At 39.7% G+C, this 116,374-nt stretch overlaps 2 protein-coding genes across 2 annotated transcripts; one reads left to right on the top strand and one right to left on the bottom strand.

The window, feature by feature from the left end:
- Nucleotides 1-14,069: 14,069 nt before the first annotated feature.
- BZW2 (basic leucine zipper and W2 domains 2) lies at nucleotides 14,070-70,280 on the bottom strand. Its single transcript, XM_064704420.1, has 12 exons — nucleotides 69,922-70,280; nucleotides 50,004-50,068; nucleotides 43,733-43,909; nucleotides 42,534-42,637; nucleotides 39,369-39,434; nucleotides 33,353-33,488; nucleotides 29,339-29,448; nucleotides 27,375-27,545; nucleotides 26,849-26,995; nucleotides 22,603-22,741; nucleotides 16,139-16,261; nucleotides 14,070-14,526 (listed from the first exon to the last, which is right to left on the bottom strand). The coding sequence occupies exons 2-12, from the start codon at nucleotides 50,059-50,061 to the stop codon at nucleotides 14,498-14,500; spliced, it is 1,260 nt and encodes a 419-aa protein (XP_064560490.1). The 5' UTR covers nucleotides 50,062-50,068; nucleotides 69,922-70,280; the 3' UTR covers nucleotides 14,070-14,497.
- On the top strand, nucleotides 70,236-94,684 carry ANKMY2 (ankyrin repeat and MYND domain containing 2). Its single transcript, XM_064704419.1, has 10 exons — nucleotides 70,236-70,461; nucleotides 73,648-73,712; nucleotides 81,824-81,962; nucleotides 83,750-83,848; nucleotides 85,893-86,053; nucleotides 87,170-87,384; nucleotides 88,498-88,633; nucleotides 90,388-90,516; nucleotides 90,923-91,064; nucleotides 93,167-94,684. Exons 1-10 carry the CDS (start codon nucleotides 70,251-70,253, stop codon nucleotides 93,388-93,390), a joined length of 1,521 nt encoding a protein of 506 aa, XP_064560489.1. The 5' UTR covers nucleotides 70,236-70,250; the 3' UTR covers nucleotides 93,391-94,684.
- The last annotated feature ends 21,690 nt before the right edge of the window (nucleotides 94,685-116,374 follow it).

Below are 116,374 nucleotides of genomic sequence, written 5' to 3'. Positions count from 1 at the left end.
TTCATTTGTATAAAGTCTCTCATGCACATCAAAATCAGGGAGGGGGAAAATAGGGTTTAAGAAAGCCAGGTGTTTCCAGGAGTATATTTATTGTGTACAGTTGACATATTTAGATGTTAGTCTTGAGGTGAATAGTGTACACGCACAACAAGACAGGGTTTCAGCTGGCTTTACTTGGAATAAATAAAGTGCTTTTCCTGCCTTGGCAATTGACCATTAAAGCATGTTCCTGTGCCAGTTAAGTATGCCTGAAGTTTGGTCATGACCATAGAATCTGTCAAAAATGGCTGTGAAGTAAAATGCTGCTTATCATCACCCATTTTTCTCAGTGGATGTAGAATTTCCAGTGTCCAGTCATTTCTTGTGTCACTGGGCAGGAAAATCTGAGTCATCTCAGTCACCTAAACTGCCTCAGTTATTGAGTCATGTCAGTTAGTCACCTTAGCTGTAACCTATGACTGAACATATGGAATCAATTAAATATACATTTAAAACGTTATCTGCTGTAACAATCAAGTTTATTTTTTTCTCAAATTCAGCGCAAATGTCCTGTGGACATACCCCAGTTATTTCCTGAGGTGTTAGTAATGAATTGGCTGTGCTGTGGTGTTTGCCTTGCAGTCATGAAATTCTCCCTGCTTCCTGGAACAAAACCAGTTCCCAGCAGTGCTACTGCACTTGTGCCATTCCATCACCTTAAAGAAGCCCTTTCTGGCACCAGGCAGTGAGGAGCAGCGTGAGCAGGTGTAGCTTTTGCAGGGATCTTTGCTGTCCTACAGGTTGACACACGAGGTGTTGTGGTGCTGTGTCTTGTCAATGATCATTACGAGCCAGACACGGTGGAGAGGCAAGCCTGGCATAAAGAATAAATTTGCCTGTGTTCTTTGGAATCTTCTCTGCAGAAAAAAAAAAAATGTACAAAACTGTTTGGCATTTTTATTTATTTCTTTAGTGAAGTGGAGCATTGTAGATTGAGAAAGGGAAATTAGGACAGGAAAATAGGCCATTTAAGTAGTGTGGCTAGAGAAACCTACAACTAGGTCAGAAATTAGCTCCTCCAAATGCACAAAGACATTGCTCCTGTTCAGTTTAATAAATCTAACAAGTGGTTACAAAGGAAGTAATGGTTTGTTCATCTTTGTTTTTGGAGAGACAATGAGCTTATTCTTTGACAAACTTTCTGACCAAAATCCAAATGGCATAAATCTCTTGGATCGAGCCTAAAAGTTAAATTGCTATTAGGAAACTACCTAGAAGGGAGACTTACTCAAGCAGAAGCAACTACAGGCAAGTGCAAAACTGTTGTCCTGGATGGAGTGGCTGTATGCCCACCTTTGCTTTTTGAGCCATTCTTTACCATTCCCACCAGATGCACCACGCAATGGTGGAAAATAACAGTGGAGTGTAACAATGGCATGTCCCCTTGTTTACTCAGTTGTTGCTTGTGTCTTTTGAATTGTCTCATGGGTAGTGCTTGCCAAGGAAGACAGGCTTGGTGAAGTTTGTCCCTCTAAAGATTGTGGACAGGTGAGGGTGAAAAAAAGCAAAGCTACAAAACAAAGAACTAAAATAGCCCCAGGACACAGACTTTAAAGGGGAAGTGTATTTCAGAGGCAACCCTGCTAAAAATAGCAAAAGAGGGAAATACTTATAAGTTCAGAAACTATGCCTTGGGATTGCTAAAGATCTTAACTGTAAGAATTGTCTTTCATCACATTTAAGATCCATTCTGAATTAAGCTGATAGAGGATTAGGATGGTTTGTTACATCCAATGTATTAAAGAAACAATCAGAAGCTGAAAATAGCAGTATAATGGTATTTTGAATAGTAGTATATAAAATACTTGACTGAAAACCAGTCCTTCTATTCAGGACCAGGATTCAGAAATGTTCTGAAATGGGGCTGCTTTTAGTTAAGCCTGGAAGAGAGAAAAGCAGAATTCTAGATCCTGAAAGTGAAGTGGTCTAGGGCTTCCTTCAGACAAATCCAAACTTACTTGGCCTGTAACATATAAGGCACTTGTGTGTCTCTCTGGAGAGGTGGATAACTAGCAGGAAAGTGGCCTCTGGGAGACTCTGTATATCATACTTTATTTCCATGGGAAGGGGATCATGGCAATGTGCTGGTACCTGACCCACTGCCATGTCTCTTCTTCAGGTCTGAAATAAACCCAGCAAACTTAAACAGCAAATATAAGTTAACAACTCTGTGATTAACAGGACATTTTAATGCTTGTGGACTAACACTGGGGTGTAAGCTGTGGGAGAGTAAATAGCTTTCAGATTAATTGCAGGTGTTATTGGGTTTATGCTATGTCTGCTGTGGGTTCTCATTACTATTGCATCCTGAGGAGTTCCCGTTTATCACATTCAGGTGGAAACTATAACCTCATCAAGGGAAAATGGATACCATCTGCTGAATGCCCTTCCAGGTGATTCCCTGGGAGAAATTCCTAGAAGCAGAGATCCTAACTCTTTATAAGTACATAGCAGAACAGAAGAGGATGGTTTGACCAGGACCTTGTATGGTGGAAGTGCAAGGGTGGGGAGAAAAACTGGGCATCACAAAGGAAATTTGAGCGCCAAGGTTCTGATGTAATTTGGTTTGCTAAGTGCCCATCACTAGTTGTGTGTGTTGGCTGTGTCACTGTTCCTCCTGTGCATGTGAGCTGTGTGGTAAGAGCTGTGTTGTGCCTGTCACAGAACCATGGAGAACACAGGTTGGAGGGGATTCCTGGGGACCATCTAATCCAACATTCAGCTTGAAAGCCAAAGCACTTTTCCCAGAGAGGCATTCAGTCAAATTTTGAATGGTCCTAAGGATGAAGAGCAACTCCAACTTGTTCCAGTGGTTAAGTACGCTCACTGTGAAAACCTTTCCATTATCAGAATTAACCTTGTTGCAACTTGTGCCCACTGTCTTGCTCTTCTGCTGTATCAAATGAGAAGCTTGGCTCTGTCTTCATTTTAAGTCCTTTCTGGAGTTAGAAGAGTCTTTCACTTTATGGAGTGAAAGACTGCAGTAAAATCTACCCCCAGCCTTCTTCTTTGTAGGCTAAATAAACACAGTTCCATTGTCATTCCTACATCATTTGTCCAGGAGCCAGAACAGTGATTTTTTTTCCCTGTAATATCACAACTGGTACTTTCCTTTAATATCCTGCTAAAGAACAGAAGAGAAATAGAGACATTTCATCCAAATCAGCAATCCCCCAGTGAAACAAATTCACAGGGCAAAGAGAAACACCGAAACTTGGTATCCTGTCTATCTATTATATCTTTCTGTGGTTTCTGTAGAGCACAGTCAGTGTTCTCACCCTGCTCTATTAGCATGGCTTAACTGTGGTAAAGGTGAGCTGCTGTGCTCCTTTGGTGAGGTAAGAACTTTACAGAAATAGATTATTTGGTTATGAGCAAAACCTTGAAATCATGAACAGTAAATGGCTCAAAATTCAGAAGTTAAATTTAAAGAACCCAATTTCTTGCCTAATATCAAATCTCAAACCAGTGTCATAAGTAATTTAGACACCTGGCATACATTTTGAAGCAGTTGGTTCAGTGATAATGCTATATGCCTCTAGCAAGTCATCTTTCTTTAAAATATCTCATTAGAATAGCCTGGCTTCTTTTCTTGCAAACAGAAGACCTATAGCTGTGAACTGCCAGTAATGTGAGTTCAGCCCTTCTGAGTGTGCGTGAGGAACGTGTAGAAAAAGCCACGGCCCTTTAGTTAGGAATCCACCTGCTGCTGCTGCCAGCTCTGCTGCATCACCACCATCATCTGTGTGCAAGCTGGGGACAAGCTGGGAAGCAATTTCCTCGTCTGGTCTTTTCCCTTGATGGCACTAAAAGCATACCAGGTCCTCACATAAAAATTTAAAGCAACAAGATAGCTCGGGAGTATGTTCATCTATAAGAACAGCTCTTTATTTTCCAGTAGTCTTCTTGTAAGCAGATGACACTAACAGCAGAATGGGTATCTAGTAACATGGAAATAGAAGAAACAAACCTTGTTTGTTACTGGAAGTGTCAGATGGTAACCCAGGGTTTGACAGTGAAACCCTGGATTCTCATGCTTATTCTGAATTCTCTGCTTTGCTGTTGAGCTATATAAATTCAGCTCCAGTACAGTGGCAGACATATCACTGTGAAAATCAGCGCATTGTATTGGTGTGGAGTGCATTTCTGGCTTTATGTAAGCTAAGCAGTATATAGGCTTACACATTTAAACTTAGCTTCCTATTTTATCTTACAAGTTAGCTGCTTATGGAGTCTACTGCCAGTGCTTTTTGCTATCAATGCCCAAACATCTGCATTAGGGACACTACCCAGGCTGACAGTCAGATACTGGTATCTGCAATAAGTAATTAATCCCTTGAGCACACAGGAATTTTCTGTCAGTCAAATTGTCTTGGTACAATTTCTCTAAAATAAAGATAAAGCTGATAGGTCATGGCTTATCTTTCACCAAAGTTTCTTCTTGGCGTCACAAGATTTGTCTCTTTTTACCATCTGCCTTCCCAGTTTAGGGTTTGCCCTTTTGAAACTCTGGGTTTCTGTCAGTGCTAATCAAGACATCAGTTGAAATGGTTTTATATTAATTAGCCAGCTATTAACTTTGGTTTGTTCTTTTTTGTGTTTTTTTTTTTTTTTTTTTGATGTGCAGTTGTTTTTACTATAGTTTACACAAAGAGAATTGTTCTGCAATGTGGTAATACAGTTTCCATTTAATTGTGTATTTCACAGAGGTCAAGAACCCCTCTGCAAGTGGGTAGGAGAAGCAAACAGTTAGGAAAGAAGGAAGAATGAAGTGGGTTTTATACTGTTCTTCTTTTTTATTTTTTAAGGAAGTGAAGAATCCTAAAATAGAGTATTTACAGTTATTGTGCTTTACAGAATGTACACTGAAATCTAAAGGTGAATCTAAACTTAATTCTGCAGGCAGTTTTAAACGATGGTGGAATTTCAAGTTCAAAATAATTAGTTGACTTCCTAGTATCAGTTGCAAAGTAGTTTTGACACCATCTTGTGTTTTATTTACACCTTCTATGTATGAGTGAGAGATGGCAGCTCGGGAAGCTGCCAGCCTGTTGCCACAGGGGTGGCTTTTCTCCTAGAGAAAAGTTGATGGCAGTTTCTCTGGAGCTGCCCAAGTCCTGGCAGCTGGCAGTGCACTTGGTGCTGCTTCCTTGTTGATGCCCCTGAGACAGACACAGACGCTGACAAAGCAATGACCTGGGTGCTGATGGAAAACAAGGCTGCTTCAGCAGTAGGAAACCATTTTAAATATGAACCAATCTTTTTAGAGAACTCAGCCTTAAATTAATACATACTCTGAATAAAGTGCTCTTGAAGGCTGCTTTCCCCCAGGAAATATTTCTTCCAGTGATTTAGGGAGAGCAAGCAGTCAGTCATGTTAGGAGTGGGGAGATCTGGAGCACTGGCACCTCTGGGTGCACTGTGGGGCTGCCCTGCACCCATTCAGTGGGATTGCTGGCATGGGGGACAAAGGATTGCTATTAGGTAATACAAGTGGTAATAAAAACACACTGACAAAAGTGGGACAGACTTTATGGTCCCCTTGTCAACAGCAGCAGGCCAGGCTTTGTTTCTAGTCTCAGTTATGGGTGCAAAGAAGCTTTTCTTTGAGAAAGAAAGGAATGGAGGTCTCAGGTCTCTTACCTGCTTCTCATTGCTGCACCTGTGTTGGGGCTGAGATAGCACCACGTCACCCTGCTAAGTCTGTGCTGTCAGAATTCATCCAGCATTTACAGGCACCTTAATGTCTTCCTAAAGTGTCATCTCCATTTCTGAGTCAAAGGGCAGTAAGGTCACAGGTCTGACAGAACTAAGCTTAAAACTTAAAGGATTTACTCCAAATGCTGGATAAATCCTTAACTATTAAGACAATTCTTCATTTCAGTATTTTATTTGACACTCTTGTGTCAAAGGCATGTGCCCTTCACTAACCAAACACTGCACTAACCAAAGCACCTCTGCTTGGGCTAGAGTACACTTGATATTTTTATTCAGCAATACATTTTTTTCCCCAGTGCTTTATCACTTTATCTGTTTAATATTATTTTCCTGAGATGGATGATTTCTTGGGATTTTTTGCCTCTGAAGAATACATTTCTATCCATTACAGACTAGCACAGCAGTAAAAAGTGATTGGTGAGAAGTGGCTGAGTAATATAATGATCTGTCTCCAAACAGGAAGGTGTCTCTGGCTGTGATGAGAGAATCTTGTTCATTTTGGGGGGGTTATCTGGATTCTTCCATTTTATGGGCTGGACTAGAACTCCTTGGGAGTTCAGAATATCTCTGAGTTCCTGATATTTTAAATTACTTCTGGTGAGAAAAGTTAATATGAATTTCAGTATGGAAACAAATTTCCAGCTTAAAGGTCATCTACAGCATGATTCAGACCTCCCAGTGCTGCAGGACAGGCAGGTTGTTGCTCTGCTGTCTGTTGTGCTTGTAGAAGGCCATGCTTTTGTGCTTTTCCTCTAGTTTACATTTATGTTCCTATCTATACAATTAAAATTGTCCCTAGTGGATTCTTCCTTTGATATGGGAAGCTGCTGTCCTTTTGCTTCCTCTCTGAGGATTAGTCAGAAAACCACACTTTTCCTCTGGGCCTTTTTCATGTTAAAACTGCAGGGTTGCTTTGCAGCATCAGCACCACCATGTGTTTCTCTTCAGTCAGTTGCCCATACAGCTTTCAGACCTCTCCCACACCCTGGTCAAGCCATTTGGAGTTTGGGGTCATGAGAACCAGTTGCTTTAAGACTTCTTTAGTAAATATATCCATGTCTTTGATTTATCCATGCTGATTCTTCTTGCCTACATCTGATTCTTGCATGTCATCCATCCTAAGTGAAGTTTAGTAATGCATAAAGGTGAAGTTGCACACAGGCAGAGCATAAACAAATATTTGGGGTTTTAGTACTTGAAGGGAGGATAGTTTTATTATGTTTAAATAAATCGTCCAGATGTGTGGCTGTATCATCTGAGCTGCATTTTGCCTGAAGAATCCTTCAGTTTAAAGGATTACCATGAGCTGCTGTTTCAAGAAAATTTCTTAAAAAATAAATTAGTTGCTGTTACTGCAACTAAATTATAGCATAAATATGACACAAATGCTACAAAAATCACAAAATTATAGCCAGTTATTATTGCTTAGTGCAAGGGACAACACATGACCTTGAATGATGCAGGTATCCTCAATTATCTTTCTGTCCTGTTTTTTGTGTCCTATAGTTGTATTGGGATTGCTACCTCTCTCTTTCTCTCTCTGTCTTTGGAGTGTTTGCTGGCATTCCCCCTGACAAGCTGCTGGCCTATTTGGGATCTCTAGGGACTGCATCCCTACAACTCTGGCTGCTGTGATATTTTAGTAGCGTCACACATTTCCCAGCGGAGCAGCGCCAGATGTGGTTCATGTGCTTTGCTTCCCCTGGGCTGGGCAGGGAGGCTGTGTGCCAGCTGGAGGGACACCCAGAGGGGGCTGAAGCCATGGCTTTGGTGCTGCCTCAGCCCCTGGGAAAGGGGGATCCCCTTTCCTTCCTCCAGGTGAGGGGCTCAGGACGTGTCTCTGCACAGGCTCAGAGCAGACAGCTCTGGCTGCAGGTCCAGAAGTTCAGCTGAGTGTGACAAAATGCTTTCCTACTCTTTCTGGAAATCTGGGCCAACCTCTGAGGTTGAGGGGAAGGTAAGAAACCACAGTAAGTGAAAGGTGATCTGTCTGGGAGCAGAAGATATTTCCATGTTGGATTTATTGAGTTATGTGTGGTTTGTGATGGGAGAGAGAAATCAGGACTTTCTCAGCTGGAAACAGGATGAGATACCCTTTGATCAGAAATCAGCATTAATGGGTTCTTCTGGAAAAGCTTTACAGGTTCAATTTTCTGGATCCATTAATTTTTTAAAGCAAAATGCAGAAGATACAAAGTGTGATAACAAGAAGGAAAAAACAAAAGGTTGTTTTTATTAATCACAGAATACTATTGTCTTGATAAAACCACAGAAAACTGGGGTTTGTTTTCAAAAGGTGGGAGAAATATGATCTTCCAGATCTTCCACTGCTTCCATTTCTTGATACCAGAAAAATTTCTGGTTGTGGAGTAGAGTGTCATCTCCAGGCTCTTTCAGATGTATTTGCATTGCTGTTATCCCATGGGCCTGAATCGTAGGGACTGCAGGGAACAGAGTTGATGTAGGGATGGGCAGCAAGCCTCATGATAAATTCACCTTCTTTATCTATATCATCAATAAAAGAGAGAGATTCTGCGACAATTTTTTACCTTTTCTTTCACTGACTGTCCTACTTACTCCACAAATTGTAAATTATCTGCCTTCTCATTTCCCTTTAGAATCTCCTTTAGTGTCACAGAAACCATCTATTTTCTCTTGGGTGGTCTTACTGATACAAATCTAACTAAATTTTAGATCAGTTTTTCACAGTCAGATTTTATTTTTTCAAGGCTGCTGCTTCTATTTTGGACCTGGGCAAGGAAGTATAGTTTAAAGCTTATTGATTTTTCTCAGCTAGACTAGTGGGTTTAATAACATAGGTCTCGCTAAAACCCTTATTTTGATCATATCCTGGGATACATCAACAATACTGTTTTGTTATTTCTTCTAGCATAATTTATGGCTGTCACTGCCATGCAAATATCCCAGCAGTAAGTAGTAATGATATGGAGAGTGCTATGTTAGCCCATTTCATCAGGGAAAAATAAACAGAAAAATCTCAGGCAATCGATGCATTTTGAGATGCACTGCAAAACAAATGTATCTTCTTGTTATGAAGTTGCCATGATACAGTCTTTTGTTCACTGTGGATTGAATCAATTTATTTTTTTATTTATGTGTGTTCCTAAATCAGTGAAATTTGGTGTTCAGGGTGTGTTTCTCCCTGCTGGTGATGTTCCAGAACAGTTTGCAGTTTCCTGCAGTCCTGTGGGGTGAAGGGTGCTGAGTAGCACTTGAATCTTGTAACACCATCAGTAGAAGAGCTGTGGTGAGTGCAGGGCACAGCAAGCAGTTGTTAACATTGAACTCTTATCTGAGACACTTGGGCTGAGACTACTGAGTTTCTGGCAGCCACGGGAGGGACAGATCCAGGTACCCAAATGTTACCTGTCAGCCTGCAGCTGGGTCATATTAGCAGCTCCAGCCCTGGCCTCTTCCCTCTGTACTGTCCAGCAAAGCCTGTCCATGGGTGGCGACACATCCTGTATGTCTGGAACAGAGCCACACGTGGGTGCTGATGGCTGAGAGTGTGACAAGTGCAATTCTGTCCTGCCCCCGTGTGGGACAGGCAGCGGGAAAACAAGCCCGTCCCCTTCCCTCCCTAATCCTCATCTCCTGCCATGAGCACTCAGAGCACTGCTCTCCCAGCATGGCCCCAGGGCAGCAGTGCTGAGGTGAGGCTGAACCTGCACAGCTCCTGCTGAGCTTTTGTAAGCTCAGGGCTTCTTTCTCGTCAGGGAATAACGTTGGGAAACTGGAAAGGAGCATCTGAACCCCCTGCTAGTGTGTGGCGTGATGTGAGCCACCAGGCCTCTGTGGGAGGAACCTGAGGCTGTCACCGTGGTCTTAATCAGATTCCTGCCAGGAAAAAATAGCAAGTGAGCTATTTTAGTCATCCAGGACAGCAGTGCAGTGGCTCTGTGACATGTACCAAATATAGATTACATGCACAGCCCAGGAGGGCTCGCCTGCCTGAATCGTGTCTTCTGCAGGTGTGGGCATAACTTCCCCTCCTGGGATTTGTTTTCATTTACATGAAGCTATAAAGGCCCATGGGGCTGGTAAGGAGCAAGAACTAACTTTTACTTAAAATACCATAGCAAAAACAAAACCAAAAGCCTAGTGGAAAAGTGGAAGAAGTCAACTCTTGGGGTTTTTTTCTCCCTTCAAAGTCAAAAGATGTGGCTTTTTTTGGAAAATATATACTTATGTAATTTGTCCTAATTTTGGTTCTTAATAACCAGCATAGCTCAGTGAGAGCTGAGTGGTTGCTGCGATTAACCCATGTAATGTTATTTGCAGCTCTTTTTGAGAAAGGACTGGTTTGTCCCAGCCCACCAGACTTATTTTAGATAATCACCATTTTTAAGTGCAAATGTGATTTTAAAGGTAGTTATTCTTGTCCATGAACATGACAGGAGCTTAAAAGCCTGAGGCTTAACTGAGCTAAAAAGCCTCAGTTTACCAGTGCCTCAGTTTAAGGGCATGCTTGGGAGCAACAGGTTTTGTTCTCCAAATGCAGTTCAGACAAACCTGGCCCAACTGATTCACCACCTGCCCCCCATTGCAGCCACTCTAGGCTGAACCCACTGGTTCTGCCAGGTCACATTTTGAGGAAGGGGTTCAAAGGAGAAATCAGAGTTCACATTAGTGAACACACTGACATTAGTGAACATAAATGATTGGGCCACATCTTCTTGCCCCTTGCTTGCCTTGAAGTGCTTGTCTGTCCCAGCTGAAGTGCACAAGCTGCCCTGAAATAAAGCTGTGCTGATCAAATACAGACACAAAGCAGTTTGTTTTGTGCTGCTAATGAAACACCAAAGCTGCTTGTCAGTGCCCTGACCCAGGCATCACCCCTGGGGAGCTGTGCTGGGAGAGGGAGCCCCACGAAGAGCTGCAGCAGCCACCCTCAGCCCGAGTGTAACCTGGAGTGGGGAGGAAGGGCCTCCAACACTGCCTGGTCCATCAGCCCCTCAGTGCTGCTCGCTCAGTGCATGGGTGTGGAGGGATAAAATGTAAGAAAATAAAGATAGTGCAGAAGGTAATCTCACACCTGAGGAGTTGCAGCTGTGCCAATCACCAAAGATTAGGAACAGCTCTGCCCTTAACAGGCCACAACTGTGTCAAATAAAGAGAAAAGGGCTACAGAAGAATGGGTGAGCTGGTTGACAAGGGAGCTGCAGTTCGTTGGTTGGGCTGTGAAGAGCTGGAGTTTGTTGGTTGTGCTGTGGAGAGAGTTGCAGTTTGTTGGTTGCTTTGTGAAGAAGGAGGAGTCAGTGCTGTGAGGAGCTGCCTGTGAGAAATTGCTGATAAGGTATGGAACGTTCACAGTAAGATGACAACACATGGGTGCTTGTTCTATCAGAGCTCTGCCTGTTAAACTGGGGATTATGGCAGCACTGAAGGAAAACACGGCTCCCACACCCATTTATGAGGCATTGTTTAATGCTACCTTGTCACTAAATGGACTGGGGAGGGAGAAGGCTTTTAAAGACTTGAGAAAATGGCTCCATATTGCTGGAAGAGCCACTTTTGTGGAAAAAACTGTACACACACAAGACCACCTACATACCCCTCCCTCTCCCAGGTGTGGTCATGGAGTGGACCCTGGGATCCTGTAGGGATTCTCACCTGATGCTGGTTTCTCTGGATGTTAAATGCTCAGCCAGCCTGCAGTTCCCATAGGGATGAGGCTGGGGAGTTTTCCATCACTCCTTTTGGCATAGGTCTGACTGTTGGGTTTGGGATGTGCTGGCCAAGCGGAAAAGGGGGATGCTAGCACAGCAGGGCATTGCTTTCCTGGGGGTAAATCTCTATCAGCCAAAGCATGCTAAGGGTGAAGCAGGATTGCTGTTGAAAACAATGCAGGGAGCATCAGCTCAATGATGGTTTGTGATCTGTGGGTTACTGACTGCAGTGGGCTGAAAACTCCCTTTGCACAGGGCTTGACATAGTTGGACAAGCCTGCAATGCAATAAGGTAGCTGGAGCAGCAAGAAATAGGAACTTTGACAGATTCATAACCAGTGCTCTAACCAAGCTCACTGTTGCATCATCCCAAGGATGATGTGGTCTCTCTCCTGGAGAGCATTTGTACACCAGAGGAATGTTTTAAAGCAATGTAATTGGCTTTCTTAGTTAAAACCTCAGGGAGAGGCCAGAATAGAAGAATCACCTTCAAATTCAGCAATCCCCATTTTAAAGTGCACTCTATTGCAATTTATTGTAAAGTAAAATATGTCTAGTTCTGACCTTAAAATTGCAGTTTCAAAATTGAATGTAATATGTTATGTGAGGCACATTTTCAATGAAGTATCTTTAATTTTGCAAGACAACTGATTCTATATTTGAAACATGTATTTGGTGCTGACTGTTGCTTTGATTTCTCCAGCAGAGAAACACTAATTCAAGAGCTGTGTTGAAGAAATGCCTTTTTAACTGAAATGTAGCCTCTCTGAAGGCTTCAAGGATGGGCACTATCAAAAGCTCTGCCCAGCTTCTAATCTACAGGTTTCCTGGAAAACCTTATCATTACACACTTTTGTACTGATACTCAGTCTGATGCAAACCAGATCTATTTGTACTTGTGCCCCTACCTAGCTCAGTTACCAGCATATATGTGAAATGCTGGATGAAAAAATACACATGTAAGTTCCCATCTGCTATCAGAGATTAAGTGGGAAAAAGTCCTGAAAACTAGATGGAGAAACTGTTAGTGCCTAATAATTTTCCTGCAGGAGGGCAAGCTGAGAGGGGCTCCCAGGAACCACACATTAGGCATGATATGAACACAGAAGATGCAGGGTTTTGGGCAGTGTGACTGAAAAGTGAACAACTCCTGTCAGCCAAGAGTGCAACTCCTCACCATGCTCTAAATCACAAGTCTCAACTTGGCCAGCAGCCCTGTGCTAAAAACACCCATTTCTCTCCAACACAAAGTCTATAAATGGAGCTAGGACAACTGTGTCAGCAATCACAGAGTATCTCAACTTGCCAGGGACCTGAAAGCATCATCGGGTGCCCAGCTTGGAGGCACCTGACCTTGAGTGCAGTGACCCAGCCAGCTCTGCTTGCAGCTGCAGGGTGCTGGGGCACAGGGGCACCCGGATCTGCTGCCCTTGGCCTCGCAGGGCCTCCTGCACAGATGATCTGTGTCTCCAGCAGATGGCCCAGCCAGCCCTGCCTGGCTCTCCCTGGCAGTCTCAGAGCAGGCAAATGGGACTGTGATCTCTGCACACTACTCCAGACTGGCACCTTCAAAATCAGCCCAAGTTTAACATTATACAGAAAAGTGGTTTTATGTACACCAAACTAAATATTCCTCAGTATCTCAGGAAACAGCAAATTTGAATTTAAGATGTTTTTAGCAATAGTGGCTGCGTATCAGTGACTCAGTACTACCACGTCACAGCTGCAGAGTTTTGTGCATGTGTTTTCATGCCCAGCAAATTTATTTTCTGTAATAACAAGGACCAAAATGGAAAGTATGCAGCTAATGCATCAGTTCTGCTTTTTAATGTGACTGGCTCTGGTCTTCTCAAACTTACTGGAAACATCACCATGACATTTTTCCCCTTCCAAAGATCGATGCCTGTTGGGAAAATAAATGCTGTACTGGATGGAAAGCTGGCACTCAACAGCACTTGATTTCCGCTTGCTAACTGCTGTTTACAGTAAAGCTAGATACATACTGAGAATCATCTGTGGTTTATATGAAGTGTTGACTTTCCCTCAGAAAGATCTGTACTATCTGCTAGCTTACTGGTTTCTAATGACAAAATACAACACTCCATTAATTGATTATGCCCTGTCATGCTTTTCCCCTGTAAGAATACAAGCCTGGCTTTTCTAAACCTGATGTAAATAAATTTCAGATTTCACATGTAATGACTTCTAGTCATGCATGTTTTGAAGCTAATTCTTCTAAAATGAGACAACTTCACTCTCTAAATTAGCAATCACCAATAACTGACTGTAGTTTGAAATGAGCAGAACATATTATTCTACATATCATTTGCATAAACTGTACCTGAAAAAATGGGACTCCACAGATTTGTTCCTGTATATCTTCTTTGAATTAAGGAACAGAATTGATCAATATCTGCTATGCAATATGGTTAATCTGTCCAAAGGTGAATGTAAGGATGGGAATAAAGATTTGGCAATCTCTACACCAGTTAACTACAGCTGCTGATTTTTTGAGGAAGAAGTATGAAAATGGCCTCTTGGCATTCTTGGGTAATTTTTAGTTGAAGAATCATAAAAACTTTGGCAAGCCAAAACTTTACATACACACTAATACCACAAAACTAAGATATAAAAGCCATTTATTCAAAAAAATGTGGTGGTGTCAAATCACATACACAAGCCAATATTGAGCTACAAACACAGACCAAACAGTTCTATAAACAGAAATTGGAGTGTTCATATACCATAGTACCTGAAAAAGACCGTTAATAAAAAGGAGTCCATAAGTATTTCATTTCACTTTTTCTATATGGCTCCTTGCTGAATGTCTTTGCCTAAGTTAGTGTACACTGAGCCAGAGGTAGAGTCCCAAGTAAAGCATCTAATGCCTCAGGGCTCCATTAAAAACCTTTATTCTTCTAAACAAAAGGAAAGTCTAGTCTATAGTTTTCTGTATGACACTGAAGTAAAGCCTCTTTGCTTGAACAGTACGGCATTCCCAAGCGCATTTGGCATTAACCTAGATTGAGACTGTGCTCTGTGGAACCACCTCAGTTCTCCTCCCCTTCAGACTCCGACTCTGGAAGAGAAGAGAGTAAAACACTTCATGCAGGTTGCACAAGGACACTGATGTGAGTAATTATATAAAAATAACAAGATATCCTTCCAAAACAAAAATGAAAATTTTCACCACACCTAGTACTTCCTAGGAAAAGCTGGTAGATCAAACAGAGAAAACAAGAAAGAAACACACAGCTTCAGGAGATGAAGGTTTACTCTGCTGCCCTCCATGGTGGAGCTCTTCATTTACAGATCTGTCACTAAAATTTTCAACATGTTGCTCTGAATGATTCTGGTCCTCATCTACAGATCCCCAATGTGTACTGGAGCTGAGTTTAATAAAAGATCAGCATTATTTGCTCACTCTGCTAATCTCTATGAGTGGACTGTACTACTCTCACCCAGGAAGCACCCTTGCACGATTTGCTTTGCAAATATCAATCAGCATCGTCATCCAGCTCATCTAGAAAGGCTACCCTACAGGAGGTATGAAACATGTACAAATCAATTTTTTAAATGATTTTTATGGCACAAGATAAAGTTCATTTAGTAATAGAAGCAGAAGAAGTAGAAGTAACCTAGAAGCAGGAGTACACATGCTTGTTTTGTAACCTAAAGCTACTTTGCATCATATTATATTTCTGTGCTCACCTGACAGGAAAGGGCTCACTGCCAGCAAACATTACACCACAGATCAGATTTCTGAGGGCAAACATGGCCTGCGTGTTTTTACAGAAACATTTTGTCTCCGTTTGTACTGGACTTTGTAATTAAGGACATCTGGCAGAGGGGACATGCAGGAAAGGATAAAAATAAAGAGCAGCCGAGGCATACAAGCAGAAAATTTTTTAGAAAAGTTTAATTAGACCAAGCTTGCCCATCCAAAATCTAAGTGTGAAAGCAGCTGCCATTTTTATACTGCCACCTGAACATGTGAATTGCTGCTAAGTTTTATCTGTTCCTGCATATTTCCTCCAAGTTTATAAAATAAATTACATTAAATGGATGCAAATGGACCCTAATAATTCTATCCATAACTATTACACATTACCTTCCCAACTGATGGGGAATTTTATGCAATAAAAAGGTAACTTATTCAGTAGAAGTTTTTTTCTATCAACATGAGGAAAACCAAGTTAGGGACAAAAGAAACTAGTTCCCCTTCTAAACAACCATTTTAAAGCAGCAAATACAGACCACATAATGTTAACCTGACCATTCAGCTGAAGTCAGTTGCAAGAGCCAGGGTGCAGGCAAGCTCATGCTCTGTGCCATTAAACATGACAAGAGCAGAAAAAGGCACTGAGACAAAAAACTGCTTGGCTGCAGGTGCTAGCACCAAGGTACTCGATGCTGTCAGCAGTGCAGAGTTCCTCCCTGCAGAAGCTGAAAGAGTTTATCTATAGACAAGTGGTACCCAATGAATAAAGGACTTCACAGGGACACCACAATCACTGAAAAAACAGCAAGTGTTGTTAGGCTTAGCCATGACTGGAAACAACTGAGATGGTCATGCCTGCTGTTTTGTATTTTGAGTCCTGAATACTTCACATCCTGGTACAACTAAAATGTGAAAAAATAATCATTTATTCTGCAAAGAGACTACTATAGTTCTTCAAATGAATCCATACCTTCTTCAGCATTTTGCAGCCACTCCACAAATTTCTTCATCTGGTCAAGAAAAACACTTTTGCCTTTAGCAACGTGTGCTTCTTTATACCACTTGAGGATAGCTTCTTCACTCAGAACATCAGCTGAAATACAGATCAGTGTTTGTAAAAGAATGTATTTTTTAGAGATTAGCAGATTTTGAACATGAGAGGACAAAGATTTTTTATAAGGCAGCATACAGCTAATATGATTGCAGTGGAACAAGCTTTGCATCATCTATATTAGGCTTCAAATACAGAATATTTGATGCATATAATGGGTTCCAGATGCAATAAAATGTGTCATGTATTAGGCTTAAAATAAAGTATCAAATATTGTGCTTCTGTCAAGAAGAGTTCTTTCTTCATCTGTTTTAAATATACCACATAAGATTGCTGGATAAAAGAACTATAATAATCAGCCTGCACATCTTGGAAGTTACCACAAGAAGAATTACCATGCTTTTTCTTGCTGTTGTATCGCAGAATTGTGCATGGTTCTAGAAGTCTGAAGTGACAGATACCTCCTGACTGAACACTTAAGAGACAGCCAGTAGGGATTTTTTGCAATCATTTTCCCCTAAAGGTCTTATATTGTTTTTAGCTAATAAGTTTTAAGGTCACTATTCTGACCACCTATTTTAAGGGAATGGCTTGGAGAGGCAGCACAGCTGACATTTTTATGTCAAGAATCAGGAACAAAACAGCTGTCAGTGAGATGTGAAGCTGAATACAATTCAGAATAAAGAAATACTAATAAATAGCAAGGACACTTATTGTTACCATCATATGCAAATTTAGGTCTAGCAACAGACCTCTAGCCCCAGGACAAAGCTCCTGTGATCCAGCCAAGCCAAGCAGCTCAGTAATTGATGGCTGTAAAGGCAAAATCTGGGATCCACAATAGCGTTTTGGCAGTTATGTAATACAAGAGGCAAGAACAAACAACAACATCAACAAGAACAAAAAAATCAAACTGTATTTGTTCTATAAAAAGACTAAAGACAGCTTTCTACACCTCATTAAAATTTCCGTTCTTTTTGTCTTTGAACAAACTACCCTCCCCGCTCAAAATCACATTTATGTACTTCACTGCTTCCCTGAGCATGTAGGGGCTGTCCCACCCCCTGGGTATTTGCTTGCCAAGGCACCAACCCTGACCATCACCTTCTGCTTCAGCCCAAAGTTAGAGTAGATGTGGCAGGGAAGGGAAGAAGGCAAACTGAAATAAATGACACTAAAACCCCAAAGCATCTGATCAAATGAGACAGAGGAGACACATTTCACATATGCTGTTGAATAATAAACAGATGGAAGCAACCAGGGATACATTTGAACTTAATCAAAACTATTCCAAGACATTCAACAGTAACTGAATGTGAATTCTCCTTGAAAATTAGGAATTTAGTAAGAGTGTGTGACTGGAAATTACCTTGTCTCTCAGGAACTTTTCCAAAATAAAACCTCTTCTGCAGTTTACTGCAGCTGACAGTAATGCTGAGAAAATGCAGGAAAAGGGGGACTGAGCTGGGTCTAGGCTTTTTTCCATACATATAAATTGTACTTGGTGAACCTACAAGAGGGACCAAAAATTTCCACCATCTTCCTGAAATCACAACCTGCCACAAGGAACTTTTTCTCCAATGTTACAGAAACACTGGAGAGAAGAAAAAGGTTAATGTAATGAACATGTTACATTAACTACTTGCTGGTAGTCCTTAGTAGCAGCTCAAAGGCATTACAGTATTTCATTAATCTGGATTTTAGTTTAGCAAACCTGAAAATATTTCACATGGACTCATAAACCTGAAGTTTAATGTAAAAGTGCATGTGAAAAGATTACATTTACCTCAGAGTCCTGAGGTTCACACAACAATATCTGCAAAATTACTCAGGGTATGGCACATAGGACAAAGAAAATCAGGAGAGATTTCAGAAAAAAAAACAACAACCAAAAAACCTAAAGTAGAGCAACCCTGTCCTGAGCTCAAGCTCTGGGGCACTGTGGACATTCACAAGTATGAAGCTGTTGTATAGAAGTGCTGAATCCCATTGCTTCATGACAGGTGACATTTTGATACTGTGCAAGGAAGCACCTTCAGGTAGGAAGACAGCTCAGGTCAAAATAATAGGACTCAAGTCTGGTTTTTGTCTTTATTTTGATTTGAAGCCTGTAAGCTCAATGGTTTTGTGGCCAAATGGGAGAGTGGAATTTCTCCCTCCCTTCCCAAAACCCCCATCTGATAAAAGCAGCATGCACTCTCACTGTGTGCCTCAAAGATTAAAACATTCTCAAGTCTGGAAGATGAAAAATTTGCCCGTATTTAACTCCATGGCAATAAACCTCCTACCCTAACAGAGAAGAACAAAATGTCCTGAACTACAAAAAGGGCAACTGCAATGCTCCTTTAATTTCTAAGAAATGTTATGTGTAATACATTCATGCCTCCAGTGCTCATAAGGGATGGCATTTTCCACCTGCACAAAGCTGCTCAATTCAACAATCATGCAGGACAGGGTATAGTTAATCATACCTCTAAGTTGCTTTGAAGCAGTGGGAAGGGAAAATGGAAGGAGGAGGAAGGGAAAATGGAAGGAGGATGAAGGGAGTGACTCATTTTGTATATATATGGTATTCCTCTTTAAAGTTGATTATAGATATACTTTAATGGCTGAAGCTGAGCACTGCAGTTTGTGGGCGTGTGCACATCATTCTCACTGCAGTGCCAGGTGATGTCAGCCCCACAGAGCTGCTTTTCCTGCAGGTGCAGCCAACTGCCACTCAAACCACCCACGAGCAGAGCCTCCAGGGATGTCCCTCATCAAAGGGAGAAGCTGCAGAGCTCAGACTGAACAGCCCAGTCTCTTTTCTTCAGGGTTAACTGGAAAGTTACTTGAAGTTCAGGTCTCAGCTTTGCACTCCATCACCCGGTTCAAATGAATTCCTGCTTTTAACTCAAACCACATAGCCACGGGCAGTAAGGGAAAAGCACACCCTGGCAGCTGCCAACACAGTCAATCAATCTGCAAAATTCAACTCTATTGCAGCTAACTCAGCTGGGAGAACAGAGCCTTCACACAAGGCTTCTTTCAATGCAAGGAATGTCACCCACAGTACAGTTAAGGCCCTTCTGGTTTGTTTTGGGTTTTTCCCAGGAAAATTTTGCATCAAGTACCACAAAAAGTACTTGAATAATTAAGATATTTAAAGATAATTGTAATCCATCACTGTATGAAGTGAAACTTGAAGATTCCTTTCTTCTAAGTGTTCCCTGCAGAATTTGAGAATCTCTGTCAGTCTGCATCATTTGGTTGCTGTATCTCTGTACTGCAAAAGAATATCTCTGAGGTCTAATTATGCCTCAAACCAGAGTCCTACTTCATATGCACTTGCAATCAGTTATTTCTTGTATTTTGTAAATGTTGTCTTGAATTCTAATGAAAAAGTACAGAGGCTTTGTGTTTGCCATTCAAAGGGTGAAATTCTGATCTTCATGAAAGGAACAATCATTAATTTCAACAGTGTCAAGATTTCACATTTGAAATTTCAAGGATACACACAAACTAAAGGAAAGGGACCAACAGGTGAATATGATATATAGCATGTATTCCAATAACAACAGTGCTTATTTTACCAACAGTGAAGGGACACACTGCAACACAGAAGGAACTAGAAAACAACACACATCTTGCAATGCAAGCAAGGAAGCCAGCTAACTTACTGAGCGCCACTCAGAATTCAGCAATTCTTATTCTGCAGCTGGATTTTAGATCTTGGTCAAAATGCAGCTGGTTTGATAAACAATTGTACTGGCTTAAAGTGAAAAGCAGAGAAGCAACATCATAGCTGGGGATCAGTATAGAACTGCACAGGTTATTTTTCTCTATACTGTCTCAGGAACACAAGGGTAGAGTAATAATACAAATAATGTTAACAAGCTTAAACCAATTACAGAACTGTTTTTGCAAATTATACCTACAAGCCAGTAAGAAGCTGCTGCTACTTAAAGGAAAATAGGGCTTGGGTTTACATTGGGGAAAAAATGGATGCTCTGTCTTGTTTAGAGACAGAATAAGAAATTTAAAAAAATCAACACCACAGACTTTCAAGATCTTCTAGGTGCTAATGAGCCCCAGCTGTCAACATGTTTAGGTATTATCAGGTAATTGACAGGAAAGCAATCCAAGGGCTATTTCATGATGGAAATATGGAAAGCATTGAGATGCAAGATGTTGGACATCCTGATGAGAGTAGTCATAGCACTAAATTAGTCAAAGCGTGACTGGCATTAGGTGCCTATCATCACTGCTGGCTATTTTTATGCCCAGGAAGCACTCCCACCTCATAATGAGTAACAAGCAACAAACTGAATGTGGATTCATGCTGGTACAAAGCTGCATTTTTATCTGCCCATTCAGATATTCAGATACCTTTATTTGTCACTAGATGAAGTTCCTTAGGGACCCTGAAACCTCTCCAGACCTTGTGCATGTTACACTTAAGAACAACAGGAAGGGGAAGAGGGGTGTCTGCTGCTCCCTCACCACTGACACAGCCAGCACCACCTTTAGAGGCTTTTTTCCTGGGCTACTAGGAAACAGAAGATACATTGTAACTGGGAAGTTATCTAAATAAAGCACCTGTCTACAAAAAGACTCGATGGCTTGTTTTTAGTGGATAGATACGAACTGGGCACAAGGAGAGTGTGACATCTACCAGCACTGAAACAAAGAAGAGGCAGACAGCATAGAACTGCACAAACCACACCATGAGCCACTAAAGCTCGACAGGAATTGAAGGCCCAGAATCTTCCCTGGTTGACAAAGTAGCATGTGCTCACCTAATGGACACTGTTAACTGCAAAGCTGCCAAAACCATTTGGAACTGATGCTCCCTGCATCCAGCACCCAGCAGGGCCCTATGGCAGCGGCTGTAGGGTCAGGCAAACAGTTGCCAGCAGGCAGCAGGTTTGTCCAACAGGGCAGATCCAGCTTCAGCCTAAACAGGGCCAGGGAGGGCTGGCAGCTGTGCTTCCACATGACTACATCAGATGGCAGAGGCAGCAAGTGCTTCCACATGCCTGCCCTAGGTATTCCAGGCAGGAGTACAGGCACAGCACATATTGGACAGACCATATGGTAGCTCCAAACACTCCTCGAGACATCATGTGAATACTAAACAGTATGGAGGCACCTGTATGCTGAGGCTGAAGTCTTCTCAGCCCTCCAAACAAGCCTGCCCAAGTAATCTCCTGAGTCAGGACAAGAACACATGAGGTGAGCAGAGTAGATGGGAACTAGACTCTTCAAGCATATGAAGTTTAATATTCAATTCAGTGATTTATTTTCTTTTTGATTTTAGAATGCTTTGGAATTTCAGGACTGCTCTTGCAGGCTAACACAGTAATGAATCTACAAAAATTCTGAAAGCAATCCTACACAAGACTATTTCTGGCTTGACCATCAGTTATGCTCTGAGTGCACAGCAATTACGCCTCTCATTCACCATGTCCGAAGCAAATGTTCTTTTCCAAGGAAAACTGAATCCAGTGACTGCTGCAGCTTGCAGGTTCAAGTTGTTCTACGTCATTAATAGTATTTACAAATTGTAGGATTTGAGGGCAGAAGGACAAGGTGCAATGCTTTTTCATTTATCATGGAGGCCACACTATATTGAAAGAAGGACAGAAATAAATCCACATGACTCACTTCCTTCTGCCTTCTGAAACCATGAAATTATTGTAACAACTGGAACTCATTTGCCTTGAACATGTACCTGGACTCAACAGGGTGAACAAAGATCAACCTTAGGTTTCTACTCCTGCTGATTTTTCTTCTCCAACTATTTATAGCAAGAACAAACTGTTTGGCACCCACCCATCACACGCAGTGCAAGACCATTAGTCTCTATGACAACCTGATCAGAATAAACTTGTGAAGAAGTCAATTTCACAATAAAAATGAAATCCATCAAAACTATAGCACCTGCAAAAAATTGGCAGAAAAAGAATAAAAAAAGCTCCTTCTGGTAGGGAGCGAGTAAAAAAAACCTCCAACTCCAAACCCCTGAAAAATCTTCCTGCTAGGAGGGGTTTGCACTCTCAAGGTTTCTTAAAACCAAGCTCTGATCTACTGTTGAAATCTGCCAGAAATTTATAGAAATGTCTTCCTAGAGCTGATTTTATACAAGGACTAAGCTGCACTTGAAAAGACTGGACAGTGCTTGATCCTGCTCACACTTCTTGAATGGGATGAAAGCAACAGAGGGAGACAAGGGCTTGTTTTGGCTTTTCCTGCTGCCACACACTCCTTTGAACTCTCAAAGCATTCCAGAGTTCAACACCAACACAGCCTTCTCATATGCACTGCTTGGTTCAACATCATAAGAGAGTGGTTGACACTGAGAATCCAAGCACAGAGTACAACAGTGGATTCCACACTTTTACCTTTATAGAAGAGTACCACTATCTTCTGAAAGGCTTTCATGAAGTGGATGTTGTCATAACAGTACTCCTGCACCTTCTGGAGTAGGATCAACTCTGACTGGCCTTGAGTGCTGAACACAGCAAGTAGGGGGGCATATTGCTGAAAGGAAGAGAGGGTAAAAAAATAAAATGCATGTCAGTATACTTAAAAATAGATAAACTTTTTTAGAATAAACATCACGAATTTCATCTCTGAAAATGTTTCACTGAAACCTCAGATTTACTTGCACACTGCATTTTCTACAACACATACAATGCATATACACAAATATCCATGGTTTTCTGTAGCATGTCCTGCATGCTTAAAGTTAAAATTCAGTACCACTTAGTTACTGAATTCTGTAAAATCAATTTATAAAACCCACAATCTGGCATTACTTCTGTCATACATTTCACAATGCAGCATTCTGTTCATTCAGGAGTGATGCTTTACAGATGTTCATAACATAAGACATCCCAGGATGAAATACATGAAAAAAAGTCTCTAGTTTCACAGGGGTTTTAGAAGTCCCAGGAAACTGAAATAAAGTAAATTATTCCAAGTTAACTGTGATCAACTGTCTTTATTTATTCTCATTACCACAATCAAGAATATCATGACAGCCTTTGGTAAACAGCAACATTTTCCAAGCACAGTATTAACTGCTGATGTTACTCTGACAAGACAGTAGCGGTACATTTCATAGTCTTTTTTTGGTGTTTGTTAATATCATAAAAATAAAGCAAAAATTTACTTGTTATGCAATTTTTTCCTCTTATTTCAGATCATAAAACCAAAAATTACACTGAAGGACCCTATCTTTCCTTAAAAGTTAGTGCTTATATCCATATCTTTCCAATTTCCTGTCATCTTAGCCTCTGATGAGTTCAGCTAAGACCACAATCTTAAAATTAAGATAATATTAAGAGCATTTTTCAGAGATGAAATTTAATTACCTTTGATCTTCAGAGACCTTAGCCAAATGTACATTGCCTATTACTATTTCATCTGCTCTTGTACTAATCAGCCTTTCTTCCAAGTTTTCAGTAACCCCCAGTTTGGCATTCTCCAGCTGGACTTGCAATGGCCTGAGGTCACAGAGTTGTGGTCTAGGTGACCAGGGCTGCTGCTGGTATTAGGTGACAAACCACCCATCACCCACAGCACTGATGGGCATATCTAAAAGTACACTTCAGCACCTCTCCACAAAGGGCTAATCCTGAGGGTTTTCTCCAAAATGGTCCATGGAAATAATTAGTAAAACACATGAAAATCAACTGAAATTTGAAAGGTTGTTCCAAAATGGGTTTTGCAATAATTATCAGCTGTTTAAGGGAGAATGAAATCACAACAGCCACTAGCAGCTCAGCAGGCTGATTGTATTTATTATTCTTGGAAGGAACTGCCTTAAAATGGCTAGATATAGCTAACACCAGAGGCCAGGTTTTTCCACTCCTGGCAGGTATAGCCACATCTTTAGAAACAATGTCAGTGCTTTGGTTAGAGCACTGAAAAACTTGCTCAGGCTGTGAGTAGCTCTTTTTCCCCTTTTAGCCCTTGTAGCATTGAGCTAATCCTACAATTTAGGCAAATGGCAGGAAGGCAGGGCAATATACAGTGCATTTGGGTTTATTTAATACCCTCAGCAGAACTCACTCCCATCTACATGTTTGCAAAGTGTTGCCATCTGTAAACATGAATAAAAATGCTAGATTTTCATTTTGGAAGTAAATTGTCTCATTTTGCCACATCTGACTTTAGCCCCTCCACATTCCTCCCTCACTTCTCAACTGGTACAGGCTCACAGTTATGAGTTTTACAGACGTCTAAACGACTAAGGAACCTTCTTATTGCTGGCTGAGCAAGTGGCAATATTATCCATTTGTGTCATGTTAAGGAGCAGGGGCTCAGCACCCACTCTGCTGTGAAGTTCACCAGAACCTTGCCTGCAGTGAGAATTGTCTGGAAGATTCTCCTCACCCATGGAGAACATCTCTTCTCTGCACTGGAGGAGGCTGAGGCACTAAGCCCCGGTGTCACAGTGAGGTTACTGGGACAATGAGGAGCTTATTCTGTGACATCCAGGGTTGAACAGCTTGCCCTGTCTCCTCCTGAGGTCAGCTCCTGCTGGTCCTGCCATTTGGATGGCACACATGGCTTTAGCTGCATTGTCCAAGGATGCTGGTCCATGGCTGCCCACCTCAACCCTGCTGCTAGGTAGCCACCCATCCAGCAAGGCTTTCAAACACCTGTGAACTAAGTCAATACTCTGTGTTCTGACCCACCTCATCTTTCCACCAGGGGTGCCTTGTGTACAACTGATTGAAAGAATCTGGTGAGTTAGAGACTGGTTAGAGACAGATGTGAAAGCTCTGGCAAGGTGGTTTGTGAAAGCCACCTGTCATACAAGAATGGAGCCATACAAGAATAAACCCCACCATCTGACACGTCACACATCAAGTATGTATTCATACACATCCCAATCACAGCACGAGGTCAAAGCAACTCCCTGTTTCCTGGGACATGGACACACAGCAGGGCACAGAACTGAGCTCTGTACCATCCTAACACTGTTATTCCACTTTCTGGAGTTGGCTCTGAGGTAGCTGAGAGCCCTAAGAGAAGGATCCAAGATTTGTCTCCACCTATCCTAAGAGGAAGGATGTGAAAAATACTGTTTCATTTTCAAAGACTGAACTGTAAAGAAGCAGCTATCAAAGTCTGTATTTCTGTTTCTCTTGCTTCTATCAAAATCTTACTTCTGAGTCCAAATAGTAAATAACCCAAACAAATTTTCCTCAGTTTTTAGAAAGTGGATGCACCTAGAAAGATTCCTATCTTATGCAGGCAAGATGCCTTGCCTAATTCATTGGGGTGATGCATAGGACTAAACATCCAGTCAGCAAGATTTGTACAAAGCCAGCTATGTTTCTCTTTTCCCAGAGTTCAAATATTCCAGAAAGTGTTTGTTAATTTGCCCTGCAGTACTAGACAATAAATCTCAATGGAAACTTTGTTACAACTCAAAGAGAGATAATCAAATTTTACATCAAAGGAACAAGAAAAACAATGTCTCTCCTCCTTCTGGAAACTATCTTGTCTTTCTCCTGCTATTTGAGCAGATATTACTTGAGAAAACTTGAAGGCATTCATTCTTACCATCAAAGACTACACAGTATCCCAAGAGACTGCATTTCTAGGATTACTGATTGGGAAACCAAATTCAGACAAAAGGACAGCAGCAGTAGGAGCTAAACCAACATGGGAACACCCAAGTAGGGAGACATCCAATATGAAGAAAGATCTATTTTACCATAAAGAATAAATCCCAGACTGCTTCTGTTCCAAGGCAAACCTTTGAAGCCCTGGCTATGAGGGAGCATTCTCCTGGTCACAGATTACCTGCTTCAAAGACTAAATCTGCTGAAAAGCTTCTGCTCTCACATCCAGTGTTTTGCACTGCACAATTACTTCAGACTTAGATGAGGAATACCAATGACGGCAGTGATCGATGCTTCTGCATTGGTTTGGTGTTTCTTTTCTATCCCAAGGTCCTTAGAGTTTTTGCACCAACATGGAGTGGTGGTTCTGCAATACTGCAGCCTGTCTTTCTATGTATACAGTTCCCTCATCCTCAAGGACAGTAGCTGGATCAGAGATAACCACACTGTATGTACACACAGTCCAAGCCAGCTCACTTGACACGTCACTGAGCATCCAGCTACCACAGCCAACATTGGCAACAACCAATTCACAGATTCTGGCCTTGGCATTCCTGCCTGGATCTATCCAGCCCTCTGCACAGCCAGCACAGGTGCTGCCTCACCATGCTCCCAAAATGTCTTTGCTCCTGGCAAAGACATTGCAAAGGCAGTTCCTGCAGGTTTACTAGTCAGGTCTGAGCAGGCTGAGTCCCAGCAGTCACTTAGCCCTGCCCCAGTGCAAGGAGCCTCTCAGGGCCCTGGCACCCTGGGAAAGCACAAGGAAGAGAGGCTCAGGCTGCGACCACCTTGGCTTGCCCTGGGAGTGTGGTACTCAGGGCCCTCAATGATCTGAACCACCTCAGCCCTCAGCATGCATTTGACAGAAGTCAGACTATACACAATGCTTGGTATGCTCAGCATCAGCCTTCAAAAATCTAAATCTCCTGGATTTAAACAGGTAAAAAACTTTGATAGCCCAAGAATGTGCTCTGTAAATTCTTCCCCTCTTCACCCATGCACGCACCTTTAGATGTTTGAGGGCCTGCTCTGCCACCAGCTCTTCTTTCTTGTTCCATTCCACAGCATTCATGACACAGGTCCAAAGGAGACCAATCACTGCTGGCTCTGGCAGCTCATTTCTTTTCATTTCCTCTTTTACATAGAGCACTACCTGGGGAAGGAAATAAGGGACCTTTCCAATTAACCAGAAATGATGCTGACTTTCCAAACACTTGTACTCTTTTTCAACATCATGGTGTAGAAGCATTAAGAAACAAAATTAGAACAAGATTTTGACCCTTCCCTCCAACCTAACAGTTAATGCAGTTAAAGGAAATACATTCTCAAGGATATGTGAAGGAAAACCACCCCCATCCCACAGACAACCACATTTGGAAATATAGAGGATATTTGGTTGCTTTAGCCTTGAGCACAGAGTGAACGGATGAATAAATTAAAATAGTTTAAAGAAAAACAGAGGAAATCTGTTCCTCTCTACCTAATGTTGATTTAAGTCCTTGATTATTATTATATAAACAGAAAGTTTTTACCTCCTTAATTGGGCATTCCTGAGAGAGACGTTCTTGCAGTTCTTTTTGAAGTTCTTTACGAGTCCCCAGTGACTGCTGAACTCTAAGGAAATCTGAGAGCTCTTTCAGACCTGCTTCAGTAAAATACTTGGCAAAATGGTCCACATTTTGCCTGTTGGCTGGAAATAGTTCCTAAAAAGACAGGAATGCTGTCTGTTAAATAACCATTTATGACTCTTGACAGAATGGAAAGAACATTTTTTTAAGAATGAACAGTGGGAATAACCTGTTACTTCACTTAAAACACTGCTTGTATGCACACTTGAAAAGTCAACACTTCATTCATATTGCAGTGTTTCACTGTAGTGGAGGGAAAACATGATGTCCAGTTACACAAATAAGCTAACACCCACTCCATGTGAAGTGCATGTACTTATGAACAGCCACAAGCCAAACATGTTGCTCAAAGCAGTCCTAAGAGGAACCATACTTTTTCCAGATTCCAAGAGTCTTGTAGGGAAAGTACAAAGGAATAGATGGCAAAGCACATTTATCATTCTCTCCCAGTGCATCCACACATTTATCTCTTAAGAAAAATACATAGTGAATAATACATAAGTGGCCCAGGCACCCTGACCTACCATTAATGCATCATTTAACAAAAATCAAAAAATCCACTATGCACTGTTAACATTAACTCCTGTAAGCATTTCTAATTAAAAAGCACTGTCAATTTATTAAAGCCCAGCTACTTAGAAAAGTTAAAATTATTCTTAAAAATCACTACAGCAAATGCACCATCATGGGAAGCATTTAATGGCATTTGCTCACCATCCATTCTCAGTGTCTTAACAACGATCTGTGGGATGGATAACACTTTTTTTAACAAAGAAGCTGGAGACTTTCCATCTATTTACTTACTGACTAATTAAATTAAGAAACTTTCATGAAGGCATCTATGCTAGACAACATCATCTGATACTTTCCAGTTGTTTAATTGAGCAGAGTAATGAGAACCAACAACTGAAAGTTTGTCAGTCAAGCCTGAAATAGAAATAAGATGCAGTTTTCTTCCCTGCCCTCTCCACACAAAAACCAGTGGAATTAGCCCCTTTCCCAGTTAAAGGCAAATTATTTAAGACTTGGACACTTAAAATCAAGTACAAATTGAAGAGATGGAGGGGCATGGGAGGCTCCTTACTTAGGATACTTGCTTAATTACATATTACTGAGGTAGAAACAGAAAATACTGCTGAGTCTCCAGGCACTGCTACACAAGATGTGTATTTGCTGCATTATCACAGCAGCAATCTTTCTGAAGGATTAAAAAACCCCAAATGATCTTCAGACACTGGGAGAAAAAGGCACATGAAATTGCTACATATTCATCTATTCACTGAATACCTTGCTACAAACCCAGAACACAGGTTTTGAGTCCTAAGGCTGAAAGCCATCTGCACTGTACCTGCCAGGTCTGTTGCCACCACTGCAGGACCATTTATCCTCCCTAGATGGCTACTGCTGCAGAAAATTAGCTTACTATTCATTTACTATACCATTTAAACACTGCTGCTTCAGAAAGCTACATTCAAATCTAACTCCTTATACTTTAGATACCATTTGCAAAAGGAAAACATATTTAAAGAAATAGAGCTTCTTATGCCCATATGCTGGTATGTTTTGTTAGCAGTAGTTAGGAAAAAAACACCATTTATTTAATTCCCAAGCCCCACATATACAGTCTCTCAGAAGGCATCTGACTACAGGAAAAACAGAGACAGAATGTAAAACCATGTGATACTTAATATTCCTGAACCTGTATCAGTGTTACAGCCATAACAATATTGCTGTGTTTCAAAACATTTTAGAAATGCTAACAGAGTCTGAGGGGGAGTTAACATGCTTACAGCAAACTACCATCTGCATTTCATTTCCTTCTTTCTCCCTGGAAGAGATAAAGATTATTGAAAATATATTGTACTTACTAGCAATCTCTTATCGAGGTTGGCTTTTCTTAAAGCAGAGGTAACAGAATTGGCATCTTTCTCTGCCATCCATGCTTTAAAAAGCTTTACAGCGAAAGAGGCTGCAATCCCTATCAGAGAAAAGCACAAAACCTGTTTCAGCAATTTTCAACATAAATTAGAGCTAACTACAAGAAGTACAAGGTTACAAAAAAGTTACAAGAGTGTGGAATGAAAATACATTTTTGACAACAGAAACATATAGAGCTGAAATGCCTATTTTCTTCTTTAATGCAAAATTAGTTTTCTGAATTATGCTAGATGGTTTGAAAATCTTTCCATTTGGTATTGTCCGTCTCCATTCAGTTGTTCAAAGATTTTTCTTGCAAGTATGTTTCCTACATTCCCAATTCACAGACTAACTACAATGCAAGAGGGAAAATTATGCATTAAATGGACAGGAAACAAAGGCATAAAGCAATAAAGAATAATCAAGAACAAGAACTAAAAAAACATATATTCAGATTTTTTCTTAGCAAATCCTGGGATAGGGTTAAATAACTTTGCAACTTCAAGGTGACGGATTGTACAATGTTCTCCTAGGAGGCATTTAGTAGCCAGTTTTACCAGGCACAAACACTAGTTCAAGTGAAAAAAATTCCTTCCTCGAGGCAAAAGTTAGTATTTTGTGTATTAAATCAAACTAACTCTACCTCCACTAGCTGTGGATTTCCCAGGGGAGTTAATAAACCATTAAGCCCACATGTCCCATTTCCTAGAGCAGCAGCACCACCACAACTGCTCCAGGTTCTCCACTGCAAGGGCAGGGAGCTGAAGGAAGCTAAAAGGTCTGGGAGATGGAGCTCATCCTTGGGGAATGCTGCCTGTAGGTCAGTTGTGATTCTCCATCCTACACTCACACCAACACCAGGGCTACTGAAGGCAGTGATAATGGTAATGCATAGCCAATAGCACTATCCTAGGCTACAGCTGCCCACTGTGGTTTTCTGTCTCACCTCCAGATAGTCCAGAAGCTCTTAGAGCTACATGGGAGCTACTGGTGAGAAGGAGTTTCATCAGTCTTAGCCACCTTATAGATAGATACTCATTATTTTTATTTCTAGGATACTTTGACTAAATGAATCACCAAACAAGAACAGAAGAGACTATTCCCAGACCACTGTAAAGTTCACTGACAGTCTTTACACATCTTGACTGTTGTGGCAGTTTTGGCAAGCTTATTTCAGGAGCTTAGTGGTGAGACATGATCCTTAGAGAAATATTGTACAGAACCAGGGATGCAGCATGCCAGGCCAAGAGAGGCCTCAAAATACTTCCTGGGCTTGGTTTACATGTTGGACATGATGCAGCAATCCTAAGTGCTGCAAGCTGACTAACCAAGACTAACAAAGCCTGGTCAACCAGCAGGTGACCTAGGCACCTACTGCAAACACCCTTCAGCCTATCCATGAGCTTATGTGCCCAGTACCAAACTTGAATGGAATGGTCTCTGTCACCAAGCATTGTCCCAATACACATATTCTACATATTTTTGCTAGTTTTAGCTTCAAACAAAACAAGTTTTATGCCAGTATCAGTGTTAGAGGGTGTGCTGTTTTCAGTTGGGGTAGAGGTAATTTTTTTCACAGTGGCTGTATGAGGCTTTATTTTGGATTTATGCTGAACACTGGATTGATAATACAGATACATTTTTGTTATTCCTGAGCAGGGCTTACAAGGAGCCAAGACCTTTTCTGCTTTTCCATCTGCCATGCTGGCTAAGAAGCTGGGAGGAGACACAGCTGGGACAGATGACCCCAACTGACAACAGGGATATTCCAGACCATGTGACATTATGCTCAGTATATGAAGTAGGGAAAAGAAGCAAAAAGGGAGGAACATTTTACCCATTACATGTGATGGTGCCCTGCTCTCCTGGCTAAACACCTGTCCATGGGAGGCAGTGAACTAATTCCTTGTTTTGCTTTCCCTGTGTGTGCAACTTTTGCTTTCTCATTAAACTTTATCTCAGCCCATGAGTTCTCCAGATTTTACCCCTCCCATTCTCTCCTTGATCCTGCTGGTGAGGGAGTAAGCAAGCGGCTGTGTGGGGCTTGACTGCTGGCTGGGATTACACCAAAACAGGGGGAGGCTGTTCTACGGCTTCACTACCCACGTATTTTCAAGCTTACTTCTCATTTACAGTCCAAATTTATCACTGACCTGTTCCTATACTCTGTGCACGTGCTGCCACTCTTTTCCTTTAAATAGCTCTTATCTTTATGTTTGCTTCATTCTTTTCCCCCTTATTTGCAGAAAGTAATTTCAGTCATTTATTTTATTGACTAACCCCATTAGCTGCTATTTGCATTACTTTGCCAGCACAGGGGACAAGAAAGGTACACTTAACCTTGGCAAGATTCCACCACCACCACCTAGACCTTTCTCTGTCTCTACTACAAGTATGGCAGCAATCCATAAAAGTATATTTTGTTTTCCATCTATATATAACAGTAAAAGTAGTGATAACACTGAAATAAGGTAATCTAAAAATAAATTAGCTATTTGCACTCAAACTTGACAGACCTCTCACTTTCAGCCATTTCTTAGACAATGTTACAAGTCCCATGATGATCAACAAGTCCTTCAGCTCACCTGTTTCCTTGTGTATTTTAACCTCACCTGCCTGCAGCATTGGTTTTTTTTTTTGTAAATCAAAGAAATATTTGAGTTTATTCATGTATGAACTACTTGTTTTGCCTTGCTTTGATCCCCGTTTTAAAACTAACTTTGCATCTTCAATTATCCTTGCATAAAATATCTACCCCAGGATACTGACTGAACAATCTTTCCTCAAATGCTGTCATGGATGCATTTTTAGTATATACAAACCAAGAACTAAAAGTATATGTAAGCTCTGACAAAAGTTTAGGGCTCCTAGAAACTTAAGTTCCTAATGCAAATAAGAACTGTATTCTTAAAATACTAAATTTAAAATGCTAAATTTCCATAATTTTTAAAAATTTGGGTTTTTCAATGCCTCTTGTCGTCCCATAACTAGGAAGAATTTCATTTAAATGCATTGCAGACAATCGTCCTAAACACATGGATTAGTGCTTTTGTTTGAGATTTTTCCTAGTTTAATTCTGATTTCAAAAGCCATGAGTGATGACAAAGCAAAGCTGCAGCTGTGGCTTTTCTTTCTGCAGCATTTAGAAAACAAATGTAATGGTTAGCATGCTGCAAATGAGAACATGAAGTTAGAATAATTTTTTTAATGAAAATTAGAATACATTTTAGCTTATACATAACTCTTAAACAAAACAAAAAAAAGGTCATGAAAACTGTTCAACACAACCAGTACATTTGCAATTGTGCCAGGTAGTCAGAACTGTGAGAGAAAGAAATTGTTGAGCCAGCAGTTTAAAATCAGGTCTCCAAGGTATGTCCTATAAATATATATCAAAATCCTTAATAAAGTAATCTCTAAAAGGCTTTGTACCCTAAGACTGAGAGAACTCACTTACTCATCATGTAATAAACAAAAATTCATGAGAAAGTTTATCAATCACTGATCACTACTAGTATGAAGGTAAAATGAGGGATTGATTTTTATTCTGCAATATCCCACTGGCCTACATGGGATCTGTCTCACTTCTCACTCACAAGATATTAGCAACACTTGAAGAAATGCCAGATCTATCTCTGGAACAGATATTGTACTTCACAACTTTACAGTACCACAATGACACATAAATTCTACAACTTTGCATACACAAGTATGACTTCCAAAAAACCATAAATCCTCTGGGGTTGGTTTTTGTTTTGTGGCTTTTTTCTGTCTGATTGGCCTCTTACAAGATTTCAAAAAGTATGCTGGCCACTGCTGTCTGTATGTGCTTCTGCTTTAAAATTCTGGTTCTGTTGTACATTCACAAGTTTCCAACTTCCATTTTATTGCAACATACATAATATATTGCAATAAAATACATCTCGTATAAGAAAGCTAAGATAAGAAAAGATAAGGAACATTACCTTCTTTGACTATATTGTCAGTGAAGAGGCTTGTTAAAATTGTAGCAGGAAGAGTCCCATTGGCTAACAGGATGCCAGAAAGCATTGCCAGTTTTGTCTGCTCTGTCTCAGTAAAGGCTTTAAGAAACAACAGGAGCTGGGGGCCAGACAAGGAAAAAAAGTATTTATTTGAGGCACAGGTAGACAACAGGCAGTAATTAACAGCTTTATTTCTTATTTCTTGAGAGGTCTCAATACAAATCACAGCAATCACATCAAAATCTACCCAGAAGCATGACAGTGTAATTTCACTGATCTCTTGTAGTTTCACTTTCTCTAAGAACACAAGACAGTACCTGAAGGGAGCCTACAAAAAAGATGTAGAGAGACTATTTACAAGAGCAGGTACTCACAGGAGAAGGGGGGATGGCTACAAACAGAAAGAAAGCTGATTTAGATTAGATATTAGAAAGAAATCTTTACAGTGAGGGTGGCAAGGCTTTGGGATAGGTTGCCAGAGAAGTTGTAGATGCCCCATCCCTGGCAGTGTTCAAGCCCAGGTTGGACAGAGCTCTGAGCAACCTGGTCTAGTAAAATATGGCCCTGCCCATAGCAGTTTGGCCCATCTAGTTTGGAGCTAGATGGTCTTTAAGGTCCAAAGCCATTCCATGATTCTTTAAGGTCCAGCCTAAACTCTTCTATGATTCTGTGAAGGATACAGCCTTAGATATAAAACACCGGTCTTCTCCATATAGATGTGTGCATGTGTAAAGACAAAAGTATCTGCCACAGGCTTGAGACACACAGCAATTACAGGATCACAGACAGGAGCCTGCCTGTTCCCATTTTCAGACTTCCAGCTAAGCCATGCAGTGTTACAATTTGTTTTCTAGCTTTCGAAAACTATTGCTCATGGAGACAATGAAAGGATGGGAAAATTTCCTGGTTTTCTTTTAGGGAACACAGCACAATTACAACAGACTTTTTTACTGGCTAAAATAAGAAATATATTTCAGGTTCAGACACTATTGATAAAGCTGACAAAGGACAGACAGGAACACAGGCTGATTTAAGACCTTGCCATTCCCAGTACTAATTACAAGAGAAAACAAATAGCTTGAGAAAAAATTACAAATCTCATAATCTTGGAAGATCTGAGCTATATATACACCTTTTTATTCTGAAACTGGCAATTAAGTCTATTTTTAAAATCTTAATTTCATATGTTAAAATTACTGCCTTGAAGACTACATTGATGAAGTACATTATGCTCTTTTTCCTTTATCGCAGAAAAAAAAGCCATGCAGAATGAGATTTTGTCAATGGCATTACTGTTAACAAAAATGTTTTCTTAATGTGGTGTTAGTTACCACAATATGGATGATGGGAAAAAAAGAGCTGAGACAATAAAGGACAGCTTCATTCAATGCAAAAAGCTGCTGATTCCATCAAATGCTAGCTTACAAATGTACCATTGCCACAGAGGAAGGGGAAAAAAAAGTACTGCAGATACAATTTTCTGCAGTTAAAAAGAATACTCATTTTTTTCTTCACAAGGAAGAACAAATGGCACCCCTCCAAAAGGATGTCCTGACCTTCTGCTGTCAGGACACCCTTTTTTCTTTTCTACATGAGCAACAAATGCAATTAAAGCAAAACAGGTTGTTTTGACAGAAAATTCTCACCACGTTTCCACATTAGGGTATTTCTTAATTATCAGATTCTACCCATACAAAGGGACAGAATATGACACATGTCCCTGAACTTGTTTATTACTATGGATAGTGAGAGATCTTCTCTGAGATATCCAAACAGTTTATCAACAAATGTAAAACTTTCTGAATGCAGTGATGTTTTAAAAATTCAGGTAACTAACGAAGTTATTAAATCGCATGCAGTGTTTTATGAATAGCTCTGCTCTGCATCAGTGAACAGAACTGAAAAAAACCCTCATTCATACAGTACTTACATAATAACATCAGCTTTAAATTACAGCTTACACAGGACTGAATGACTCAGCCACAGACAAATCACTGGGAATTTTTATTTTTTTCAGTGGGCTTCAGCCAAATAAATGACTGCAACACACACTTTTAGCTTAAAAGAGCAATTATGAAACTACCAAATCTCAAGGTGTAATTTTATTTCAGCAAACTGTGGCTCAATCACAAAATGCATGAAATTTGGGATGCAGAAGAATGGAGTTACTGTTTCTAAATATACGCCTGAGAAACAAATGGTGTGCTGTATTTCCAAATGCAGCAACTAACTGGTGTGTATAATGGTGTAGGCAAAGGAACTCCAAGGCCACATTTAATGGAAAACAGAACGTTCTTACAGAATTTCAATATAATCCTAGTGTAAACTGGAAGCCTGTGGATTTAAAGCTCTCTTTATATAAGCTTTATCAATAATAATGTACTAAAATGAGATCTGCACAAGAAAAAAAAAATCAGAATTAGACCTCTTTCCTGGAAGTACTGAGACTGTTAATAAAGAGGAAACAGCTTCAGATTTCTCGGTAGCCCACTTAAATCTTTTTTCTTTTGCTTCTAAATAACCAATAGACGAGGATTTTGATTAGAAAGTGGTCACACTGACCCCTTTAATGTAACAGACCAGGTTTGGTATACTTCCGAGCTCCAACCTCCATCCTTTTATCAGTAATGTGTAGATCAGGAACAGTTATATCCATTCATGTAAAATTCTGTTTTAAACAGAACCTTTATCTTCTACACATCCCTCGCTACTTAAAGTACTGTTGGCACTACTTGCCTAATTTTTGTTTTACTAATATTTTTCAAAAGCAGCTCAAACCTAGACTTGTCCTTTTCTGTTACTTAAGGATACTATTCTATACTTTCTAGCAGTTGTGAAACAGTTTAGGGGGAGACTGGGTGATAGGAAAACTCAAATCTTTCATAAACTCATTTTAAAAACCATGAAACAGAACCTAAATTTCAGTTCTAAGTTGTTACTTCAAATTTTTATTGCTGATTAATTTAAGCACTCTTCTTTTAGCATCACAATTACAAACCTCAGCAGGGAAGTCACAAAATGTCCAAGACACTTCAGAATAGTTCTCAACCACCCACAGAACACTCTCCAAGCTAATGCTTCCCTGCTGTTAGCCAAGCACAGACATTACTGCTTTCCTTAGATACAAACTCATTCCAGGCATAAAAAGGGCAGCTCTGGCTCATTATTTTGTATTTCTGTGATATCTGCAAGAACTCCCAACGATATAAACAGAAATTTAGAACACCTAATAAGCACAAGAACAGGCCTCATGTGATGTTCCATGTTGTTTTTGTCATTAAAGAAAAAGTCTTTTAAGCACAATTTCTGGGCATAGAAGATGTGCCCAAGTAAACACATTCATGCAACATTAAAAAGCACACAAGAAAAACAAGTGCTTCTGATCACCCCTCGTGATCCAGAAATCTTAAATGGTGAAAATTAAGGAACTCTACCCAACAGGGATCATGGTGTCTTTTTATGTCTTCATTATCTGGTCTGCTGCTGACAGTTTGTCACATCTGCAGACAGCACTGAACTGTCAGCAATGGAGAAGGCAGCTAATACAGCAACAGACACCTGCTGACTGAGTCTTGCCTTTCATCTGGCTGACTTAAAGCATTTCTGCTCACTCCCTATCCAATCTCAGAATGTTATTCTCCTCTTATTCCCTAATTCCTAGCTTAATTACAGTTCTTTCATTGGGAAACTAGGAACACAAACAGGGGATGTCACAACATCTCCCAGTACTTCAAACATTCTGGTATGACTCGGTAACACTTATCACTGTTAAGACAAAAAAATAAAACTGCACCTTATCCCAATCTGATATAAAAAAGTTTATATAGAAAATTGCCTAAACATGCAAACATCCTAAATAGACAGAAAATAACTGCATTCTTCATCCAAGGAAATACCTATGTAGAGAAAGAAGAACACAAGTTTTTAACTTAGAATTTTACTGAAATTATTGCAAAATGTCATGGTCTATACCAGTACACTGGGCCATGTTCATATAAATTTAAGGTGCCTACATCAAAGCACAGCAAGTGAGCAATGCATCTAAACAACATCTGTTGAAATTGCTTGCACAAAATAATTTAGACGTAAAACTTGGATATATGGTTTGCTGATGCCATTAGAAAAATGAGTAAGTGGCAATTTTGGGGAGACAGTTAAGAAATAAAATAACTGAAGGCTAGAAGCAGACAAAAAGGGGAAAGATGGTAGAAAACAATGTCCTAATGAGGAAGTTGTGATCTAGAAGACATAAAGCAAATACCTGTGCAAATACTGCTATCTAAAATAATCTCCCTTGAAAGAAAGTCCCACTGACAGCATCTGCTTCTTTAGCTGAAACTGCTGGTATTGCCTTGGTTTTTTTTGGCATGCCTTTTTCTATGAGAAGAGCTAATTTTCCCCCAAGTGCTCTATCTGCCTAATGAGTCTGCCAGAAACATCACTTTCATTGCTGGGACAAGGACCCACAAAAAAAAAGTCAACGAGTCACTCTCTTACATATTAAACCATTGACTAACTGCAGCCATTTTTGGTCTAGCAGAAACACCTTCTGGAAATGCAAATGTATCTATTTTCTGGACCTCCATGGGCAGCTGCTCCTGCAGAAATTTCACCATGCAGGGATTAAAGGATTAAGTAGTTAAAAACCCTGCAGCCTCCTAAATGAGAAAACAGCCACTTTGTGGATTCACACAGGCAGGGGGAGAGAGAAGGTAAGCAAAAGGCACCTACAAGTAGTCCTCAAGGGTTTTAAAGGCAATGGCAGTGGAGGTGCCATAGTCTCATCTTGTCACTAAGAGTGCAAAGTGAATTTTTGGAAGCTGAAGAGGATGCAAAGCCAAGCAAGTTGCAGCAATGAGCGGAGGCGGCTTGAATTGACATGGCATTTACTTAATATGCTGAGCACTCTCTGAAACTTGAATGCTGTGAGTCAGCGCTTCTCATGTCAGTGATTACAGTAATTAACAGCAGGAACATTAGATTTGTGTGGGGATAGAGGTAAATTTAGGTCTTTAGAATGATGTACTGAGTAATCAGCATCAGTTGATAGGCACGCTGGCCACAAGTGTAAAAATAATTTCCTGTATGAGCAAGAATGTATAAATCAAAGCCAAATTAATTCAGGCACAAGAAGTGCTGGTGAGCTACCAAGCTCCAAATGTGCCCTCATTTGACCCTTGCAGCAACCTTTCCAATGTTTAAATAATATGGAAACACGTTTTTATGTTTAACAAACATGACACTTTAGTCATGGGACAAGTTTTGCCACTACCAGCATGCCTGTTAAGTTACAGAACAGTACAGTGTTTATTACTTATTCAGGCCATTAGAAAAAGATATTTACATCTGTTACTAGGAACTCAAAACAGACAAAATAAATCTGTATGTTGTTTTTCAAACATTTTTACCCTGGCTTTTCCTGTCTCCTTAGAATTCAGCATCACAAAACAAAACAGTATCCACAAATAGCCACTACAGTCTAAGAGACAAATCCTGAGCACTCTGCCACTGGTGAGGACTCTCTCTTACCCATACCTGTGGTCTCAAATACAAAAAACTTGTGGTTAGGATTCGTTTCACAGTGCAGGAGTGGTTTAATATTCATACACCAAGAGACATTCTACAAAGCAGATTGGCATTCATTTTTTGGAAAAAAACCAGAAAGATGTTCTATTTGCATGACAGTAATACCACTTCTCATTAAGAGGTATATTCCAATGTGTATCAAACTTTTGCACAAAAAAGTCTGGAATAAGAAAGTGAGTTTGGTCACAGCAACCAAAGGACTCATTAATTCAAAAATATGATACATCAAGTGCTTCCTGCAGTATTCCCACAGAGCTGAATTTGCAGAGTAAAGCTGCCTCCTGTAGATTCCATCCTCTTTTCCAGCACAGCTAAATAAAACACCTAGCAGCATCACATTTGTAGATATACAATTATATTAGAAATATAGTAAAAATATTATCATTGCAGTAAAGACTGCCATCAACATTACCTTTTTGATTTCATCTTCAAATGCTTTCTCCAGATATTTGTATCTCCTGATAAGTTTATTGAAGACCTAGAGATAAACACAGATTAACTTAAAAAGTGTAACAATTACAGCCACCTTTCTTTACAAAAAAAAGTGAAGGGAAATAAGCAGCTTGCAGAATGATTTCTCTAGTGTTGTCTGCCACATGGAGAGCATGAAACATCCAAAATTCTCTCAATTTTGTTATTCTTGCTTCATAGAGCAATGCTTGAATGGGAGAATTTATTGCAGTTTGAGTATTTTCATGTTTTTCAAATTTTTTTTCCTTCTCTGCTTTTCACCCTATCCATAGATAAAAGCAAGGGAGAGAAAGAGGAGGAGGAGGAGGGTAACTGCACCCTTCCTCCAATAATGCAGCCCTGGGGAAGCTCTCAGCTGATGAAGTAAGGGTGGTGGGCATCTTCAAAAGATGCAATATCTTGGCAAATCAACTAACATAAATGTTTACAGCAAAACACACGACTGTCACAGAAAGAGGAAGAACATTTGCCAAAGCTTCTACAACCATTATGTTATTGGAACCACTTGTTCTCCAGTTTTGACCATTTGTTTCCCATCATGTGACCACAGACTATGAAACCAGAAGCAGCACAGGTGCAGAGTTCATTCAAGGTGAAGAAGGAAGTGATAAGAAATTAAATAAACAAATCATCACTTGCACTGCTGTACAGAGGCACAAAGCATATGACTCACTGTCACAGGTAAAAAGGCTTATGTGGGGAACAAATGACATTATTGCCACACTGGATGGGGGAGGAAGGAAAATTAGGTTTAGAAAGCTTCAATTCAGTTTTCATAATATAAAATACATCCAAACATCCTAACTGGTAGTATTTTGCCACAGAAAAAGTGGAAAATCAAGTGTGGCCATGCTGAGAAGTAGACACACACAGAATCATAATAAAATAAGATAAAGATGAAAAAGTAATATTCATCTTAGTATTTCCAAATAAAATTCTGCATATTTTTTAAGTCTCTGTAAATGACAGAAGCATGACTTCATATGCAAATAATCAGCTAAAATATCAATACTAACTTCTTTTGAGTTGAAGACTTTTCACTTTTAATCATTTCCATAACTAAATCCATAAAAAACCAGCCATACTACTTGGGAGACAGAGTAAGAAATTACCTTCTAGGTATCTTTTAGATTAAAAAAAGATCTTAACACTATTTTAGACTAACTCCACATTTTCATAATACAGTAAGAGCTCTATTTTTCATGATGTACAAAAAAATGGCAAGGTCAATAAAAGGACACAACTCTTCAGGCATTAATTACAAAATGTTGATTTATTTTGGTGGGTTTTGGTTTGAAGTGCAGACAATCCATTGAGAATTCCACTCCTTCAAATCCTGAGATGAAGCCTTCCTTTCCATTTTTCAATATGCAATCTTTCACTTTAAATTTCTCCTCGGAGGACTGGCACTGCCAATTTGTGTTCAAAAGATCATTAAAATATTAAAATTCAAGAAGACAGAATCAATGCATTTACTGATAACAGAGATTTTCCTGAAGCAGCATACTCTGTTTTCAAGAGATGATAAAGCTGATGCGTAAGAAATATCGACTCCCTTTCCAAAAATAAGTATATTTCACTGATTTAGATTATTTAGATATTTTTTAAAGGAGCTTTCTGCTATTAAGCAAATATTTTTTACCAATGCAGATTTTGACCTCAGCACTCTAAATCAGCTATGCACCTTTCCAGGAACTTATCACCCCAAACACCTTAGCAGGGACAGCAGCTTTTATTCTTTTAGTCACTGTCTCCAGCATTCCAATAATAACCAGTGATTTAAAAAGATAAATACATACTTAATTAACAGTAAGGGTTTTGACATAGGGGAGTTGCAAGGGTATTGCATTTTTATGCAATCCTACTGGTATCCAGAATTGCATGGTGGCTTTGAACTTTCCATAGAATTTTTACTGTAATTTCTCATATAATTATTACCTTCCATTAAGGAGTTGTGCAAAGTTAGTTTCTATTCAAGAATCTTTTAGGGTTCACTGGCTTTTTGTATTAATTTCACATAGGCCTATTTATGCAAGCCTTATTCCTGCAGGAAGAAATTATACATCACATATGCAGGAGAAATGAAAGCTCTTGGAATATATGCCAAACTCCTAACAAGTTATGCAACTAAAGGTTGGAGGCGTGAGCTTCATAGTTTTTGTCATTCATGCACTTCATAGAATTGTTTAGGTTGGAAAAAACCTTTAAGACCACAGAGTCCAACTGTTATCCCAGCCAAGTGCCACTAAACCATGGCCCTAGGCTACCATGTCTATAGATCTCTTAAATATCTCTGAGACTGGTGACTTCATTTCCCTAGGCAGTCTAACACAATGTTTTCAACTCCCAGTGAATAAATTTTTCCTAATATTCATCTAAACCTCACCTGGCACAACTTGAGGCCATTTCCTCTCATCCTGTCACTTGTTACATCGCAGAAGAGACAGATCCCCACCTGGCTACAGCCTCCTTTCAGGGAATTGTAGAGAGTGATAAGGTTTCCACTGAGCCTCCTTTCCTCCAGGCTAAACATCCCCAGCTCCCCTCAGCTGCTCTTCACAGGGCTTGTGGTCCAGACCTTCCCCAGCTCCACTGCCCATCTCTGGACACTCTCCAGCACCTCAATGTCTTTCCTGTAGTGAGGGCCCAAAACTGAACACAGGATTTGAGGTGTGGCCTCATCAAAGCTGAGTACAGGGCGATGTACACTGCCCTGATCCTGCTGGCCACACCATTGCTTATAAAAGCTGAATTTCTGATACAGTGCATGTGTTTCTTTAAATATGGTCATATAAATATTTCAGTCTGCACACAGAAAAGGTCAACAAAATTAGTAAGGGTGGTGTCTAGAAATAGCCTCAACCAATGGTAGAGTGTGATAAGCAAGACTGCTTTTTGTAAAGAAAGCATTGCCAGCTGTGATCAGATTATCTCAAACATCCTATTTTCTTACCTAAAATGTCTGTGTTAGTGCAGATTAATGATTAACGGGATTTTCAATTGGTCTGTAGCTAGCCTAGTGCAGCCGAGACAGTCTGCAGATGTTCCACTCTAATCCCTTTTGACACATAAATGGAAAACAGTAATCAGCTCTGCCTTTACTGACCTGAGCATAATTTCGGATGGCATCATGATCTTCATCTGCAAAAAATACACAGTGGTTGGTCATCTTGGTCTTGTCATTGTCGTCTATGCGTGTTCCTCCAGGAGCTGTGAGAAAGGAGCAAAAAAAAGGCAAGGAATCATTTCTTACTTTAAAGAATGTAAGATTTAGTAAGACTAGTAAGTCTTATGTTAATATCACAGAGGCAAAGGGCCACAGCATCAGTTAGCAGGGGAGAGGGAGAAACAGAGACAGACCTAACTTTGCTAAGATGTGGTGGCACCTGACAGAAGGAACAGCTGGCTAATATGCTGCACTGCAGAACACACAGTCCTCACAGAGCTGAGTGATTCAGCTCACCCTAAGGAATCTCAGATGGTCTTGAGAACACAGAGTGATCAAACAACTATGGGTTGGAGCATAACCCTTACACATTATTTTAATTCTTTAAACACCACAATAATGTAAATCCTTCCCAAAGAGAAAAGTATTAGCACTGTGTTAGCAATCTGAGTACTTGGAGGACCCTGCTAACTCCCTCTAATGCTTACCAAGCTCATATAAACATTACAAACACTGGCTTATTTCATCGAGAGGTTTTTCCCTAGGTATTTTCTAAGTATATAGCTGCTGCTTCCTGCACTACCTCAAATCTTACAAAAACATATTTTCTTCTTACATACCAAAGAGCAGGAAGCAGGAGTCAAAGCCATGTGACCAGTAAAAGGAGACAACTTACTCAAAATAAAGAGGAAAGTGAAAAGTATGGTTTTTGCCAGAAGCTGCCACTGATACCTGTAGAAAAGTCCCATGAACATCCACAAAGCACACCTCATTATCCTTCACTTCTCTGAGCTACCTTTTGTTGCACCATCTACAAAGCAAGATTTGCAGCAGCTCTTAACCTGGAGTGCACCTTTTTATGCTAATAAATCCTTCTGTTTCCCCTAGTTAGCATGTCTCATTCTCTTTGCTGTTGCAATTATATGCTGGTTTAGCTCAGACTGAAGGCTTCTCAGAGCAATATCCAGAAAGTACCGAGGTATTACTGCACGACAAACAACAAACAGTGCTATGATATGAAATGCAAGCACTGAAATTGTAATACAGGCTATAATTTCCACTGTAGAGGAAGACAGCATCTCAAAAGAAGCAAGCAAGGCTGATCATCAACATTCTCTGTCAAATATTCCGCAGGTTACCTAACATGCTGCCAGCTACCAAGATATCAAAGAGTGTGTCAGCATAGCGGCGATAATCAAGTCGGGAGCCTGCTGCATCCAGAAACTTGGCTATAGCCTCCAGGTCATTCCCAGCTTCATTGAGGCCTTGGACAATTGTATCCCTGAAGACTGTGGGTTCAAATTTCTCCTTTTCATCTGAAACAGAGAGAAAGAAGGAGGAGAGAGAGAGAGAGTGTCAGTTTTAAAACTTGTTAAAATTCTGTATCAGTCAGCAAAAGAAAGGACTGTGGCACCTAAAATACTCTTCTCATTCTGGTCAACACACCAGAAGTTTGTTGGGCATGTATAATTTCTGGAAATTCTGCAGTGTTTACCCTTGCTTCCCCTCTCCTCATCATCTCCCAACACCAAAACACACAAACATATGGGAACATAAATAAAGGAAAAGCAACTACTGTTTTCTAACTTCACACTCTTCTCTTGTTCTGAGAGCAGAATAATGGGAATGCCAAGGTATGAGTACATAATCTCAAGGTATGAACACTTCACTTTTCATCTCTTGCTATTTTTCTTCTAATAACTGTGGTCACATAACTAAAATGCTTTCAAAAAGTCTTCAGGAAAAACAGGAGACTGAGTTATTAATAAAACTAGTTTTTGAATAAACATTTAAGGCAACACAATACAACCAAGAATTTATCCTTTATATTCACAGACCTAAGCAGCACTATGAACACAGCACTCACATTGCTTTTTGCACAGCTGTCCCTTGCTGAATTCAGTTAAGGCACAGCCTGACCCCCAAAGTCCCTGTGTCAAGGTCATTAGTCACAACAGAAACAACTGCAACCTCCAGATAACTCTTATGTAGATTTACCCATACCTCTTGCTGTCTTTTTGCCCACGCAGTTAACAGCTTACTGTGGCCACTTGAAGCTTAACAAAACCTGCCCTGCCTTTATAAAAGGGCACAAATGAAACACCTGGTACTGTTAAAATAACTAGAACTTCAGAAACAAAACTGCAAGCTGTTCTGTGCACTCATACCCAGGGTTGTTATCACCTGCTGACACAAACACCGATACAAGTTCTTGAAAGATTGGAAAATATCCAGAGGATCAATCCACAGATTTTTACTTACTAAGATAACTGAGGATTGGTTAAATTCCTGTCTAAACATATGCTAATGCAGTCTGAAATATGCCAGCTGCAACTCTTGCAGACTTTTTGTGAGAGGTTCTGGCCTTTATGCATCCTCTGGCTGCAGGCTTCTGTTTCCTGCTACTCATAGAGCAGCTTTTCATCCCAGGCCTTAATAAAGAGACCTTGCTTTTTTACAGCCTCTCTTCCCTAATCTCTTCCTTCCTGCCACGGTACTTTCATGGCAATTGAATAACTGTTTCACAGACAATTCCTACTTTTGACAGCTTTTCTATTTCTCATACAGCAAAGTTCTCTCTCCTCTGCTGCATGTATGTGGGGAGCACTCATTCTAGCACCTTCAGTACCTCATTCACACATTCTCTTCCACTTCCAACGCACCTCCTTCTTCCACAGCAATTGTACCTGGAAGGCACAAAGCAGTCCCTTCCACTCAGTGTCCCATCCACTGGGAAGCTCAGTGGATTAGTCCACTTGTCCTTTCAAGGAGCCAGCTGCAGTTCAAGGCTGTCTCTCAAGCACTAAGCACTGGAAGACTGTAGGATCCCCTTTTTTCTGAGCTTTTCATGACTGAGTCTACGACCCATCTCCACATGGATTGCTTCTCCATCCCTCAAATCTGACCTCAGACCAAAACTGAGACAACTCCATGGACACCATACGTATGCTCAAGCAACCATCTACTCCCAACTCTGGCTCCCCCTGAAGTGATGCACACAAACACAGGGTCAACCCAGACTCTCCATCACCACGCTCTCAGCACCCAATATACTCACTACTCAATAATGCCCCTTTTCTGGACTGCAAATGGCTTCTTCCCAGGCTTTTACTTCACACCAGACCTTGGAGATGTTCAGGCTCTCAGCCATGTTATCTTAACTTTGGCTGTGATGAAGCCCTGGAGTCTGTTTTGAGGAACCACCTCTCCTATCTGCAGGGCACAGCCATCAGGGACAAACCAGGAGGTTGAGAGGAGAATTCAAGTATGTGCCTTTGCTCCAAGGAAAAAATGCCCAGAGAGAAGCATGCTACTGGAATCCCTCCCAAGCCACCAGACCTGTTACCAAACACTCAGTTGCAGCTCTCCTCCAACTTGAAGTACAAAATCCAACCCAAACCAAAGAATAAAGCAGCCAACCAACCAAGAAACAAACCAGTCTTTTACTGAAATAAGTACTTCAGTATGTGTACTTCAGGCAGTTTTACTTGTGCACAAGAAACACAGTTCTACCCATAAACAAGCATCTGAGTGCAATTATTCTCTTGGGATTGCCAAGTAAGTATTTATTATTTGAAGAGTAAAAAAAATTTAAAAATGCTTGATGACACATCAACCAGCAAGAAGACAGACCTTTGTTTTAAGAGCTGAAAAAAAATCCTGTTTTACTTTTAAAAATGTATTTTATGTAAAAATGTAAGATGTTCTCATCTAAACTAGAAGGTATTATATGCTTGGTATCACGGGTACACAGTGCTCAGTACAAACACAAATACCATGATTAATATTTCTTAGCTATTTAAAATAGATTCTTTCCCTGCCCCAGAAGTCTTCCTCTTATCTGTAGTACCCTATTATTTTCTTGTCTATCACAATCTAAAAATTTACACAGGAACAAGGGGTGAATTCATTGCATGAAAAATGATTTATAATTTTATTGAAACATTTTCCTACCAAGCTAATGTACTGAAGAGGAATATGCTGATGTATTACAAGAGGGTGAGTAAGAAGCCATCACCAACAAGTGGTGACAGTCTGTTGAGCTGTCAAGTGCACAATTACTGAACAAGCACAGATCCAATCATGGGCTGGCAGAGGCAGGTGTAGCTTGCAGATGTGATGCACACAATATCCACTGCAGCAGTGCCATACACAGCTTTTCATTTTCAGCATGTTCCTAGATCCTTATTTCCTATCTTTTGCTTCTAAGAAAATCACCAAGTACATTCATAGCTCTGTCCTTATTAAATTTTATCACTTCAACAGAAGGCCCACAACTGTAATTCTGTGGAAGAAAAAAGATAACATGAAGTAAGAAGAGGGGCCAAACAAGGTAACATAAAGGTGTTAATATTGACTTTTTATTAGATAATTTTCTTATCTCCACAAATATAGCTCCATAAACAGAAGTACGGGCAGACACCAACTACTGCTGACCCTCACTGAAAAAGGAATATTCAACAGGTACAGAGATTATACCAAGAACTGACCAAACTATTTTATTTCCTAGATTGATAGGAACTGTGAGATGCCTCCTTGCCTTGGAAGGTTCTTCCCTTAACAGCATAATTTTTCTTCCTTCAAATCTTTTTAAAGTGATTTGAATGTCTGCCACTATATATGCTGCATGCAAGGCTTATTTCTTTCATTTGGTTGATCAATATAACTAGAAAGAGAGTTACAAGCTCCTCCTCCATGGTTCTCTCTCAAAGATATTTTGCACACTAAGCATACTTTCAAACTTTAAATTGAAAACATTGTATCATTCTTTTTTGCTCTCTGAAAGCTCAGAAGTTTTCCACAACCTGAGATTAGTTGCAGCTAGCTGACCAGTGGTAAGAGCTCTCATTTGCATTAATTTTATTGGATGCCTGACTGCAGTGTCACACCTTGCTGAGATGGCAGTGCTCCAGGGATCTGCAGAAGGGAAAAACAAGTACCATGGGACACAAGTGGGTAAAAACAAGCAGCTCATTGTCCCCAGCATGTGCATGTTTCAGACCCCCTACCTGTCTGCCTGTTATATGCCACAGTACAGTCTCCAAAAACCAAAATGTCACAGTCAAACCACAGCTACTGCACTCTGTCCTACCTGGGTGACATTTCAGGACTCCCTGATATACTGAAACTCAGCATAAAAAACCCCCACAGTATCATCTAGTCTTAAGCCACAGACCTAACGACCTGTGGCACTGCTGAGATACAAAAGTATTTGAAAACCTAAGGGAATAAACATACTTGGAAGTCATTTCTTTTCCTCAAACACTCTGCCTCTAGATAGAACTTAGTATCTACAAATTTCCAAGCAGGCTATTAAAATATTAAGGCAAGAAGGATGGCACCCCTTTGAAGAAGAGATTTTATGCTTTGAGTACAAAAAGTGTCTGCATGTTAAAATTTCTATATTAAAGTCACTTAATATCCACAATCCCACTTAAGAAACCTCTCTCAAAAGAAAAACCCCAACCAACCTTTCAGAGGACCCCCTCATATCTTTTCTTTCTTCCATGTAATCAGTGAATTATCTAGGGCTACTTCCAACCACTGTAAACAGTAATCCAAGGGATAGGCACAGAATTGCAAATCAAGTATCTTTATTTATTCTAATTATTGCTAGCATTAAATAGGAGTCAAAGACCAAATCTGTACTATGACAGATTATGCTAAACTCAGTGGAAAACAAAGTGAAAGTCTCTATGAGAGAGAGAATATTTTCTAAGACAAGTTTATCAAAAAACATATTTACCACAACTGACTGGCCTAGACTGAAAAATACGGTGGGATCAATCCAGCAGTGTGCACATCTGAGTGCTTCTACTGGCAGATCTGACAGATAGATTTCTTTAGGAGTTGCTAATTCCACTCCTCTGGCCACATCTATATGGCTGTGAGTTACTGCAGTGTACAGCTCCCACTGCATAAAGCTCTCAACCACACTGATAGAAAGTTAATCACACTAATTACTGGAGCACCATGATATTTAATTACAAACAACACTGGTTTCTTTTTTAATTAGTTATCCTTTCAAACACTGCATATGCACCATAGGAAAGACATTTTGCATTTAAGAGACTGTACTAGTGAAACAAATTGAAGTGCTGGGTGCAAGGCAGGAAAGATGAGATAAAGCTGGCACTGCTTTTTAACATGACTGAAACCAAACTATTTTGCAATTCCTACCTAAGCTTCATGATCATCTTAATCTCTAGACACTCATCATTCAGCTCTTCAGAGCTGTGACAGAATTTGAAATTTTCTGAGAAAGGTAACCAACTCTTTTTGCTTCTCTCATCTGCACTAAAAAAATGCTCATATTTACATTTTCTGTCACAAGACGTTTAGATAAGCTTTTAAGACATGTTAGCTTTCGATCAGAAACAGGAAAGTCAAGATGGAAAATGTCTGTTTCATGACAGACAGGAACCCCACCTGTCTGCTGCAATAATCTACAATTATACCACCAAAAATCTAATCCTTCTTTTCACAAACCAGACTTGGATTTTTGGTGGAGGAGCAGGAAGCGAATAAAATAAACAATTAGATGTATTTTGTCACTCTGCCTCAGACTGTTGGGCATTCATCCCAGCCACCTAAACTGCAACAAATGAATTCTGAGTATGGTATAAGCAAGCATGTTGGGATGATATCTGCTGTGCCAGATACCTGGATGGTACAATCAGCACCACTCAGCTTTCTTTAAAAATGGATGTTCTACTGTACTTAAACTGTTGGTCATGTTTACAGAAAATCAGTATCACAATGAGTAAATTGAGACTCAAACAATTGTTTTATTTAAACAATTAAAAAAAAAAAAAAAGACTACACTAACACAGGACAAATAAATATTTGTGAAAGAGGAAGTTCCTGACCTCCTTCTGACCTGAAAGGAGGGCCAGTGAAATGATCTGACACCATCTCATGGAGAAGGAAGGTGAGAAAATACCTTTTTAGATAAGAAAGGTTCATTTACAGACATGGCATTAATCTGAGTCAATTAAGTAAAAACGAAAATCAGACTAAAAAAGCTCAGGTAGTTTTCTTTAAACTTTTAAATAAAAGCTCATATTTTGCTTTCTTAGTTGAAAAGGACATTTTAAGAAACACCCAAACCAAACATCTAGCAAGTCTTCTTTATCATATGCAAATATATTACAAATTCATTTAGCATCTAATCTTTAACTGAAGCCTCCACAAGACTTCATATCTCAAACTCAAATTTACATCAAGTCCTAGGGTATATAGTGAAAATAATATAATTCATAGAGCTTAGTTCAAAGTAACATCTTCAGTCTTAACATGGCTGAAAAGAAAGGGAGAAAAATTCTTTAGCTGAACTTTCAACCATTCCACCTGCTCTGTTTCTAGTCATTTTAACAAAGAAAATAAAGCAAAAATTGTAATGCAACTTACCCCTCTTCCTAGTTTTGAACCGCTGGCCTGTTAGCACCGGCTTCTGATTCTTATTCATAAAATTTCTGGAGAAAGAAAGAAAAAAAGGGAAAAATATTTATACTCTATCATTTACAGCAACAATTTAATCTAAAGGCAAAATAAAGACTCAGTGTAGCAAAATCCCAACACATGACAGGTAAAGAAAAATCTTAACACGTTTTCCAAGAGTAATTCACATTATCTTTAAGATGAAGAGCACTACAATCCAAGGATAACTTCAATAAGGTGTGTTTTTCTTAAAACCTGGCTGTTGGCATCTCTGTAAAAAACTGTGAAGATTCAGAACTGACTGGGAAGGTGATGGAGCCACTGCCCTTACTCCTGGGGCAGGGGTACCTAACCACTGCCCATGCAGCCCGTGGGGATGCCGGGGCACAGAAGCCACTGAGGCAGAGGGCTGGGAACCGACCTGGTGAGGCTCAGCATGGCACAGGTGCCACTCTCTGGCACAGTCACCAGGCAGATGCACGCCCAGGGTTATGCACTGTCCAGCTCAAGACAAGATTTTGTGGTCTAACCATAAAGACAGTGTTTTAATAATCAAATTCTAATCAAACATTTCTTACAAGCATCACTGTATCTTAGCAACTTTCGATTCTGAAAAGCATGTGGGTGTTGTAAAAATAATAGAAGATAAACAAATCCCTCACCCCATCAACTTTGAGCATAAATACAGAGTTAAGGACCTACGTGGCACATCATACAACAGTAAAAAATACTGAGCTTCTATTACACTTCAGACCTTTACAGCAAATCTTAACACACAATGTCAAAAAAATTGGGAAGTGATAATATATTAATGTATTACTTCAGACCTTTACAACAAATCTCAACACACAATGTCAAAATAATCAGGAAGTGATAATATATTAATGTCATTTTATCTAAAGAAAACAAAACTATTTTTAAGCTTTGGATACAATCAGTTTCATCGCAAAAAACTCAGCTTATGCAAAGAGCAGCTGAACCAAGAGCTGAATGCAAACAGCAGCAATTAAAAGGAAGCATTGCAGCACTAGGAATCACCACAGGTCATCATCCTGTCCTGCCCACAGCACCTGCCAGCCCTGACACTTAGAGGCCACCTACTCCCCACCCTGCAGGCCATCTGGTCACTGTTTCATATGAGTTGCTTGTCCAGAATTAAACTTTCTCATTAAAGACTTTGAGCATGTTCTTCTAATAACTATAGTTTTACAAAAATCTGTATTATTTGTGTTTCTTCATTGTGGACTCTGCAGGTCTAGTTTAGAAGTACATAGATTTGCCAACATGCTTCCTACCACAAATGAAAAAAACTCAAGCTCCATGGCTGAGAAAGCCATCAATCACACATTACTATCCAAATAGTGTTTTCTCTACCCCTGTAAGTTCATTTAACTCTGTTAACAATGCTCCAGCTATACAATGTATTCCCTTTCACCAGACTTCTAGTGGCAGCATCCCTAGCTGGCCACTTTTGCAGCATTTCAAATGTTTTACTTGGCAAATCACTTCCTTCTAGCCTAGGTTTACCACTTATCCACAGTCAAAAACTCTGCATGCAGGCACATGAACTGGAAATAGCCAGTGGAGTTCAGAGTCAAGGTTTGCATCCTGTAAGTCACAAAACCACAAACACACAACAAGCAGTTCATCTGAGATTCACACATCACTGAGATTTCAAGCTGCTGTTCTAACAGACCAAGGAGCATTTCAAAACAACTGCAACACTTAACAGCCCTCTGGAAAAATGTTCTGCTCGTCTGCAAAGAGTTAAACACGGCCAACCAGGGTATCATGGGATCTTTCAAAGTGCTGTAGGATCCAGGAGTGCCTTCACAGCACAGCTCCAAAGGCTCTTTCCCCTGATGAGACAGTTCGGTGTTAGAGGAACAGGAGGTGCTTTATAAGTTAATTAGGCAGATAATCCAGCAATCTACAGGGATGAGCAACAGCCCAGCCTCTAGCCAGGGACTGCCTAGATTTGACATACTTATCTGCTCTGTCTTTCTGTCCTTCAGTTATTTGTAAAGAGAATGATCTATAACATTCACCTAGGTATTTCTGACTTGTTTTTATGTTTTGCCTGGACACCTTACACCTTATTCCAAAAACATTCATTTCAAGAGATGGCAAGAGGAACCCAAAAGGTTTGCAATAAAAATGTCAAGCAAGGCACACAGCAGGTAAGAACTCCATTTTTCACAGCTCTTCCAGAGCACAAACATGCTGTCAGGCTGGGGTCACAGTGCCCACTTCCTTAAGCAACACACAAAAGCCTTCAACCCAGCACACTTGGACAGTTTCCCAGTTTCTATGAAAGACAGAAATGCATACACTGAATTTCTAACACCAGACTTCTTTCCTTGGATGCAGTGTATTATTAAGTTGCAAAAACACTTGCATGTACCTGAAGCTTGACTATGGATTTTAACTGTTGCCTGTGAACAAAATATATGTCCTTTAAGACAGCTGGGAAAAAGATTAAAAAAAAAAAGCAGTTAAAGCAGGACTCCCAACTTGTGGCTGATTTAATGACTAAAGGTTCAGTGCAACAGAAGAGACTCTTGAATAGTTAATTACTAGGAACACAGGATATGCCTTCTTCTATATTTAGCTTTAAATGTACTGTGCTTTAATCTGCTCGAGTGAGGGTCTGGCTTTATAAGGCACTGCCTCAAGCAATGGCCCAGGATCCTTCATTAAGAAATAGAATCTTGAGACTGAGCAAAACCAACCCAGTGATCTATACAACAATTGAGAATGGCATCAGGTCCTGAAAATGAGATTCTAAAGTGCTGTTGCTACCACAACAGATGCCTGGATAATAAAATTTACAAAAGTGAATGCAATGCAAACTTTTTTTTCATCAATAAGAAACCAACAACAGTACAAAAGTGGTGGCTGAAGGTTGTAAATTCAGGGTGGAAGCATATAAACTTGCACAGCACATTTGATTGCATCAGAGAGTGCAGCCTACCTCTCAGGTGTCAGATAGCTGTAAAACCTTGAAATCACTCAAGACCTCGAACTATTACATATATTCTCCATTTTGAAAGGTACAGCACCTGGGCTCAAAGCCAATGGCCAATTTTGAAATGGCAGCTAAAGCAGTCATAGTGGTTTCACTGGAGCAAGGATCTTAAGGACAGATGTGGGTAGGAAGGGAATTGCCTCCAAAAAAACATCCAAATCACTAGGCAAACTTGTATCTTGCAGCTCAACATCCTCCAGGATTTACATGAATTGTCAGCAGGAAAGCAAGTAAGAGATATGGAAATGTCAGCTCTCTCCTTTCACAGACTCCACTCTCCAGCAGAAGATGGGAGAGGCTCAGCAACAGAAGCTTTCCTCTCAATTTACTGCTCAGTACCCAAGCAGATGTCAGGGCAGTACAGAACCTGGCACTACGCTCCACAATGGGCTCATTTTTCATACAAACAAAAATTATCTAAGCCTGCTAATTACTAACTTGCAGCAACAAAATTCATCAGAAAAATTAAAAAATGCATGACTTTAAAGTTTACCAAATTCCACTCCCACTCTCGTTAAGAGGCTTGTATAAAACAGATTCATACTTTAAAAATTCATAAATTGGTGAGTTGGCACATTTCTCCTGAGACTGCCTGAAATCCAGGAGCTAACGAAGCTTTCTCTACAGTTGCTCCTCATTTTCATGCTAAAGACCCTAAACAGTTAAAATAAAACTGAGGGACATATACAGCTATGTAGATATGCAGATACATATTATATAGCAGTTACTCTAATCAAGCAATCCTTCTCACACAACTAATAAAAATTGTAACAGCTTTATTAATAAATCCAGCATTAATTAATAAAATATATTTATAAAACCTGCAACAGACAAAGCAAAAGTTTTTTTCACCACTTCAGCAAGTATGAACTCACTTAATAGGTTAGAAAAATGTAGTCTTTTATCCACACCACAGGGAAATTCTTATGATGATTAACTCCTGAACTATTTAAAGCCTTGGTAAGGCTGAAGTTTCTACCATTTGTTCTTGGAAACATTTTGCTCAAATTGAAAAAAAATACTGAAAACCTTTCTTCAAAGCAACACTATTTTTCTAAGCATCATTTTGCACTTCCTTTGACCAAAATATCAGAATCATCTGAGATTCTCCAAACATTAACATGCTCAGATGAATCTGGGAACAGTTGCTTCACAGCAGCGAAACTTCACTGCCCTAGTTACAGAGAGAAGCGAATCAATGCCAGGCAGCACAAGAAAAAGAACAACATTTTAATAAAAACGACCAGCATTTTATGGCTCTTGGTGTGCAGGGCACAAAACACAGCCCAAGGGCAGGCAGTGACCCTCTGGGCAGCCCAGGGGATTGGGGAGGCAAGGGGGGAGGCAGCACAGCTGCACAGATGCTGCTGCTGCTGTGGGGACTGGCACCGACGGCGTCTGACTGACAGGGCAATGGAGAGAGCTGCCAGAACACACCAACACTGCACCACCCGCCTGCACAGCAACACAGGCTTGGCAGCAGCTATTTCCATCTCCTTCCCTTGCTCAGATATCGTGTAAGACAGGGGCAGAACTCATCACAAAGGCAAATAAAATAGAAGCATAGATGGGTAGAGTTGCCATGAAGGAAACATCCCAACCCACATATCAAAGGCAATCTTTTCTTTCCCACCAAAGAATATCCAGGACATTAAAAAGCTTTACTGGGTCTTTTTTATCCAGCAATGTTATTGGGTGTTTTCATTGTCTCACAGTTCCAGGCTTGGGGTAAAGAGAGTTTTCCACCCCTTTCAGCAGCAAGCCAAGAAGTTACATTAAATGCAAATTACTGAACTTGAGCAGCATAGAGGAAAAGCTGCCCTTGCACTTTTGCCAGAGAGGAAACATGTCAGCATGCAGCCAGCAGCTGTCTCTGCTCTCTGAAAAGCAGCAGACAGCTAGATCATAAGCTAACAAAATCTGTAGGTGGAAAACTTATAAATCATTACCAGTAGAGAGAACAGAGCAATGTGAGGGAACAAGAAGACAGAGCAGATGCAATCCAGACACAGGTTCTCAACAAATCCTCATCAGGCTTCCTGCCTTCCACTGGGACACTGTGCCTTTTGTTCCTAAAACACTGGGATTTTTTAAGAAGTGACTAATAAGCTGGAGGTCCATAAATTCAATGGCACAAATCACCAGGAAGTGCAGCACCAGCAACCAGGTTTCTCTTGCACACTTGCCACACAGGCACCAGCACAGCTGCCATCTTTATGAAACCTTTAACCCAAAGGTGCTGTTCATTAGGAACAATAAAGCCAGAGCCAGGCTCCTGCCACATTAAAATCCCTTCCCTGGTTTTATAGCCTCGGCAGCAACATGCAGGGACAAAACAGTAACATAAGAATTGCAGGGTAAACACAACTCACATGGGGGTTTAATGTTTACATGAAATACGAATATTGCTGAACCACATGCCCTGTCTTTCCCTAAAGAGCCTCCCAGAAGCTCTCAAGGCACTTAAATATTTCAAAAATGTTTATTTTTTAATCACAGAACAGTATTGCTCCGCAGTAAAAAGTGTATCTACTTCAATAAAAATATTTGTTCCTTATTAGCATACTTAGTGGGAGAGAGAAAACAAGGAGATGAAGCAGAAGGAATTTATTTAATTCTGCAGCAAAATACCTGAAGAGAATGAAACTTATCATACGGTAAATAATAAATAAAAACCTGTGCTCATGCAAGGTTTTCCAAGAATGAACTGGGCATGCAGCTTGTGAAGAGTTATCCTGAGAAGGAGGGGGAAGGGGAGACCTTACTGCTCTTTGCAGCCACCCGAAAGGAGGCCAGAGCCAGATGGAGCAGGTCCATTCCAAGTAAGGAGCAACAAGACAAGAGGAAATGGCCTCACCTTACATCAGGAGAGGTTTAAATTTGGTGGTAGGAAAATTTTCTTCACTGAAAGCACTGTGAGGCACTGGAATAGGCTGCCCAGGGAAGTGGTAGAGTTACTGTCACTATTTAAAACACATGTAGATGGATTTGGTAGACATGCAGATGGCACTTAAGAACATGATAAACCCAGAAAAAATGAGAAGACAGACTCACTGAAGTCTGCACCATAAACCACATCACCTAACAGCTAAACTGGGATGTTTCTTGAAAAACAGTCAGAAAAAGCCCCAGTTTCCACTGCCACCAATAAATGTACAACCACACACTGCATTAGAGAGCCACCTCACTGCACTTATTTCAGGACAGCAGGTATTTCTTAGGTCACTAACCAGGAATTGCTACAGAAGTGGCTCAGATGAGTAACACCACTGAAGCACTTTCAAATGCACTTCATGGTGTCAAGAGAACTGTAAATTGAGCACTGAGACAATGGACTTCTCTGTCATGCCATCAGGAATCATATAAAAAGTGCATGAGTCATTGCACAGTCAGTGAAAGAAAAGGAAAAATTCCTAATAACTGGCATGTAGAAATACAAGTTAAGAAAATTAAATCACACACTCAGGGTGACACACAAAAAATGTTGTCATTCAGTAACAAGATTTCTTCCAGGGACTAAAGAGGAGGAATTAGATGTAATTCTTTAAGAACAAGGTATTAGCAGGAGCTTTTCTCACTGTTGAGAGCTCTCTTAGGTGCTATACTCTTAACTGGAATAGGTTGTGATAATGGTGATGGTGTATTGCTACAAATCAATTCATATCCAATTAACATTCATTGGAAGGTAAAATACCAATTCCAAGCTTGCATACCTTGCCAACTGAAAAACCTCTTAGAAAAAGAAGGGGATAAACAGCACCAGGCAGAGATCAGGATGAGGTGAACTGATAAAACAATGGAAGAAAGAACTCCTCCAAAGCTAACAAAGTTTTCTCCTCACACAAGATACCACTTTCAACGGATTGTGTAAATGCTAAAACAGGGCTCTCAGATTTGGAGACATTACATGTCGTGATCATCCTGAAAAATTCAACTGTCTTAGCAATTGCCATAGAGATGATTTTGTTACAGGAAAATGGTGTAGCTGAAATTCTGCAAAAAGCATGACTGGAAAGATACTGCAGCAATTTTGTTCAATCCTTAATTAATGTTTGGGGGAGAACTACAGAAGCCACTGCTCACAGTACATTTGCAAGAAATCATTAATGGAGTTACTTTATAGGGTATCCTTGAACCAGCTCTCTTATAAACCAATAAACACAGGTATTTGGAAGAAAACATGTTCAAAAAAGTACCAGAGAGGCTTCATTCCCAAAAACAAAGCCTGCTGAGACACAAGAAAACACAGTAATAGTTCTGTAATGAAGGCAGGAAGATCAGCTTTTCATATAGAGTACCACTCCTCTGTTCAAGTCCATCTTGCTTCTGTTTTTTTTAATGTATCAGCCCACTGGAAGTTTTTATAATGTTGATCCTACTCATACAACTTCAATATCAACAATAAAATCAGAAGATGTGCCTCTTCCATTCTTCTTGCTACCTCAAAGCTCTGAGAAGCAGCAAAAGCACTGGAGATCACTACTGCCTCCAGGACACAGCACTGCAACACTTGAAAACTGATAAACTAAGGGGCTAAGGTTAAAAATAAAAATAAATACAATCTGTGCATTCTCCAGAAAGCAATGCTCCCCAGATGCTAGCAGCTCATTATTTCATTAACTAAATACAGTAATGGGAGGAGGAATGTATTAATAGCCAGCACCTCCTACACATCTGCAATTGGTGAAGGTCTTGATTTTAACAGAGCAACTGCTTTAAGCAATAAAGCAAGTTTCAATTCAGAACTCCCTCATTATTTCTTCAAAGCATGTGCAAAGAGTTCACTAAGATAATGCATGGGGTGTTTTTTTTTTACCTGAGGGAAAATGAATCAGCTGCCAGGTATCTGAATTCTGATCTTTTTGGCACAAAGGGCCAGCAGTGAAAACATACAACACTTTTCACCATATCTATTACTCCAAACATACCAGCTTACATTGGTTATGCTGTTAGCAGTATTCACTTGGAGAAAAAAAAGGAATCTGTAACTGAATTGTGTCACTCTGCATCCCAAAAGCAGTCCCATATTCCCTGAGGCTGCTTCTTCCTCCTCAGAGCAGGTGAACATTTTGACAGAACACACCAGTTTTGGTAAATAAAATCCTGGAGTGGGGAATAGAAGCAAACAATGTTTGGACTACTTCAACCTGCAAGCAGTTACTTTCTAGGCAACGGTGGGTACAACTCCTCTGAGATCAAGCTAAGATAATCCCATGGCAATAGATGCCAATTTACATCCAAGTTGCGTGTTGGGGCAAACAAAGAAATAAAGGCCAGCCATGGGGCGCCTACACAGTCAACTGTTATGCTAGGGGAGTCAGGAAAAACAGCTATTACAGACTGAGCAGACACTTGCTATCATACCCATGCTGGGCAGCTCCCATACCAGCACTCAGCCTTACTTCAGAACAGCATCTCTTCACCTCTGTGTGGAAACCTGAGAAACTGCTATGAGTTTGACAGGACATGAAAGAGAAATGTAGCACTCACTCTATCTACACTGGTTTTGTGTGTTGGCTTTTTTTTTGGTTTTGTTTTGTTCTCTTTGTTTTTCACCTACCAACACTACAGGCCACTTCCAGAGATGAGACTATAAACCCAAGGCAAATTTCTCCCAGTAAGCCAAGCTTTGGTATGAGAAGGCTGTCTCTTAGATCCACAAACACACAAGGCATTACTCACATTACTCACCCATGACACCAAATTCCACCCAGGAGTACTAGGACAACAGCACTGAGAGTTGGGTGGCACCTGAGTAAGGTCAGGTTAGGAGAAGTAAACAAAAATCCCAAGAGGACTGTCCTGGGTCAGCTTGCTGTATTACTAATTTTGCAGGAGGACTTTAGTTACTTTTTGTAAGATGAGGGAATACATTCAAACCAGTTTTCTTCAGAGAGCAAAAATCTTTGAGACATGTTGTGATTCAAGTCACATATTTCTTCCCAAAAACGGGGGTGCCCAGAGAGAATATTGTCAAGACTGGTAATGTGAATCACATTGGTACTGTGATTGAATTGTGTGATTGCAACTGCTTTAATTTATTATGTGTCATTTACATTTGTATGACATTCTCAATATAATTTGAGTTACTCTGCTAAATCAGAAATCCCACATAATCTCAACTATCCTCAGGTGGGGAAATCAGATATTAAACATCATACCCTCCACATGTGGAATATCTAAAAGATGCTGATCTTAGAGTATTGGACTCTGATACTTTGCACATATCAGAAATGGGAGATCAGTTTTGGTTTGGTAACCCAAAGCTCAAATACCAAGCAATCATTTATGGCAAAGTTTCCTTCATTTTGGAATATCATACACATACACAGTCCTGAAAATTCTCAAAGTGCTGCATCTTCTCTCAATTTTGACAGTTTAACTTTGCTTTTCTTGTTCTTCCATCCTGTATTTAAACATAAATGACATTAAATGTAAGACTTATCTGCAAATATAAATGAATAAAACCAAGACTATGTCTTTGATGGTAATCTATATTCAGAAGACTTTGGAATACATCAAACTGAACCCAAAGAATTCACAGTTGTCTATAAACACAGCACTGCAAGCAATGGCTATTATGAATGCTTCTCAAGTTCTGCTTCTCAAAAAGTGGTAATTATATGCAATTTTGATCATAATTGCAATCAGATGAAAATTCAGTTCTCAAAACCAGATTTATATATTCAGGTGGCCAAAATCACAGAACTAAGAAACACTGCCACAAAAGGAAGTCAAATAAAGCCACAATATAAATCACTTGAAGTAGAAAAAAAATAGAGCAACTAGCCTGTTGTGTCAGTAATTTGTATCTGTTTTCCAGTATTAGCATCATCTCCTAACAGCTTAATCACATTACAAGAAGCTAGTAGAAGTTACTGAGACATCTGTTTCACCCAGATGTAGATCAGAGCAGGTACAGAATATTTTGTCCCACCACAGAGGCAGCAAGCAGTGCTGAATACACTGCAGTGCTTTGTGCCCACACACTGGTAATGGAAGCACAGATGCTGTCAGTCAGCTCAGCTCAATGCCAAACCCAGCAATTTAATTGAAACTGCTGGTGGTGAGCACCACTCCCTGTTTCGCTGTCAATCACTCTAGAAAGCAATCAGATAAATCAAAACCCCTATTGACTTTTCTTGACTGAACAGCCAACTGGCAGAACCCAAATATGGGGTGCATTTGACCTGCCTTTGAAAATTAACTATGACACCTAGTGTAACCCGGCAATTCTTGCATATTTTCACCATAAGAAAAAACACAAACACTTCCAGAAAATAGCTTATCTGAAATGTTCTGCTTGCCCATCTTAGAGTGAGATGGGTGAACAGCTTCACAGCTTCAGATTGAAGTCACTTTTTATGTATCTGAATCAGATCAAACTTCACACCTGCAGATCGGCCATCTGTGTGAAAGTCTATAGCTCAGTGATACCTACAAGCATCTCAGGCAGAGATAGGAATTTAGTTCCCCACCCAAAATGAACAATAAGGCAATTACTATTTGTATCCTATTCAGTTCTGTAGTTAATTCATTAGACCTGCTTGTTCATCTTCCTGAAATAATTCACAGAACTTTCATTGTTGGCTGAGAAGTTCCAAAATGCAGCATACCACAAAAAAGTTGAGAGCACAGCCTCAGTATCAGACCACAGCCGTCCACCCACTCCCAACCCAGTTTCTGAAGCCAAGCACTGCTGCAGGAGTTATGGATTTCTAACCAGAATATGTTTAGTATCTTTTTTAAAGGGCATAAGGCATCACTATGCCAGACAGCCTTGCTTTCTTCAGAGAAAGCATGTATCCACTTTGTGGTTGTTTGGCCTATGTCAATGTCAGCTTGGCACAATGATATTTGACACTATTAATAGGGAAATCTATTTGCTTGTTTACAACACCACTGTTCATGCACTGGAAAGACCAATATCAGCAACCTACTTCTGCAGATAACCTAATAAGGGCTCCATGGAATGTGTATCTGTAGGTGTATGCATACATACATTTGTACAAGACAGCAAAAACACCAGTAAAAGCTACATTAGATTTCTACAACCCACTTCCTATGAAGATACAAACCATGAATAATTTAAAATGCTTACTAATGAGACAGCTAGAGGATTTTTTTTGCTGGACTGAGAAACCACAAGGAAAGGCTTGGCTGGTCCCTCTGAGGCTTCAGAAAGACATGGCAGTTAAATCCTAGAATGCAGAGCCATTCAGTCACTGGATACAGTCAAACTCTCCAGGTCAGAGAACTGACTGCTGAAGGCCATGCAACCAACACATTTGTATCCCACCTCAAACGTTGCTCTGCATTCTTTGATACACTCTGTAGAGCTGAATAACTAGTAAAGTTAGCATATATTCTTTGCTAAGGGAGGATAAAATTACAAAGGTAGGAGTGACAACCTAAATTAATTTTTTTTCAATTCTAAAACAGAAGAGAGCAGATATTCAACATGACTTTTAATTGGAGGCTTTGCAATAACTGGTATTTTTTTGGTATTCTTGACAATGCTTCAAAAATAAAGTTGATATTTCAGATAAAAATCTGTCAATATGAACATTTACTAACAAAGTGTTCGGAACATGAATTAAGGTACTTTAGTCAGTAATTCAGGAGTCTAGATTTCAACATATATTAAGAAATTTATCTCAGGATTACAAAAAAAAAATGCAACAAGTATGTTGAAAACAATAAATGGGGAACATGGCCTACAGTTTTTCTCCCCATCACCAAGATTTTGCTCTCACTCAGCTTCAAAAGACTATGTTGTCTCCTCATACCATAACACTGTTTGGCAGTGCCAACACCTACTAAAAAGGTCAACAATTACTAAAACTGACAGGACAAAGGAAAATGGGGAAATAATGAGGCCTTCCTATACCTCAACAACATACAGCTTAGGGAGGGCACTAAGATACTAAACTAATCCGAGCATCCAACAGGCTACCCATGAAATGCTTTGGCTTGACACATTTGGTTTCAGTGAGCTGGGAACCACTGCTCACAGATAAAAGTTCAGGAACCACACAACTTCCTCACAGGAGAGACCTGAGAGTCTGATGCCTTGACAATTTAGCAGTGTGAATCACCAGCCAACCAGTCCACTGTCATCACGAACAATCTCAGAGGCACAACAGAAATGCAAAGTGAGATACCAAGGGAAAAGCACATTGGGAAAAAGGCACTTTTCAGCATACATCAATAAACAATTTAACAGGAATAAACTGACAAAGTAAATCCCTTCCCTTGGCTCCTCAAGAGAACTATGTGCATCCTTTCCTTCTTCTAATTCAGGAAGCCTTTTAACAAGGCCCCACAAAACAGGACAGCCAAAGTCAAAACTTGGCAAAAGACCTCATGCATGTGCTTGAGCATGAAGTAGGTGTTTCCTCATGCTGGGAAGGCAGCTGAGACCCATGGGCAGGATGATAAATTTGAAGGGCAGAGCCAAGGATTCACATGGCCCAGGGGGCACACTGACTGGGGCCTCTTCTCATACAAAATGTAGAGAAAGAAAGCCACAAACATCTTGTCAGAATATGGTATTCAACAGCACAACACTGGGTTTTCATAGCACTGGCTGATGATTTGGGGATCCTCAGGTCACAGTCACAAGAAATCACGCATTAAGAAAAACACCAAAGCAGACCTAAGACAAAAAAGACTTAACACAGGCTTGAGAAAGGTGCAGAGACATAGAGAAAACTAGCAACAAGACTCAAACCAAACTCACACCAATATTGGTGCACACAGAGAAGGCTGTAAATTGAAAAGAAACTCACCAACCTCTCTTCTAAAGGGCTGACTTCTCTCAAGCATTTAAAAGAAGTAACATACTTTTTCTAATTTTCTGTTGCTGAAGGCATGAAATAGCAGTGAAAATAAATTACAAGCCCTATATCTAATGCTCAGTAATATCTTCCCAAGATTTCACCCATGTCTTATCAGAAGAAAATGACTAATGTATAACTTGAATGCACTGAATGTATCTTCCCTCTTAAAAACATTTCTAGAGAACTAGAGGATTTTATTTATGGAAACAAAACCTAAAATGAAAGGATCACTTTAGCTTGCAAATTACAAACCGTTGAACTGCTCAGACTTCCTTTATGCATGAAAACACATCTAAGGAAAACACATGAGAGAGTAGTTATTACAAGCAAGTACAACCCCAAAGTCATATTTAATTGTTCTGCCTACAGTAACTGAAGGAATTGCAGAAGGGTGTAACTCATTGAGATTCAAGACATCACAGAAGATGCTTCCTTTCCAATGTCCCTGGCCAACCTCTATCCCAGACTGGGTCTAGCATTTCCTTAGCCTGATCTGTCTGTCCTCAGTCCTAATTCTCACTAGAGGTAATCCATCATCTTACAGGATGAATAAAAGCAGTAATCTTTGCCTGCCACTATGAGCCTGCAAAAACTGTAAGTGATCTCTATAGAGAACTTCTCCATCCAACCTAAGAATAGCTCAGATTTTGCAGAGCAAATCCTTATACAGAATGACAAAACATACTGATGTATGAAGGACTCAGTGAATTTTAAAATTCATTCTATAATTTCTGTAGTAGAAAAAAACCTCATTTCTAATTTCAAAAACTCTTAGACATATAGCACCTAAAAGCTCTCACAAAAAAAGTAGGAATTACTACTGATTTACTTCCTGGAAGTATTTTCCTGACTTGCTGTAATTTAAAAACCAAAACAGTGATTATTTGTTTTATATAGTACATGTGAGGAAGACGTTTTTCTTTATTAAAACCAGCTTAGCCAACAAAAATGAATCTAAAGATGGAGAACAGTCCTGCAATTTGATCTACATGAGCCGCCACCCTTGAACTTAGCCATCCCTATCACAAACAGCGACCCAAGTTGGAAGTTTTACCAGCAAATTGCTACCAAAATATGAGTTCCCTGTATTGTGCTTGCACTATACAACCACACTTTACAGGAGACCAAAGCTGTTAAACTCTGAAACTCAAGTGTTTCATTCATGCAGGAATGGTAAAGAGCACTTCAGTGCAGTAAAATGGCCACCATACCACTGCACATGGGTACTGGACTCCGCTTGGCTTTTTATTTTGACTTTTGCAGTCTCTTACAAGATCTACAGCTACCTTTAAGAACTATGGTACAGTGAGTTCAAAAGGGTTTTCAGGCATGGTAGAAGATTATTGCACTCCACAAACTTTTCTCTAGGGAGAAAAAATAGATTTTTTTTCCATTTGTCAATCTTCCTCTCACACACCAGCATTACCTCTGAGTGATCCTTGAGTATTTTATTTATCTTTCAACAGACAGTAACTACTTTAATATGTAAGTACTGTTGCAGTTGAGGAGAAGAGTAATTTTTAATCAACACTGAATCACATGGAAAAGTAAACCATTTCAGAAATCAAATCTAAAATTTAATGGGCAACCATCACAGTTCACAGGTGATTTATTGCTCATAAAATATAAAAATGGAATTACATCACCTGTAAGCTCAAATAGAGAGATAGATGTGGGTGACTGCCTATTGCCTTATGAGCCACACAGATGTAGGAATTCTTGAATTTGCACAGGAGGAATGAGGACAGAAAATGAGGAATAAAAGATGATGCCTCTTAAAACAATCTGAATTTAACAGCACACAGCCATTCAATGCATGATCTAATTCCTCTGTCCTAAACAATAACCTTAAGCCTACAAAGAGGTACATATATCTGCACATGACTGTAAGCAAAGTTTAATAATCTTGTCTAGAGGTTAAAAAAATTACTCACTAATTAGATTTAATTAAATGTTTAACCCAAGTGCCTCCACCATTCTTCACCAAAGAAAGGTTTGATTGTTACTGACTAAATGCTGCTAACGCTGTTTTTCCCAGTACTGCATTCATGAATCCCTAAAACCAGTACAAATTCTGTATGTGCTGTAATTTTTCAATCTCTTCCTACACACGGATATATTTCCCTTGCACCTTTATGCAATTTTATTTGCTTTATATTTCTGAAATTTTGAATTTATTTTAGGAACAGCCATCTGAAAAGCAATTGCAAACCAATTCTTACAGAAGCTGTGCTAATGAATTACTGGGTTATTGCTACCACCTGCAAAGCATAAGAGGGAAAGAATTTAGTCTTGCAAAGGTGCTCAGGCATACTCCGACACATATTGCTCTGCTGTCACTAAACACATCTCAGTCTTTAACAGCAAAAAGCTGCTTGCACACCATCTGTTCCAAAAAATGCAAGTACCTAACTATGTGGAATTCATAGGCACGAAACAATTTGTTTAAAGCTTAGATTTCTTTTAATTCAATAAAACCACAGTGACTTAGAGCTAATATGAAAAGCTCTAAACATGTATTGTCTGAGCAAGCTACTCATACTAGAACCACCTAGAAAAAACAATTAAGAGAATGTGAACTCAATCTGGAAAAGAGCAATTTTTTTTTCCTATGCCAGGTATATAAAAGAAGAAAGAAGTACACATATCTGATTTTGTTGTGAAAGCAATGCTGACTATTTCAAAGAAAGCTTTTAACCAGGTAGTACAAATGCACATTCAACTCAGGCACTTACATCACCCATGATCATCATCACAATACCTGAGCACCTCGAAATTTCTTCTTTGCTCTGTGAATCCTCACTCCCTGTGGGAAGATTCTGGTTGCCCTGGCATGATTAGCAGTTAAAGACACACAAAAATAAAAGCATATGCTCAAAAATGCACTTCACAACATATACAGATGAACAGTTGAATAGTTTTCTTAGAAGAAAATTCTATAGGTGACTGCTATTCTGGATATATTTTAGGTGCAAAACCACCAAAGCTGGCTCTGCTCAATCAGGTCAAGTCTTGGAGTAAACCAACAGCTAAGTTAAATCAGACCACTAAGCCCAGACAGGAGTGCATTACCATTACAGAGACATTCAAGCCCCAAACTGGTATTTTCACAAGGCTCTGACCTGTATTTCCTGCTGGAGAACACTGCTCACCTACATGCTCATCCTGTAGTCTGCACCAGAAAATCTTCTGGAAAACACTTTGGTGTCCTTCTGTCCCATATATGTAAGAATCCTTCAAGTCAGGATTGAAGAGAAGATGAAAGCAGCATAAACCTCATCTTGCCAGACTTTGGATACAGCTAGAGTCAAGTCCTAAGATTTGCTTCTGAGAGTCAAAGTGAAGAGCAAGGTCTCATAAGGAATCCGTAACAGGTAGAGATCTCTATTGAGGTCCCAGATGAGCATTTTATCCACAGGAATACCTTGTGTGTAGCTATTGTGGATACACCGCTTGTGCTCAAAAACATGTATCAGTGCTCACCAGTTTCAGTTATTTTTCCATGGTTTCACAATCCACCCTCTGGTACAAAACAGGCCTTAGCAACATTGACAGATCATAACAAAGATGAGTGGCTGCCCTGAGATCCAGAAACAAATGAAAGTTGAAAAATATCCCTTACAATATAATAAAAGCACTTCAAGAAATCTGAGTTTTACAAAGCAAATCAACTGGGCTGGTGGGGGGGCAGGGAAGTAACTTATCCACAGATTACTATTTGTGAGATCTGAGAGGAAAAAACAGAGGATGTTTCTAGCAATAAAAACCCCTTGAACTTGCATGAACTTGAATTGATCTAAATGAATAATCCTATTAGATCCTCTTAACTTTGGCCAGGATATAATTATAAGGATTGGAGACAGCAGGACCAAAACCCAGTGGGGGTCTGTCTGCAAGGCTCAACTGCACTTGAAGGAGATTTCCTATTGCCCAGGGCACGCAGGAAGACAGAGCTAGTTTACAAAAATACACTTGGCAACAATATGTAAGGGATTTTACATACACCCAACACTTCAGCTCAGCAAAAAGACAATGGCAGGGGTCACCACAGGTCTGTCAAGGCTGAACAGGAACCAATTCCTCATCAGCTCCCAGAACAGGAACTGGGGGCTGGGGATTGAACAAAACCATGAAGCAGCAGGTTCACAAACAGGAAAGAAGCAGTCCCCTTTTCAAGCAGTCATGGAAGTTATAATCATGGGTTGCTGCACATACACAATTTATCTAAATTTAAAAAGCCTACCAGCCTGCTTTAGGCTGTCAAACATCAAGGTAAACACAAAGACACCACTTCTTGCTGAGGAAATCCCTAGCTGAACCAGTGAGATGGGAGCTAGGAAATAAGTCATAGAACTATGCATACCTGTTTGACCTATTATTTTATTTTCCCCTAGACAAAATGGAGTGGGTCAGACAGGTTTCTGACCCTGCCAGGCCCAGGCACTGACTATGGGATCTTTGACCTCTGCAGAGTACACACCCAGAATTCAGGCAACCCTCCAAGACAGAAGTGAGGTAGGTCATTTGAGAGAAAACAGTGAAACCAGTTCAGCATTTCCTCTCCCTCTCTTCCTTATACAAAGACTGAGAGCTTCATGGTGCACTCTCCAAGGCATAGGGCAGTCTCTTCCCCCCAAACTGTCCTGAGAAAAAGGTTATTGCTCTGTACATTCTTCCAAAATGAATGTTACTTAATTAAAGAAATCCTTGTTATCTTCTTGCATGAATCTTACCCCTGACAATTGCACAGGGCACTGAGGATCAGCTACACACTGGTAACAATAGCTATCACAAATCCCTGTGAGCACACCTCCATGCAGTAAAACCAGCAAACTGCTGGGGAAAAATGTCACCACTGGCTCCTGCTTCACAAATCACAAGTACCAATGTATCACCTGATGAGGAAATAGGGAATTTTTAATGTGTAAACATATTATTTAAAATCAGGAAAATATTCTGAATCACAGTGAGGTTAACATTTCTTCTCCCTCTGTAATACCCAAAATACATATTATTAATTACTAAGCAATAATGCACGTCTTAAATATGTGAAACAGATACAGCAGATAAAAGAAAATGCATTAAAGGGAAAGACACAAAGGCACAGAACCTACATTTCATGTTCCAGTGCTCTGCTGAGACAATGACTCCCTACACTGCCTTAAAAAAAAATCACTTGTTGCCTCCATGCCTCAAATTATGTTCATAAAATGGAGGCAATGCCACTTCCTCACACTCTCACAAGGATAATCTGAAGATTGTGAAATATTTGCATATTACAAGATTGAAGGTCACACAGAAGCCAGGTAAGAGTGAGAAACATGTTTTAACTAGCACTGAAAGTATTTTATTACCCTTGCAGATGGAACACTCCTGTAGCCTTAGTCACCAGGCGAGATCCAGTGAGGCTGCCAAGGAAAAACTGTCTGTTCACTCTGTGAACAAGGGCAGGATGGCAATAATGACATTCTCATATTAAATAAAAGGAATGTCATATGCATACTTTTCTGTGCTGAATGCATGACAGTTTTTGTGGGTTTTTTTTAAATGCAAAAGGAAGCTTGAAGGTTGTTATTTAATAGTGCCACAGAGATTATTGGGGCACTTTCGTATCACAAAATTTGTTCACAGCAGGTAAAACTCGCACCCTGCAGTGAACCAACAAAAGACCACTTAAATCCTAATTTCAGCCTTCATGGCTGAGCCAGTGACATACTTCTGTTAGCACTACATGGGGATCGGTTTCTGGATCAGAATATTAAAAGCACTTGTGCTTCAATGGCATTTCCTTCAAGACATTTTTGGTTGCCTGCAAAAAACGTCAAGGGAATCTGTTACAATCTGAAGTCCAAATCAATTTCTTTTATTTACACTTGTTGATGCAAGTAAAACTAGATGGTGGTACACCCCTGTATTTCCATGATTTTTAAAAACATGGCAACGTACGCAATTTGGCTGTTTAGTTAAAATAAAATTGTATCACATTTTGGGTTTTTTTTACTCAAATAGTTACAAAGATACACCATATTCAGAGAGCACGCTCTTCTATGAGAGACTTCACCATTTCTGAAAGTGAGTCAAAAAGTCATCTACAGGTATCAAAATAGAGAACAAAATCAGTATTAGAAAGAGAAATTCCAAAACGTATTTAAATATTTCAGTGTGAGACCTGCAAGTACTAAGGAACGGAAAAATTCGGCTTGCTGATAAAGCCATGCCTTCAAAAATTAGCTACAGGGAAAAAATGGGTTTCTTAAAAGGAAGGATACAAAAAATACACATTAAAGAGTAGAACAAAAGAGGGTAAAAGTCAGCATCAAGTATCAGGGTCCTGCTCTTTTCTCTGGTATAAACACAGACAAATATCAAAGATGTTAAACCTCAGTCTCTGTCCCTTGGAGGGGACCGGTCTCTGTGCCTACCCGAGCTTCCACTGGAATAGTGGAAAGTTGGATCTGTAACAAAGATCATTTTTCCACCAACAGTTTAATTTTAGAAAGGCGCCAACAAAAGGCACCGCTCTGACCACGCTGAGCGCGTTCCTTCCCCTCCCGGTCCATCAGCGTCCGCTTCCTCCTGCGGACACGATGCCGTGGCACGAACACGGCTGCATTCGGCCGCTCCAGCCGAACAAAACGCTCTTCCTGCCTGGGAAAAACGAAACAACAAAAAGCCCAACCACCCGACCAACCGCTGCCATAAAAAGGCAGGAAAGCAGGAGCACGGCAGGAAGGGCCGGCGTGCACAAGAGCCCGCACCGCCGCCCTCCCGCAGCGGACCCGGCGCCGCCGGTGCTCCGCAAACCCGAGAACGGCGGCATTTCCAAAGCTGGGCTCCAGCACCCACACCGGGGCTGTGCCGCCGCCGCCGCCCGCCCTGCCCCACCATGGCCGCCGCGCCCGCCCGCCCGGCCGGAGCTGCCCCACAGCAGCCGCCGTGGCCTGGGCAGCGCGGCCGCGGGGCTCCGGCGGGGCTCCGGCACGGCTCCCGCCCGGCGCTCTCCCCGTCCCGGCCGCACCTGTCCGGTGGTTGCGCGGTCCGGGGCGGGGAGGGCGAGCGAGCGCGACGGCAGCGGCGACGGCGGGAGACAATGGAGGAGTGAAGGACGGACACATTGACACACGGGCGCCTCCGCCCGCCCAAACCACTGCCGGCACCTCCCCGGGGAGGAGAAACGAACGAGCAGCGGAGAAGTCAAAAAAGGGAGAAAAAAGAAAAGCGTAACGCGTTTCTCGACTTGAAAACAAGGGATAAAAGCGGACAGGCTCCTTCTCTCAGGCAGCACCGCGCGGGAAGCTGGCGGAGGGCGACAGGCTAGCACGCAGTGCCCCCCATCCCTGGGCACGAATGGTTCGCCCCGCAGTCGGCCCCGGCAGGGCGGGGCTGCGGGCGGAAGGCTCCGTGAGGAGCGGGGCGGGGGCGGTGCCGCGGGCGGGGGCGCTTCGGGCGCCGTCCCGGGCTGATCCCGCCTTACCCTGCGCGGGGGTCGCGATGGCTCCCCCCAGGAAAGGCGACCTGAGCGCGGAGGAGAAGGACTTGCTGGCAGTGATCGCCACAGGTGAGCCCTCCCGGCCCACGCCGCTCGCGGCCCCGGGCCGCAGCTCCCACGGGCCCCGCTGGCCGTGCCCCGGGAGGGGTTTCGTGTCCCCGCACGTTGGGGGCGGCGGGTGCGGCGCCGTTAGCGGCCGCTCGCCGCGGGCTCCCCTCGCCCCCGCTGCGCTGCTCGGGTCACGGCGCTGAGGCCCGCTGCCTCCCCGCCCCGGCTGCGGGCCGTCACCCTTCTCCTTCTCCCGGGCGGGGAGAGCGGCGCTCCCCTCCCGGCAGGCCCGCGACACCCGGGCAGTGCAGCGGGGGCGCGCTGCGGGGCTGGGGAAGCGCCGCTGGGCAGGTCTAACTCTGCCAGGGAAAGCTTGCATCCTACCGGCAGTGTCTGGTGATATTTGCCTCATTATTGGTGTTAATGTCTACTGCCAAAAAAAAAAGAAAAAAGTTTTCTTGGGGGTAATCCAGTCTTCTAGCGTGCTGTGAGGTTTTTCCCATGTGCTGTTGTCACACCAGGGCGTCTTTGCAGATGCGTTATTCTCACATTTCCAGCACTTGAGTTTGTTTGGGGTGTTGTGCACCTCTCATCCCTTATAATGTTCTATTTTCCTATTCCTTTTAATGGCTTATATTGTCCTCTTAGAGAGAGGAGAGGGCATCAATGTCTCTCTGAAGGAAGGATGTCAAGATGATAGAGCCTGGTGCTTCCTGGTGGTGCCAAGCAACAGGACATGAGGCAAGGGGCAGAAACTGATGCACAGAAAATTCCACTTGATTAAGAGGAAGGATTTCTTTACTGTGTAGTTGGCCACACACAGGAACAGATTAACCAGGGAAGGTGGTGGAGTCTCCCACACTGGAGATACTCAGAACTGTCTGGATGCAGTTCTGTGCCATGTGCTCTGGGCCTGCTTGAGCAGGGAGGTTGGAGCAGATACCAGGCTACTGTGGTCCCTGCTAACCTGACCCATTCTGTGGTTTTGCATTTCGTGTGAGTGTCACAGTTTCGTTGCACTGTCTGTCACACATGCTTTTGCCAGGGTACTTTCTGTCATTTAGGTTTCCTGGTCCAGCAATGTGAATTTCGTAACCCCAACTAAATAGTTACCCTCCAACTGGTATTTTGAAAATCATGAGCAACGTTCATTAGTTGGAGGCAAACTATAAACATTTTGTGTTCTATGCATTTCTAGATGTATTTTCAAGGCAATTTGAACCCATGAAAGCTTTACTGGTTTTGGTGCTTCACTCTCAGTTGTATTAAAACGTTCCTCTGTGTCAGAGACACAAGCATAGGACAAGGACAATGAGCAGTGAATTTGTTGTGGACCAGAACCAGTTTGATTGACTCTAATAAGAGTTTCAGACCTTGGTCTTGCAGAAACCTCTGTCTAACTTACCTGATGCTTCTGATAAGGGTGATGAGATAATTCAGCTTAGAAGAGGCCTCAGGAATTCTCTAGGCCAACCTCCTGCTCAAAACACATCAGCTGTGAGGTCAAATGTGATCACTCAGGGCTTTATCCCAGCAGGCCTTGAAAACTTCCAGGGAGGAATGCTGCACAGTGTTGCTGGGCAATCTCTTTGCCTTACTGGGTTCATAGTGAAAGTGGTTTTCCTTGTCTCCAGTCTGAAGCTTCCTTTCATTTCAGCTTCTGCCTGTTTTCTCTTGGCTTCCTACCATGCCACCACTATGAGGAGCCTGGCTCCAGCTTTTACCTCTGGCCAGTTCTAGCAGTCTGACTGCCATCAGTTTAGTGTCTTGTCTGAAAATCCTTCAGTGTTTTGTCATACAGAACTCCGGGTTTGTAAATGCAACATTGCTTTGCTTGTATTAAAATTTGCTTGGAGATCAGCCCTTGAAGACTTTCTCTTACTGATGTTTGTTCTTTGGCTGGGATATTCTTCTGAAAATTGATCCAGTTCTTAAGAAGCTTCTAACATGTTTAGAATATATGTATGTCTGGGGGAGTAAGTTAGTTCATGGTTCCATGACTGTCAGTCTTTATTAAGTGTGTGAGATGACTCAGGTAATTGTCTTTTTTTCCTGAAATTAATGAATTAAAAGAAAAATGGTAAAAATCCATGTAGTGTAGTTAAACCACATCAAAAAGCATGAAAATAAATTATTTCTAGTATTTCAATGGGATTTTTAGCCAAAACTGAAGTTGCAAGAGCTGTTTTGCTGAAACATTGGTGGATGACTTTTGAAAGAGTGAAGATAAGCATGAAAATAATTAAAATAAGTGTTGCAGTGCTTATTTTTATTAAGCACATCACTTCTGAAAGAGCTTTGCTGATGATTGAATCAGTAATTAGAAGTTTCTGTTAATTTGCAATAATATTCTCCAAACTCAGACTCTTGGAATGTTCTTTTATTTCTTTATGCCTGTAGAAGCTGTCTTGGCAATATCTGAATTGTGCTCCAATGGACTTAAATCATGTTCTTAGACCTCTGGCTTAGCCAAAAGGATTTTGGTAGGGAATTGAAAAATAGTAGAACAGTAGAATTAAAAAACAGGTGTAGCCTGTTTTTCCTGGCACATTTTTTTCAGACTTCAGTCTACTTATGTGTTAGGCAATTTTTAGAAATGTCAATGATCAAGCTACCTGGGTCCTTGTCCTTTCTATCTCTATTCTCTATTAGCAAAAAGCAAATTCATTCCACTCTTGTGAGTGTGTTAGATTGCAAATTTCAAATTGAAACAGGAAAAATGATGTGAGTAAATGATGAAGCATGTTTCATTCAAACCAAAAGGTCTTTAAAGTGAGGTAGTTTCTTTTTTTGAGAATGTAGACTGCTCTTTTAGACAAAAGAGGCCCCAGAAGAGATGAAAGCACAACATTTGTTAAAATGCTCAGTATCATGATGCTCATTTGGAGCCGTTTCATGTGCTGTTTATCAGTGTCCCAATTTTGTGTGTGTAGGTCAGTTACTGCACAAAAAATGGATGTTTACTTGTAGTTCATGCTTTTCTTTGATGTTGTGAGTTCTTGGCTTTTACCTTCTAAAACATAACACTGTTCATTCCTAAGCTTCTTCACTGAGTGCAGTTAATTTATTGGTGGTTAATCTACATCCTAAGCAGGTAACATACAAAGATTTTGATTCTAATGAGAAATGGAAATGACCATTTTCCTCCAGATTCTCAGTTTATTTTATTTCTCACCCCCTTTTCTCTCTGTGTCTTTTTATTTAAAGGAAACACTGAGGAGGCTGGAAGGCTACTGGGGAGCAAGAATGTCCGTGTCAATTGCCTGGATGAGGTAGTGCAAACCTGTGCAAGCATTATGCTGAGTTTAATAAGGAAAATGCTAGCTGTGAAGGCCTTCCTGTTGTTAAATAACATTTCTCTAACAGCAGTTGGTATAGCCCTGAAAATCAGAGTTACTCTCAAGATATTTCCAGCATGCAGCTGAGTAATGAACCTTTGAATAGTTCTTACTTTTTTTTAAAGAAAGGTTCAAGATTAATGTTACTTAAAGTACTAGAATGTATTTTGTCTCAAGTTCCAGCCTGAGCTTTGTCTGTAAGGTAAGATAAATGCTGCAGCAAAACACGTGGGGGTGCTCCCTGACTTCTTGTCACCTTCACAAGCAGTGAAGTCCCTGTGCTTGTCCCTCTGTGGCAGGCACAGCACCTGTCCAGTCCCCATGCCATGCTTGGGTCTCGTGGGCATACTTGGAGGGTGAGTAGCTCAATCAGAAATGGAGCCACAGCCTTTTATACAAATGGGTGTGGTAAACATGTACCAGATTAAATCCTGAAGTGCTACCTGGAGGTGGGAATAAGGTTGTGGAGAAGGAACCTTATGTGATGTTCATGTTTCCTCTTATTTGTCTTTTTACAATGTTTTTTTAAAGCATGCAACATTAATATGAAATGTAGCGTGCAAGCAAAACTAATTCCCCATCATGCACGTTAAATCTATGTATAATTTACCCATTTAAATGTTAATCTGTGGTTGTTTTCACAGCTTTATCATTTCATAGGTATCACTGGGAAATTCTGGGAATGTGTCTAGTTCAGCCTGACTCAAAGCAGCTTCTGCTCCAGGGTCAGATGAGATTGCTCTGAGTTTTGACATGTCTGGCCTTGTAAATCTCTAAGGATGGAGACTGTAAAATATTTCTGACCAACTAGTTCTACTCTCCTACTGTGATTTCAGTGAAAAAGTGTTTCACTTGTGTCTGAACCTCAGCCCAGGCTCAGTGTCTCTTGCCCTTCTACCACCACAAGTGAAGAGTTTGTCTTCTCCCTGTCAGCTCTGGCAGGCTGCTGTTGGGTCCCACAAAGCCATTTCTTCTCCAGGCTGTGCAAGCCCAGCTCCTGCAGCCTCTCCTCACTGCACAAGTGCTCAGGTTCCTACCATGTAGTGGTGGTACTGCATTGATTTTGTTGCAGTTTGTCCATGTCTTTATTGCACTGGAAGGCTCAAAATGGGACAGGGTACATTGTAGATGTGGCCTCATAAATGCTGAATGGAGTAAAAATTGCCACTTTTTCTACCAGGTATCTTCATGGCATGTTGTTAGCCTTTTTTTTCTCCCAACAGATCAATTTTCTGATTGTTCTTAAGTTAAATACTGAACCTGAATTTCTATTGTATGAATTTCAACAAGTTTCTGTAAAACTAGTCTGGTTTACAGTGAACTTTAGGAACCCAAGACACAGTATAAGTCTGGTTGTAAGTGTGCTTTATTGTATGGACATCAAAAGGTTTTCCTTAAGTGTAGTTGCTGTTGTGCTCAATGATGGCAGCATTGCTGCAGTATTAGTGCAACATCCAGGATTAGTGTTAAAAGGATGTGGCTTATTCAAAAAAACATGTCTGAGTTATGCCTCAGGCTACTGTTGTAGAAGAAAGAGAATTAACAGTATTGAAGTTCACCATATATTGAAGTTGGAGGGAGACGACCCACCTTGCGTTGGTCAGCATCGACTCCACTTTATTGATCAATCAGGCACCTTTTATAACAGTGTTAATTCACTTCATGCATATTGCAAAATCTGAGCTCACAATAGGTCAGAGATAACATACCAACCCCTCCTTATCTTTCCAATACCAAGATTTGGCTTCTCAAAATTATTCTTGCTTTCCCAAAACAGCCAAAGATAGAACATCCACTTGTTATGAGAAAGCTGCCTGAGAACTCTGATGTGCAAGGCTCTCAAGGCCTTCATGTTTGCCACTTTTACCTGTAGTTAAAAATAACCTGAGAACCTCTGCTGTTCACAGAAACAGGCTGTGAGAATCTGCTCCTCACAGCTGCCTTCTAGGCCATCCCTGAAAAAATCTCCAACATAACAGTATTTACCTAAGGCTCCTATCTGGCTAAATACAAATAAGGCCCATAAAACTTTATGCAATGGACTTCTTGCAGACTCTTTTTTTACTCCCAAGAAGTAAACATGGTGTGTAATCATGCACATTAAACAGGAGAAGGTTCAGGTTTCTTAAATCCATCAGCTATTTTAGAGTTACAATTTTTCTTTTATAACCCATTTTTGCTCCAATGATATTATTCTAATATCTATACATAAGTAAGATTGTGTGAAATCCCAGTTAACATCAGCTTAGTCTTTGTTGTTGCCTCAACTGGAGACTGCTCTCAGTGCATCAGGTCTTATTTTTTTTCTCTGTTGCCTTAGTTGCTTATCTTGAAATTCACATTTACATTACTACCGTTACTTATTTTGTTAATGTTAAGAAGTAAGGAAGCCCTGAAGATGGAATGCTTAGATATTAAAGGGAGAGCTCAGTTCAGTTAGGAGCTCATTTCCATCCTTGAGGACTTCTTTACATGAGAGAATTCACAGAATGAGCCCAGGTTGAATGTAATTCTGTCTTCTAGCTGTGGTACAGCAAGCATGCAATCACAATTTAGTAATTTTGGGCTGAAGAACTCACAGCATCAGAAGCGGGTTGTTATATGGTGCACTTCCTAATTTAAAAAAAGCCCACACATAATCTGTTCCTTTCATTTTTTGTTTGACTGTATAGTCTAATTGCTTGGATCCACTTTCTTGTAGATTAAAAACTACTAACAATCAGCTGTCTTCTCTCTATGTACCTTTAGACAAGGACCAAGTCACATTTTAACATCTTCCAGATGCAGTGACCTTTTAAGTATCTTGCCTGAAGTTATGTTTCTGCAGCAAGTGAGCTATAGTAGTGGCTCTTTTTCAGATCCTTTCCAGTTGTTTTGGCTTTTTACTTTAAAAATGTACATAGGAGCTGGATGCAGTATCTCAGCATTGCTTCTGCTGTTGGTACATGTATTTAAAAATAAAAAAAAAAAATTACTTTCTAAGTCTGCTTGCTTTTCCTGCCCTTGTTCCAAGACTCCCTCATACCCTTCACCTCCTGCTGTCTGCTGAGCTCTGCTGGGAGTGTCAGCACAGAGTAAGATCCCTTCATTCAAACAAATTTCCCAGATGCCCATCTTCCAGAAGGTTGGAGATATCCAGCAGATAAAGTCTGTGTTTTCTCAGCACCCTTTCTGACCAAATCAATTGTTTTGTTGTGTCTTAATCACTGTCTTTATGAAAACAAGTGCAATGGCTTTTCTGCAAAACTGGTCTTTAATGGTTTGGCAACTTTGAAACTTCAGGGACAATTAAGTTCAGGTGTCTTCAAACATTGGAACAAATAGATGGGCTGTAGAAATAGATGAAAAGTAAAATCAAATATATTTAACTTAAATGCACACTTCTTAGTAATTTTTTAATGGAGTGGTTGATAATTTGGAAACTTAGTATTGAAGAAAGTGTTCAGAACTTTTCTTTCCTCTGAGAGCACAGAGCTTGTAAATACTGTGACTTTTTGTCATCCCTTTGCTGACTTGAACTCCATCTGCAGCATGTGGCTAAAATATTTCAGATTGATATAGAAAGGCAGGCTCAAGGAAGCACATGAGCTTTCCAGCTGTGGAAGTTTCCTCTGGTCATGTTGGTAGTTAAGGTTGCAAAGGAGTAGTGGAGTACTACATCCCCTGTTTTCTACAGATCAAGCCAACAGACTTGACCTGAAAAATACATCATTTTTCTCTATTTAAAATAACTGTAAGGTTGTTCATAATCTTCTTACAGAACTATCATCTGGCATTAGCAGCATTACTTTCTTCCTGTAGTTTGGTCATTGAGCTGTTCAGTTTGGTAATAGATCATTTAGAAACAGACTGCTTCTCTATGCTACAGAACCAAACACTTCCTGGGAATTACAGCAGCAGCCTGCTTATTCCTGGCTGAGATGTGAGCAGCTTCACTCATAGTGAGTGTGTTCAGTGGAGGGGTCCTCAGGTAATCTACCTTGCTATCCTAGTGTGAAAATCCTATGCTAGCAGAAAATGCCATATCCTTGGCCTTTGTTGACGAAGAAGGGGTTTGTCTTTTGATGTTTTTTACATAATACTTCAAAATATACAAAGCAAAGAAAATTCCACTGCCAGTAAGAATTATCTGGTTTCAATTCAGGTTGCTGATTGACGTAGGCTTTAACTTTTCATCACTGCAGATGAACTGAAATCATCAGAGGAATCATCAGAGGAATCTAATGTGTTACATATGTGAAACCAACAGCTGAGCAGGATGACTGTAAAGGAGAACTATAGCTGTGATCGACACTTAGTGAACAGTATTTCATATTCTAATTAGTCCATACTTAGCTACAGCTAAAATTATTTGTGCATGTAGCTCTTGACCTCCTTCCAAATTCTGCTTTTGGGAAATTAGAGATGTGTAAGGGCAATCTTATTCAAAAGCTTGAAGGGTGAGATTTCTAGAGGCTTTCATTCAGTGAAGAATCAAGTTGTATTTCTAGACTAACAGCATTCAGTACAAGAGAGTTGATTTTTGAAGAGATACATCAACAAGTATTTCTGCCTTGTAGCACCTGTTCTTTTTACATCATTTTTAGCCATGCCCCAAATACTGTCTCAAGTAAAAGTCAAACCCAGAGTTATGTGTTTTGTTTGTAATTTTCTGACTTGAACTGTTGCCTGAATCTGAAGGGTAAAATAAGACACTCTTCTGTGTTAATGTGGGGCTACATTCCTCATTGGAGGAATGATTCCAATTCTCCCTGGAGAAGGGAGAGGTGGATGCTTTAATATTGCTGGCATACAAGTGTCTACAGCACGTTTTCAGCTGGGGTTTTGACAGCCCTTTCACTTTCCTTTTTTTTTTACTTTTCCCACTCCATTTAAATAGCTGATGCTCACATGTGCAATGCCTTAGTGTACCCCAGTAGCTGCTGAGGGACTGCTCCAGTGTCATCCAGCCTGTATGCCACACCTTGGCAAGGTTCCGTGGCTGAGAAGAAGGGTGAAGTGAGCATGGGAATGTCGGCAGCACTTGGATTGCACTTTTTGCTTGAGTAACACAGGTTTATGTGGCTGCTTCAGTGGTGGATTGTCACCGTGTTAGCCACAAAACAATTCTTAACAGATTATGAGTGTTTAAATGTTCACAGAATTGAGAGGTCTTGTGCCAAATATGCACATGTGTATTTTTTGTTTGTTTGTCCCTCTTCCTGTTCCCTTCTTGTCCTGTGTTTCTCCGTTCCTCTGGTTGATGAAGGTTGAGCAGGATTTTTGTTGGAAACTTCCTTTGTAGTTCCTAGGAGGCAGAAGGTTGCTTTTCCATTTTATTATCTTCATGAATTTGTTTTTATTCATCCTATTCAAGCACACCTCAGCTGGATGCTGCAGAGAGATTGATCTGCTTTCTTCTTCCTTTGTGCTGGTGATGGAGTCCAGCCCCTCCCTGGTTCTGGTACTCATCTGTCTGACCCTCCACTGACCCCATAGTTGTTGTTTGGGGTTTTTTTAGTCAACTGACTTCCCCCCCCATGGCAGCAGTTCTTGGAATCCCATTCCTCAGCCTACTTTTGGGCTATTTTCAGCATGAGGAACTGGGAAGGATGGTCTGTAATGGCCAGGCTGGCTAAGACCTGTTGTGCCAGTGGGGCCTTGTTGGTTGGTGAGCTGGAGAACCCAGTCAAGAGAAGTGCCAGGTAATTTTTAGAGGCACTAAAAATGCCCCTAAAATGCCTCTAAGAATGCCTCTCCAGCAAACTCTATTCCTCTTGAATGGTGAGACATACAGGAAATACTTGCAGCCCTGCAGAAGAGAAGTTACCATGTAACATACCTACAAAAAAAAAGAAAGCTGGGAAGGATTTACTTTTGTCCTGTTTGATTTTTTTGGTCAGAAGAATGTTGCATGGTAACAGCTAGAAAAAGGGGCCTTCATCTGATGTTTCATAGGGGAAAAAAATTTGTTTCATCTGTATGCTTAATAAACCATCTGTAAGATTTGTCTTTAACGTACATTGTATTGACAATCCAAATGTCATCTGTGAGAAAACAGACTGTTGCTGGACCTGTCTTTGACATTCAGGCTGAGAAAAGTATTTGCAGTCAATCCAGTTTCAGTGTAGGGACATAATACAGGATACCCAGCATTTCCAGGTAAATTTATGTCTTGCCTGACCCTTTTGTTTGCTGTGAATGTGAAAAACTGATATTAATGTGACTTCAAATCCAATTTTATAGCAACCATCCACATATTTCTGCCTGATACGTTTTTTTGATCCACACCACAGCCTGACACTTCCAAAATTAAATCAAAGGATTTTAAAAAACAGTTTTCTGGGAGGAGAGGATAAAACAATCCCAGTTCTTTACTTTGTCATATAATCTTCAGATCTTAATTGAAACAACTGGCTTTCAAGATATAACCAAACTAAAAAGTCATTGTTTTTTAAAAATCTTTCTCCCATCAAAAACTGTGCTGTGTTTGTATTCCCTTACTGCAGTACCTTTCTGTGCTGCTAAGGGAGACAAATCCCTGCTGTGACTCCAGGCTGGGATTGGCCTGCAAAGTTGCTTTTGATGTAACATTATGAAATGTAATATAATAAAATATATTTTATAGTAGGACAGAAAGTATTTATTCAACATTTGAGGTACCCCAAATAAAATCTAGGAAAAGCAGTCTTGTTTCATATTCATGAAGGGATCTCTTTAGGTATTTTGGATCTTCAATGTCATTTTATATTGCAGTTTACCAAAATTTGTGGGTTACTAAAATATAATGCATCAAGTAAGCACTTTCTGTTATTTTCAGTTAGGACGGCGAGTAATGAAACTGTAATACCTTAAAATTATTATACTTTTAACTTTTCCAACTTCCCTCACCTTTAGATTTTTTTGAAAATTATACTGGTAAATCAAACTTACTTGGGTTTCGCTCAGTCTTAAATAGAAACAAGAAATACATTAAGGCTCAAACTGACAATTACATTATTTCAGAATGTCACATTACCAGGCATTTACAGAGATGCAATAATGTTGTACATGAGTGTGCTCAAGCCCACAGCCTGGACTGGCAAATAAGGAACAGAATGCCATTTTGATTTTCTTGAGGAACTGACTAAAGCACTCTCCTGGCATGCAGTGTTGGAGTGTGTTCTTGGACAGTTGAAGTGTCTTGGCTGATAATGTGAATCCTGACCTGATGTTAAGTAAAAACAAACAGCATATTGGAAAAAGCATACTATATTCTGAAAATGGAGTGTCATGCAGTTTTATCAACCAGCAGCGTGTTTCTCCCTGCCCTGGAAGAGAGATAGAGAGAGAGCCTGCACTAACAGTTCACCCTAGTTCTGAAAATTTCCTCAGGGGTTTGCCCAGCTTTACCTTTATAATCCCACCTCAGTCCTCCTGTGCTGAAGTGAATCCTTTTTGTACTGGGGCGGTTGAGCAAACCAGCCAGGTTTGTCCAAGTCTGGCAAGAGCTGTGTGTCCTTATGAGGGCTGTCAGAGCTCTGGCTGATCATGGACACAGTGCCAGGATGGCAAAACTATCAGTAATCATGGCTAAAAATGAACAAGATGGGTTTCAGAGACTGAAAATCTTTGTAATGTTTAAAACAACAAGAGCCTATTTCTAATTTTTTTGCTGCTTATCATATAAGCCACAGCAGGGGAGAAAAGAGTAACATAGGAAGCTAAGAAATTTTCTAAACCAAGCTTTTCCAACTGGCAGAAACATTAGCTGTCTTCAACACTAATGTCTTTCATAAAAGAACAATGATAAATTGACTGTAAATGGTTTTCATTTGTTAAACCATGCTCTGTTTTCAGATCTATAGCACAGCATAATAAGAAAACTGACATGGAAATCTGCTGCATGTTAGTAACCATATTTTTTCATGAAGATTTTGTGAGGGTTTTTGGTAAATAAAATACTATGTGAGGCTTTGGTAGTTATATTGAATATGTATGGCCAAGTGAAAATGATCAGTGGTATGAAGATCAAGAGATGTAACATTCTTTTTTGTGTGCTACTTGCTTCTCCTTCCTTTTGCCAGCATGGCATGACCCCTCTGATGCATGCAGCCTACAAAGGGAAGGTGGACATGTGCAGGTTGCTGTTGAGACACGGAGCTGATGTAAACTGCAATGAACATGAGCATGGATACACCGCCTTGATGTTTGCTGGACTTTCAGGTAACTTCTTACTACGCTCAGAGCACTGATTTTTATGACATTAATGGGTACAATTTGCCATCAGTTAGTAATTTAAAAGTGTTGACATGCTTTTATTTTTCAGGTTTGCTGTTATTTATATGATTCATGCAACTACATTATGTTCAATAAAACCCTGTGGGCAGTGCAACAGGAGAGCCTCTGTTCAGACTCATATGAAAATTTCTTTTGTTCAGCATTTTGAGGCATGCAGTCTACTTGTCCTGTACCTACTTTGTCCTGTTTGTTTGGGATCTCAGCATTCACTTTCCTGGGACAGTTTTCTTACTTAGAAAAGGAAACTGTGCAGTCTTCTTACGTAGACTGTGTTACACTGAAAATGATGCTGAACCAGTAGCTTTTGGTAATATATAAGACTTCTCAATCCAGTATTTTTCAAATTTTGTCTTTCTCCTACATTATTTTCCAACTGTTGTATGGGCTTTTAAAAATGTACTTAGTAAGTTTTAAAACCATGTTTTCCCAAAATAATTTTCACTCTCCTCTTACATTATTATTTTTTTTGTGGGAGTGCTTACAGCTGTGTATATCTTCTCCTGTCTCAAGTGGTGGTTTGCAGTTTTCCTCTTGCTATTCTTTTCCCCTGATGGCTGGTACAGTAATTTCCTTGAGTAAGAAAAAGACATTACATTAAAACATGGTTTCTTTTGGAGAAAGTATTTGATTTTAAGTATCTTCTTTACTAGGCCACTTACATCTTACCAAAAATTAGATTCTAGGGGAGTCAGGGTTCTTAGCAGGTAGAGTTTAAACTGCCTTCATTCATCATAGCTATTAAAAAAAAGGCTTCTGTGTGTGCATGAACCTTAACTAGATCATCAGATTGTTTTTCAGCTACAGCTTTGGTAAAAAGATTTGTGAAATTCCAGTGTTCTGTGGTATTGAGCAATATCACAGCTGCAGCAGATAGATGAGGACGAACTCTTAGAGGCTGTTAAATGACTGCAATTTTATAGAAAATGCTGTATTTTTACCATTTTCTCACAGCTGAGCTTTTAGCCTGTCATCCTGGGTGTGAAAGCTTCTAAGTGTTGACTTTGGAGTCTGTTATTTGTGAGCACAAAAGGTACATGAGCACTACTGACGCAGTGACTTTGTTTTTAAACATTCATTTTCATCCACCATCCCCTTTTTGTATTCACTTTTCTGTACTTAGCATCTGCACAAAAATGGATAAAGTAAGAATACCTTTGAAAGCAGAACCAGCAGGAGTGGTGACAAGTGTCCTTTTTTAGTCTCTGAAGGGCACCAATTAAGTCATCTAATCTTCCCATCAAATTTTAGCTCCATTTTCCTTGGTATTTAGCCCAGTCTGAACACCCAGTTCCCACTGGAGAAAGGAACAATCTGTTCTGTTCACTGTGTTCCTGCTACATCATAGTCCTGAACGTGTTTTTCTTCTTAGAATAGCAAATGTAGTTGAACTGTTAAACTAGATTAGTAGAATTTCCTTCTATACTGCTGTCCTGAGGGACCAACCTCTAGTGTAGCTACAGGAGTAGGACTCCCATAAGCTCCACAGGAAGCTGAATGTGCACTACAGAGAGCAGAGTTACACCTGCTGGAACTCTAAATAAGCACATGCCTTTCTCTTAATTCATGCTTAAAATAGTGGCATTAAGAGCATTCATTTTCCTCAGTGTTGTTCCTGGTCTTCAAGAAATTCAGTACCTCTTTTTCTGAAGCATAGAGAATTACAAGTTCTGATTTGTCCTTGCTCATTCCCCATATCTTTCCTGCAAATTCAGGAAACAAAGAAATCACCTGGATGATGTTAGAGGCTGGAGCAGAAACTGATGTTGTCAACTCTGTGGGAAGGACAGCTGCTCAGATGGCTGCTTTTGTGGGTAAGATGAAAAGAACTATCATTTTCTAAAGTCCTAAAGAAGTGAAGTGTTAGAATCTGATGCTTTTTCTTGGAGAAACATTATTTAATGACTTATTCGGAACTGACATGTTGTTGATCTTTATTTTCCACATCTCATCCTGTAAGAGTCAATTTGTGTCCTATTCCCATGTTTGATTTCCTAAAAACACAGATGATCTGACCTGTGAGAACAGGTGCTACACAAGTGTGTAAGTTTTTGTAATGCCACTGCTTTGGAAATAGTAAGAGGAAGCTGGTTGCACTGGAGGGATCCAGAGTGCAGCACCAAGTGCTCATTGGAGCTTCTCTTGTGGGAAAGGACGACTGTAGTGCTGGGAGTTAGGAGCTCAGCTGAGCTTTGCAGCTGTGTGCTGGCAGCATGCCACCCCCTGCCCTTCTTTCTCCCTGGCTTCTGGGAGAGGGACAAAGTCTTGGAACCTCTTCTGAGGCACTCACTACTTACTGACCTGGACTTCACTGGAATAAGAGAGAGATTTATCATTCCAGCATGTGAAGTAATCCCTGGCAAAACATGCAATAGGCTTTTTTGCTGTTGTTTTTTCTCTTTTTTTTTGCTCTTTTTTTGTTTGTTTTTATAAGCCCTTTTCAATTTTTTTAGCCTCCTTGACCATACTAGGTTTCTGGCTAATGTCCCACGTCGTCTCTAGCAGGGAGAATTGATAAAATATTATGAGGTTAAGTGGAGTAATTTTCAATGGCACAGCTATTGCTTCCCAAAAATGAAGACCTGTATTTTCTTTCAAACACAACCTTCTCGTGGTGTTTGAATGCCTGAGAATTCAAGGCTACCTTGCCATTTGAATTTACTTCCTTGAATAGTGATTTAGTGCTGTTTCAGTTTCCATTATCTTATTCTGCTGTTTTAAAGAAGAAAAGGCTGGCATTGCTCACTTGAGGTTCAAGCAGCCAAACCTTAACTATTCATTTAAGTATAAGAGAAATCTATTCCTGTTACTTATCCTTTGGATTTGGAGAGTCTTTCCCATGTGATGCTGTATGGAGTGAATGGGGAATATTATCTCCAACATAATTTTTAAGAATTCTTGTAAAAATCTCATCACATCACCAAGGTAGCATAAATATTTTCAGGCATACTGAGATACACTACTCTGTAAAAGTCTGAACATTGGAATCTATTCCTGTTCCTTTTTTATTCTTTGTCCAATCAACATTAATTCATCTGCCTGTGTGTGGGAAGTGAGGATACTTCTTCCCCTGTCATTTGTCTTACACTGTGCTCTATTAGCTCAGAACAGTCTCTTCTAAAACAGTGGAGGATTTTAAATGTTGGAATTTGATTGGCTGTGTCTTCTGGTGATTATAGGATTAGTGCCAAGACAAATCAATCAATTTAAAGAATGTGGTCCTGAACTAGAAAAGATAAGTTTTACTTTCCCTTTAGTCAAGTAATCCATTGTATTGTCAGATGTAGAAAACAAGAAGAGGGTGTAACTTTTCTTATCTTGTTACTTTCATTACAGTCCTTTTATTTTTTGTAAACTTTAAACCTGTTCTGTTCTTATAACTTCTCTCACCTTAGGTTAATACAGTAATATCTGCTTGCAGGTCTGAAAGCTTATGAATCTCAATGCAAATGTCATTAATTTCAAAAGTACAAAGTGGAAAAATCTTATCTTGAAAAATTATAGCACCAGTATGAGACTACTAGCATAATATAATCTGGGGAGAAGTGACTGTTCTCCTAGTTGTGGCTTACCAGGGAAAGAGAATGCAGGAAGCAGACAGAATATTCAAAATTAATTTTCATGAGGGCTTTCCCTGCTGGGAATGACTAAGTTAATAACACTCACTGAAGGTTAGAGCTACACACAAGAGAATGACAAGACTTGCCTCTTTGCAGTGCAAAATATATCATGCAGAGCTCCTTTGCATGTGGGTAATTCTCACTTGTATTGCTTAGATTACATTTGGGTTTAGGTGGTTTTGGGGTTTTTTTCCTTGTTATTATTTCACTGGTGATTTTTTTTCTTGTTTGCCTTTAGGTCAACATGACTGTGTGACTGTCATCAACAACTTCTTTCCACGTGAAAGGCTGGACTACTACACTAAACCACAAGGCTTAGACAAAGAACCAAAACTGCCAGTAAAATTAGCTGGGCCTCTGCATAAAATTATTACTACTACCAACATGCATCCTGTTAAGGTGGAGTAATATGTAAATTGTATTTGTTGGTGGGGGAGTAGTTTCTTTGTGTCAGAAAGCCTTCTGCTCTTCTACAAGTTCAGCTGAGATCAAAAGTACTATCTGCTAATTCAGCTACTTCTGAAAATGAGAAATAAGCAGGCTCAGTGTTCAGATGTGATTAAAAAATTATTTCAGTGTTTGTATACACCAGAATCTTGAACTAACACCTTTGATTGGAGAGATTCTTACTTCTTATATCAGTAACCTTAAATAGCTGTCTTTTTTGGCTTTATTACTCAGCCCCACTTGAAGTGGAAACATACAACAATTTCCAATCTTAACAAAATCTCATTGTTCTCTCAGTGCTTTTCTCAGCATGTATCTTCCTACCTTCATCACTGGTTTGCCACAGTAACATCTACCACTGCTGCTGTTTCTGAAAGTATGTGCAAGAGAATGTTTATTTTACTTCCCAGGACATTGCTGACAATAATGTCTTTTATGGTTTGCTCCTCCAGTGTAGTTCAGAGAAATGAATACACCTAAATTCAAAAGCAAATTCCTTGGGCTTGCCAGTCAAAGTCCAGCATTTGTTAACAGTTTCCAGCCAGGTATCTACAATACACAGAGACAGTAGTGCACCAGTGGCAGCTAATTGAGTGAGTAAAGCACACAGTTTCCTCTTAGACTATTTTATCCAGTGCTTTACTAGGCTACAGGAAGTACTCTACAATTATGTGAGCTTGATGTGTTCTGTGAAACTGCTTACGTCATACAACTCCTTAAACCATACAAGACTGTAGTGTTCAAAAGGAAAGAGATTTTAGGATAGTGTATATAGTTTCTATAACTTTCTTTAGAGGTAGTTTTGATTCTTCAGGTTCTTATTCTAAAGAAAATAAACTTGCTATTTTTAATACTAGTCTTAGTTGTAAATGTTTTTCTTGTATGGGAACTGTGATTACAATATGTTGAATAAAAATGGTTAATAATGACTGGGAAAAGAGAGGGAAGACTGCGTAAGAAGGAAGTAGAAGAATAGAAATTCCACTGAAATTTAGCTACAATGAGCTGTATAAGCTTTCATACCCATGCACAAGTCTTAACTGGATTACATTTTCTTCAATCTTCTAGATCGTGTTGCTGGTGAAAGAGAACCCTCTGTTGGCCGAAGTAGAAGCACTTCAGAAATGTTACAGGGTTCTGGATCTCATATGTGAGAAATGCATGAAGCAGAAAGACATGAATGAAGTTCTTGCTATGAAAATGCACTATATCAGTTGCATCTTCCAGAAATGTATCACATTTTTAAAAGAGCGAGAGGATAAACTAGATGGGTTTATCAAAAGGTGAGTATTTCTACAGAGAGGTCTCAAAGCACATGTATGCCCTGGTGTTACAGATACCAGGAAAAGGACAACTGAAGGAATAGATTGGATTGGTTTGGATAAAGGCTATGGCAAATAACTTGTTAAGTAATCCCAGCTGCATTTAGTTCAGGGTGGCGCTGTCTGCCTTTTTTTCTGTGTGTGAAGTGACGCTGTCCTTTCCTGGGTAGAAAGGAAACATTCCTGGAATTTCAGTTCTGCTTTAACTGGTTAGAACTTGGCATTTACATATGCACCATGAAGCAGCAAACAGCAATGTGTGATTGAAAAAAAGGGGAGTGATAGGCTTGAAGAAAGAACAACTCAGTGTCCAGTATGGTTCATCTGGGGAACATTTCTTGTGCCCTTTTGCTCTCCAGCAGTCATGCTGAGAGAGGTTTTTTTTTCAAAAACACCTAAAGAAGTGAGAACTGCAAATCCCACAGACTCTGAATGAAACTTATCCTCTTAAATAACTTAGACAGATCTTCAAAATCTACTGAGTTACAAACCAGCTGCCTGATCTTACATATCAAAGGAGGATCACATTTCCTATACACCACTGTGGATTTTTACTGAAATCCTCCGTGAGAATGAAAATAAATTATGAAGTCAGCTTTCACGTACTGAAATTGAATAGTTCATCAATGATCCATATAAAAAAAACAGTAGCCAAAGAGGCATAAGGAATATAACATGTTATTATAATGAAGTGGAATTTGTGTTTGAAGGTATTGTTCATTTGTCAGTGTTTATTATGACAATGATAATTTTTAAACAGCGCAAAGCATTTTGATATTTTAATCAGATGTAGATAGTAGATAGTACCTATAGATTATTGTTTTTCTCTGTGGCTGAATTGGTAAGTCCTGCTTTCAAAGCATTTATATATTGTGTGTTTCATAATGATTGTGCATTAGAATAAAAACACTTCCATTTGCATTTTAACATATGAACTTAACACATGAAGTTGCCAATTTATTATGAATTCTTACCTATAATCTGAAAGGGGACAGAGTATAGCATGCTGTATGTGTTTGTTCTTGAATATTTACCATGTGATTTCTGATTTTACATGCATTTTATAAAATTTAGCCTCTTGAAGGGGAGAGATAAAGATGGTTTCCCTGTGTATCAAGAGAAGCTAATTCGAGAAAGTATCCGGAAGTTTCCTTACTGCGAAGCCACGTTGCTCCAGCAGCTTGTGAGAAGTATTGCTCCTGTTGAAATAGTAAGTAGTTTGAATAGGGACCTTCTCCTGTGAAGAAAATCCTTTCTCAGTAACTGGCATAGTAAATCCAGATTGAGACATCTTTCTGTCCTCAACTTCTGCAACACATTACAACCCTGCAACCCTTAAGCAAAGGGTTTGATGTCCCTAAACTCTCTGGATCTGGATTTTACTTTTTATATTGCAGGAAAACGCTCTAAAGTACTTCAACTGGTATTCTTTTCATGTGTCCATAACAAAAGCTTAAACACCTCAGCTTGTAAAGAAAACTGATGCAATTTTATCTTGTCTCTGAGCTTTCTTTTCCTCCTCTGGTATGTCTGTTCAGTTTTTCTATGCCAGTTCACTTATTGAAATGGTAGATTCAGATAAAAATGCACCTTAATTTGCACTCTGTTTTCACAATGTCTAAGTTCAGTTTAAGATTGAATAATTTCCTAGATTTAATGCATTCGTTTGTTCTATTGTACACAAGAAGTTGGTAATATATGATGGTAGAAACGTTCAGTGGGGTTCCTTTTATCACAGAGAGCGAGAGCCAAGATGATGCAATGTGCAGCATAATTTATATCTCAATTAGGCAATCAAAATTACAAGTTAAAAGTGTAACCTCAGTTGTCCTCTTAGGTCTTTGCTAGCACACTCTTCATTTTAGGACTCTTTATTGCTTCATAATAAATTTTACACAAGAGTGGCTGTTCTTTTTTAAGCATGTTCCCTCTGGTCTCTGAGAGCGAGATGTTGTACGCACAAACACTGGGGAATTGGAACAATCTTGTGACGTGTTTGGATTATTCAGAGCCAATTAAAAATAGCCTCCATCTTAAGTGGCTCCAGGTCTGCTAAAATGTCCTGAGGCTTAGTGCAATCTCTACTGTTTGCCTAAGCCAGGAAGATAAACATAGTGTGAAAACATAAGCCATTGTGATGCATTGCAACTTGCTTTAGAGTAAACATTTTCTTTCCTGTTGCTTTTTTCTTGGGAGAGCCTGCAGTCTTTCATGCCTTTAAAGCAATGATGGTTTATTCCATTGGATTTTTGTCCATTATGCAGAGCTGGAAAGGAGGACATACTATAATTTTTATTTATGTGGAAGCCTTTGACCTTTGTCATTGCACAATTACTTGGATTCAGTCTGGGCATCTCAGTGTTGTCATAGTAGTTATGATTGTGCATATTCCATGGTAGTCTGACAGTTGAAGGAATTACTTAGAGTCAGAACAACTTGGTGCTTTTTCTTCAAATATTGCCCAAAAGAATAATTTTAATGTATGGTTACCTAATCCTTACTGCTTGCATTGCATGAAAAGGATGCTGCAAATAACATCTAAATAGTGATATGCAAATAATTGAAAGTTTCAAGTTCTGACCATTTGGTCTGTAGCACCTGTGTGCACTGAGCACAACAGTGACAAATGAAACATTTATTTTGTGTGCCAGCACAGAGCCTGAGCTGCAAAAATCTGCTGCATAGGATCTACAGATGTAAAGAATGTGGAGTTTATTAATGACTTACAGAGGAAATACTAGAGAAGCTCAGGGCTTACATTAACTCCACATGCAAAAGTTTATCTAAAGACAGATATTAAGTTGTGCATGTTGGTTGAAGATCTCTGATTTGGTTTTATGTTTTTTACTGCTGCAGCAGCTTTAGTGAGACGAACACTCGTGTTCATTGTTTCTGGTCTTCCCTTGCACATCCCTCTCTGCACCAGTGCTGGCTTTTAATCTCATTTCCACTTTTGCCTTTCAGGGCTCTGACCCCACAGCTTTTTCTGTGCTTACACAAGCGATTACTGGCCAAGTGGGTTTTGTGGATGCTGAATTCTGTACAACCTGTGGGGGAAAGGGAGCAGACAAAAGATGCTCAGTTTGTAAAATGGTAAGAATAAAAAAAATAGTTGCACTGAGGTGCTGAGGATTTTGAATGCTTCTCTATTCACTGTGTGTGTAGACTTAGGAAGAATGACATGCATGCCTGCACTGAAGATGTTCAGGCCATCTACTTCTGGGAAAGATGCCTGAAATTTACAATTAGGAAGGAGTACTAGGATTTCCAAGTGTGTACACTTAAGAATGAAGAAGAAGCAAAAATTCTCTATGTTTAGAGTTAATAAAAAACTGCTCTTTATAGATTCTTATATAGGTTAGAGCCACTCCATATAACCTTAAAATTGCTTAAAAATAACATTAAGTACTACACATTGACATTTAACTTGCTGCACTAAGAAATGCAAAGAAATTCTTTTCATACATGAAAATTAATTGGTAACTCTGGTAACTTTTAGGTGATGTACTGTGACCAGAACTGCCAGAAAATACACTGGTTTACCCACAAAAAGGTCTGCAAGACCCTGAAGGAAATTCATGAGAAACAAGAACTAGAAGCTGCCAAGGAGAAAAGGAAACAAGAAAAGAAGCAAAAGAAAGGTTAGGATCTGTTGTTCCCTTGCTGAAACTAATGCTGTGTTAACTGCATCACAAAGAGCAATTTAACAGGTCTTAAAACTGTAACAGCTGAGGTTGGGAGAAAAATCTTTGATGAAACATAACAGCAAAGCTGAGTTTGTTGGGATTCTGGCCTTTAAATTTACAAATGCCGTATACTTTCCAAATGTGGTTTTGAATGATGCAGTTACACAGATTTCTACAATGGAAGCTTTTTGATTCACACTGCACTGTTTCAAAATCCAGATCTTTAATCAAGCTAGTGCAGAACTTTAATGCTGCTCTGTGTTTTGTTGGAGGTGTTTAGACAAGTTGGATAATAAGCAAGCAGCCTGCTCCTTCCAGTTGCAAAGGTTAACATAGATGTTAAATCTCCCATAATACTTCTCTTCATAATCACAATATCAAGTTAATTGTGTTGTGTGCCTCGAATGTGAGGAAAGCAAGCAGTAGTCTTTAAACTGCTCATGGTGGTCTTCTCCCTTCAAGAAACAAGTAATTAAAACATAATAACCTAATAAACACTGTATTGCCCCTTCCCATGTTTCTCCAAGTGAAATAATAGGAAAGTAGGGGATGAAATCACTTTTTCTCTTTTACAACTTACTGGATTTCCTTTCCTTTGTTTTAAGGATTGTAGAAGTGCACTGCACAAATCGTGTTGCCTTACAATGGTAATGTTCACTTAGCTGTACTCAAAATAGCAGGATATAAATCAGTAATGAATCAGTAATAATTAAAGTTTTCAACAGTTTCCTCAGTTGATCCTGTTATGAGAGCTGCTGTTGCATGAGATCAGGATGACTGGAAGTTGGAGACAAGGATATTAGAAATCCCTGGATATATTGCATACCAGTACATCAAAACATGATGGGCTATGAGCAGTGATGCCTCACATGCTGTCCTTTTCAGAGGGAGGGGCAGGATCTTGGTGGATGGCTCTTCTCCCTTCCTGCCTAAAAAGGGAAGCTAACATTTTGTGTTATGTTTCTCCTCCTCCATTATCTACATGTTAATCTTCATTAACTGATTCAAGTAGACAGCCAGCACATTACAGACCTTATCCAATTATGCACTGTTAGTAAGACACTGAAATCTGAGCTTCAGGTCACCTTGTGAATGGTGTTGTATCAGAGCATTTCATATCAACAGCAGTTTTATTTCAGAAAGTTAGTAATACCCCCTACAAATCCTGTACATCAGGAAAGTAATAATAAAAAAAAAAACAACAAAAAAACCCAAATGCAACAGCTGCAACTACAAGCAAACCCACAAGTTCAAATGTTTCTGCTGTACAGGAGTGAGTGTCAAGAAAGTCCCTGTTTCAGCCTGTGCTGAAGTCTCTTAGCTCTCTGCCACATAAGACTTTGGCAGGGCTGTGGCTAGCTGGCTGTGACTGTTCCTGGCTGGCTATCAATCACAGCACAGAACAATAAACCAGGATATAAGTACTTCTCCCAATTAGGCTTTCCCTCCTTCTTTTCAGAAGTCCTAACATGCAAGCCCTACTTAGTCGAATCAGGTGAAAAAATTAATTTTTTTTCTCAGAAAACATTGTTTGAAGAGTAAAGGTGCAATAGCTTATTCTGTTCCATGCAGTCAAGTTATGAATTTTAGGATGACTCATTTCAATGTTTTTAAGCACATAGTTTCTTCAGTCTGTTTTATGCAGAAATGCTTCCTATATAGTTGTGTCCATGTCTTTTTCCTTTAAAACAAACCCCACCTGTACTCAGTGTTGAAATGCCTTGCAGCCATTCTTTGAGAAGCTGGTGATAAGTGTAGTGTCAATAAAGCATGTTTGAATTGAAAGTTCAAATAACTATAGTGCCCTACTCTGCTCCTCTCTATAATAAAAAAAGGGTAGTCTGGCAAAAATGGAAGATAAATTAATGAGAGCTTTGTATAGAGTTAGTTCCAGAATAAAGCTTTAGTGTTTTGGGTTTTTTCAATGAAGATTTTCTAATTAAATCACTTCTGTAATTGATGCAAAGTATCCTAGTGTTACTGTTTTTCAACAATAAAAATGTTTGCTTTTAAAGGAGTTCAGTGTTTATTAATTGTGTGATTTCTCTTTTGTTCAGATGAAATGCAACAAGTAGAGGGTAGTTCTACAAGTGAACAACAGTCAGATCCTGGTCCAGATCCTACAAAAAACGAGGATCCAAATCATCCTACTGATGGAACAGAAGAACCTGAACTTACCAAAGAGATGGAGGCACTAGCCCTGCAACCTGAAAGTCCACTGGAGAGTGAAACTGCCTTAGATGACATTGATCTTCAAAAAGTTCAAGATTCTGAGGAGTAAGAAGAGGATAGGAAGGGACTGAGAGTTCTCAAGGGTACTAAAGAATTTTTAATGCTGACCATGTCTGAGTTCTTGGAGCATGGCTTATGCAAGACTTCTTTTAAAATACAGAATGTCTCTGTTCATCAAGAGATAGAATACTGGCTACTTTATCTCTAAATACTCCAGATTTTGTTGTAAATTGTCAAGATAGGTATTTATTATCTGCTAAAAATTAGTGGCATAGATCCATCTGTATGTATACCAGCAATAAGCCCAGTGAAACTCTTGAGTTTCTGTGGTTAATGAGCCACATAGTGAAAAATGAACAGCATTTGATTTGGATTATTCATGTTTTCCAAACTTAAAACTTACTTTAATTGTAATTTAATTTTTTTTTCTGCAAGTGCATAGACCTGTAGTTAAAAGCACTGGAGGGCCAACTATTAAATTGCTTTTTTTTTCAGCACTTTATGAAGCTTTATCTGAAGGAATTCAGTAGCAATTAAGTTTCTGAAGATACTCATCTGAACTCTCAGTTTTTCATGACATTACTGTAAATATTTTTGACTAGTCAGAGCACAAAAATAATATCTATTTTGTGGCAATTGTAGTAAATGAAACTGCTGTTCCAGGTGTCTCAAGCTGATGGTGCAATGTGTATTTCACTATTGGTTTGGTTAGAAATATTCCAAAGTTTAATGAAGGGAAGACCGGAATGACTCAAAATATTTTGACTGACAAGAATAATGCATTCTAAATTTTTCAGGTAAAGATGCCTTAGAGCACAGTGGGATGTTGCTTGTGAATTATTTCATAAACAAAAATGCTAAGTATTTTTCATGCTGAACTGGTCACAGTGAATTAGATAAGAAAATTCATGTGTGCATTGAAACAACTGGGATTTCACTTTGGCTTTCAGATCTAGAAAATAGCTCCCCTCAACTTCGTTTTTCTCTCAGATTTATTTCTGTGTCTCATGAAATCAATGGGAATGCCACAACTGAAAATATCACTTGCTGCATAAGGATGGCAAAATTGGAGATTTATTGTCAGCTGAATCAGTGGTGTTTTAAAAATAGCAGTATTCTTCTAATTAGAGGAGTAAGGACCATCCTCAAAACAGAGAAAACACTCTTAATTTTTTTTACTATTTAATATGTTGAAAGTTTTTGTTTAATATTCTGAAAACTGTAAGAATGAGGATACATAAATCCACCTGTGCAGGGAATGTACTTGTGTTTTAATTTCAAGGATTAGTAGATTGTGATGAATAAAGGGAATTTTTTTAAAAGAAAGGGGCTATGTGGCAATTATGTTTCCTGTGTCTGTAACATGGTGACATTCTCCTGTGACATGCAGGGGACTCCTGTAGCTTGAGTATACAAATTTAACTTCTGGACAATTGGCAGGCAAGAAATGCCTGCCTGGAACTCAGATGTGTTGTCATGCTGCAGTCACCCTCCACTCTGAGGTCTGGGAATGCACAAGTGCTGCTGCCTCCCTGTTCCACTCACAGCCTTTGGGGCTCACAGGGGTGTTGCTGTTCAAGGATTCTCTGAAATCCATCCCTTCAGGGCAAAAGGGTCAGGGTTTTGGAAGTGTGCTAAATCCCCAGCACCAATCCTGCTTTCATTCTCCCAGTGGTGGAGCCTTGCTCACTGGAAATCTTTGATTCCTCATCAGACCTCATCTCCACCCTGCTTCCAGCAGGAAAGCTGGACTAGATAAGCTGCAGAGAGCCCTGCCAACACAGACTGTCCTGTGGCTCTGGGCTAACTTAGGAGAGAAGGAAGGAACTCAGCAGACAAGCTACAGCCTGAAAGAAGGGCTTGGAAATGTTTAGAAAGCATCATTGACTTTAGGCCTTGACAGAATGGAAGAAGTATGTGAGGAAGTGTATTATAAGAAATAAAAGTATTTATCCTTAGTTTCCTAAAAATTAGTGAGCAGTTTAGTACTTTTGGATAACAAAATTATGGTAAGGATTCCATTTCAAGCAACTTTTATTATAATATTGCCACTGTTTATCATATGTCATCTTAATTTCTTCACTCTCTATACAACATATGATAAAAGAAATGTTACACTAACATTTTTTTCTGGAATTTCACTTAATTCCATGTGTGTTGTTGTGTACTTGTTTTATGTTAACCTGCTTATGGGGTTAACATTAGAGAGAAAAGTAGGGTTTTTTTCATCTAAACTGGACTGTCAGCTTCTCAGGGGGCTCTTCTGCTTTGTTTTCAAGCCGCCTTTCTTGACAGGTGGTTACTTTGTTCCAGTCCACAGAGGAAAATTCCATTAGAGATCTTGTCATTGCTCGCACTAAAACTGCATCTTCAGGGTCCTCAAATGGTACTCTGCAAAAAGAACAAAGCAAGTCCATTACCTGAACATTCCCAAACCCCTTCAGAACTAATTCACAAGACACACTCTCTGGAAAATGAAAGTAGCAGTCATGATGACACTAAAGAGGGAGGATTTAAAAATTTTTAATTTTCAGTAGGTTTTCTTCTACCAAATTTAATAAAGCAGAACAAAATGAAAAAAGGTCAGAGTCATGAGATTCTATTTGAAAAAATCATGCTATAAATGATTTTTAAAGTATTTATAGTAGACTTAAAATGTTTCTTTGTTTTCAATTTTTCCCCCCCAAAAGTTGTAATTATATACTTTTAATGCTCTGATTCAATGGACATGATTGAAGTGATTTGGTACCCGTTACTGGAAATGCACATTTATTTCACTGTGGATCTCTTAACTAGCCCACAGGCAAATATCCATTCTGCAGGCTCTGAATCCAGATCACTGTGAGCGGGTGTTGGTGTATCCTGCCACAGCTGCTGTCTGGGAGAGAAAAGCAGCAGATCCACACCATCACAGCAGCACTGACAGGGAACCAAAACCTTCCAACTCACATGCAATGTGAAAACTTTGTCTTACAAGAATTTATTTCTTAAAGATGTCCCTGTACTAACACACCTCACAGAAGCCACAGGACTGTCTCCACTGAGTGTCATGCACTTTGTCATGGAAAGACACCTTGCAAAGCCTCAGCATTTCCATAAATCACTCCAGGCAGCTGTACATCCATTCTAGCAATGAGGACAGCCTACTGCACTGAAGGCAGGTAAGACTTAATTGTTCAACAGAAATAACTTGATTTTTAAAGAGCTGTGCTCAGAGTACTGTTAAAGGATATTATATGTAGGCTCTTATTATTTCCTTCAATGTCTTTTTCAAATCTTCTCGCGTGTAAAGCTAGAAAGTAAAGCCAAGCCTGATACCTAAAGTTTGCTCTTTGATACCTAAATCTGCTCTTACAAAGTTTGCATCAAAAATGTCATCACATTAAAATGCAACTTTTCTCCTGTCTCAATCCAGACACAGAGATAAAACTTTTGCATTTATTTCTATGATTTTGAAACTGAACAGAATAAAATTAACATCACATACAGAATAAAACAATTTCATTCTCCAAGTCATAATATTTTCCAGAGAGTGTGTTTTTGAACAGCCAGTCAGGAGAACATTTTCTGGGACATAATACAGAACAGCTATTCTGATGCTCTAATACTTTGAGCATGCTTTTTCTAGTGATCAGTGTTTGATCTTACAAATAAATGGCATTTTTATGTACCCATTCCCAAATGTGGAATACCTTTCAATGCTAAAATTTAGAAACAAACCTAGTGTAGAGTTGCACCTATATTGAATACAAAGACCTGAAACTGTTTCAAATGCTCATTTTTACTAGACATTTTCTCTAGTTAGGAAGAGGAAGAGGAACTTAAATGTTTCAGAGATGCAAAAGGAAGAAGACACTGAAAACATTACTTACCTATTAGTGTTATTTCCAAATTCATGACCTATAAGAGAAAGGTCAAATTGTGATGTTAATGGCTGTACAGCAATTTGAGTAGCTGAGAATTGATTGCTATCCTGATCCTAAATTGCTTGTTCAAATTAATTGAAAACTAGCACGTGATTTCAAATGTTTAGGATAATATTTTATTCAATTACTATGGAAGCAAGTATTTGCTGGGTTTTAAGTGTACATAGTTTTAAGGTTTTTGTATTTTATTTCCTGTAGACAGACACATCCAGGCTTTTTTTTCTTTCACAGAAAATGATGCCACTGTAGATGTGTAAGATTGCGGGGTAGAGATAAAGACAGCTGTCTGCCTACTTTGAAAATCATCAGCAAAACAAATTATTAAATATGCTTAAACTGTCCTCCTTTCCCCAACCTCTTCAAAATCATTGTTAAATACACTGCTTTCAGTTTTACTATTGTGATATATACATTAAAAAAAACTTGCAGGTATTTGATTACTTTCTAAACTTTCATCTACACTATTTAAAGTGCTACAATTTCAGTTATCTATGCACAATGGTGGGGTTTTTATCTTTAAAACATCAAAAGCTGACAGGGTTGTGTGGGATTTCAGAGTTGGTTCTGGATTGTGATACAAGTCTCATGGTTCCAGCTGGTGTTCACCTGCTTTTTTGTGCCGGGATCATGCTGCCTTCAAGATCTGAATGGTTTAAGAACCCTAAAAATTGCTTTATATGCTGTTATAAGACATCATTAAAATACTCCCAGCTTGGAAAGCATAAAGAGGAATCTGCTTACAAAACCAGATACATAAAATTTAGAACACTAGAAGAAAATATTTTCTTCAGGAGATTATCTTGCAAAAGCACTAGAGGGCATCAAAACTCTATGATGCTGAGCACTGAGAGTCAGAAGTCGATTGAGATGTTTTAAATAGAAGTAAAACTAAACACAAGACTCTTACTGACAGAAATTTTTCAGTTATCTTTAAGGACAATTCTGTAACTACAGGTATGACCAGAATTTATCTGCCACAATACTCTCAGTAGAAGGATTCATTTGTTGCCTGCTGCTGCCACGACTACTTTATGAAGCAAACCAGCTGAGTTCTCGATGCATTTATATTTTATTACTAAAACCAATAATGTTTTATCAGATGAATGAAAAAAACCATTTTTAATTCAAATGACCTAAAAATGTATGCCTTCCTTCGAGCATTATAAATACCTGAGGGCATTATTGGTCTTCTGGCTGGTTGAGTGGATCTGCCAGATCCCACCGTAGTCCCCAGGGCTGTGTCTGCTCTCTTCTCAAAAGCCACTGACTGCATCATCCAAGCCTTTTTGGGGTTATAGAGATTAAGTGCTGACTCCCTTTCTTTTTGGGTAACTACTGTTAAAAGGGATATGAAAAAATTAATTTTATTTCTATCCGTTGAAAAGGCAGCATACAAAAGGTGATTCATACATTTTCTGTGCAGTTTTTTTAACAACAATAATAATATTAATTACACAATTTCATGGCAATTCAAAATGGGAACATGGAGTGATACTTTCTAAGGTTTTAGGGTGAAGCCCTATACAGTAAAGTATTTTCTTCTGAGTGCAGTAGGATCAGAAGTTTTAAATGAAGATGCTGGAAAGCAAGATTTTTCGTGCTGCTTAAATGAGATCTCCTGCAGAAATAAGTAAAGATTTGAAAGTGTCTTTATGAATAGCAAAAACAAGTCTTGGTTTAAGACCAGTTCAATTCCCATTGGTCAATTACAGGGAAAACCTTAGGAGTGCAATCAGAAGAAAAATTTAAGTTTTTCCTGTTTTCCACTTTAAGAGAACTAACTTGAATTTTTAAACAAATGTTTTGAGACTGTTAAATCTGTTAAATCAAATTGGGGACGGTGGCTTAATTTTATGAACCTTATACTAATCTAGTACTTCAGCTATGGAACAGAAGTCAGCTAAACTTTTAGAACAAGTAACTGGCAGAAGGATTTTCAGTTCAGGGAAGTTTTGGAGTCATGGTGTCTAGGGGACCAATTAGGAAGGAACTGCAGTAGTCATGCCTGAAGGTAGTGGAACATGAGCATGTCTTGTGTGAAGGAGACAGCCAGGACTATGCTGGTAATGTTCTACAGATGGTGAAGGAGCTTTGTAATGTTTTAGAGAAATATTTCACTAAATAGAAAGTCCAGGATACAGCTTGATACAAATTACTGCCTCAAGTCTTAATCCAGGACTGATTATAGTAGAACTGTAGTTAGGAGATGGAGTCCAGGAAGTTTTAAGGAAGTGTTTCTAGACATGTAAATGCAACACGGATTTTTCAGCACATTAAGCTTCAGTCATCGCTCCCCAGTCAAAAAGTGCTATTTTAGTAACAGCCTGGCAGATGTGCTAAGCACAAGTGTAACACCAGAGCAAGTGCTCAGGAGAGAGGGGGTACCTGTGCAGAATGATGACTCTGTGAGCAAATGGGCACCTGGTCACATCCAGCAACTCCTCATCAGCCCCTGCACCTGCTGGGGCCCATCCAGCAGCTTCCTGCACAGCAGCTGCACAGCTCCCCAGCACCTGCACATGTCCTGCACCTGCCTTCTCAGTCCCTTTTCAAGGTGCTGCATTTTCCTTACTGCTTTCTTGCAGAGCTGAGGTAGGAATCAGCTACTTTCTCAGCGCTCTCCAGTAATTTTCAGTCCTGTCAGTCCCACAGTTCTCCTTATACCAGAGATAAAAATCACCAAAGGTGATTTCCTGGGTACATTGTGGCATGTTTATGGATTCACTGATTTAAAATCTGGCTATTCTTAAGAATTTTTTTTCTGTAGAATTTTCAGTAGACAAGCTATGAAAGATCTCTTGATAACTTGTGGACATTTATTATATTTGAAAGCTTGTTCTGCATTTACCTTATTAAAAAATGTGCATATATATACTTAAACTGTACAGAAACATGTACAAACCTAAGTAAGCACACTCACCCATGTGAATATACCAGTGAATGCACAGAGATAGGTACATGTTTCTAAGCACAAGTTTTTATCTTTGCTCAAATGGACCAAGACACAAGAAAAACCAACACAATTTAAAGAGAAAATAAATCAAAACATTTGACAAAGTGGTTATGCCATGCAAACTCTTTTTTCTTGATAAATCTTACAAAAAACAGGTATCTGGTTGATTAGTTCTCTTTCTCTATCAACAAATGCATGTGAAACAACAGATAGGGTAATTTCACCTATGTTTCCAAACTGGTTAGAACCAAAAGCAACTGACAGTGCTTTGTGAGAGAGGAAAGCAATCCTTACACTTCCTGTCAAGGAGCTGAACTGAGGGAAGGAAGTAGATCACATAGAGCCGGTAGTCTGGATCATATTCCAGAGGGTTATGGAATAGGTCTGCAAAACATACACAGAAAACAAGCCCCAATGTCACAAAAAAGCAAATCCAGCAAAACAACAACTTTGCAAGACAGGACAATTAAAGGTCACTAGGAGCCAAAGATTTTGTACAAAATATCAAATTCAGATTGTTCTTAGGCTGCATAAACACTTTACACATGTGAAATTACTCATCTAAACATGGACTGCAGGAACTGACTTACTGCAGAGCATGCAAAATACCACAGGCAAGATCTGAGTGCATGGAGTCATCATGCACTCCAAACCTTTACAGCAAAAAACACTGATGTGTTTGCCTTTTTCTTATGTAGTGTTAGGTAATCCCTATTTTAAATAGCAATGGTCTTTTATGTGTGACAGCTTAAATGTAAGACACGAAATTTGTAGGAGGAAGGAGTTTTTAATATCAGATGATCACCTAGGACACTATCAGACCTGATAAGAGGTGTATCCCACAGATACAATATAAAATGCAAATACAAAGCCGTCTGATATTTTGACAGATGATGAGTTTGAAAACTCAAGAAACATAAGAGAATCATGTTTCAGAGGGCCTTAATTCCTAAGAACCTGGGTTCTAGTTGCATTCCTTGACACTGGAGATACCAAGCTCCAAAAGCTCATTAGCAACTTGGCTAAAATGTTTATGTTCAGGTTCACACTACCTGTCTAACCAAACCTTTGCAACACAGGGACAGGTATCAGCCCTGTGCTGCTGCTTGGCCAGGCGTGGAACATGAGCCTAGCTCACATGCCAAATCAGTTTGTTTAGTGACAGTGATATCTGAGGCTGATTAAAATAGAAACTGGCTCATTCACAGATGAGCTAATAAACAAGCAAGTGTTGTAGGGTGGGACCTCTTTTCTACATAAAAAACATTACAATGCTTTTTATCTCCTTATACAAGTGCTGTTCTTCTAAGTCAGTACAAATAATCAGGAGACTGTCACCTTGACATGAGAGCAGGGTAAAAAATCTTAAATTAATCATCTGTACAACTACTGCTACAGTCTGCAGTTCACCTGTTTTTCTCTTTCTGAGGAGAAACTGTGGCTAATGCTTGCTCTAGGGTAAAAAAATATGTCATTTAGCACTTAAGGAGAGGAAGATGGTATTACAGAAGCAAGTAAGAGATAGTAGAAGAAAAAAGTCAGAAAATATTCCACACAGATTTGTAATCTACAAGATGTAATTTCATGTTCTTCAGGACTGCTGAGAGGGTTCAATGCTTAATGAGATTTAGCAGGTATTTTGAAGATGCAACAAGGCTGGAATGAGCATTTGTCCTCTCCTTCATAGAAAACACCTGTTCATGTATTCAGAGAACTTTTTATTTTAATTCTTTAACATATTTTTAAAAATTGCTGTACTTAAAATTAGTAAAACACCCACGAGGTGGCAGCAAAAGAAAGTTCTATTTTAACTGAATGAATTTTTTTTCCTAGAAAGTGTTAATCAGAAAGAATATTATGTATGTATCTGATAAGTCTATTCTTGAGTTGAGAAAATATACCACAGCACTCCAAAGAGAAAAATGTTTCAGAAAGATCTCTAAAAGCAGGTATGTTTGGTAGTGGAACAAAAAAATATTCAAGAGAATATTTTCCAAGACACAAAACAGGTCTGATATTAAACTTGTGAATCTGGATGCTGCTTGGATTATGTCCCTACTCAACAACACTGATTTGTAGGTTTGTTTTAGAGAATGTGCACTTTTCTACTACTCATTTTTACAACAAATTCAACCCTTGTACAGATCAAGATGGTTTTGTTTTACAAAACATCTGGGATCAATTTCTGGCTGAGCTATCTACTTTCTTGTCAAGGTCATGCAATTTTAGTTGTACAAATTAGGATAATGCTTTCTTCCTCCACAGTTTTGTCTGTTTTCTCTATTTGGAGTGTAGGAAAACAGTGTGCCTCTGCCACATGGGGCAGAAACATAGTGAACAACAGAGTTTCCTGAGGTCTAGCAGCAGGATGTTATCAGCTGTGGACAATAAATCAGTTGAGGCAATTTACAGAGTACGTAACAAAAATCTTGGATTGCAAAAGGGAGATGTGAGCACAGGGTGAGCCCACAAGGCAGCACTCTGAATCTCCCAAAGGCTGCAGTTGTAGGCAGCACATGCAGTAAATCTTCTGAAGCTGTGTCTTCCCTAGACACCTGCTGAAGGATGGTTCTTATGCTACACATCCAGTGCAGGGCAGTGGCTAAAATCACAAGAGAGCCTTCAGGAAGAGAAATGCAACATTTTGGCAGCTGGATGCCACTCCTGAAGCAAACAATAATAGTGTGTTTTAATAGTTCTATTGTCCCCAAGAGCTACAAAATAATAAAATGGTGTTAAGCATCCAGAAGCTCTATTGAGGGTTAGCAAGTGACTTTTTTTCTTTAAATCAGATTAGCAATAAAAAAGATTTACCTCATAACAGTGAGAAGTCTCACTGGTTTTGTTTTATAAAAGTGAGTTGTGGGCACAGCCCTTTGCAAAGCTACACAGTGCAAATTCTGCACCCATTCAATATTTACTAGTATTGCAAGAAGGCAGATAAATTATATAGTAATACGATATATAGGATATGTCTTTTAGAATTTATTTTGTTTATTTACTGATTTAATTTACTTCAAATATGACAGAGCATTTTATTAACCTAGTAGAGACCTGCTAATTTGAGAATTCATTATTACAAAATCCCCTTGAAGCAAACATGTTGACAATTTTTTTCACGACTGCAAAGATCATGAAGGAACGACTTTAAAGTTATGATTACTAAGGTCGTTAAGTTTCTCCCACTGATTACTTTTTATTCTTGTACAAATATTTGACTAAACAACATTTTTTTTTAAAATTAGGGTAGATCAGTATATTATATATATTGTTTGATTGTTCTTTCAGACACTTCTGTGGTGGTGGCTGGTCCAATTTGCATGCAATTTTCACTGTCCCTTTGTAACTGCCATTTATAATAACTCAGCAGCACTTTAACTATCTGCTCTGTATTTCCCACAGATGGTTGCAACAAGTACAACAAACTTCCTGTGCTTGTTGAAGCTCCTTATTAATTTTTATAACTAACATTAAATTCAAGTGACTGCACCATTCATACATAGGATGTCTCTCCAGACGCTGCCTAATCAGTTCAAACAACTGCATTCTTAAATGGACTCATTTTTCTATCTTGCATATAATGACAAGAATTTCAATAGTTTGGCTGGCATGTTGTCTTCCTAAACACTTGATTTGTTTTTATTAATTTCAGTTCAGGGTCAAGTTCAATTAAAAGTTTAATTTTTCATTCATATTTTCCTTTCCCACAATCACACATTCAGTTTTCTGAATGCTTAAGGAAGTGCTATGGCCTGGTGACATTCTGACATTCACCTCCTTAACCATGTCACCAAGGCACAAAGCTTGTTTACTGTCTTCTCCAAGTACTAAGCATTTGCCATGTCCCATGTTGACATTCCTTTAAGATTCATAGAAAAACACTGCTTATATTTTCATTTTCAATACCTTATTAGCATATAATCCTACCTTCTTATATTGTAACTTACTGGCACCAACACTGTCTTGTATGACTTCTTTTGAAATTTCAGAGATGGTGCAATTTTCATTTTCAGCCAGTGTATCAGAAAGTATGCTCCTTAACAGACATTGTTATGAATAATACCTAAAGTACATTTATTAGACTCTAGAAATCCAGTCTGCCAAAAAGATGCAGAAAGGAAGTTCTATAAGCAAGAGAATTAATGAGGCAGGAATTTGGGCTCTATAAGCTATCACTCACAGTCTCAACAGCAGTTAACACCCATTTTTCAACTCCTTTCACCTCTATGATAATCTTACCCTACTCCTGGGTTCCATTATAGCTGTAAACTCCTTAGACATCATCCAAGCTACTGGCAGCCAGCAGCCAAAAAGTTAACTTCTGAACTCACTTAGCAGTTTTCCCTCAGTTGAGGTACTCTTTGTGGAATTTTCATGTCTTAGAGATCTCTTTCTTCTGTCAAATTTGGCTGAAATTGCTAATTAGCTTCAAAAGGTATTGGCAAATGATGTGGAAATAGACAAGAAACATCCCGATAAGAAACTAAAAAGCTACTACTTGCTATTCTGCAAAATAAAAATAAGGTATTACTTAGAGTCTGCAAGCTTATCATTCCTTTCAATTCCTTCACTGTTTTGCCAAGTTTTCTTAACTCGTTGTTGTGAAGAAACAGAATCTGTAAGGAACATAGGTGTTTCAGAGCACCTGAAATAAAATGAAAAAATAATTAATCATTCTCACCATAGCTGCCTTTATTAGAACATTATTTTGCTATGCTGTACACTGAATTTGGTATTTTAGTTATCTATGTATGCCTGCCTTTTAGTAACACATTGCATGAGGTGTTAATTAAGCAACAAATTAAAGATATTTCAATAGTTCAATATTAATTAAACAATAAATTAAAAATATTTCAATATCCTTTTCACCTTTCTAGTCACATCCTTTAAGCAGATGCCTTTTCTTCATTCCAATTTTTTCCATTTGTCCACATTACCTTGCATCAACAAATCAGCTTCAATTGCAACTTCTCTTCTACCTCCTTTCATTCCTCCTATATCCCTGTAATCTTTGGTTAATTAATTTCCTTTTACCTTGACCTAATATTGCCTTTGCCTGACAAAGAATAGTATATGCCTAATACTACCTTTGTCTCACAAGTAGTAAATAGTGCATTCCTTAGAAAATAGTTGTCTCAAGTAATTATTGATGTATTAAAAAGCTGTTACAAAATATTGCTTGTGTTCACATCTTCACACATCAAGATATCTCATTTTCCAAATAATATACAGCATTTTATTCACATTTCTTTACTAATGATACCCTTCTGTTTATCCATATTTTGTTATCATCTGTATTGTCTCTTGTATCTATGTCTTTCAAAGATAAAGTTTGATTGAAATCTCACAGAAACAAATCAACATCATTTCTCATCCAGCATTTCATAGGGACAGAAAAAAAATAAATTAACATTTAAAATGTCTAAAATATTTTGAAATGTATTATGCTTTGGCCTGTTCATTCACAAATTTAGAAGTCTGGTAAAGCCATTTAATCTACAAGGACAAGCAAAACTAAAATAGAAGTATAAGACAGATGCATTTTGAAAATAAATCAAGTTTGGCAGTAACTTTGCAAAATACTTCTGGTTATAAATTCTCAATATTAAATATGATCATGTAAGATAAAAAATATTTCACAATTGCCTGACATAAAGTGAATGACATTTCATCCCTTAAACCAGAATAAACAGATCACCTTATTGTCACTCAAGTATGTTGGAAAACTTAAATATCTAATAATTAACATGTATTAATTATACATACATAGGATCTTTCAACCAGTAAGTTACTTGCTGTAATCCAGTTTTATAAATTTGAATGCCAATACAGAAAAAAGAAAGTATAGGCCTCTGCTCAACAACTTAAAAAGGGAGGATTGGTACCTGATATATCTGTCAGCTCATTATTGTTGAGATAGAGTTCAGTCAAGTAATAGTTTTTGATCAAGAAGGTTAAATCTTGGATCTGAAATTAGAGTTAGGCAAGCTGTTATATGTCACTCTGAATGTGGTGCTGGAGAATTATAAACATGGCCTCTGGAAAACCATTTAACCACAGGTAGTTCCTTATATTTCCGTTTAAGACTCTTGGTTTAAGGATTCTCTTGACAACTGAACCTTCATTAGAAGTACTAATTACAAATCAAAGCAGTAGAGCCTTACCTAATTTTTTGAACTACACATTTAACATTTGTATTTGGAAAGAGATTTCTTCAAATGACTGGTCTGCACATTTTCTCTCCTTCTATTCATATTCAAAATAATTTTTATTGTTAAAAGACCCTTGTAGAGCATAATTATTCTATGTTGGTTTAAGAATATTCCTGAAATATGTCATTTGAATAAACCCAGCATCTTGTTTTTAAATTGCTTTTTTACCAGCAAGCTCAAAGAGCACAAAATGGTTCTTAAGGTTCTTATTCATCAGAAATGTCATCTAATCATACTCAGAGAATCAATTAGTTACAGAATAAAAAATCAGTATGAATATGAGTGTATTCCAAATAAAGAGTTATCTTCAGTTCCTATGGAATCACACCTTGTTTGGAGAAGCTCAATTCCAGCACACTTTTGACTCCAGTGCAAGGTAAAGTATCTGCAGTGGGACAGCAAGCTGACCTCTATAATCACTGAGAAATGGGAATACTAATGGTGCTGAACTTTTTATCTTACAGTTTAAATGCAAGAACAACAAACAGAATTTTATTCCTGACTCTGAATTCTGTGACGAAAAGTAGTTTGTCAGGAACGGAATTATTTCAGTCCTTGAATTTTGCCACTGACTCTGAAATCAATGTGCTTGGCTCTGTGTATTAACAGCACCTAAAAGCTGGAAGGAAGAGCACAAGACAGAAGTTTTTCCACTCCCTTGTACAATGATTTTCCCTATTTTTGGCAAGTTTTGTTTTCAGAATCATTGGAAGTTTGCTTTTTTTCTGATAAAATCATTAAGTACAAAAACATATGCTGCTCCTATTGAGGCATTTCAGTAAGGCTTCTCCTATGAAAAGCCACTGAGTGACTTCTCCACATAAGTTATATAGAACAACAAAAGAATGTTCTTTGTTACTGCTGAGGTAAGAAAAGTGAGAGTTGTGGAAAACTCCAATTTATTTATTTTTTTGATCAGCAAGATCAGTTCAGCTTAGTCATCAGGCCATTTCTTCTTTTCTTTAATGTCCTTCCACTATACAAGGAAAAGCCCTATTATACCTGTGATTTTAGTTTAACATTTTAATATATCTATGCATTTTCTCTTTTCATAAATAGTTAGTAGAGATCTTCTGATGAATTGGACATAAGATGCCATATAACTGATGTTAGCCTGGGGCATCAGATATACATGTACTCTGAAGTGACAGGGAATGCAAATTTATTCTTTCTGCTGCTTGCAAATCTACTTATTTACCTGAGCAAGCAATTCTGGAGATGGAAGAATTTGGGCACACTGTAGAAGTCATGTAAACTACAGTACAGTAAAATATTCATACCCTGTCATCCCTAGAACTGCAGGGCTGCTTCCTGAGCACAGGGAGAAGCTCATTTCACAGAGTTTTATGTCACTCTCATGTGCATGACATCAAAAAGGGGCCTCACCTCAACCACCAGCCTGCCAGGAAATAAACTATGCATGTCTGCCAGAATATAAAAGAAGAGCCTTGCATTTCCTGCACTCCACTCCTGTCCCACAGCTGCATCACTCCTCAGCCTGTTCCAAGAACTGCCTGCTCCAATTACACTGGGAGCTCAGGAATTAGCACAAAACCTCAGCTCCTTAAATAGAATTTATAAACCTAATGTGAATCTAAAGGAAAATATATTAGCTTTGCAATGTCAAATTAAAAAAAGAGTTTTCTTCAAATCTGTTCTATTTGACAGTTAAATTAGCCTGGAAATTGAAAAGAATCTATTTGTTTGACAATAGATATAATACTTTATGCCAGAAAAGACCACAAAATAATAATCAGGGAGTATAGATGCATTGTTCTGCTCTTTAAAGGAATATCTAATTACCTTATTGTTGTTAATCCACAAATACCTTAATCTGCGAAACTGGGATAGACTTGGGATACTTCTCAGTCCTCTAATGGGAGAAAAAAAAAAGAGTAATAAATTTCTTAACATTAATAATGCTTACTAATTTGATAAATATTTTATTTTCCATAAATAATATTAGACAAGAACCAGAAAGGCACACTTCCTAAGAATGTATAGTACAGAAAGACACAAAGAGAAGGTGGCAGAGACAGTGTAAGCACTCTGCACACCTGCACACATAACAAGGCAGCAGGTGGCAAAGAAACAGGAACAAAATAAGTGATACATTAATTGCTTTTCCATAACAGCATGAGTTATGAGTCTGAGTCACATGTACTTTGCACTTTGTAGAAATCCTGCTCAGAACACAGGAGGAGAGGTTTGGCACCCTGGGGACATGAAGCTAAAAGCAAAACTGCTTTGAAGGTGCAGTGGGGATTGTCCAGCCACAGTGCCAGAGGAGCCAACAGAAGGCAGACATCAAGCATGTCAATGTGCATTTTTTATTATTCTTCATATTAGTGTATATTGTGAAATTTTGCCTTTTTTCCATTCCTGTCCTATTCTCATGGAAACTTAGTACATCCACAGAGGCTGAAATGATCTCCGCTGTGCTAGTATGGTTTTATGTTCCATTGTGTATCTAGCACTTTGAGCTTGCTAGTGTGCTATAAATAAAAAATTGCCTACTGACCAGAAAATATTAGTGAGCTGCCAAGTGATTTTAACTAACTGCTCTTCTTTATTTTCATTGCTATAAATAAATGTTCTTAATTTCCACTAGAAAAATTATAGATTACTTTTACCTGACAATTTTTAATCGCCACAATAAAAATTTTCTTGTGGATTTTAATGTGTTGCAAGATGAAGGCCAGTGTTTCAGAAGGCAATAAGACTGATAAAAATTCACCTCATATCATCAGGCTAAAGGCATGTTTGCTTTCCAACTGTATAGTCTGGTCTCTATCTTTCCATGCTGTCTTTTTACTTGTTGGGTTGTTTTTTTTCCAACACACCCTCCAGGTACAGACAAAGGGAGGGTGGATGCCTTTTCTCATCTTGCAAATGAAAAGTCTGTCAAGAGCAAACCCTACAAAGTTGAGGCACTATACTTTTAGTCCCTTGTATTACTGAAAATCAGATTATCCTCTCATGTTGCTACTTTAAACTGTTTCTTTGGCTTCCTCAGATAAGCCATAGAAACTAACCCTGCAAATACATGCTTAATGTGTCTGCTGTCACAAGTAACAGAAAAAGACATTGCTGCAAGTGGCAGGGACAAGCAGATGGCTGATGACAGGACATGCAGAGCTCCTACAGAGCTCTTATCTAATTCTCCTGTGCATCCCTGAACTACATTTCAGGTAAAAAAGCCAAAATTTCTTATATTCTTGGTCACTGCCACTCTATAACTAGATTATAGATTTACATTTAATTGGCTTTACTCCCTGTCTAGTAACAGCCTCGTCTTCACTATCTCCAAGCCTCAATCTGTTGTTTTTTTGGTTTTGGTTTGCTGCTTTTTTTTTTTTTTCATATTAAGGCATTTAATTTGCCCCAGGTAGAGCTTAATTCCTCTAACATTTTAAAAGAGCTTGTCCTTTTCTACATGCCTTCCAGACTTAGTATGTCTTTTATAAACTGATCCTTTTTGGCCTGCAGCACTCTTTTTCTACCTACTGCTAAGTTAATCAGTTTTCCTGGGATGACAGCTTTCAGTGTCCAAAATACATTGTTTCATGTTCCTTTAATGGTAGTGGTTTAAAAATATAAACTCATTCCCTCTTATTTGATTAACTTTATTTTTTTTTCCATTTTCTTACTTCAGCTATCAGAAAAATATGCCAAACCAACACTAAAGGAGGCATGATCTGATATTGAGCTTGGCTGGGGTTCAAGTTTATATAAACTGATATAGAATAAAAGGAGTTCATTTCTATCCAATCATGAAAGAATCCATCTTGCATCATCTTTACCAAAATGGTTTAATGGGAAGACAGATCACTTACTTATCTGCCATGTGAGCATTTCTTTTTACTCTATACCAAAAAAATACTTGAAAGCTAGTGAGGGCACACATTTAAGCATTTAAAAACAGAAAATATGGCAATTAAGATTGTATACACAGGCTTAATTCTTTACATCTGTGGTATATTAATTGTATTGTTTAGAAAGTATGTATATATGCCCCTTGTAATTTTCTCATTATTGAAACTTCTCCCTTAAATTTTATCTTTTTTTCTTCTTTCTAAAATGCACATTTTAAGAAATTTGACAGTAACTATATGTTTTTCCTCACAAAGCATCAAATACTTTCTTGATGTAAATCAGGAGATGTGATAAGGAATTTAAACATATTAGTGAGCACATTTAGATTTTCAAGACCATATAATTTCCACTAAAAACAGACTAGACAACACTGAAATCCCTTAATCTCTTAAGACTTTTTTTTTCACTCATTGGACCAAGAGACCTTAAAAACCTTGTCCCTGAATTATGAAACTAGGTTAGTTTTTCTATATGCCATCAACCATGTGAGCAGTGGATGCAGTTGTGAGGCTGCAGACAGGTATGCAACACTTGGAATTGTGCCCTGGCCAGAAATTCCAAGCACGCTTTCCCAAAACTTTGAAGTATGTCCTGTCATGTATCCATCCCTATGGCAGCCTCTCAGCATGTTCATGCTACAGCACACACCTCTATCCACCCAGATCACCCACAGGTTCATGAAAGTTTGCCTTCCTTCTTTCAGCACGTCTTCTCCTCATCTGCCCTACATCTCAAGCTGCTTCATTAAGCTCTCAGAGGAGATCAGCTCTCTCATCAGCACTGCCTGCCCAAAAGAAGTGTTCGTGTGCTTGGATTCACTTTATCTTGCCCTGCCCTCCCTTCAGTTCTCAGCAGTACAGATGCAGGTAATTTCAAGGGTGGTACCACTGGGTTTTGCCATTGCAGTAACACATTTCTTCAGGGAGGTCAGAAATTTGGCAGTTCCTAGACTGGGCAGGTCCTGTGTTCTTTCATTTGCCTTCTTGAAACTCCTTCCACCCAGCCTTATGTGCCTGTTGGAACAGGCAGAGATCAGCCCATCAGCTCTCCCTCCTCTGCTCCCCATGGCAGAAACTCAGGTACAACTCTGGGAACTCACAGACCCTCAAGCAACTCTGGGCTGCTGGAGACAGATTGTGTATCTAGGGATGAGGCTGTTAGCTGTGAGCACAGTGCTGCTGTGTGTCTGTGCACTTTTACCATTTCTTCATTCACAACATGCACGGACTATGTAAGAATATGATTTACTGGTATTTCACATATAAATGATGTTCAGAGTTCCTGGTATAGAAAGCACTGTGAGAGATTTCCATTTACTGTGTGCTCTACTTTTAGTAAAAGTCAAAACAAGAAACATTTTACTTACTGTCTAGCCAGATACAGTGCCACGACATCCACATTGCTCTTATAGCCACAAATCTTCAGCTGTTTTTCTATTGCCTGACAGTACACAGTACATTTGTCAGTATAATATGCTGCATCACCATGGAGTCATTACATTGTAACATATGTGAACTCAGCGTTTAAAGTAACCAAAATTAATACATGTATCACAGCACCTTATTACAGCAAACCCTAACATAATCTAAGAGAGATAGAAAGGTATTAAATTTCCAGTCTGTATTTTAAATTGATAAAAATACTCTGGTGATTAGGTTACACTCACACTAATTTTCTTTTCCTGTGGAGAATCATAGATGGTAGGCATGAAACGAGAAATTAACATATGTTAACTAGAGAATGGGCTTCTCACTCAGGCCAGCTAGCCCAGTACTTGTGATGAGCAAGGAAACTGCTTACTTTGCACTACAGTTGCAACTTTATTTTATGCAGCTTTACTTTAAAACGATGCACGCGACCTTTTAAAACTAAGCATCTAGAAAACTCTGCTTGTACATTTAACATTGAAAAATGAAGACATGATTTTTATTTTCAGAGTATATTCCTGATGTGTCATAACTTGCAAAAGCAACAAATTTCATTAACGTAAGAATTATGGATCTCTCTTACTAGTGGTTGATAAAAACTAAAATGCATATCAGAAAAAGTGAGTTTAATGCACAAGCTATTGTGCCCAACATCATTATGACCACTATTGTTTAAAACTCAAAATTGATAGAGCCCCACGAGTATAAAATGGCTTGCAATCACTGACGGGCATGCCGAGAGTGACCTGTATTGGCTGCACAACCACTGCAGCGTGTTCTGGGTGTGCTAAACCTACACAAAATAATTTGCTAATGTGTGGGACATGTGGCAGTCTCCGGCCAGAGGCAGCCAGGCACACGCAGGCCGCCTCTTCCCTATAGCGCCTGTGGGACCCTGCCTTTTGCCTAGAACTGGGCACGGCCAGCTGCCAACTGCAGGTGTCGGGAAGGGCGAAGGTCTGGAAAAAATGGCCATGGTTTTGTTACTACACGTGCACAATGTGCCCATGGAACACCAGGTGATCTCTGGAGAAAAGCAGCTGTGAGACACCCCAAGTCAGGCCCCGGCACTGCGGGACACAGCGATGGGGAGTGCCGACGTGACAACGGGGAAAGCACACCTACGGCAGAGAGCACCAACCCGGGGCAGCGTTCCACAGGAAGGCTGTGCTCAAAGATCCGTATTTCGCACACTCCGTTAGGCGACATCTCATCCTCTCCCCATCCTGGAGCCCCGTCCCTGTCAGTCCCGGCCCTGCGCCGCAGCACCACGCGGGTCCGGGAAGGATAGGGAAGGCTGCCCGGGCTCTCTCGGAGAATCCCAGCCGCTCGCTGCCGCCCCGCGGGGGAGGACAGAGCGCGCCTCGCCTCGGGGTGCGGTGGCGGTGCCGAGCAGAGCGAGAGGCCGAGGCCAGGCCGCTGGGACCGGGCGGGTGCGACGGGCCGGGCCAGGCCGAGCCGGGGCGGCCGCCGTTCCGGGCGGGGCCGGGCGGGGAGAGGAGCGGCCAGGGCGGGCCGAGGGGAGAGGAGGGGCCGCCCCGCTCACCTGCCCGCCGGCCGGCTCGGCCGCCGCCATCTTAGAGTCCCGCTGTGGGCGGCCGCAGGGCGCGATCGCGAGGCGCGGGCCGAGCTGCGCTGGGCCGGGCGGGCCGGACGCGGCCGGGCCAGGCTGGAGTGGGGTTTCGGGGCCAGGACCCCCAGCACGCACCTGGAATCACGGAATCGGTTTAAGAAAGTACCTGTGAGATAATCAAGTCCAACCTATTACTGATCACCACCTCCTCAACTAGATCGAGCCGCTGAGTGCCACATCTGGTCTTTCCTTAAACATCTCCAGGGACGGTGACTCCACTGCCTTCCCGGGCAGCTCATTCCAATGTCTAACCACCCTTTTTGTGAAGAAATTATTTCTTCCTCTGGCACAGCTTGACACTATCCTCTGGTCCTGTTACTGCTTGCTTGGGAGAAGAGACGGACCCCCACCTGGCCACAGGCTCCCTTCAGGGAATTGTAGAGAGCAATAAAGTCTCCCCTGAGCCTCCTTTCCTCCGGGCTAAACAACCACAGCTCCCTCAGCCACTTCTCATAAGAGTTGTGCTCCAGACTGCTCCCCATCTCATTTGCCCTTCTCTGGACATGCTCCATCACCTCAGTGTTCTTCTTGAGCTGACAGTCCCAGAACTGGACGCAGTAGCAATGGTGTGACACTGAAATGGGAGCCTCAATCTGGGTGTAGTCAGGACAGGGCTTCATGCTGGGGAAGGAGCTCGATGGCGAGTGAGGGGTACCCACACTGGGAGCCAGGATTTGGGGAAGGGTCCTGCGTGGGCCAGCGAGAGACCCTGGTGGGCAGTGGGTAGGGGGAACTGGGAGAGACCTCTCATACCTCTGGGCTGTCTTGGATCACATTTGCTCACAACCCATATTTGCTTTTATTTTTTTTTTTTTAACTATATTCCTATGGTTTATTTTTAAGCACAGATCCTATGTCTATGTATGTATATCACAGAATCACAGAATTAATTAGGTTGGGAGAGATCTCTGAGATTATTGAGCCCGACCTATGACCAAAACCCATCATGCCCGCTAGACCATGGCACTAAGTGTGACATCTTGTCTTTCCTTGAAAACCTTCAGGGACTGAGACCCCACCACCTCCCCGGGCAGATCATTCCAATGTCTAAGCACCCATTCTGTGAAGAAATTCCTCCAGAATGCATGTCACTTATAAAGAAAACACTTGTGCATTTAATTTACAGCTAATTCACACCGTATGTATTACTCCCTTGCAACTTGCAAATCACCTTGGTGCCTGAGAGCCCCTCTCCCGTGCCGGCTCCTGGAGTGGGCCCACTGCTGTGACAGTGCTTTGGATTGAGTTTGGCTGTAAAGGAACACAAAATGTTTATGACATCCACATGTGCAAGCAACTGTTGCCATGTTGCTATTTTTATAACTATTTTACTGCATAGCACAAGCTGAAGAATAGAAAAAGCCATTTCCAGTGTGTGTGTGTGCACGCACTCATGTGCAAGTAGGACAAAAGAAAATGTTTGATCAAGCTACAACAAAAATATGTCTGAAAACTTGGAGCTTTATTTAGAATTTAATTTACACCGAGTACTCAAGTTAGCAGAAATAGTCATTGTAAATTATGTGTAACTGATATACAAAGAACAAGAGTTGTGTGTGCAAATATATGAATAAGCTGTCCCTCATGGAATTAATTATGTGCATGCCTCTGCTTGTTCAGACCACTGAAGCTATATGTAGTGTGTATAATGGAGGAATGGAACTACAGTACAAGTATTATATTGCAAATATCTAATTTTCATAGAAAAAATTCTGTGGGTGGCTTCCATTTCAGCTAGGTAGCTTTAAACAAATAGAAACCTCAAATAAGAAAACTAGACATGTTAAAGGTATAAAACTGACAAGAGGAATTGCTTTAATCCCTTATTTTAGTTTCTAAAAATATCTCTAGAGTATTTAAAATCATGAAGAGAGGGACTGTAATGGAGAAGAAGAAACTGGTACAAGAGTTCTGTATTTTTTTCATTGTACATGCAAGTTCAGTGTTTTCAATCAACACGATAGAGCTACCAGTTTAGAATTGTGAAAGGCAAGGTAGCTATTAAAGTCACATTTGATAATGAAAGTGACTTGTCAATTAGTCAAATTAATGTGATAGGACAAGAAAATTCAGTAATTAAATAAGGGAAAAGAGAGAGAGAACCTCTGGAAGGTATTTTGTTGTATTCGCTCACAGAGGTGTGATGTACATGAGGTGAAGGGTTCACTTGATATGCTTTGGGGTTTTGAGGTGCTTGTCTCTATTAGCAACTGGTACTACAGACTTAATCTGAATGATTACAAAGAGACTGTCTCAAATTCAGTAAAGTTAATACCTATTTCTTTCTGCATTTGCAAATCGACTCTTAAAATTCCCAATGAGTTTAAAGAAATTTGGGCAGAAAATGATTCTTTGTTTAATTCAGACTGAACTGTGACCATATTTTGCAGTGGCTTGGTGTTGTTTTTTTTTCCCCAAAATACGTAGCCTACCACCTATTTATTACTATTCCTGAATTGAATTGCTGTCCATACGTGAACAATCATTTTTCCTTTGGCTTACTCAGAATAATGGCTGATTTGTTATACATATTTTTTCATATTTATGTAGTAAAAATATTTTAGGTGCTTATGCATGGATAAGCAGTTGCAACAAGACAACATGACTTTATAGTATGTGGTAACAGAACACAGAAATAGGGGAAGGCACAGGCAGATCTGCTTTTACTGACAAAGGTGATAGGGCAGAACAGGAGGTTACTGATTTTGTAAATGATCAGGCTGCAGGTGCCTTGAGAAATGACACCCTTTGTTCTCTACTTCAGAGGCCTCCTGGTATGTCCATGCTTTGGCCAAACACCACAGATATAGGAGGTTGTCATTGTATTGTTTTAAAAACCACGTTACAGAAACACAGATTTGCTAGGGACAATAAAATTCAGATTAAATCTGTTTCTGTTGGATGCTGTCGTGTTCTGCCCACATGCTTCACCATCTCTGAGGTAAACTCTTCTGTGGAAGAATTTTATCACAGTCTAGCAACTGACACTTGGACCATAATGATTTG

Source organism: Zonotrichia leucophrys, chromosome 2 (assembly GCF_028769735.1).
Source record: "Zonotrichia leucophrys gambelii isolate GWCS_2022_RI chromosome 2, RI_Zleu_2.0, whole genome shotgun sequence".
NCBI classification, from domain to species: Eukaryota; Metazoa; Chordata; class Aves; order Passeriformes; family Passerellidae; genus Zonotrichia; species Zonotrichia leucophrys.
This window is presented reverse-complemented; position numbering and strand designations above follow the sequence as displayed.

Excerpts from the sequence above, each read along its gene's own strand:
- BZW2 (XM_064704420.1), bottom strand. The coding sequence starts at position 50,061 with ATGAATAAGAATCAGAAGCCGGTGCTAACAGGCCAGCGGTTCAAAACT. Across the intron at positions 42,638-43,732 it reads GGTAGCTGGCAGCATGTTAG|CTCCTGGAGGAACACGCATA; the intron begins GTAACCTGCGGA and ends CCTTTCTCACAG. Across the intron at positions 33,489-39,368 it reads TTGAAGATGAAATCAAAAAG|CTCCTGTTGTTTCTTAAAGC; the intron begins GTAATGTTGATG and ends TCTGGCCCCCAG.
- ANKMY2 (XM_064704419.1), top strand. The coding sequence starts at position 70,251 with ATGGTTCGCCCCGCAGTCGGCCCCGGCAGGGCGGGGCTGCGGGCGGAA. Across the intron at positions 70,462-73,647 it reads GCTGGCAGTGATCGCCACAG|GAAACACTGAGGAGGCTGGA; the intron begins GTGAGCCCTCCC and ends TTTTATTTAAAG. Across the intron at positions 91,065-93,166 it reads AGAAAAGAAGCAAAAGAAAG|ATGAAATGCAACAAGTAGAG; the intron begins GTTAGGATCTGT and ends TCTTTTGTTCAG.